The sequence below is a fragment of the Aulonocara sp. 'chitande type north' Nkhata Bay genome, linkage group LG15 (assembly GCF_057382095.1).
Source record: "Aulonocara sp. 'chitande type north' Nkhata Bay isolate Kocher_YH1m ecotype deep benthic linkage group LG15, A_spYH_male_GT1.1, whole genome shotgun sequence".
Lineage (NCBI taxonomy): Eukaryota > Metazoa > Chordata > Actinopteri > Cichliformes > Cichlidae > Aulonocara > Aulonocara sp. 'chitande type north' Nkhata Bay.
Window position 1 is genome coordinate 14,575,463 of NC_141358.1, and position 128,074 is coordinate 14,703,536.

A 128,074-nucleotide genomic window follows, 5' to 3' on the forward strand; every position below is an offset into this window, starting at 1 on the left:
ATTAGATTTTAGAGCATCTTTCTGCATAAATCTGCATGAGATAAAACTGATTTATTAAAAAATTCTCCCAATTTGTAATGAGAAATCTCTCCTGCGAGGATACACCGGTAATCTGTCACTGCACTGGTCACGCAGTCTGTTTTCATCCAATAAAGCAATTCCATCTGGGATACAGTTGACATTCTCCAGTGAGCTATTTCTTTACTTTTGTGTAACCTAAATCCGAATTCCCAAGGTAGTTTTCGGCACCATCTTTACACAGATCCTGATTTCAAATCTGCCCGTGTGGATTTGCGCAATCGTAAACATGCTTTACCAAGCATGTTTAGCTCCCAGTAATCAGCTAAGACAATAAAGCAATGAAAGTGCCTCTTGCTTTGTTCAACTGTTAGAAAAGGGCCGGGTAGTTACAGATAGCTTTAATGTCATGTGGTGGTTTATCATTTTTTGACTCACTTTCTCACATCAGCTAGTAATCTGCAAGATGAATATATCAGGATTAACTTTATATTACAAAGAGGGAATGTGTGTTGTATCTCAAATTCTTTTGAACCTTCTCTTTTTGTTTATTGGATCTAAGCAGAGCTTTTAAAAAAACCTTTTAGATGATATATTATAACACAAGGATTATCCTTCTCCAAATATACAGAGACTTTTCAGCAACACCTAGGAAGAAGTTATGGGTAACCAAATATAGCAGAAACCCACAGAGGAGCCATCATGTGCAAATGTCTAATGCCATGTGGGCCTGCATGGCAAGCAGACTGGTTTATTCAACTTCTGTCACACTGTGAGATAAAACAGAGAAGTGTGAATGAGGCTTGAATTTCACTGATGATGTAACAACAACTTGTGACAGTTGCCGACATTCTTCAAAGGCTGTGGCGTTTGAAATTTTATTGATTGCCATTAATATTCCTCAAACAAATGCAAAAGAAACAGCCTGGACTTTTGAGAAAGGACAGGGCAGATTTGTTTGTGGTCTTATGCTGTTGTAACTCATCAGCCTATGTGTTGGATATATTCTTCGTTGTGCTTTTTGGCTAATTTCAGTTATGAGACTGGTGATCTTTAGTTACCATACCCATTTTCTTTAGCTCCAAATCAGGTTGGCTGTTCAGCTTTATCATCAACAATGTTTTTTTTGTTTTGTTTTGTGGTGAATATCTCAGAAGGTCCGTTTCAGAAATCCTGCCCTTACTGATGTGTCATAGTTCCTGGCCTCCATCTCCAGTATTTTATCTTACATACTGCCTTGCCCCATGCCCTATGCTGCTTTACAACTGCATCGTGCAGTAATCACATGATTAAGCATGTGTAGAGGTGTTCTTATTCATCTTCTTGAAGTGCCCAATGAGTTTGTCATGTGCAACCCTCATCTTTTTCATTTTCGTTGTAAAGTCATTACATTTGGCCTGGTTTTGTGGCAGGGTGGTGTTGAGAGGGCCATCAGTAATGAAAAATTATATAGTGCAAACTGCAAGTCAGCATTTTGATTTCTACACCTTCTGCAGTAGAGGCATTAGCAGGATTTTTTTTAAATGGGGTGGACCAGGAGTGGCAAGAACACAGCATGGGAACACAGTGAGGGGGGCTACAACACATGAATGAGACCAGAAATGTAAGGTTTATGTCACAGCTGCCTGAAATGTTTCTGTAATATTTAATGTGGAAGCGTGGAAGCGCTTTAGCTGGAATTATATTTATTGTTTTACAAAAAAGCAAAAACATGATCTTAAAGCATTTGATTATTTTTCAATTAAGATGCCATATTACAGCTATTTACTTCCATTTCTGAACAGAGAAATTAGTTTTAGTGTTTTTTGTTTTTTTGTTTTGTTTTTTTACAGAGAGAAGCTTTTAGTGGTTAAATATTTGATTAATTTCTGATTTCTCAGAGAAGTCTAATGTGATGGTTTAAATTCAGGTATAAAAAACATGAATTCAATTTGTTATTTAACTAATAACTAATGTTAAACTTGATTATCCAGCATACAGTGGAGTAAAAGGAAAAGGTAGTATAAGATGGAAACAGTAAAATAAAACACAAATACATTAAAGCTCAGCAAAGCATTAATTTGGGTTAGCCGCTATTAGCCTCAGCTACCAGATTAGCTTCGCTTAGCTGTTTTTAGCTTGCATTAGTGAATCTTTCTTTAAATAGAACAACATTGTTGAACTTGGACACTTGCCGAATAAACTCTTATGATGTGAGCATGTAATCAAATGATCAAAATTAAATCAGAGGAAAACTGATTTTATTTTTTTTTAGGACATTTTATATTAGGTATAATGTTAGCTTAAAACTAGCTCCTGTTATTATTTAGCTGGCTAGTTTTTATCTGACCAGACACACTACTCAATTTCTATTTATTCAATTCAATTCAATTTTTAAATTAAATTCAGTTTTATTTATATAGTTCCAAATCACACCAACAGTTAGTTGCTTTAATTGTCTTTGTACTGTAATGTAAAGACCCATAGAAGGAAAACAGAAAAAAACCCAAAACCAAACAACAACAATCAGATAATCCCTATGAGCAAGCATTTTGGAGACAGTGGGAAAGAAAAAACTGCCTTTTAGCAGGAAGAAACCTTTAGCAGAACCAGGCTCAGGGAGGGCTGCCGTCTGTTGCGACCAGGTGAGGGGAAGAAGACAGGACATAGTTATGAGTATATATTTTTCCCGTTAAAGAAACAAAAATAAATAAATAAAAAAGCTCTTCTTATTTAAAACTTCTAGAGCGTGCAAAAAATTTGTAAAACCAAGTGTTTCAGGCAGTCTGTAGCCTGAGCTTTTGGCATGTAAAGAAAATCATAGTAGGTCCACTTTAAATCAAAGGATCACATGAAACAAATGTGGATTTTTTTTTTCTTACACTCATCCAAAGTCAGATTATGTGTTTAAAGCAATGTCTGCTGCTAGATTTTTGCAGCAGGAGGAAAGTAAATGAAGGCCACTCAGTCACTGATGGGCTGGAGACAGAAACAGAGCCACTTTGTCTTCAATAATCTCAGCGCAATATCCCTCGCATCTCATCTCCCGAGAGCATCATTTCCCTTTATGGCTCACACTCCTAAATGGCTGAATTATGCCACCAAAGATCAATGCAAAATTTCACCACTCCCTAGCGTCTCAAGACAAGTTGGCTTTCCAGCCCTTAATCTTAAAATTATAGGCCTTTGGAGCCTGTCTGGCATATAAGACCTATGAGCACAGCATTAGAAGTAAATCTCTCTTTGCCCACTAGATGTATAAGGATGTTATGATTTAGGAATATAAAATGACATAAATCTTGACTTGGTCTACATAGAATTTAAGCCACGTTTATCTTAGGCCAATCAGACAACAGCAATATTTCCATTCACCTACAGGCAACCATGAAGGGAAATTCTCAGATCACACTGAACCTCTGCCGCCATCTGCTGGTTAAACAAAAAACCCCATCCACTCCTCAGAAGAATATATTTCTTTAATACATTTCTCAATTCACCAGTCACATTACAGCCGACATGATTACTTTTTATATTATCAAAATCACTGAAAAAAAAAAAAAAAAATGCAGTATCATAAATATATGACAGTCTCATATATATATTTTTTGTACATATTCATTTCAAAGGTCCCTTAGTTTAAAAATAAGTGTACAACCCACCTAAAAATCTGATAGAAATCTGCTAAATTCAGCGCTGTTTTTTTTCCTGTAAGAAATATTTGAAACAGAATGGCTTCTGTCTTTAAAGGGAAGCAACTATAAAGTAATGATTGCCTTGATCTCATTTTATTGCTAGAAAGATATCCTGATTCATCAAACAACCATTGAAGATCTTAACATATGTTCAATTAAATAAGATTTAAAAAGGCCCTATTAGCAAAAGCAGAAGCATAGCACACGGACATTTTACACACACACAAAAAAAAAAAAAACACAACAAAAAAAACAAACTGATTATTTCAAAGGTACAAATGTGAAAATGTGGAGTGTGGCTTACACGCTGACGGTGTGAATCTGAATTACAGTCAAAGACAAACAGTTCAGGTCAGGAAACAAGTGAAAAGATCAACAGGAAGACTTTAAAAGCATCTTGTGCTTATTCTGCTCCTCATAGGGGAGCACATGTTTTTAAACACCTCCCTCCCTGATTTGTTCACCATCTCCCCTCTATTTACACGTCAATCCATCCCATTAATGTTCGTCTTTATATCGGTCTCACTGCCAGTCTTCATCGTCGTCATCCTCCCCCTCTGATGAGTCCTCTTGGCTGCTGGCCTCAGCCTGCTCTGACGCTCCATTCCCATTACCTCCCCGCTGGGTCTCTGCAGCAGACACAGCTGCCGCCGCTGCTGCTGCTGCCGCCGCCGCCTTCCTGGCTCGAGCTTGAGCTGCTGCCTGCTCCTCCTCCTCCTTCTGACGCAGTGCTGCAGCCTTCTTCTCCTGCTCGGCATGACTCTTCATGTGAGCGCTTCGACTCTTCACTTTATAAAACACTCTGTAAGGGAGGAAAAGGGTGCAGCGTTATGCTTGATAGCAACTGTTTGGAATAAAGCGGCGCTATTGAAAAAAAAAAATAAATAAATAAATATATCACGGAATTCACGGAAACTTCTAAACACACTGTGCCCCACAGAGATCAGCACACTGAGATGAACCAAAAATCACCAGCATTATTTGGACTCTTATAATGAATGAGCAAACATTCATAACACAATGCTAACAGGTCAGGAATTAACGCCAATCTCTGTGATGGCTTTTGTCGTACCTGTTGCATTTCTTGCAAGGAAAAATCTGCTCAGGTTCCTGCGAGGGCTTCAGTGGCACCCGGGGCTTCTTTGCAGCAGGCTCGGCCCGAGATCTGGGAAGTGCTGGAGACTGATGAGCCTCTTTATGAACAGTATCTGGCTCTTTGAGCACCAGCACTGTTCCTGCCTGAAGAGGCAGAAACAGAAGGTTGCGTTTTAGCACAGTTGAGACCAATGGTTCATAAAATTTAGATTTTTTCAAATAAATAAATATATTGCTTTTTCCTTATTTTAAATATATTAACTGATAAGGATGTGTATCAAAGAACTATGAAATGAAACTTACATAGTCATGAACCTGTAGTGACTGAGCGACCCTCGCCTGCTGTTTTCTCTCATTGATTTGCTCTAAAGACATATTCTTCTTGTCATCCTCATCCGCTTCACCTTGAGTCATCTTCGGCTGCTGTGAACTCTGTAAGGAATCCCACCAGGGAAATTAGGCAGACTATGACCCAGAATCTTAAACATTACTTCAAGACAATAAGATCCTTGTTTCTTCATTAAAGGGGACCCGTTATTTATTTTTTTTACCCTAGTCTTTCTTCTTAATTGTCCCCCCCCCCCCAAAAAAAAAACCAAACAAACAAAAACAGAGGTTTTCCTTAATAAAGTCGCAGCTGTTGAGAGTTTTGCAGCCTCCACTCCCTGGTACACTTGACTCAGCTTTCTCAAGATTTCCTCAAAATGCTTTCTTAGTTGCCAGACCCCCCCCCCCCTTCCTAAAAAAAAAAAGAAAGTACATTAACAGTGGATACACAAAATGTATTACTCTATTCAAGGAACCCAGATGAGGGGCAGCCAATCAGAAGTAAAGTGGGTATCTTGTTTCAAACTAACAGGCTCTATATACGGGGAAGGATAGGATTAGATTAAAAATTGGATCTAGACATCTTTATATAGAGTAATACATTTTTAGACCAGCTAATGTGCAACCCTTCTTTTCTCACAACCACCAACTCATCGTTCTTGATTCCAGTGGTCTTAACATTTTGCGTGGCCAGAGCACATCCTTATTTTGGTACTTTTGTAAATAACTGCTGTCAACCAGAGAATAGGTCCAGGGGTTGCTTTATTTAGGGTCACACAAATACATGTATCAGAAATGCTGAAGAAAGCCACTGGCTGAAGGGTGTCTGTTTCTTTTTGCTGCCGTGTATTTAAAATAACATAGCAGCAAAAAGACGTGGCACAAAGCATATTTCTCCATGTGCAGACATCTGTATTCACACACAATGAAACCCCTTCTTAAAAACACTCAAGTTCCATTTGATTAGTTGAAAAATGTTGACGACTTTTAATTAATCCTAAATATATTCAAACAGATAAATATAACATGGAAGACACATTCAACCATGCACAATGAAACGCACATGAGACATTGCAAATACTACATATACGGTCATGGTAAACAGTACACCAATCAATTCAAAGGTTTTATGTACAAGCACATAATCTAAAGCACACCTGGTGTACTTAATGCTAGGTAAATACAACCTCAGGTGAGCAACAATACAACATATTACAAAGTGTTATTATTTATTTAACAACAATTTTGCCAAAAATTAAGAAGCAGTGTTTGAAAAGCTGAGTGCATCCCATAATTCAAGAGCTTATTTAACCACCTTTAGAAGCACTAATGTGAAGTAACTGTTTTCTGTGACTTAATCAGTCTCTCACATCATTGTGGAGGAATTTTGTCCCACCCTTCTTTACAGTGTTGCTTCAGTTCACTAAAGTTTGCAGGCATTTGTTTATGCACAGCTCTCCAAGCTCCTGCAAAAACATTTCAGTCAGGTTGACGTCGGGTTTTTAATTGGACAATTATAACACCCAGAAATGATGTTGCAGATTTACTGCTGGGTTTGGGGTCGTTCTCCTGTTTTATAACTCTAAGCTTAAGCTGTTGGACAAGTGGCCTCACATGGTTGACTTTGACTGCAAAACCAAGCCCAAATCCTCACTCCTCCACCAACGTGCCTGACAGTTGGTATCAGGCGCTTGTGCTCTAATGTGTGTTTGTATGAGAGGAGTTTCAGCAGATGTGGCGCTATTAATTATGGCCATGAGGCTGTTGAAGAGGCCTTGGTTTCAAGCCACACTGAAGTCATTTATTGCACGTCTTCCTCCTGCTCTCTTACCCAGCTTTCCCGATTCCTCTCCACTGCCCTATCTCAATAAAGGTTAACAAAATCAATCAAATGCATTTGATTAGCAGCACCTGGCTGCCACGTAGCCTCTTGAGGCTGTAATTTTTCACACAGTGCTTCTGCATTTTGGTTTAACTTTTGTTTGATAAACAACAAATTAAAGGACCAGATTACTTCACCTTAGAATTCAGGATGTGCTTTTTATTACCATGACTGCATATTGACTCTTTAAAATAAAGGTCAGATTTAACCGCGCTTACCTTGACGTCCACGACTGCCTCTGCGTGTTTTTCCACAGGTGAATCAGGAGGGCCGAACATTAAAATCCCATTGCGACCAACTTTCACCTGCTTCTTGTATGTGTAGTAGAACTCCACACACTGAGCCACGGTCTTAGTCCGCACCTTTAAAACAGTCAGAGAAGCGTGCACATGTAAAGCTTTATTGAATAATAAGAATACGTAAGATAATCCTTGAGAAGTCACTCTGTCTCAGCTTATTTTACCGCTTTTTTTTTTAAAGCCCACATTTCCTATAAAAATAGTCATTTCCTGTCGCAAAGAGGATGTGAATTTTTCAGTCTGAATGACTTTTTGAACCTTTTTAAAGATGCAGCTCGTCTTTGTGTTGAGAGGTGAGCGTCCTCTTCCTGTTTACTCATTTTCCATTACATCTAAATCTGGCATCATGCAGCAAAGACCGAACGTCTTAACTATTATTGTCTTGTTTGATTAAAGCAATTACGTGAATGCCTCGAGGAGTGCACAAAGGATTTATTGACGCTACACAGAGTGCATTTAATCGTATGCAACTGTTTGTTTGGTTGCTTTCTTCCCCCCCACTGATTCACAGTTGTTCTTGCTGCAGGGTCAAATTAACGAACATACCAGTTTCTGCACCAGAAAGAAGTCCTTCCTGTAGGCAGAGATCCCCTTATTGAAAAACCGCTTCTCCTCTGCTGTCCAGCTGTCAGAGCCTGAGGGGAAAACAAATGCAGTAAAAATAGGTGAGTGAGCAAGAGCATAAATTGCAGAGAAAGGCAAAGAGAAAGCACGTGACAGCTGATTGAAGCAATTAGCATAAAAAGCTTCTTTTTGTTGTTGTTACCTGAGTAGTGATAACCTATCAATTGATGGCCTTTGGGGAAAATTGGATCCTGATGCATCAAACGTCCCAGTGTTTCCTTAAAAGTTGGCATCACCGTGAGCAAAGGCATGTCCCTCATTTGAAAGCTATGAAACACTTATAAGTAGTAGTGTAAATAATGTAATATCTGTACATCACTTTACTCACAAGGAAATCTCCTCCACATTCATGAAAACAGTGCAAAGCCAGCTCCTGATTGGTTCCTCCTCCTCTCAAAACGCTCGAACATGCCATGTTCATCAAATCCTCCACTACAAAGAGAACGTGAGGAGTGTCGATGGTGACAAAAAGCTCAAAGTATGAATAAAAAGCGAGGTCGGTAGGTCACATGTTATGATGGACACTTACTGGTCTCTTTGTCACCATGTTTGAAGGCGGCGTCATCAATAGGAACCCAAACCAAGTCCGCTTTGTGCTGGGCGGACTGGGAAGAAGCTTCATCTTGCAAATCAGGAATTTCTGCCTGGTACTTTTGCCCAATGTTGATCCGTCTGAATGCCAACACAGAGGGCTGAGTTATGAAGCCGTCAGTTAGAAACAATAGTAGGTTGTTTGGATGTTTAAGTGCTACTCACGGTTCGAGGCTCACAGGTGTAGCCTCGGCGTTCAAGGTGAAGCTAGGCGGCGTAACGTCTGAACTCGCTGGAAGAGGCGAATGAAAAAGCTCTTGCTTGTTAAGTAATTTATTCAAACAAGTAACTCACATATATCACTGCAAAAGAACTGAAGCAAACGAGACTCACTGGAACGCAGAAGGCTCCGAGCTGCAGACTTGGGCGTAGGCGGGGGCGGCAGGATTTGGTTGGTTACAGCTATGTTAGTGAGGAAGGTGGAGAAGTAGAGTCCGGAGCCCTCCCGCACAGGAGACAGGATGGGTGGTGGCGTGTATGGGGGAAAGGTAAGAGGGTTGTCCATCAGGCGCACCGGAGAACGGAGGTTGCTCTGAAAGGAAGTGATGCTGGAGTAGACGGATGGTGCGATGAAGGTGGATGGTTTGGGGGGAGGGATGATGAGAGGTTCGGGACGTGGCCTGCGCTTCAGTTTAGCTTTTCCGTCCTCATCAAGTCCTGTATCGCTTTCCTCATCCTGGATGGAAGAAGCAGAGTTAACACAAACCTATATTTTTTATAACAATCATGAGCAGGTTTCACACCTGACTGATCAAATTCAAGGAATAAATTCTCCCTGCTATCCTCCACCTTCCTCCTGTATTAACCTTTATTGCTCCTGGATCAGACACAACCGGCCATAAAGCTGACTGAACGTTCTCACGTGGTTTATCGTGACGCAATCTAAGTTTCTCTGTGAGAAGGGAAAAGCCACACACAGACGACAACGCCTCATCAGCTGGGGTGTAAATGGATTTTACACAACAAGTCAGGTTAGAAAGGCGTTTTTAAAGTTCACCGATTTATTATTAAATCTCAGGTCCAGATCGTTAACTGTATTAAAACATCCTTTTGGACTAAACCGTTTCTGATATTCAAATTATGCTAGTGTTTTGAGACTTATGTGATAAAGTTTTGTACCTCTATGTCCAACATTTGAGGACCTTGTTGGAAATTAAAGGAACTGTCCCACACAGAACAACTGAACATTTTCTCAGGCCTGTAGTGCCATTTCTCTGTTGGTGTCAAACGCCCAGCTTTGGAGGAATTGCCTGTGCATTCAGCTGGGGCTTGCCTTAATTTTATGACTTTGCAAAAAATAAATAAAACTCAGCTGCAACTCCAGAAATCCCAGCGCCCAGTTTCTCCAGTAAACGGAGAAACAGAATCAGAGCTGGCACAAGCTAAAATCCCCTCTGAAGAAGTACTAGGACCACATTAAGGAAAAGTACATTGTTGTTCATTTCATTTTAAATTTGGAGATTAAAGTTGTAGTTTGAAGTCAAACAACTCCCACGGCTGCTATACTCTCTACAAAATGCCGGGTATAGATGAGTAATTGAAACGCCAACTTTAATCTCTGTATTTTGACTGTTTTCTCAAAATGAACAATGACATTTATGTTGTTGCACTAATACTCCTACCTAATACTATCATTAATGTTTACTTCTCACCCCACTGTCACAACCACATGCAACGACATGCATGCTAGCTTAATTTGCGATTCTAAACTGAATGTGTGAATGATCACCCATTTTTTTTTGTACAAGCCCTGTGACAGATTCATGACCTGTCTGGGTTATGTGGTTATGAAAATGTATGAATAAAGTCATTCTGAAAAAGACACTGAAGCTGAATTTTGCAAATGTATTTTTGGCACGTTTAGCCCTAAACGGGTCATGGTGTCACTTTACAGTAAGAATAAGCAGACCTCTCTTCACCAAACCTACTCGACCAGATAAAAATATCTAAGCTCAATTCGGAGTTTGTCTTCTCCCTACATTGATTTTTTTGCATTACACACATAAAATAGATTTAATCATCTGGCCCAGTGATGAGTGTACTTCCTGAATCTGACTTCACTGTGAACCTACAGTCTGTAATGATGTTCATGTGGTTCAGGATTTTGGAATTAATGAGTCACATCATCTAATTCAGTCCATAAATTGTGGGTTGGTCCAAGTTTTAGTTGCACATCTCTGTTACTCCTCAGCAGATGTCTGAAAGACTCAAAGTCTCAATGTTTAACCACTGCGAGGTCTGAGCCGACCCATGAGAAGTTGAACTTTGAGGTTGTTTGTGTAACTGGGTGGGATGACATTGTCTTTGCTAACAATACTGCTCAAACTTGCATTTTAAAGGGGGGTATCAAGGTAGTTATGCAATGTGGTCTAAGCCTGAATAAACATCTACAAACACGACGGCTGTAAATGTTTCATCGTGGTATGCAAAAAAAGAAAAAAGTCCCTTTAAAGTGACTGAAAGGAAAACAATTCAAATCTCTCGTCCTTAGGGAACTAACCTGAGCAAAACTCTCAGTCATGGTGCTTCTCAGCGATCGCCGGCGAGCCACAATGACAGAAGGTTTGCGATCGGATGGTGCAGCAGGCCGCTCGCCCTGACCGGGCCGCCCCTGAGCCCAGCCACCCTGAGGATCTGTTTGACCTCTGTGGACTGGCACAGATACTGGGATGACCAGGGGCACCATTGTGGCTTGCCTGCTTGAAGCACCGTCTTCCTGTTGAGGCACAATAAGGAAAGAGGCAGGAAGATTAGAAAAGGCAGAAGAGAGTTGAGGAAGTAGCAGGAAAATAAAGGAAAAGGGATTGAGATATAAAAAGAGGAAGAAGTCCAAGTGGTCACATGAGCTTTTTTTGCATTCGGCTCCAATTTAAAAAAAAAAAAAAAAGAAAGAAAGAAAGAATCAGAATTACTGTTTCTGAACAGAAATATCTATTCTTTCGTTGTTTTTTGTAACATTTGAATCACTAAAAAGTCCCCAAGATACAACAGACATACATTTCTTACATTCACCAGCCACTTTATTAGGTACAGCTGCTTTAACTGCTCATCAGTACAAATATCCAATCAGTTAATCACATGGCAACAACCCGGTGCAAATAGACACGGTTAAGATGATCCGCTGAAGTGCAAATCAACCACTTGGAAGAAATGCGATTTAAGTGACTTTAAATGTGGCATTGTTGGTGCCAGATGAGCTTGTCTGAGTATTTCAGAAACTGCTGATCTACTGGGATTTTCCCACACAAGCATCTCTAGGGTTTACAGAGAATGATCAGAAAAAGAGAAAATATCCTGCGAGCAGCAGTTCTCTGGGAAAATTGCCTCGTTGATGCCAAAGATCAGGGGAGAATGCCCAGACTACTTTGAGCTGTTAAATAGGCAACAGTATCTTCAATAATAACAATCAAGGTACGCAGAAGAGCATCTCTTAACTCACAACATGAGCTACAGCAGCAGAAGACCACACTGGGTGCCACTCCTGGCAGCTAAGACAGGAAACGGAGGCAACAACTCAAACAGGCTCAACAGTTGCACAACAGATGAAAAATGTTACCCGGTCTGTTGAGTCTCAGTTTCTGCACCGACATCCAGGTGGTAGGTCAGAATTTAGTGTAAACAACAGGATAGCGCACCATCCTCTCAAACTGTTCTTGAACATCCCAGTGAGCTCAGTGGCCTTCGCAGCCACCAGATCTCAATCTGGCTGAGCACTTTTGGGATGTGGCAGAACTGGAGATTCATGCAATGGACGTGCAGCTGATAAATCTGCAGTGTTATGTCATGACATCAATATGCATCAAAATCTCTGAGGAATGTTTCCAGCACCTTGCTTTAGTTATGCATACACTAGCAGATCTAGTTGTACCTAATAAAGTGTCCAGTGAACATAGAAAGCACAAAAAAAATGCAAATAAAGTTCAAAAATATATTATTCGAATAAAAAGTAGCAATGACAACAAAAACATGATACTATCACGTCAATCTGGACAAATTTCTCTGAGACAACTCATTTAATCAATGCCACAGAGGATTAAAGAATAGAGGGGAACATGTACCCAATAAAGTGGCAGATGAGTTTACTTTTAAGATTTAAAAGCACCTAAATGATAAAGTAGTAACTTATTATTTTCCTCAAAATTAATTCCTCAACCAATAAACCACATATCAGCTTGAAACGCCATAATTAAGAGATCAATTAAAAATGAAAATTTAAAATAAACACCACAGAGCAGAAAAATTAAAGTCTCTTTCAAAACATGTGCATTCCACCTGTAAAATAAAAATAGAAATATATAAAATTTCATCATAGGGCTTTACAAGCACATACTTTGGCAGGCTTTCGGAGACGTCCACATGCCTGCCTGGTATTTCTGCTCATTCTAACTCAAAGAAAAACTAGCAAAATGAGTAATCCTGGCTTCTAGTGGTGGGGGTTAAAGCATGAATCAGTTTTGTGATTTATAATTAGTAAAAGTTAAGAACAAAAGTAAAGACACTCGTCTCGTCTCCTGACCTAGAAAACAAAGTGCAGTTTAACTAACCACAACGAAACAGCTCTGGGTTGTGAATCGCCACCTTAAACCTGTTTGGCGTGTAATGGGGAGAAAAGGAGTGTAGCTATACAGGTTGACAGTGCTGCCCCTCCCTAGCTCTGCTGAATGACTGGGAAAAGGCCTGAGGAATGTGGAGGTGTGCAGACATGCAGCTGCTCCAACGTGCGCGCGGTGCAAGAAAGCCTTCGATAAGCTTCGTAACCCCCTGAGGGAAGAGGACTACCTGTCCGTTTGCTTGCGTTAAAATGGACTCAGACTGAGTTTTACTCATTTCTGCGACTTGTGTTTATGTAAAAAAAACAACAACAAAATAAAAACTGCTAAAGAAACCTTAAAGAAGCAGGCCCCAGTGGGTGTGCCACGATTAAAGTAAATATTATATATCCTGAATAAAACGACAGAGCGTATCATCTTTCATACAGCAGTAAAATGAGGAGAGCAGATCAAAAAGGCGAATCTTCAGTGAACGGCAGACATTCAGGTTTCACCAGATACGTTGTCTGCAGTATCGATGTGCAACTTGTTAAAACAGCCCGCAATGGCTGAGGCTCAACAGCTGCACGAGTCGAGTAAACAAGCCCAAGAAAAGGATTTTGTAAACCATAGGGAAGTTCTGCATAGAAACAGAGTCCTTCCTCTTTGTACAGCTGCTTGCCAACTTCGCCAGATGAGAAAATCTGCTCTCACTTGCACAAATGAGCTGCCTGCCCCGTTCCCTCTCAAGCAACCTGAGCCTAAGAGTATTTTATTTATTTCTTTTTTTTTTTAAATCATATTACTCTCATAAATGATTGATATATTCCCTACAGCAGCAGTGTAATGAGCCATTTCTCTTTTACCTTTACAATTTTTGCAGGCAGGGACTCCATCTCTGACGCCTTCTGTGCCAGGGTTTCCAAGTTGATCTCCTTGGATGCTCTCCTTCTCCTACGGATGACCCCTCCTGTTGTCACTTGGCTTTCCCCTGCTTTCGCAACCTGCGCACCCGCTACTCCGTTTTGGGGCGGTGGAGGCTCTTTGGCTTGAGACCAAATGTTTGTGGAAGGGGGATCCAGTGGCGACTGCCCCTCCCTGGAAAGGCGACGCGAGCGCCGAGGAGCAGCCGCGTTTGCGGGCTCTGTGGGATTTGCGCCGGCCTTTTCGGGGCATTGATCAGGAACGGCTGACGCGTCACAGCTTTGAGCCTCTGCTTCCTGCTGCGGCTCCGTCGACTGAACATCTTCTTTGGACCCAGTTTCAGATGGAGGCGGCTCGGCAGGCTGATAAGCGACGAAGTTTTGGGTCTGCTGCTGTTTTGGTTGCACCTGTGGCTGTGTCGTGTCTTGCTGTGACACATTTTGCTGCTGTAGGTGCTGCTGTTGTTGCATTTGCTGGATTTGTTGCTGTCTCTCCTGGAGCTGCTGCTGCTGCTGATACTGTTGCTGCATTTGTTGCTGCAGCTGTTGGATTTGATGTTGCTGGATTTGGTGCTGCTGTTGCTGCAAATGTTGCTGTTGTTGCTGCTGCTGCTGCAACTGAATCTGATGCTGTTGATGCAACTGTTGTTGCTGCTGCTGCTGTTGTTGTTGGTGATGATGGTGATGATGAATTTGTTGCTGTTGTTGTTGTTGCTGCTGCTGCTGCATCTGGTGTAGAAGCTGCTGCTGAGTTTTGGGCTGCTCACTGTAGGGCAGGTTCGGAATTGCCTTGTTTGCTGGAAAAACCGAGTAATAGCCAGATGAGAACTGTTGCTTGCTGGGTCTAAATGTTGCCTGGAAGGGCTGCAGCATGGACCCCTGCAAACCATGAGGTGGCACATGTGACTGGCCTTGGAGCTCCACGCCTTTGTGGCCATGTTGATAGGCTTGCAGCTGAGCCTGGTGCATTGCCGCCGCTGCAGCATGCTGTTCCCACTCGATCCCCCTGCCTTGAGCCGGAGCCTGTGTGGCATCTCTATAAACCTCCACAGGTCCGGACAGCTGATTTTCCCCTCCCATCGGCAGAGCTACACCTTCGTGGACTCCCTTGTGGAACGTCATCTGATTCCTGACATTCACTCCGCTCATGTAGGGGCCAAAATTCTGTCCCCAGGTCGACACAGGAACTTCCTGGGACCAGCCAGGGGCCTGTAAGGAGTCCTGGTGCATCCATTTTACTGGAGCACCCTGTTGATAGTGCGGTAAACTCTGGGGCCCTTTCTCTTGATTATAAACACCAGAGCTGCTGGCAGAGTCACTGTGGCTTGACTCTAAAGCTGGCGGTCCCATACCATAATAAACCTCCCCTGGGTGCTGCACAGCCTCTTTCATGGCTGCAGCACGGTGCTTACCACTCTTGTCAGTATTTACTTGAGCAGGAAGACTCATAGTAATAGAGCTTTCAGTCCCGATCTGTGAGCGTGCAAAAGCAAGTTGGTGCCTCTGTAGTGCGCTTTCACTGCTTGTGGTGAAGAAATTCTTTAACTGTGTATACAGAGGTATCTGGGAGGAAATATAAATCCCAAAGGAAAGCACAGGGTGGAGAACACGCAGTCCTCCTTCAAGAATCAAATCTGAGGCTCGCTGTCCATCCTCTTTAGGGGGTGCAAGACCTTACGATAGAAAGAAGAAGTCAGACACTTTTGTTTTCTTAGAAGACACAGAGTTTTCACTCGACTCTCAGTCGTCTTTGGCAATGAGGAAATTGAGGCCTACGCCAGCAGATAGCCCCGTTAGAGTAAAGTGAAAATATACAGGATTGCACGCAGATTGAGCAGAGAGAAAGAGTGCGCGCAAATAGGGCATTGCAAGTTTCGAAGGGACAGACAGACCTCAACACGGCGGCGCTTACAGTGTAGCTGCCATTTGGCACAACAAGAAATACAGGAAACGAAGGGGCTCGTGCAATCACCCGAGCGATAGCCAGTGATGTTTGTGTGAGAGGAGAAAAAAAGAGCAATAAGGAAGCGTCTGAGGAGCGAAGAGCTCTTAGGCAATCCAGCAGATTAAAAAGCATTACTTACACACCGTGTGATCACCTTATCAATGGTGCAAAGAGTCGCCCGTGTCCAACTCCACGGAGTCACTTTGGTTTCGATCAACTGCGCGCAGCTCCATGAAGGGATCGTGCGCAGCAAATGTCATAACTCTTGACAACTTTCCCTCGAGTTTCACAGCGCGCAATATGGCGAGCAGGCGAGCGAGCAGCCCCGCGGAAATACGCTCCAAAGTCCGGCCAGGGCCCGGGGCAGGCTCAGTAACGCCGTAGTTACAATGTTGCACACTGTATCCGCAAAACCGTACACTTCCAGGAAAACATGTCCACAACTTTCCCCCCCCTCCACCTCCTCCCCTCCTCCTCTCCTGCACGCAACGTAAGTAAACCCACACGCGAGACGCTGAACGTGCAGCGGCCCGCTCGGGCACTTCCTCAGATCAGTGCGCTTTCGCTGAGAGGAAAGCTCCGAGTGTTTAAAGCCGCCGTTTCGGTTTGTCCGAGGTGCGCGGAAAAAGAAAAAAAGGCTGCGAAACTGCGCAAAACACGCAGAAAGTTGTGCACCTCCAAACGCACCGCCTCACCCCAAAACAGCTCAAGTCACATCCTGTTATCCAATCCGATTGTTTGGCCACTCCCATCGCCGCATCCGTGTGCGTTTGTTTCTCAGTGGCGGCTTCCCCGGAAATCGGAGGCTCGTCACACGGACGCAGTTTGTTGTTGGTTAAAATCAGGCCTCCAACCGGGTTTACGTTTGGATAATTCATCTGGTTCAACAAACCCCAGCTCTTCTATTAGAATTTATTCATCGTTTTATTCATTAAAGCGGGCTTATTACGCGTTATTTAAAGCCCAGCTACTCACTTTTATCATTTCATCCATGTTTATGTTTTTAACAAGAAACCTATTTTAAGCAGCTTCTCTGTTTCCTGCCAGAGACGAATACATTTCCCGTCATCTGCATCTGTCCACAGTGTTATTTACGAGCAGGCACCACACTGATTATCTGGGGTGCATGCACAAACCATTTTGTGCCTCATTTTTCACATGCAGAAGACCCACCTACACCCACCAGCCACTTTGGTGGTACACCTGCTCAGCTACATTTTGGCATGCAAACATTGTCAACATGACCTACTGAATAAACAGCGCATCAGAATGGTGGAAGAAAAGTCAATGACAGATAGTTTTCATCTTCTCTATTTAAATGGGTTGTTTAATGGACTGTACTTAATATTATTGTTCACCCAGTCGCGTGCACATTTATGCAGGGTCTTTTTTTCCCCTTTAAGCCTTAAGTTCTTCCTCACATTCCCACAGACTCACTCATATTACAAGGGATGCATCGGGAGAGTTCAGTCTCTTGCCCAAGGATACTTAGACATACAGACTGGGTAAGCCAGGGGCTGAACTGAGAGTGTGTCTCTGTTGGTTAAATAAAATAAATTAAATATAAATACAGAGCCCCAAACCTCCTCTGGCATTAGCATCAAGACAAAAGCTGTGCACTAGGAGCTTTGTGGCAGGGGTTTCCACAACTGAGCAGCTTCTGGAGGTGCAATGTGTAAGCGGCCCAGTGCTTTTGCCCATATAGTTTATGTGGAACGGGGCTCTGGGGCTTTGACTCAAACATTTTGTTCTTCACCTGCTTGTTTTTGTTAAAACAAACTTGAGGAGCGACAGGTGGCTCTGATTGAAAATCTAAAGCCACTGCATGCTCATATAGTAGCCGACTTGCAGTAAATGTTTTCTTGCTTCTCTATATTTAATAGCAACATTATTCTAAATATTGACATCATCGTGACTTTAGACTCACAAGTAAAACAGAACTCATCAATAAAATGTTTGCTAAGGTCAGAAATCCGAGAAGTCAAGTATACTTAGAGTTCTTTTTTTTTTTAGAGGGGCTGCCACTGCTAGAAATTCCAAATAATGATGACAACTTTTATAATCAGTTGTTGACCTCATGCAACACACTTTATTTATCTTAGTTTTTGATACTCATTGCATTTAAACACATAAATGAGAACACGTCATGATTTCATGAAACAGATGTGTGTTTATTTTGCATGTGTTTCAAACACACATGCCTCTGTTTGTAGCACACATGTATAGTCAACTTTTGCATGTTCAGCTCTTTATCTTTGTTTTTGTATCCCCATTGTTAGTGGGGCCCTGTATTATCGCATGCACATACAGTCAGCAATCACAAAGACGTAAACATAATACAAATATCAACTAAATTCATAGAAGAGAACACAAAAATAAAATAATAGTCAAGCTTAATATTAGACACACAAATGTGGTCACTTGGCTGCTGAGATCTACCCAAATGAGGAAAAGATGGGCCTTCAAAATGCACCTCTTTCAAATGCAGGAACTGGAATGTACCAAGTGTCACGTCATCGCAGGGGAGGCCAAGAAATGTTTACTTTAAATAGGTTGTTTATTTTACGTGACATTTGAGTTTGGTATTCAGTTGTTTTTGTTTTTTGCATTAGATTATTGATAAGTTAAACTAACTGACAAACTAGTTGCTGTTTTATTTACTTCTTATAAGATAACTTCTTTGTTGTAGTTCCCCCGTTGGGCGTCTTTGGTGTGATCAGCCAGTATTTAAGTTCCCTTTTCTTTTGTGTCTGATAGCTCAGTTATATTTTCAGTCTGGTTTTGTGTTGTAGTTACTTTACCCTCATGCCTAACCAGCTGAGTCCCTCACAGTCTGTGTTTTTACCCCTTTTGGAGTATTTTGGAGACAAATGCTGGACTTTGTTCTCCACTTCAGGTTGACATTGTTTTGTTGATTTAGATCATAAATGCTTAGAATAAATAAGCTAATAAATGATGCATTATCACAACATTTGCACAGAACAGTAGATTTAAGCTGCAATCTCTGCATGTCTTCCTTCATTGCTTCCATGAACCGCCTTAGTGGCCTTCCGCTTTTCCTCCTGCCTGTTAGCTTCATCTTCAACATTCCACCATCCCTGCTCTGTGCATGTTGAGACTACCGCCGCCTCCTTACACTCTCCTCCATCTGCTTCCTAATCTCACCATAGTTGACAATGTGGTCTGCAATCATCACAATCCATGGAAACTCCAGCCTGACATTGTCCTTTAACCTCTTCATCACAATAGCAAAGAAGAAAGGCTCAGGACCATCCCTGATGTAATCCCATGCCCAGGTTGAACCCCTCTGGTGCTGTGCAATACAGCAAATGTTGGTATAGAGCCAATAATAAGTAAATACAGGGTTATACCAATACTGATACTGACACTTTTAATATACCAAAGGCAGACAATATAGGGGAGAGCAGTGTGTCATCACTTATGAAATGACCACTAAAACACTGTGATGTTTTACTTTCCATGGCAACATACACTGAACTGAGGCTAGAAACAAAGTATCGATCCTATCAACCTAGTATCGATCTGATAGTGATATCAGTATTGGTATCGATGGTATCGATGGTATCGATATTTCGATCGGCCCGCCCATCTCTTCCTTCTGCCACTCCTGCGCATACCTCACCACTATCTTGCTCATAACAAATGAATGTCAGGACTTTGGGATAAAGTATATCTGAATTCCACTTAAAGTAATACTTTGGCATTTTTCGCGGCCCGATTGGCTTTTGGGCCCTCATGTTGCCATATTTCTTTTAATTTTTATTTTGTAAAGAAAGAAACGTAATCGTCCCTGGAGACAGTGTGTGTCGCGAAGTGAAGGCTTATCTGTATGTTTTTTTTCAAGGGCACAAAGCTGCGGCTCCCACTTCGTTTCTCAGCCGCTGTATTCAGCACTAAGACTCCTTTCCTCTGGAGCGGTCTCCGTCAGCGTCTCGCGGATGCGGGACTTTGTGGAGCAATCAGTGGACTCGAGTTCTCTGACGTCACCGCTGCTGAGAGAGAGCGTTCGGGGCATCAGCAGCAGGCTAGCTGGCTAACTGCGGCTAACGTCAGCTATGGTCCACCACCATTGTCTTATTTCTGAAATAAACAACTCATTGGAACCGCTCGCATAGCTCGGAGTACGCCGGGAGCATGGGGACCGCTTGGAATTTACACTCTAGCCGAAATCGCGATAGCGCACAGGAGCGAGGTGAGAGAGGCTTGCTACCTAACCGTTATCCATTGGTAAATGTGCTAGTTAGCTTGTTTACAGGACCACTGCAGTGAACACTGTGTGCTGGCGAGGGTACCCTCTAAATGGCTTATCTTATCTAACGTCAACTGAATATTCTGTGCTATCTGTGTTATGCTTTAGCTGTGATTCCAACTAACTACACTATAGTAGGTTCTGTCTTTAAAAAAAATCAGCTAGAGAAGGTTTGGGTTTTAAATGCTCCTTTGAGAGACGTGAGCTAACATTCACATATGAGCCACATGCTCCCGTCAGAGCACAGTAAGATGACCTGTATGTTCTGTGGATTCAGCATCACGAAGTTTGCAGTGTTTTGAAAGAGGAAACTGACCTGGTCTCTAAAAGCTGTCCCCTCTTTGCAGTGAAGTGCTTGCGACACTGATGCTAGCTGTAGGCTGTAGCTGAGAGCACTCAGGATGAGTGGGGCTGGAGAGCACACAGACATCCTGTCGGTGGGAGACATGGTCAGAGACAGATGGAAAGTGGTAAGTCCCACTTTAGAAGGAAGAAAAATCACGCTGGTTCATTTCTTCACTATAATACACTTGTTCCGACAATGAGACTTGCCTTCCTTTTCAGGCCAGGAAGATAGGTGGAGGTGGGTTTGGGGAAATCTATGAGGTTCTGGATCAGCTGAGCCAGGCCACAGTGGCATTGAAGGTTGAGTCTGCTCAGCAGCCCAAGCAAGTGCTGAAGATGGAAGTGGCTGTGCTGAAGAAGCTTCAAGGTGAGTTATACTGTGCCAAATCACTGGCAGAGTAGCTGAAGTAATTCTTGGGCAGGGTGTTTTCTGCGCTTAAATGCATTTGGCACCCATCAGAGAGTTTTTGGGCTTCCACCAAAACATAAAGAAACAAAGGAAATTCACTAGGACTGCAATTTTTGAGGCATATTTGTTTGTGGAGGTGAATTTATTCCGGGTTAGACTACATTTGTGTTCATGAAATGACAAAAAAACGACAGGGAGATGCAGTCTTGTGTTGTCAGGTAACGCAGACTCTTTGTCTTAACTAAATGTAGACCATTCAAGATTAAGTGCAAAGTCACTCCCCACAGGCTCAGTTTGAAAAACCCTGTTTGGGGGAAAAATAGTATGTAAAATGCCTTTTCTACCATTTCTTCTTAAAAATAGAATTTCTTTAATTCAATTAAAGTTGTTATTTCATGTAAATGTGGGTCATCTAGAGCACACAACACTGCAAAAAATGTGGTGTATCAGAATCATGCTTTGTAGCTTGTTCAAACAGGAAAGTAATGGATGACTTGTGTATTATCTCTAAGGAAATGTCTAGGATTGTACCACTTCATCGATATTTGCCTGGTTGACTGCAGTTGGTTCATTGGTAAATGACATGACATTCAGAAATGGCACTGGCTTTTTTTCTGTGGTCTCCTGTCGTTTTTGCAGTCTTTATAAAGGGTGTGATACAAAGCTGAGATAATTCTTCTTTTCCCCTTGTGCAAAATAGAATATGTAACAGAAATGCAAACTATACAAAAAGAAGAAGAGCAAATTCTTGTTTTGTACATTGGCTTTTGTACATTACAATTATTATTACAAATAATCGGTGCTGGAAAATATGTATTACTGAAAGAAATGTGTATATATATTTTATATACTATATATATTTATTTGCTTTTATAAAAATATATACCGTATACAGTATAATTCTAATAAATAATAATAAAAAATAGATATCTTCGTTCAGATTTACTAAGACAGGCTGCAGGCATTAAAATGCGCAGATGATGGAAGGGTGTAAAATTCTTCGGGTGGTCTACTAACAATGCAGTAAATTCATTTTCAGCTCATTTAAGTAATGACCAGCAATCTTCCAACAGCACTGCAAATTAGCAGCTCATACATGAGGGAGCGAGTACTCTACTAACAAAAATGATACAGTGTAACACAGTTTTACACATTTTCTTTATATCATAGAAATTTAGACCAATGATAGGCAGCTGAAGGAGAATCATCTTGTTTCTGATATAATGGCTAACTCTTCTCATCTATCATAGAGGTTGAGACAGCTGTGCTCTGGATACGTCTGACAGCTCAAGTGGTGCAGAACTTTTTCTCGATCTCTGTGTGAAGCTGAAATCTGTCAGTAACAGCTGACCTGTACGACATGTAGAGGAGCAGAAAACTTTATTTGCTGTCACATCCTGACCCATACACATATTGAACTTACTGTTGATTCTTACTGTTAATGTGCTCTCTGCGTTTTTTTTCTGCCTGCCACGTGAGGCTACAGTCAGTATTGCATGGCGTAGGAGTCAGACGGGAATCCAACACATTTCAGATGCGTCCTGTTAATTGCTTCATTTTCTCTGACATTTTAATATTGCGTGTCGTTGATCTGTTACTGGGGAGCAAAATAAAAAACTACATTGGAGTCGATTTGTAATGGAGCAGAGCGCTGTATGCAGACACACTCATCTGTGTGTTGAAATATGAATTAAAAACCCGAAACACTGTAAGCACATTGCTGACTGTATAAAGTAAGTTGGCTGTCTGTTATACCCAATACACGACACAACCTTGTACAGTGATGAGCCACCTCTAATTCCTTTATATTTTGGTAGGGAAATGGGTATGCTTTCACTGCAATGGCAGTGTGTTTGACATCATTGTCGTGGTAACAAATAAAGTCATTGCCAATCAAATACTTCCCAGATGATGGATCAAAACCTCTTTCCTGATCTTCTCTATACATATTGATGATAATTGGATTAATCACTCCATAAGACCAGTTACCAGACGTGTTGATTTGGGCTGGTATTTCTTTTTAGCCTGCCTTCTTTTGTTCTCCACTTGTCCAGTTTCCTTAGATTTTTCTAAGGACACGCTTAACACCGTGCAAATGTGCCAAATTATCAGCTAACAGTTCTTTGGGAATCACCGTGTTGATGTTTATCAAACTATGTTATCTTTGATGTTTTTCCTTGAGTCAGCTAAAAACATTGGAATGAGTCATGTTTTTTGCAAAAGGCTGCTAGTATCAAAATGCCTAAAGATGCATTTTAAGAACTGGTTCTTTGCTGACTTTTCTGTTATGTGGAGACAGCTCTGGTTCATCGAGTTAGGTGCTTTTTTTATATGCAAACAAAAATAAAAATCATTCCTTTGATAATGGGCTGGTAAAAAGTCTAGATGGAAAATGAGTGGAAAAGCAACCAATGTCCAAAGATGAATTTTGAAAGAACTTCAAAAATCCTGGAGAACTATTGCTCTAAAAAATACAAGAAAGCCTGACTCATTTGAAGCAAAAAATAAAGAAATGAGTGGTGGCTCAAGACTTTTGCACAGCACTGTATATCTTGTATAGGGATCTAATCCTTTGATGGGCTTGGCTCTAAACATGTTCAGCGTGAGACTAGGTAAAGAGCTGCAAGGCACACACAGATTTGAGTCATCCACCCTTGCTAGGTGTGCGCTTGTTCTCGTAACACATTCCCTGTCATTCGAATAAATTCAGATTCGCAGAAGCAACAATCACAATCACAGACATGGTATAAAACACGCTTTTTTCTGTGTTAAATTTAGCACAATTTGCAGTAACTTTCCAGCCATAAATCGCATTAATAGCTTAAATTACTCTCTGCCAGTGTTGGTCAAGTTACTTAAAAAAAGTAATCAGTAACTAATTACTGATTACTTCCCCCCAAAAGTAATCCTGTTACTTTACTGATTAATTATTTTCAAAAGTAATTAGTTACTTAGTTACTTTTTAAAAAAACACGATTTACAACCTGAATAGGTGATAAAGCAATAGATCTTACAGCCCAATTCTACTTTTTCTGCATAATCCATCATACAAAATGTAATCAAATCTCTTTTTAAAACTTGTTTTATTAGTTTTAATCTTTATGCATCAAGCAAAAATGTAATTATATGCAACATTCTCTGACTGGAAGAAATTTGTTTAACATTTAAACCTTTTTTCTGCACATTCCAGCACATAAACTCACACTTACACTCAGTCTTTCAAATAGATGCAAGTAAAACACAGCAGAAAATAAATAAAATCAAACACTAGCGGTCCTGTTGCTCTATTTTCACCTGTAAAGCAGGAGTGGGGTAGGCAGATGTTTGCCCTGGTGCAGGTGTGCCGCAGCGGTCAGTTTCCCATTACGTGGTAGCGCACTTGGTGCTTGCTCGGAAGTTTAGGGGGGTTTTTTTTGCTGTAAAAAGAAGTTTTCTTCCCACGCACAACGGACGCTAATGTTTTTGTCACTTTTTATGGAATCAAACTCAAAGTAAGGTCAATACTTCCACGCTTTAAACGCTGCATGCTCATACTCTCTCCCGCACTCGATATATTATCCATTGTTGATCTGCACACAGCTGTTGTCAAATCAAATCAAATCAAATCACTTTTTATTGTCACATCACATGTGCAGGCACACTGGCACAGCACATGCGAGTGAAATTCTTGTGTGCGAGCCCCACAAGCAACAGAGATGTGCAAACACAACAACACAAACGAGCAAAATACAAGAATGGCCAACCTGAAACTAATAAATATATGTACAATATATAATAGTGTATGCATTTCTGGATGTGTATACTAAATATTTTCCTACGTGTGTGTGTGTGTGTGTGTGTGTGTGTATACACATTTTTACAAATTAAATAGTAAAAAAATAAAATAAAATAATAATAATAATAAAATATATAAAATAAAATATACAGAGTTGAATATGTGCAAAACAAGTGGCATTTATATACAGTATGGAGTGCATAATGTTAAAGTTCCAGTAGTGAAGCTGAGGTGTCTATGACGTGTTCAGCAGTCTGATGGCCTGATGGAAAAAGCTGTCTCTCAGTCTGCTGGTACGGGACCGGATGCTGCAGAACCTCCTTCCTGATGGAAGCAGTCTGAACAGTTTGTGGCTGGGGTGACTGGAGTCCTTGATGATCCTCCCCGCTTTCCTCAGGCACCGCTTCCTGTAGATGTCTTGGAGGGAGGGAAGCTCACCTCCAATTATCCGTTCAGAGCACCGCACTACTCGCTGGAGAGCTTTGCAGTTGTAGGCGGTGCTGTTGCCATACCAGGTGGTGATGCATCCAGTGAGGATGCTCTCAATGGCACAGTGATAGAAGGTCCTGAGGATGCGGGGGCTCATGCCGAATCTTTTCAGTCTCCTGAGAAAGAAGAGGCGCTGCTGCGCCTTCTTCACTGTTTTGTTTGTGTGTACTGACCACGTAAGATCCTCAGCCAGGTGTACGCCAAGGAACCGGAAGCTGCTCACTCTCTCCACAGCAGCGCCGCTGATGGTGATGGGGGTGTGTACTTCTCTGCACCTCCGGAAGTCCACTATCAACTCCTTTGTCTTTGCGACGTTGAGGGTGAGATGGTTGTCTTGACACCAGTGGGTCAGGGCGCTGACCTCCTCCCTGTAAGCCGTCTCATCACCGTTGGTGATAAGACCCACCACTGTAGTGTCGTCCGCAAACTTCACAATGATGTTGGAGCTGTTAGTGGCTGTGCAGTCGTAGGTGTAGAGTGAGTACAGGAGAGGGCTCAGTACACACCCCTGTGGAGCACCAGTGTTCAGTGTGATGGGGGATGAGGTGATGCTGCCCAGTCTGACCACCTGGCGTCTGTCAGACAGGAAGCTAAGGATCCAGCTGCAGAGGGAGCTGCTGTCACGAACGTCGCACTCGCCTACGTCACTGTCATGAGACATTCTCGCAAAAAAATCACGGTTTTAGTAACGCAGCGTGCTTACAGGAAAGTAATGGTAATCTAATTACCGTGTTTGCAATAGTAATCCCTTACTTGTTACTTGAAAAAAGTAATCGGATTACAGTAAGGCGTTACTGCCCATCTCTGTTCTCTGCCCCCCAAATTTTCTGGAGCAAAAGTAGCACTGACTCTGAACCTTATTAGTAAATCCTGATGGTAGTTTTTCAACACCAAATAGGGGTTTGAACATGAAGATGGGCAAAGCTCAAACTGTATAAATCTTTCTTTCACAGGCAAGGACCACGTGTGTCGCTTTGTGGGCTGTGGTAGGAATGATCGCTTCAACTATGTGGTGATGGAACTCCAGGTAAGAGCCTTGCAAATCAGCAGTAGTTTATTTAATCTGTTCTACTTCTTGAATTTGACGGTGTTGACTTTCTCTCTGAAGGGAAGGAACCTTGCAGATTTGCGCAGAACGATGACCCGCGGCACCTTTTCCGTCTCCACAACTTTAAGACTTGGCAAGCAGATTTTAGAGGCCATTGAAAGCATCCATTCTGTCGGCTTCTTGCACCGTGACATTAAACCAGTAAGTCGACCGTTGGGTTAGATCTTGTTTTATTTGAATATCACAAAAAGAAACTTTTAAACTTGTTTGTTTCTGTTAAAATTGTAGTCAAACTTTGCGATGGGAAGACTAGCCAGCACCTGCAGGTGCTGCTACATGCTCGATTTTGGTTTGGCCCGTCAGTTCACCAACTCCAGCCAGGAAGTCCGTCCAGTAAGTACTCTGTGCCGATTATACTAGAGCATAGTTGGGCTTTTAATCATAAAGGTACTTATATACATAAAATAATATGCTGAGAAATGGTTTTATAGCATAGTCTGCCAGCTGTTAAATTTTTTTTTTTTTTTTGGAAATTGATTTTAAATAGTGCCCAAAATAAATCAAAAAGAAGTTAGAAATGCATCACCCATGTTCTGTATATAAAAGTGCCAGTATGTATGTACACACGTAGACTCCCTGTGTAATGTTGTGCAGTTTAAAATCCTAACTTGATGTTAAACAAAAAAATATTGCTCTAGAGCACCAGAGCGTGATCCAGGTGTAATCCAGGGACTACAGAGTCAGAGGTATACATTAGAGTTCACACACAACTGCTGCTTTAACTCAGCATGTCATCATGTGACGTGAGCCTGGGACTCCACACTCAGAGCTAAAGTGTGTTACTTATGAGTTTTAAATGTGGTTTTAGCTTTGTGCTTGCTTTACATTTACACCCGTTTATCACTATCACTCTGCCAAATCTCTCTTTTCTTTCAGCCTCGTCCCGTGGCAGGCTTCAGAGGAACTGTGCGATACGCTTCAATCAATGCTCACAAGAATAAGGTGAGCTTGCACTGTAGATGTATTGAGCACATCGATTATATGGAAGTTGGATGTAGCCCCTGAGTCTGAAAAGTGAAGTGCCTTAAACTTAGCTTCTCTTTAATGGCCAGCAGGGGGCGACTCCTGTTGTTACAAAATAGTTTGGGTTGTATAGAAGTCTATGGGAAAACAGACCTTGCCTCCTTCGCTCTGTGACCTCGTCTTATCTTCCCTAACGAGTTAATGACCCAGTGGCTGGTTTCAGATCATAATGAATAAAACATGAAGTTTGTCAGTCTAAGAGTCAGAAAAGAGGGTTGTCTGGAATATGCTCAAATCATGTCTCAGATCCAGTTTTAAGAATCCAGTAGGTGAATATGGTGAAAATTGCTCAAATTGGGGCTTCATAACAGAACTTCACTAATCATATGGTGACATCACAGTGGCAGTGAGGAAACACTATTCCTGAGTATTAGAGATGGACCGATCCGATATTACGTATCGGTATCGGTCTGATACTGACCTAAATTACTGGATCGGATATCGGAGAAAAATAAAAAATGTAATCCGATCCATTAAATATCACGAAAGCACCTCACAAAACTTGCAACACGCCGTAACTCGCCTCAGAACGTCGGAGCAGTATGCATCACGTGATAGAGCAGCTGTGGCATGCGGGACCTGTCGGTGGTCTGGATAGCATTTGGAGCTTCGCTAGCAACCTGGCATTTCATCTCTGACAAAGTTATCCCCGAGAGAAGTAAAGCAAGTGTGTAAGTCCATCTCTGAATGTTTGTAAAGCATTCCCACGTTAAGCTTAACGAGCGACTGCCTCTCGCTCTCCGGCTGCTACTTCAATCGTGAAACTGCTAATGATCAGCTGATCGGCTTTTCTGTTGTGAGTCTCTCTTGTTTGTTTTTGGTCCACTTTGCGCCAGAAAGAGGAAACCAGCGGCTGAACAACAGCAGCACGTTTAAGCTTGATAAGCTGTTGTTACAATTTATTTAATATTACTTTCTACTCCAGGATCTTTTTCTACGTAGCTGACGGCTGGTAACTGTGCAGGGGCGGATCTAGCAAAGTTTAGCCAGGGGGGCCGATAGGGCATTAACTGGGAAAAGGGGGCACAAAGACATACTTTTCTTTCTTATTCTCATTTAAAATGTCTAGCTTTTAATAAATAATTATCCGAATCTTACACCCAAAGTTTTAATTTGATGTAAAATGAATAGAAGTCAATTACTGTATATAGTGACTATTAAGTCTAATATATATACCCTAGTAAGCTATAGTACATTTTCCTTTGGGAAGGTACCATCTGTGCAGTCTGCAATTTTGTTGAAGAAAGATGTTGAATCTATTTAATATTTCTTGAAAAATAATTGATTTCTGTGCATTTTTTTTCACACTGCATCAAATTAAGGTTGATTACGTTGATTAAGCATCATGAGGTGGAGCGTGAGGGGTGGTTCCCTATTTTTTATTTATTTATTTTTGTTGTTGCTGGGAGTTGGAACCCTATTAGTTAGGTTGCTTAATATTTACGCTAAGTACTCTTTAAAATACCAGAATAGGGAGGATGGTGTAGGTCTAAGTTTATTAGATTGATCAGTATTGCTGAACTATGAAATATTTTTTTTGTATACAGGTATAACAGAATAGCTTTAGTGTAGTTGTTGTTTTAAACTTGAGTATGAACTTGCAGACTTGCAAAATGCAGCAAGATATTTTAAAAAACAGTTTTGTTGATTAAAAAACACTATATCGGATTCATATCGGTATCGGCAGATATCCAAATTTATGATATCAGTATCGGTATCGGACATAAAAAAGTGGTATCGTGCCATCTCTACTGAGTATATACGTCTAGTTTTGGGAGCATATGTGTTTGTCATAGACATGGCAGGAAAGTCAAAATCCCTGCTGGCATTAGGTCCAATTTTACCCTTTAACCCCCGTGCCCCTTTTTCTTGTGTCCAAATTTGCAGGAAATGGGTCGTCACGATGACCTGTGGTCGCTCTTCTACATGCTGGTAGAATTTATGGTTGGTCAGCTTCCCTGGAGAAAAATTAAGGACAAAGTATGTGCCTCAGTGAGTTCATTACTACATTTTAGCAATACACTGTAAGGTCATCCTCTCACTCTTTTCCCTCCTGTCTTCCCAGGAGCAAGTAGGAAATCTAAAAGAGACATACGATCATCGACTCATGCTGAAGCACCTTCCCTCAGAGTTTAGTACCTTCTTGGAGCACATCATGACCTTGGACTATTACACTAAGCCTGACTATCAGGTTGGCATTCACTCCCTTGTTTGGCTTATTTTGCATGTGCTGTTTTTTCTTCTGCAACTGTAAAATGCTGATGCATGTGTTTTCTTTTTATTCTCCGTGACAGCTCCTGATGTCTGTGTTCGAGAATGCCATGAAGAGCCACAACGTGCTGGAGAATGACCCCTATGACTGGGAGAAATGTGATTCAGAGGATATGCTGACCATCACTGCCGCAGCAACCACTGCTCAGCAGCTCACCCGCCTCACGCCAGCATACTTAGGGTACGTGTTTGAAATGCCGTAGGTCCATCGTTTAACTCACACTTCCTTCACACTCGGTTGGGTATGCGCTCAGTTATATAGCTGCAGCTTTTTTTAGACTCGAAATCTGCACAGTCAGATATCCCTGAGAAATCACTGCTCTAAATTATGTTATGGGAACGAGTTGCAAGGTGACCTTCCGGTCTCTTCCACAGCATGGCCAATGCTTCAGTGCTGCCAGGCGAGCTGCAGAGGGAGAACACTGAGGATGTCCTGCAAGGGGAGCGCCTCAGTGACGCTGACAACTGCCCCCCGATACCCACGCCGACCACCCCTGGTGCAGACGTATGGGAAGAGATGGACCGTAACAAAAACCATAAACACGCTCAGCCAATGATCAGGAAGGTCAGTGGAATGTACTTTAATGTAAAGTATGATGCTCTTAGCTCGGGATGTAATACTCATACAGTAATGCTGCTCTTTTGTGCTGTCGGGTGGATCATTTTGCAACACTACGCTGGCTGCTCATGCCCCCCAGTCATCACACATCATCACAGAGTGTTTCCCATAAATATGATTTAAGAATACATTTATTTTTCAATGAGAAAAGCTCTCTCTGACCTCTGCTCCTACATCTTCCTCTGCTAAACTTTGGTTGAAATTGCTCACTGTCTTCCTGACGAATTGGTAAAGAAGAAACAACTTGGGCTGCCTTCCCCTCTTTTTAAAGTGTCTTGCTACAGTTTCTGAAACTCCTTCTTCCTCTTTCTTTTTTTTCCCCAGGTTGTGAGTGAGGATGAACACAGTCAGAACCAGGGAAACCAAAGTCCAAACACCGGCTCCATGCAGAGCTCACCTAGACGGGTGCGTTCAGAGACAATGTTTTTGGAACGGGCTGCACCGTTGCTCCGGAGGATGAGACACAGCCAGAGCTTGGCTTTTGAAAAGAGGCTCGGACCAGAACCCAAGCCCACCATTGAGCGATTCCTTGAGGCCTAGTCAGTAATTAAAAATTGCAATTAAACAAAAGCTTCAGCCTTTAAGCAGACACATTCTTACCTTAATGCTTACAATGTGTCATTTCAGCCTGGGCAAACAGCGGCCTGTCCTTTCTCACGTTGGAGAAAAGTCAATTCCTGAAAAAGGCCCTGAGCAGCAGATGTCTTCCTGCAATGAAGAGCGCTCTGGCACAGCAACCCCCGACCCAGAGGAAGCCGCAGCAAGCAGCGGCTTTGTTGCTGTAAACTTTAGTCCTGTGCCTCAAGAGGGAGACTCTCAGGAGTGGGTGATGCTGGAGCTAGAGCAAGGATCTGGAGGAAGCAAGCCAGCAGCAGAAGCATCACACGAGGGCAAGCCTGGGTCTCACATTGCTGCTGACACGGAGAACCACTCGTCCGAGCGGCAGGATGGCCAGTCCACCGGTGTGCCCAGCAGCCCTGTGCTGTCACAGATGGCCATGCCTGGCACGTGGTTACTGGGACACAGAAGGCTGCCGGGAATGCTGGGACAAATGCCTTCAGTCATTATGGGAAGGTCCCAGATGGAGCAGGTAGGAATAACAATAATCTTGTTGTACATTAACTGAGATCAACACAGGGGAGATGAATTCGACTAAACAGGTTCAACTTAAGGCTGACTTCACAAAGAGTTTCCACAGTTGCTATGCAAATGTAGATGCAATTTGAATGTTGGATGGATAATTTTAAGAATAAAATTTAACAGCGTACAACAGAAAAGAAATATCCAGTTATTACATGCAAGGTTAATATTATATCAGTTAGCTATTGTCTTTAATCTTAAATGTTATTCCCATCTAATAATCATCTAATTCCCTTCAGTCCTCCAGCTGTGCGCCACAATCACCTGTACAGGAGAGGAGTGATGCAATACCTCTAGAGGCACCATGTGCTAAATCTGAGGAAGGGAAGTTGGACTTGGCTCCTGTCCCAAGCCTTGCCAAAGGCCCCACAGCTCATCTGGCCAACGACAGAGACCCAGAGAGCGATTCTGGTCTGCCCGATCGCTCATCGGAGCCGAATCAGCAGCCTCAAGCCGATACCGTGGGCGGTGCTGTGGAGAGCACAGTCACCGTGTCCTCCTCGCCGCCTCCTGCTCTGCTCAAACGAAGGGACTCTCCCTCATCGCCAAGGTTGAGTCGAATCCCTGTCCGAGATCCCAGCAACCCCCTGGACTCTCCGAGCAGGGACTTGAACATAGAGAAGCGTAACCGCTGGAGCAGTCCCATCCCTGGCTCCCCCACCCACTCACCCTCTCCATCTCTGTCCTGTGACAACCTCCCCTCCGCCCTGCCCAGAGACAGGCTCTCCTCAGACCGAGGCTCCAGATCCGACTGTGCAGGAGAAGACCCTCTCTCGCTGTCCTTGTCATCATGCAGTAAAAGTAAAATCCCACGTCCTGTGAGTGCCACGTTTGTGCCGGAGCAACTCACTAGCAGGTTTCTGCCCCGGCCACCTCCTGGGAAACCGCCCATCCGCCCATGTGTAGACAACAGGTATGTGGTCCAAACTGGGGAAATGTGATACAATCATTGTTTCCCAGTAGTTTTTTTTCTCACCTGCCCAAGAAAGTGAAATGATCTATAATTGATGTACTACTAATAATAATCCACTCATTCCTGTTCTGAATGTTCAGCTGCTGCTAACCAGTTAACTCTAAACTCTGAACCAGTAAGCAGTAAAATGTGCAAATGTCTGATGTGATTTGTGTGTAACTTTTGAGGACTCATGAATGCCCGCTCTAATCCACACACAAGTACGAAGTACAATTTGACCAAACATAAAATTAATTTACAAATGCATACGATTTTACGATGCATGCGCACGTGGAGATTTGAGACTAATTTCATGCTGCCGGCTTCAGACAGATCCATGAATGTACGCAGTAGTCAACTCCCAGTGTAAAACTGGGACATCTGGGCAATACATAACTGTATATCTAACACAGCAGAGACAAAACAAATTTATGTTGTCAACAAAAGTGACAAAAGAAATTAAACTACAGCCTTACATTAAAAAAATCAACTATATGATTCTGTTTGGGAACATTGAGTTTTAAAAAAAGTGAAAATAGGGCAAATAATAATCTTTTTTTTCTTTGACTGCACAAAAATCAAAGCATCCATCCGTCATATTAAGTCTGTTTGAAAACAAACAACAACAAAAGGATGGACACTGCCAATAGGATAAGCATACAATGAAACTGGAAGCACTGCTGAACTTTGTGTATACAGACAAACATAAACAATCATACTATTAAAATAACAGAATAATAAAAAGTAGGTTCTTTGCTATAATAAATTAGAACGATAAATAAATATGTAATAATCCTAATGATAGCAGCTAATACTAATACACAGTAATTCAAATAGCTGCTGAAAATTAGTTTTGTTTTTTTGGTTTTTTTGCAGACGGCGGCGGTTAAGGGTGCGTGCCAGCAGCACCAGCGACGCAGACTTCCTGGCGAGCCTGACCCAGCTGATGCAGGACCGCAGCGGGATGCTCTTCAGCCCGCCTCCTTGCCCTCGCAGCTCATCTTCCTCCCTACAGCGTTCGCTCAGCTCCTCCCCGTCCCGGGAGCTCCGCGACGGCGGGGCACTGCAGGGCCGTAGCCGCTCTCCGTCTAGCTTATCTGGCTCCCCTCCTCGGCACGCTCACCCTCCGGACAGGTCTGGCGGGCTGGGTCAGTGGAGCCACGGCTCCAGAGGAAGGGGTTCGATCTACGAGGGTAAAGGCTCCGGCAAAGTGACTTGATGTGGCCGTGTTTCCACACAAATGACTGATCCGTATCGTGCAACTTGTAGCGAGAGGCTGCCTCACATCCAGTCACCCAGATAGCATGTGTAAATATGGTATTTACTCAAGGGAATGTACTGTATGTAATGTAAAGTGTATGATAAATTGTATTTATTTATTTATTCATTCATTCCTTGGATGTGTCTCTCAGAATACTTGACTTTGGTGGCTTGATACCTGCAGCAGAAACACAAATAGTGAGAAAATCTTGAGATTGCCAACTTTTACCTCTCATATCACTACACTCTCTTAACACTCCATATAGGCCTACTATGAGACCAAAAAGGTTATGTTTAATACTTGAGGGATGTAAAGAAATCTAAAATAAAGTAATGCTAATTGTAGATATGTACCATTAGGAAAATGGTATACACTAATAGAGACCATGTACTCACATTTAGAACACTACAGTAGTAAACAACACCACAAGCAGCACACAGACATCAGCATTCATGTATAGAAGCAGGGCATGCAGTCCCATATTGACCTCACTCCTGTAAAACTGCTAGATTAATTATAGTATGTAACAATGAATTGCTCATTTTGGCATATCAGAGTGTAATAGTGTGCTCTTACTTTGCTATAAAGTATTTAACATGCAGAAGGCATCAGCATATTAGAATGTACATGTTTAAGTGCACTCATACTTTAGTATTGTAATCGTGCATGAGTGTCATTGCAAATGATTTCTGGGTTGTTTTTTTGTTTTTTTTATTTGTACAATCGGCTGAAGCATCTGCATTTTTATTGAGCTGCTTCTGATCAAAATACATCCATGACATAGACCAGCAATGACTTGGACTATTCCTTCTCATGAGTTTTAAATTGTATCTTGTTGTTGTGCTTCATGCTTATCTTAAAGACAGTTTTAATATAGTTTACATTATAAGTAAGTAAACAAATGACAGCTCCCCCACAAAAGGTTTTCCACCCCTTTACGTCTCTGCTTCTTGATAATTAACAGAATTTATGCAGTTTCTGTTAGAATCAGCCAGTTATCAGATAAGGGGGAAAGAATGCACAGATGAACCTCGACTGAGCACGCTCAAGTGAAAAAGTGAGGTCAGACAACATCTAATATTTAGATAAAGGTAGATTAACTATACATCACACTGTGTGGTCTTTAAGATATGATGAGACCTGATTACCTGCATACAGTAGTTCATGATACTGTGATGATCACGTTATCAGCTTAATACAGTACTTTTCTCTTTGAGTGGAGGCTTACTTGTTGTCCTAAAAGTAGAATGGAAGACAGACTTCAGCTATCACAGTCCTCTACTTAGTTGTGCTGCAACAGGACTTCCGGTGATGCACTGAACACTACAATTCCATTGATGTGCCATGATGTGATGTTTGTCTACTCAACCCCAGTTTGTGTTTTATCGTCATCTTTCTATGTTCTTTTCTTTCCTTTTCCCTCATCTCCCCCAGTTGTTTATAGCAGAAAACCACCCCTCCCTAAGTTTGGTTCTGGTCTCTTCCTGTTAAAAGAGAGTTCTTCTTTTCCACTGTTGCCAAGTGTTTCCTCTTAGGGGATTGTGTGATTATTGGGATTTTCTCTCAAATATTGTAGGGTATTTGTTGGCTCCATATTTTAGTGGATTGCATGTTTGTTTGGTAAATGAAAGGTGGCAATATAAATTCAAGTGAACCAAAATGGAAATTTGCTGGCACCAGTGTACAACTTCAACAGTTCCATTAGTGAAAATGTCTTAACATTTAAATGCTAATTTTTTATTTTATTTTATTTTTTAGATTTAAAGTAAAATAAGTGTTCTGGATTCATAGCATCATCCAACATGCAGGAAAGTGTAAGAAAAAGCTTTATAGTATAAAATATGTTTATTTACAATATAAGGTAAGCTGACAGTTTTTATGTCATAATGAAAGGTCTTTAAAAGTTATGCATACATATATTCTGCTCTCCTCCAATTAGCATACAGTAGTTCATAAACAGCCAGGAACTGCACCAAATGTATGACATGCTTAATTATAGAAGGACAAAACTTTGAGCGGATGACAAAAATGGTTGGAACCCTAAATGAGAAGCCAGCACCACACGAAACCTAAAAACCACAGGTTTCTTTTGAGGTCTAGAAGAGCGGCGCAGACTGTCTGGGGTCGTCTGGTAAAACGCTGATGGAGTCCTCCGCCTTTCCACACAGCATGCAGAGCATAGTGTACTCCTGGACAACACAGAAAAAGACCCGTAAAGTAACAGAATCCACAGTGTGAATCTCGACCGGTTTGGTGACGACAGCGCTACTTGCCTGATATTCATCAACAACAGAGAATGTGTATTCGTGCCTGGCGATGACGTGGTCACAGTTTTTACAAACATCTGGAAAGACAAACAGATGACGGCATTATTTTTAAACTTGCTTCTGGATGGGTTTTCCCACAGTCTGGAAGTAAAATAAAACGACAGCAAAAAAAAAAAGAAAGACAGATTTACTATAAACTACTGTGTATGACCATTTTGATTTAATAATAATAACAACACTATATCTAGGAGGAAAAGAAAGGAGGAAAGAAACTTGTTGCATCCTATTACAGTGCCACGCTCTGATTCGGTGAGCTCTTTAGAACGACCCATTCGCTCACAAATGTTTGTAAAGGCAGACTGCGAGGCTACGTGATTGATTTTACACATCTAAATTAAAATACTTAACATACTTTTGAATTCTAAATTAAGATTAAAACTAAATTAAGGACGTCATGTTTTCGGTGGGAGAAACGTTTCATCACTCATCCAAGTGACTTCTTTAGTCTCACCTGACTGCATGTTTCTTTAGAAAAAAATGCAAGTAATCTCTTTTAGCCCAAAATTCAGGCTTCAGACTGCCTGAAAACCCTCCATTTCAGGCATTTTCTTTCCCTAATCTTGGATCTGTATGTTGCCAGTGAGAGTGGATATCCATAATATGGTCACCTCAGACATCCCCAATCAGAAGAAGCTTGGCCTAAAAAGGGAGAGTCTGTTTTGTGTCATCCACTCATTTCATGCAGTAGATGAGGGCGCACCCAGGCCCAGCTTAAGATGAATGTGAATGAAATCAAAGCTACTCTAGTAGATTGCATACAGTTACAGAGCTGTACATGAGAGTAAGGAGTCGTCTTTAAAGACTTTCCACAAGCTTTTGGAATTTGGCTCTTATCCATCTACAAGAGCACTTATGTATCGTCCAGAGGTTATGGGATTTTCCATGGAACCCACTACGTGGAAAGGGAAATAAAAAATTGCAAGGACAGTTTTCTATAAGATGTCAGTGCAGCCATACAGGTCCTTCTCCAAACCTAACAGACTGCCTGGGAATACATAACAGTAGGTGGGGTGTGGGCCACATACTACCGCCCCATTGAAGTGCATTTTTATCTGGTGGCACTGCTATTATCTTCAGGTTTTCTCTTCTAGTTGGAGCACTGTTGGGAGAGACTAACGGTCATATGTGACGATCTCTTCTCCATCATCGTCCTCGGTGGCCTTGTTGCTGATCATCACGAAGTCCCTGTGATGGCAGTTGGCACAGCCCAGGTAGTTCATCAAGTAGGAGCCGTTCTCCAGACAAGTGTTACCCTGTGCGGGGAATAAAGCATTGCAAACATATTTTGGCTCCTTAACGTGATTCTTAAGTATTTTATCAGAGCATCACTGTTTGTTTTGGATTGTTTACCAAACGGAAGTGAGACAAACGTCACTCATAGCTAAGTGTAGCGTTAGCTGGACGGGGTACTTTAAGTTTAGTCACTCGGTATCATCAACTTACCCGGTCCGGATACTCTTTCTGCACACAGCCGTTGCACATTTTAACCAAATAAAAATTTAACTAATTAAAATAATTATAATTATTAAAGAAGAAAAAACGCCACACATACAGTAACACCCAGCTAACAAATATGTAGAAAAACCGCCTCTTCCGCACGGGACGGCGGTCTCTGTAGCCCAACCAGAGCTGTAAAACATCCTGAACGGCGGACATTGCTCGAAATCCTTCTACTTGCCCCATCTTACCTTTTGTAGATCTACGACATCTCCTTTCCTCTCACAAGCTTCCGGTCTCCGGAACGCGATTGGTGGACTTTGACGTGACGTGATTTACGCAGGCAAACATGGCGGCATTAGAGCAGTGAATGCTTGTTGCCTTGTGAAATTTACGAGGTAAATATTATCTGCAGCTAAGATTTTGTTGCGTGGAACCCAAATAGGCGTCACTTTGATGCGATTAACTTTTCCCAGCGGCTTTGGCGAATCGTAATGTCGTTAATGCTCAAAAAAGTGTTAAAACCGTTTCAAACGATTGGCTAGTTCTGAGTTGAAGACCACGTTGAGCTAATTTTCAATGTGTTTCAATGGCTGTGCTTCTTTTCTACTGCTCAGGTTCAATATAAATGCTGCCATCAGCAATGACATGTTGAGACACTGAACAGTTTGGGGTTCTAGTCTCACGTCATCAGAAATGGCAAACGTCCAAACGCCACACGAGAAGGTGGTCAAATCCCATGTGGAGCAGAATCCTCCACAAACCTCCCAGACGTCTAAAAGCAGCTACTGCATTTTGTGTCGCAGCTGGTATTTGAGGCATGTAAGTGGCTCTTAATTCACCGAAGCATCTGGATTCTCAGTAGAGATGAATAACCTGCAGTTTCTTTATAGATAATTTGTAATCTTGATAATATGTCTCTAACTACAGGAAGCACACGAGCATATGCACAGCATGCTGCATCACAGAGAGCTGGAGTCAGTGTTGGGCAAGTGAGTACTGTGTCTAATTTGAGAAATGTGTGTTTATCACTGCTGATGACAAACACTTTTCATTCAGTCAGACATACAGTGCAGTGCAAGAGTCTTGAACCACCTCTCTTTTCTTTATACGCTGCCTCGGAGAAGCCAAAACCTTTTGCAGTTTTTCAAGTAGCCTTGAACAATATTGAAAATGACAAAGTTTCACTGACATATAACCGTATTTTTAATTCTGACAGTATATGTTGTACCCTTTCTTGAACAGAGATTCCTTTCATGACTGTCAGGCATGCAAAGCTTCCTCCATGGGTTTAAATGAGTATGCCCAGCACATCTCGACCGTTCAGCACAAAGCCAAGTTGAAGAGCTTGATGTCCAAAAATGTGAAGCCCCTGTCTCTGTTTAAGACTCTCAGCACAGAGTCTATAACCCAGATCAAGGAGAGAAACAAGGCACTGAAAAGAGAGAAGTAAGTTTTTCACCTGTTTTTAATAAAACGATTGGAATCTCTCCATGTTATAATATGTTGTTGATGGAAACGACTGCCTTTTTTTTTTTTTCTCCCGCCGTAGGAAGAAAGTAACAAAAAAAAAGAAAAAGAAACTGAAGCAGGTGGCTGGTCAGAGGCGTGCTCATTTGTCAAAGGGAACCACCAAAACAAAGACTGGTGCATCCAAAGTGGAAAAGCATAGACAGTCAAAACAGGTGCAGCTGGAGCAAAGGCAGAATGATGAGCACAAAGGCAGGAGCAATGGTGTCGTCCAGAACAAGGAGAACAAAGTATCCAGTAAGCAAAGACCTCCTCACAATGCAGAATCAAGCCTTCATTGTCAAAGCAGGAGACTGGCTCCTATGTCTGGAGAGCCCGAAGGTCGAAGCTGGCATAACGCTTCTGTCAACAATCAGCCCTGCCGAGTCAAACTTGTGACCTCCCAAATGGAAAGATTCGTCGAGACTCAAGGGGGTGCCACCGACCTCTGGCACCAGATGGCAGGACCTTCTGTGAGCCAGTACAACTATCGCAGCAGGAAGTATAATGGTGCAACAAACACAGTCTTCACCAGCGACCAGCTCCCTGATAATGGAGCCATCATCTTTGATCGGAGCCAAGCTGCGACTACAGGGCAGGAAAGTGTACGCCGCTCAGCTCAACCTGCACCGGCCAACAGCGCAGCTCCTATACGAGAAGTTGATGTCACTGCCATGCTGAAGCAAATCAGAAGAGCGCTGGGTGTGAGGGAGCCATGCAGAGCAGACCGAGAAGCCCGGAGACAGAAGAGTGAGGCCGGCGTCCAGGTGGCTGATCCCGTGACCTCACAACAAAGCAGAACTGAGGCAGGGCAGCCAGCAGGCACCTCCGCTCTGACTGAAAAAGCTCAGGACCATGAAAAGAGCTCAGGAGGTGCAGACAGACTGCCAAACAACGGGAATAATGCATCTCAGGTGGCCACCAACGGCCTGACTTCACCTAAAAGATGTACTGAAAAGACCGCTTCATCTGAGCCGGACTCAAACAAACCTAAGGTTCGAATTGCTCACAAAGCAGGCCAAGCTCATGGGGAGAAGGAGGCTGGATGTAAATCAACTACAAACACGTTGCTTAGCTTTTCGGGGGCCAGGAGTAATCAGAACTGGACAGCGGGGCATGAGGAGGTGAAAAGGAAGGCAAAAGGCACGCAGAGGTGAGGAAATCGCCATCCAATAAGGTGTTTCGTTGTATTTGTGCTTTCCCAGTTTGGAGTTGATATTTCTTTATGCTATTTGTTGTCACTGTTTAAACTTTCAGGTTTGGAATTGAGTTGTCGAATCGTCCGACTCACCAAGGCAGCTCAGTGCGTCCGCAGGACTTTGACATGCCGCTGTCCGAAGGCTTCCACTGGGAGTCGTTTCCAGACTCTGTTTCGGTGCCACACTCGACTGCACCCCCTCCATTCCGAGACACTGCTGATACTGAGCGTGACACAGGGACACAGTCAGACTCTCAGGTTCAGGAAGCTTCAGGGCAGCCGGCTGCAGCTCAGGATCCTGGCAGCAGCCAGACAGCTGCACAAATACAGATGAAAGTGGAGCCAAACTTTGAGGATTTTAATTCAGATTTAAGGGGCAGCACTAGTGCCAGCAAGAGGAAACACACCACGGTGACGGTGATTAGTACTGCATGCTGTGACGCATTTCCGAAACATCCAGTTTGCAGATGCATTTCAGTGGTGGAATTGATATGTTTTTGCAGGTTGACGGTCATTCTGACAAGGAGCCAAGTGGGAAAAAGAAGAAAACAAAGTCAAACAAAGGTGATTCTGATGATTAGTAAGATTTTTTTTAGGTAACAAACCTTTTTATATGCAATGAAATATAAGAAACTGGAACAAACATTGTCACATTTGACCTCTGACCTCTCCGTCAAGGCCAATTGATTAAGCTTAAGGTCAAAGTGACAATCATGCTATATTTAAAACGATGTTTCTTGCTGCCATGGTTTGTATTGACATCATATTGGGAATGATATATGGGGATTCTAAATATCACGTTAACCTTCTACCTCAATCTGCTTTCAAACGTTCATAAACTGTCTTTTATCCTTAAAACTATGCTTAAATTCTGAGGCAGCTTAAGATAATGTAGCAGTTTTTTGAGGGGGGGGGGTCAAACATTCGTCAGTCATTCCCACTTTTTTTTCCCTCCACTTGCAGATCAGGAACAAATGGACCAGCTGTTGGCGGTGTCACTGCGTGAGGAAGAGTTGAGCCACTCATTGCAGAATTTGGACAAGTCTCTGGTCCAGGCCCGTAATGCCCTGCAAACTGCGTATGCAGAAGTCCAGAGACTTTTGCTACTGAGACAGCAGGTAATGAAGAAATGTCCAATAAATAAATGTTTGACCTCAAAGGAGCCATTCATAAGTTTGGGTCTTTCTGCTGTTTTAGTTCACTTCTGAGGTCAACAGCCTAAGAGCCAAGCGCATTGAGATCCTGCAGGGAATGCAAGGTACGGTAGATGTACACTGGCAGTGAAAACTTGAACTCAGAATGGTTCCGTGGGCAACAAATGCCTTTCTCTCGTCTTTCTTAATCTCTTCCAGAAGGGTACTCAGGAACATCGTCATCGGCGGGAGCTGCCAGTGTTCGATCTCCCTCCATTCCTCCTTCGAGCCTGTTACCTGGCTCCTCAACAACTCAGCAATCGGCTTCCACAGCTCCAGCATTATCCATCACCCCACCTCTTCCAGCTCCGCTCGTTTTAACAGTGAAGCAAGAAATGTGCCATCGGTCCACAGTTGGACAAGCCAGCCACTTGTCCACAGCAGTGCCCAGTAAAACCGATGCTGCTCAGGTCCCTCTGAACCAACCCGTATCTTTGTTTCCCTCCCTGCTGCTCCCACAAACACACTTAGCAGCTCCCTTAACTGCTGCTGCTGCCATCTCTGCCAATCAGTCCAACGCAGAGTGCTCCACATCTGCAAATATACTTCTTTCTCTTGAATCATCTGTCAGGCAGCAGCAGCAGCAGCAAGAAACAAGAGTGGGATTACAGGACTGTACAATGACAAAGATGGTGGCCAAAGAACCAGAGCCAGCCAGTGGTAATCCCGAAAGAGAAAAACGGCAACCTGTGGCAGATGACAAGGGGAACGAGAGCGACGATTCTGTTGAAATGATCGATCGCTCCAACATGGAGGTCATAGCCGTCGATGAATCGGACTGTGAGGACTCATTTGGAAAAGATTTAAAGGTTCCGGCGCAGCCACAGGAGCCGCTTCACTCTGTGAATGCTGAGTTCAGCTCTGCAAGCACACAAACGTCTCAACAAAGTCAGGACAACAGGTGAGGTTCACGCTTTGGATCGTTTCAGGGTTCCAATCCTGAACTTTACAGGAAAACTGATCCATTTCTCTCATCCCTTCAGTGAAATTAAGCCATCAGCTTTGGAAGGGAAAGATGCCAACACGCCTGCAGGTGAGTAATCTCTGCTGTTTGTCAGCAATGATAAAACATACTGCCTTTTTTGAGCTAAAATGTACCATGAAAATTTCAAATATGTATTATTATTTTTTTAGATTCTTAAAAAAAAGAAAGAAATAAACCTAGTCGCTGTTATTTCAGCATCCGTTGATGATGAGGAGCCATCCTTGGGAGAGTTTCTAAATCACAGCGGCCCCGTGAACAGCCTTCAAGTCCACAATGGCGTCCTGTACACGTGCTCGGGGGACAACACAGCTCGGGCCTACAGTCTAGTGGTATGTTCTTGGCACTTCAAAATTTTGTCCAGTTTTATCTCTAGTGCATTTTTTTTCAATTTGAGTCTCTGAACTGGACTTCTCAAGTATCTTTGTGGCATTGGTGCAGTTTTTAATGAAATGAGCTGACAGTTAACCACGAGCAGGGGTTAAAGTGGGATTTGGCATTGATACACGCTGGGTGTAGAATTACTAACGGTACCAGCTGAATTCAGTAAGATGTAAGCAGATATTATGTAAGATATTTGTCTAATTTCCAGTTCCTATTTGCTAAAATTTCACTTGCAGTTCCCACCTGTGAAACTGTGCAGAAACCTTGCAGACATGCTCCTCTTTAGTAGGCAGCTATAAGCTTAACTACAGCAACCTCAGCTTTACGTGTGCACCATGAATGCATCACAGGGGTGAGACAGGGTGTGTTCAAGGTGTAAATGAGCCGTGGGACGTTATTTTCTTATCACTGAAGTATCTCCAGGCCATCACCAGAAGCAACGCCGGGCTGCAGCGTGTGAACTCATATCAATATGCACTAGCCTGACTGCCAGATTTAGTTGCTCATTAGCTGAATGCCGTCTTTCCAAACCTTTCTGGTCCACTTTAGCCCTGACTATGGACAGCATAGCAGATTGTAAATGGGAATAAGAGGTTGCTGGCAGTTGATTGGAGAAATTGGTCGTAAACTTGCAGTTGTGCCATTTAATGTGGTGGTTTCAGGTCCAAGCCACACCTTTCTTTGGAAGGTAAATGTGCTCTGTTTCTGATCTGCATTGCACTTTTACAAGTTTTACTGCCACTCTGTGGTTAGTTAGCCAGTGTTTGCAGACAAGCATTTTTCATGCAAATGGATGGAAACTGAGGGCCATGTGCTAGCGACCAAATCGATCACAATGAGGTTTTTGGTACAGCACCCTCTTTGAGAGGGATTTTAATCAGACAAAAGCGACTGAATGTCACTGTTTTGTCTTTAAAGAAATGTATGTCTCTTTCCTCTATTATTAACATCTATATTTTGTCTTATGTATCCAGACCAAGGAGTGCTTAACAATATTTGACGGTCACACAAATAAAATCAACTGTCTACTGGTGTCATCCATCCCAAATATGCCGACACGCCTCTACACAGGATCCAGCGATCAAACTATCCGCTGTTACAGCATAAAGGTATATAATGTCTTGATAGGACTTAATGTGGTTGGTGTTGGACGTGTTTTTGGAAGTAATAAAGTGCTGCTGTCACAAAGTTGCCCACTGGCTGGATTTTAGTGTGAAACTCAGTCAGAATGTGTTTGTTGAAGTAAACGTGTGTTTTTTTGAGCATTTATTGATTTTGTCTTATAATCGACTGTTTTCTGCAGTCTAAGAAGTGTCTGGAGCAGCTTGCCCTTCCTGACAGAGTGCTGTATTTGCACATAGCCTGGAATATTCTGTATGCTGGGACTGCCAGCGGATCAGTTGCTAGCTATGATGTAAAGGTCAGTGAAATTGGATAATTACTGTACATGCCATAGTGTTCATTTAAAAAAAATAAATAAATATATATATATATATCCCTTCTCTTCTTTCCAACAACTTTGATCTTTTTAGACTCTGAAACAGCTGGATGTGTTCGAGTGCCACGGCCCACGAGGCGTGAGCTGCCTGGGCACAGCTCAGGAGGGCGCTCGCCGGCTGCTTCTGGTCGGATCGTATGACAGCACTATCAGCGTGCGCGATGCCAAGAGCGGCTTGCTGCTGCGGTCACTGGAAGGTCACACCAAGACTGTACTTTGTATGAAGGTGGGGAAATTCTACATCCTTTAACAGTCTGTTTTGCTGAAAACGGTTATTAAAGTTTTCATAATCAACATCAAGTCTGTGTTGACATCAGAGTCAACATTCAGCATGTGGTAAAACTTGATAGTCATAAAATGACAGCAGTGAAAATGTTTTGTTTTCTGTATGTGTGGGAGGAAATGGTTGGCTGGTGTTTGGTTTATGACCTGCAGGCAGCACTTCTTGCATCTTGTTGACTTTGGTTGTTGTTGTTTTCAGGTAGTGAATGACCTGGTTTTCAGTGGTTCCAGTGACACATCTGTACATGCCCACAACATCCATGTAAGTGACTTGACTTACTTAAAAAAGATCAATGAAATTATGCTAGCGAGAATTTTCAGAGTTATTAGTGTTATTTAAAAAAAGTTGAATTCTGTTTTAATGTTTTGTTTTAGTTTTTTAGTTTGGGTGTTTTTAGTCATAAAATATTGATGTTTTATCTCATGAAAGATGCAGACACCAAATCATTTCTGCTAGCATGAGTTGTTTTTTTTGTTTTGTTTTTTAAGCCTGGTTAGCAGTCAACCATAAACGGCTCATTTTTGTCCGGCAGCCGCGTAAAAACTCAAGTTTGAAAATGCAATAACTCAAGAACAAGCTGGTGAAGGATTTTGAAATTAACACAATTGGTGCATCTACTAAACATCTCAAAAGAATTTGAATCTCAGGGAGCTCGACCTCAAGATCAAGGTCAGAGGTATATTTTTTTTAAACGTGAACAGAATAAATCGAGAAAGATGTCACTGAAGATTTTTGAACTGCTACCGTAGAGGCACTACTAAAAGTGTCTGACAACTTCTAATCCTGATAACCTTGATCTCAAGGTCAGAGGCCAACTTTTGTGAAAATCACTGAGGATTTTTGGATTTATAACATAGGTGCTTCTACTAAGAAGCTGAGGGCTATTACTGTTGGCTGCCGGTATTTTTAGTGTAACTTTAGTAATGTGTGCGAGCCTTGTGCTTTTGGTAAGTGATGTGTGTTTTTTATCGTTTAGTTTTGTTGCCATGTTTTCCTGTCTGCAGACGGGCGAGTTGGTTCGCATCTACAAGGGTCACGGTCATGCTGTCACATCAATTGTCATCTTGGGGAAAGTGATGGTAACAGCCTGTTTGGATAAACTGGTTCGAGTTTATGAGCTACAGGTATTATGACTCTATTTTCTTCCAAAGTAGAACAGAAAAGAACGCAACAAATGATTAGGTTACAATTTTTTTTCTTTTGTAAATGACTGTTGCAAATCCATTTAGACTTTAAATGCTGTGCGGCTTTGGTTGATGCTACATATTTGTCCCTGTGCATGTAACTACACAATTTGAGGAACTTTGATTTTTCTTTTTTCACCTTTTTGAGTATTTAAAAAAAAATAATTTTTTATAAAAACCTTTGTAATCTGTTTTTAGTTACAGTTATCTGTTGTCGTGTGTGTGTGTGTGTTTTACTTTGTGTTTAGTCTCATGACCGGCTGCAGGTATATGGCGGTCACAGTGACATGGTGATGTGCATGGCTGTACATAAAAGTGTGGTAAGTGCAATTAAAGCTGGTCCAGCTGTATTTTTTTTTTTTTTTTGCTTTTTAAATATAAACTTGCTTGGCAGCGGTTCATACAGGAAAGGGATGAATAAACACTGCTGACTTGTTTCTCTGTGGTCGATTGCTCCACACGCAGATCTACACAGGCTGTTACGATGGCAGCGTTCAAGCTGTAAAGCTCAACTTGATGAAAAACTACCGCTGCTGGGTAAGAACCTGATGTTATAAACTGGAACAGTGACTCCTCCACGTTCACACAGTGCCTTTTTCTTGAAGATTTTTTGTTGTATTTGCTCTCTTTCCAGTGGCAGAATTGCTCTCTGATCTTTGGCATGCAGGATCACTTGCTACAGCACCTTACTAAAGATCACAGCAACCAAAATCTGCAGACGGTCAAGTGTCGCTGGAGAGGCTGCGACACTTTTTTTGCCACGCAGCATTCAGTCAGACAGGTAGTGAACAGTTTGTTAGCGTACCTCATTAGCTAGGCTATGTGTTTTCTTCTTGTGGTTCATTCAGAGAGACCAGTTTGTCAGCTTTGTTTGCATTTTGCCGCAGGAGCTTTCTGAACACATGCAGACTCACGTGGAGAACGACAGTAACGTGCAGCCCTGATGGGAATGGTGGTAAAGTGATGCAGCAAGCCAGGGTGGAGTCTCACACGCTCTCACGTTTTTGTTTCCAGCTTGTCATTTTGGTGGTATTCTGAGATTTCAAAGTCATCAAACTGCAAGTAAAATTCAGAAATTCTCTGAGATTAAAGTTAGAAAATTGAGAGAAATACACGACACAGATTGTGTTTCAGTGAGAATGAGCAGCGGGTGATAGCTTGAGCTGGAAAACATGAGCTTCTAAATCATCTAAATCACTCTGTTGCTTTCTCCTGTAAACACACAGTGCTAAAAATCACTAGTGTGCTACTGATGGTTATAAAATAAAGCATAATGCGATAACTCATGCATGAACCTGATCAGCATATCTATGCAGAGTTAAGCCACTTGCTTTGTTTCTTCCTCTCATAAATGTGTCAATTAATCTCAGGCGATTTGTATTTTCTCACCGCTTTGTGAGTTAATAATAATATTCGGCTTTTTTCCTCTTAAAATATTCTGCATTTTTCTCCTATATTTACCACTTTAATCCCACAAAATTGAACTTCTTTTCCTTGGACGTTTATAACTGGTATTTTCTTGAAGTGCCACTAATCCATTAGATCATTTCATACTTTGTAATTTGGATTTATTTGTTAATGAAAATTGTTTCCTGCTTTTTTTTTTTTTTTTTTTTTTTTTTTTTTCTTCCTGTGAAGACGTCGAGTTGTCATGAATATCATTCATTTGTATGTGAAGCTAATAAACATGCAGCAAATTGAGAAACGTGTCAGAATAACTGTGAAGTAGACTGTACGGTGAACTCCACCAGCTGATGATGTTATGGAAGCTCGTGAAAAAAAAAAAGTTTGCTCTCCATAAATCAACATTTCAAGTTGTATATCTTGAAATTTCAACTTACTCAGAAGCACCTTAAAATTTTGGGGTATTTAGTAAGCCAAAATTTTGAGATGCGCAACTCAAAGTTTCAACTTTGTCTGGCGATTTTTAAAAACTTATTTATATTTTTCCAGTGGCAGAATTGAGATTCCGTATGATACCCATGAGTTTTCTAGGAGACTCCTCGACTCCCCAGACAGACGGGAGAGATCAAAGATGATGCAGCAGAAGCAGAGATACTGTATTTCTTTGACACATAGCTGAACCGCCATGATTTTATTCATGTAAAGCCTCAATTCTCCTGCTTATTATTCCTTTATTTTGTTAGCTGACTTTTGGTCATTTTCACATTTCTGACTGTAACTCTTGGAAATGTTCTGTTTCCCTGTTTAACTTTGTTCTACATCACATATTTGAAACCAGGCTGTCCAAAGACTCTCCAGCAATCTTGTATAATAAAAGTCACACCTTAATTTTAGTACAGTATGTATTTTATTTTGTTTAATACCTACTGTATGTGTACATCAATAAAATTACAACAAATAATCACAGTGTTTGCTTCCACTTTAAAATAAAAGCATTGATAGCCACATATTCTTTACGACTTAACAACAAAGGGAAATTCTGCATCTGTGCCTGTCTGTTTACACTTCACATTAACATCTGGTGTAACCTGGTTATCAGAGCTCAGAAAACCTACTTCTTATCTGTTTTAATATTTAAAAGATTACAGGAATAAACCTGACCATTAAATCTGAATCTAGAGGAAATTGGAGCAATGACGAGCTACGTCGTGGTGAAGTTTATTCCAATCTCACGTGATGAGTCGCCAACTGACATGGACATGATCTATGAGTACATCGTCAGCTGAAGCCACTGTAAAGAGAATAAAAGAATTATTGTCATTTACTGTAGCACAGCAAAAGCCACATTGATGATACCATTTCTGTGTTTTGGTTTTTACTGTGTGACTCAAGTCAGCAAAAAAGATATTAGAAACACCCTTCAGGGAAATGTAGTTTTCACTCTGTACATGGTACACTTCTCGATTTCTGTAGTTCCAGGCTTTTCCCCCCTCATTTTATTCCTACTTTAAGTTTTATTCTTTACAAGGTCACAAATGACCTAAATAGGACCAGATTAAGTTATGGAACGAGGCACAGAACGGCAAAAATAAGAGTGTCTTACCTCCAGCACGTTGAGCTTGATTATTCCATCTCCATCTTTGTCAAAGGCACTGAATGCTCCTATAAGAGACAACAGATTATGGAGCTGGGTAACTTTTCAACCACTCAGAGCTTTAAAAATACATTAATTCATTCTGTAAGATAATTAGATTCAGTAAAGTAAATTTAATATCACTATATCATCATAACAATGTCTTAAATCTGTCAAATAGGCTAATAATCAGTCCTATGCAAGTGTTTTTGGCACCAGATGTGTGTGGTCTGTACTTACTGAACATGCCTTCTAGCCTCACAAAGCAGCAGATGTAACTATCAAAATCAATGTTCAGGCGTTCATCTGCATAGCGCATGGCTATGATGTCATACAGTTGTTTGTTGAGTTGAAACCCTGATATGGAGATAAAAAATATATATTTAAATATGTAAATTATATCATTCTCACATTAAACTGGAACGCACAGGCAAGGAGTGCATTGGCAAAATATGTTAATTCTAAAAAGAAATAATAATTATTGTGCTACAAATGAAAAATCTGTTTTTTCTGCTCACCTGCATCATTAACAGCATTCCTCATCTCGAAACTACTGATAGACCAGGTTTTATCTTTGTCGTAACGTTTGAAGATGAGCTGCAGACCCAAAGTCGGACAATCAGATAAAAACATATCAAGCATGAGCAGACATCAGCTGTGGTTAAAGCTATCCTACCTGCCAGTCCTTGATCTTTTTCCACAAGTGTTTGAACTCCTGCAGATTCAGCTTTCCTGTCCCATCAGTCTGAGCACAAAAGCATCAGTCATGGAAACACCTGCTACGTACTGTTCAACCCAACTGTTTTACTTTGACTTTCCAGAATAAAGTATTTACATAAGGTGCAATGTTCTGTTCTGTTACTGGGAAACTGGGCAAACAGTAGAGTTATGTGCACGCAATCTTCTAATTGAAATCAGTTGAAAGGATACGTCCATTAAGGCGATCATACTCCGACACGTCTCGAGGCTGAAACCTTCTGACTTTATGTTATTATCTGTGGAAAAGCACAGCTCAGTGTGAATGCCGAGCACGCTGGCGGCAGCTGTAATCGCAATCTTTTCTGCGTACTCACGTTTGGAAAGCACGTTTTTTAAGATCGTTTTGAGTTCATTGGCACAGATCTGCATGTCCTGAGGGAGCGATGATTTGTTTCATATTAGCCGATGAGAGTCTTTATAGTGTTGTCCTCAAACTAACTGTGCAATACTCACATCACCAGCAATCTGTTGGTAAATAGCCCTGAACTGCTTTTCCTCGTCGGTTTCCTCAGGTTGGAGAAGTTTCCGCTGAAGGAGAGAGGAAAGAAATTATTTACAAAGACAGGTTCACAAAAAGAAACTGCGAAGACTTAGAAACGTGAAGGAAAGAAACACTGATGAACTTTGCTGTGCAGCAGTAACTAAAGATTAGAAATAAGGTTTCAAAGTTCGAATGCTTCTAACTCAAAGAGTCCAACACCTGTAGTTGTGGAAGAAGAAAGTTTTCACAGGAATCTGTGCAGTCCCATGAAAAACTAAAGCATGGCTGATTCAGTCACTTGTAGAACTGCACAATAACCTGAAGTAATCATTTTCTGTATGACTTTATGAGTCTTTACAATGTTGGGTCAGTTCATTGGGGACATTTGTGCACAGGACCTCGATTCTTTTCTTTTTCAGTCATTCTGTTGTAGATTTGTTGTTGCACGACCCAGTTTCAGCTTTCGGCAGCTGTTGACGGATGGCCTCACATTTGGATCTAGAATACTTTGGTATACACAGGAGTTTATGGTTGACTCAATGACAGCAAGGTGTCCAGGTCCTGTGGCTGCCAAACAAGCCCACATCATCACCCCTCCCTCAGCATGCTTGGCAGTTGGTATGAGGTTTTTGTGTTGATATGTTGTGTTTGGTTTTCACTAAACGTGATGTCGTGCACCTTCACTTTGGTCTCGTCTGTCTAAAGGACACTCTTCCAGAAGTCTTGTGGTTTATTCAGATTCAACTTTCTGAGCCAAAGCTCTGCTGCCATGTTTGTTTTAGAGAATAGAGGCTTCTTCCTGACAACTCTTCCAGTTCAGTTTCTCTGAGCATTACCTTGGGGTGAACTTGGTGATACATCCACTCCTGGGAAGATTGTTGCATCGTATTGACACACAACAGAATTTTTCTCATCAGTAAACAGTCAAAACCTCTGATTTAAAGAGGTGCTCCCACTTTCTGATGATCAATTAATCAAGTGCATTTGATTACAAGCACCTAAAAGCACTAACAGTATACGTCGTTTCTGAGAGGACTGCAAAGAAAACTTTTTTACACGAGTTATGGATATAAGTTTTAAAACTTAAGTTTATATAGACATATAAGCGATCAAAGTGGCACCTTTGAGGAATTCCCCCTTTCATCAATTCATGACCCAATGCATGCGTCCAAATCAACAAAGACTGGTTTCACCAGAAGATTAAAGTACTGGAACGGCCCAGCCAGAGCCCACTACTGAGTCTGTGTTTGGCTTTGTGGGGAAATAATTGTGGATAATCTTCTTCCTGCCAGACAACGATTTTTCCTGATGTTCGAAGCAACAAAGTTGGGTCATTTTCAAAAGGTTTTCACTTGAAGATTTCACTTTAATTTCATACAGAACGCTGTACACTCAGTCAGTCTCTATTTGGTACTACTGTGCAGTATCATGTAGTCCAATACATCTTCTCTATCATAGGATGCATGTATAGCACTCATAATAATCAGTTGCTGCTGACATTGTTGTAAAAGTGTAAATCAAATTTCATATAAATTAATAAAGTCATATTTAAAGGTAGTGTTACACTAAAATATATCGACAGAGTGTTTTGCTTTGTTCTTGTTGTTCTTGTGAGCAAGTCACAAAGTTATTTAATTACCATACTAACTGGTCTTTATAGGCATTATAAAGGGAAAGCAGGTGTATATATATATAAGGTGTAACATTAGAAAGGGGTTTTCATGGCTTTTATCAGTCTATTTAATCATTAAATGATTGGATGTGTTTCTCTATGATACCAGAGGAGAGCAGCATATGGGAAAAACAAGACTGCGGACAGCTAACATTAGAGTGTCTCTACAGGAAAACAGGTGCAGCTGAGTTACTTGAGCTCTACTGGCTTCAGACTCAGTTGTTTTATTCCCAGTCATGTTATCTGATCCAGTAAAGATTGCATTTTGGAGTCATCAGTCACCAGGAAAATATGACAGACATGAGCTGTTTGCCATGTGACAGAAGACTCGCCACACCAAGGACATTTACCTTTGGTTTCTTCTTCTTCTCCCCCCGAATCGTGTCGTGCTCGATTTCTTTGCTGGCCAGTGCTCTATCTGACACAAATACAATAGGCTGACATGTAGAAAAGACAAAAAGAATTTAAAAAAAGAGTCAGTTTGCAGTAATCCCACTGGTCATAAACTCTACATTTAATATTGTGTCGGCAAACGCTTCTAATAGCTGACACGTGTTGGAAAGGAGCAGTGAAGAAAGAGCTCAGCAAAAAAGCAGCCTAACAATCCAACTGCTACAGACATTCATTACCTTTTCTTTCTGTTTCTTTTCTTGCTGGTGACCAATAAGACAAGGAGAGACAAAAAGATGAAATGAGATGAAATGGAGGAGGAAACACTTGGAAGTTCAAGTCTATTAGTTGGTCTGAGTACAGAACATATGCATCAGAACAAGCTAGGGAAAGTTCAAGAGTAAAGTTAATGAATATTTAAGACACAAAGCTGGGCTTTGAAATCAAATTCTAACCGACATTGCAGTGATCTGTAGGACATGCTGATCTGAAAGGCATATTAATGCAGACTTTAAACAGGTCATATTAGTGTCATATTCAGCCAGATATATGTATGTATGAATAAGAGGGTGGGCGGGGCCCTGCCACTTTTTGTTGGAGCAGCCAATTAGGAGCGAGTGAGGTTAAGTGGAAGGGAGCTTGTTTCATACAGTGGATTAACTGAAGGGGGTGCACCTAGGATACATGAGGGTTATTTTGAACCAAATATATGCAAAGCTACTTAAGTTGAGTCCAAGAATACGGAGTTGTATGTGAGCATAGTGTTAAAGTTGAATGTGGCATCTAATGACTGTCTGCTGCACTCCATGGAAAGATGAATGTAGTATTTTCATCCTTCTTGAAGCGGGATTTTCCCCCCAATATTCTTTATCTTTTCTACTTTTCATCTCTAGTGCTTTGGTGTAAGGAACTGAACCTGCATATTTGTATGTATGGATTAACAACCCCGTCTTTGTGTCCTTCATCAGAGTCCTTCAGTTATATTAAAACTCCCATAAAAAGGAAAAGAGGTGATCTCCATTTCCATTTTGTACAAAAGAAACAATTAAAGAAGATATAGTATGGTTTACACTTCCCCAAACAGTCAATACACTGTCACAGCTGAGAAAGTCCAGTATCTTCATTAACTGAGTGCAAGTATGATGAGGGAGTTGAGTGCTACAGTAAGGATGTGATGCAACCCCAACTAGCAAATTTGGCACTGTATAAATAAATAAACAAAATTGAATAGATGTTTCTGAAATACACTCACCAGCCACTTTATTAGGTACACCCATTCAACTGTTTGTTAACACAAATCAGCCAGTCATCGTGTACATTTCTTCAACAGCAGCAGAAGAACAGGAAACCGAGGCTACAGTTTGCATAAGCTCACCAAAATTGGACAACAGGAGATTGGAAAAAATTTTGGGTGGTCTGAGTCTCAATTATGGATGGTTGGGTCAGAATTTGGTGTAACCAACATGTAGGCACAGATCCATCATGCCTTGTATCAACAATTCAGCCTGCTGGTGGTGGAATAATGGTGCGGGCACCTTTTGGTCTCCTTAGTACCAAAAACATTTAACTGCCAGAGCCTACCTGAGTATTGTTGGTGACCATGTCTATTACTTTCTGACCACAGTGTATCCATCTTCTGATGGCTGTTTCCAGCACAGTAACATGCCATGTCACAAAACAGGGGCAGTTATAGCTCAGTAGGTAGAGTGGTGGCCCCATGATCGGAAGGTCGGGGGTTCGACTCCACTGAACGGTTACCCCGAGGTACCCCTGAGCAAGGTACCGTCCCTACACACTGCTCCCCAGGCGCTGCCTTATTACATTATTAAACTCAGATAATCTCAAACTCGTTTCTTGAACATGACAATAAGTTCACTGCACTCAAATAGCCTCCACGGTCCCATGATCTCAATCCAATAGAGTACCTTTGGGATGTGGTGGAACGGGAGAGTCCTATCACGTGTGCAGCTGACAAATCTGCAGAGCAAAAAGGGTACAACCTAGTACTATGAAGGTATACCTAATGAAATGACCGGTGAGTGTGTGTGATTAAAACACAGGTTTCTAAACAGGAAAGATAAACCAGCCTTTCAGTTTACAGTCCACTGCAATAAAAGCAAGAACATATTTTAACCCCACTGCTTCTAACATTACGCTGCAAACCTGCGTTTGATCTGATCCAATCGTAGTCTCTGCCTCCCTGTGGAGAAAAGCAAACATACCTCAGCAATGCTGCCTTTCTACATCTTGTAATTTTAAAAGCAATTTGGCTCTCAAGAAAAACACGATAGTAACCCTTACTCTGATGTGCTCTGCTTCTCAGAGAAGACCCTGAGGATGAACTCTCCTTCTTCGTGGGGTTTAAAGATTGTGGGGATGATGACGTACTCACCGGGAGGCAGACAGAAACGCTCCGTTACCTCCCGCAGGTTAATGTAACTCTTGCATTTTGCCTTGGAGGCTGTGTAGAGGAAGAAGTCCTTCTGCAGATGTTGATTCTGCCCACACATCTGTGAACAGGGTTGTAGAAATGGTGACTTGTTAATGATAGCAATAAGAAATATTATAATGTATTGTAACTTTTCTTTCCCCCCTTTTTATACAAGTGAAACCTCTCTTGGGGATACAAGCAAATAAAGTGAAAGATGCAAGATCATTATACCTCCTTCGGCACCTGCAGAGACACAAAAGAAGTTAAATATCAGGTTAACTTCTCAAATCCTGGACACGTGTGTACTTTCTGAAGAAAAAATGAGGTGTGATCACTACCTCGTAGATGGAAAAGCCTATGGTGAGAAATTTGGCCCCTTGATGGCGCTGCATCCTTCGACCTTTCTGCATCAGTGCCACGACAACAGTGCAGGCCACCTGCTCGTCATCCGGGTCATCGTCCTCCTCATACAGCTGCAGACGATACTGAGGGTTTGTCCAAAACGTGTCTGTAAAATACACAAAGTAAATATGCAGCACAGATTCATATAAACACGAATTATGTAAGTGAGAGTTTTTACAATATTGTCTTTTAAAAGTATGAAAGCTGATCCAAAAAGAACAAAGCCTACCTGGGAAGTTCCTACAGCCACCAGCAGAGCTTCCTCTCACCCAGCGACCCTCGTGGACCGACACTGTCCAGGTGTTTCTTTCATCCCCCTGCAGCGTGTCGGGGGTCAGGTTGCACATCTCCAGCTTGCTGAAATTCTTCTTGAAATCAGCAAAGGACATCCTGAAGTGAAACACAAAAGAAGTAAAAATAAAAAAGGTGCTTGCTGAGTAAATACAGTCACTAGGTTCATCATTCCCTCACAATGCAATGCAAACAAATGGTTCTCAAGTAGGAAAATGTTAAGTAAACAGTGGCAGAACAACTCCAAAGAGTTTTACAGATATTTGAGTACAGTTAAATACATTTAGCATTCACCTAGGTTTTATTGGCTTTTGAAATTTGACTGTAGTATTATACTGTAAAAAGTTAGAATTTGTATCTCTTTGCAGGTTCATTTTGTAGTGAACAAAACTGCTTGGTGGATGGGTTTTGCTATTTATAGGTTTTTATCAGTAGTGGGGCAACAAAGAGGCCATGCACGGTGGCAGTTGAAAAGTCATTCTATGTACACTGATATCTCAAAGTCACCATAAGGTGTTTGACGCTAAGCTGTGATTTGAGCTGAACACTAACAGTGATGGTAGCTATATTATACTGTAGTAGGAACTTCTCACAAAACTGTGGATGAAAGATTTCAAAAAAAAAAAAAGTTAAGTCATTATAGACAAAAAGGTGTGTGGGAAGGTGTTTCACTCACCAGAACTCACTTGCCTCTATGGTCTGTTTTTTCAGGTTTTCTCTGTCTGCAGCGGAAATTGTCGACCACTCCTTTGAACTGTGGAAAGATCAAATTTCCTAAATACAAACTAAGCAAATAGGAGACACTATTTTTTTAATTATGCTGGCAAGTGGTGAGACCTCCACTACCACCATGTCTTACTTAAGGGTGATATGCTGCGTTATTTAAGAGTAAAAATATACAAACTTTGCACTCCAGGGTCCTTTCCAGAGCACAAAACCCCAGGGATTGCGCAAACGAATCAGGCGAATTCTTGTGTCCTTTGAAATCTCATCACACTTGCAAAGAAGCAGGAAAAAAAAATAACCAAAAAAATGCCTTGTCCACCAGACGATGTGCATTTACATGGATGTCTCACTCTACCTCCTCCAGGCTTATGATGGAATAGGCATGACCCCTGACCAGCCCCTGCTCAGTCCGACTCTCCAATTCACTCTCTGAAGAAACCTGACAGACAAAGCATACATCATATGTTTTATTATTAGACTCCATAGTAGCTTTGACTGATTCACAGTTCAAAATAATCCTTGTTTATCCTATACTTGGTATTGTTGTGGACACTCAGTTTATTCCCTGTCCGAAATAAGTCATTTTAACTCTAAGCCATTTTAAGCCAATAACAGCAAAACAGCAGGTGGGTGGGGCTGCGTGCCTGAGAGTTACATATGACAGATATCTGCTCTCTTTGACAGAGCTGAGGGGAGGGAAAAAAATGTAGAAAACTTTGTGTGAAATCTGTGCATTCTACTTGCTAACACTTAAAATGAAGTGAAAGAAACATGACAAAGAGTGATGCTTTAACCTCAAACACATACATCTATGGAGCAGCCCATCAGTGAGCCTCTCTCCAGTGCATTCTTCATGATCTTGTAGAGCTCTGTGGGATCATCAGACAATTCAAAGTACTCGGTAACTCCACCTGTGAAATCCTCCATGGCTTCCAAAGTGTTCCCTCCTTTCAGTGCCTCATAAGACCCGTGCAACCTGAGAGAGAGGTCGATCATTCTGGTCAGTGTGCTGACATGTGTGTTCTCCGGGGCTGATACTTTTCACACAGCTGGCTGTCAATTCGGGAAATATGAGGACGCTCGAGGTGTGTCACAAATCAGTGTGAGAGTACACTGCAAAAGTACATACGGCTCAGTAACACAGTTCATAATTGGTTGCTAAATCGCAGTTTAAGACTGAGATTTGTTGTTCAGACTAAAACTTTTATTGAAAAACCTCAATTTGCGTTAAAAACACCTGAAACAGTTCAATGGCAGACTTTTTTTCAATAAGAAGAAACAAGAACTGTCGTTCGGTGTATGGACTGGAAATCTGAACCACGCTGAACAGCAACGCATGTCAGATGACGGTGTGCATGACTGCTTGACTGCATGGGACATTAATAGGCTCTGCTTACTTGGCATAAGCTTTTTCCAAAAGAGCGCTCCAGAACTCGTTCTTTCTGAAAGACTTTGTGAAAACCAGCTGGTTGTTGCAGGTGGGAATGCGGTCGTCCACGACGACATCAATCCACTCGCCATAACGCCAGAACTGAGTGTGGAAACGACAGAGAAAATCATTGATGACATGGCAAAGTATTTTTACCATACAAGGAAAATAGCTCGCCATCCACAACATGATTGATTTATTTATCAATTTTAAGTAAGGCGAAACAACTGATAACTTTTCATGTGACATGTGAAAAACATCTTTTAAACTTTTATCATCAGCTCAAAATGTGCTCTATGCCCTGGACTACTGCAATTCATTGTTTTCAGGAGGTCCAAAAATCTCCCTGAAAAGCTTTCAGTTAATCCAAAATGCTCCAGACTGAGTACTGACATATAACTGACATATAGGGACTATAAAGAGAGCATATTTCTCCTGTATTGGCTTCCCTTCATTGGCTCCCTTTTAAATCCAGAATTGAATTCAAAATCCTGCTCCTCACATACAAGGTCTTAAATTAACAGGCCCCAGCTTATCTTAATGACCTTTTAGCACCATATCACCCCATTAGAGCACTTTGCACTTGTTGTTCATAGAGTTTTCAGGCCCCTCTTCTATGGAGTCAGCTTCCAGTTTGTATTCGGGAGACAGACACTATCTCTATTTTAAGATTAAGCTTAAGACTTTCCAACAATTGCATATAGTTAGGGCTGGATCAGGTGACCCTGAATCCTCTCTTAGTTATGCTGCAATTGGTGTAGGCTGCTGGGGGACTCCCATGATGCATTAAGTTTTTTCTTTTCAGTCACCTTTCTCACTCACTATGTGTTAACAGACCTCTCTGCATTAAATCATACTTGTGATTAATCTCTGTCTCTCTTCCAAAGCTTGTCTTTTATCCTGTTTTCCTTCTCTCACCCCAACTGGTCACGGTAGATGGCCCCGCCCCTCCCTGAGCCTGTTTCTGACCGAGGTTTCTTCCTGTTAAAAGGGAGTTTTTCCTTCCCACTGTCGCCAAAGTGCTTGCTCATAGGGCGTCATATGATTGTTGGGTTTTTCTCTGTATGTGTTATTATAGGGTCTACCTTACGATATAAAGCGCCTTGAGGCGACTGTTGTTGTGATAAAATTGAATTGAACTGAATAAACATGAAGCAAAAATTCTGTCTGAAAAAAGGCATCAACATTTTTCATTTGACAGAAATATCTGTATATCCTTCATCATATCATGTTTCACATTAATAGATACTATAGTATAATTCCATGTTGAGATATTTGGACTTTTTAAAAAAGGTTTTATTGTCATCTACTCAAATGGGATTTTGAGTTACGTCTTTAAAATTTTATAACACTTTATAACACTGTGTTTATTCAAATATGTTTTTGAGGCAAACATTAAACGTTTTACCCCATTGTATTCATTTTAAAGACTGAGCTATGAGTGAACATATTCACAATCAGGTTATTAACACTAAATACACTCAACAAAACCAAACCAAGGCGCATTTTTACACTTTATCCAAGAACATAAAAATGTATTTATAAAAAATTACTCTCCCACTGACCAAACGATCATAGTAAAAAACTAATATATCGAAATCTGAAATACTCTTTGACATATGTTTTACTTGGTTTTCCTTTTACTATAAATTTGACACACATAAAATGGTTTTCTGTTAACAGCACGATGCCCAAAATGTCACATTTCAACCTGGAAGTGGAAGATGCCGGCGTAGTTTTCGGTGAAGCTCTGGTCTGGGGGAATAACTCTGTACAGCAGCTTCTCGTTCAGCGTGAGACAGGCGATGGCAGCCAGCAGCCAGCAGTCACCTGTCGACAACAGATTGATGAGCTGTGATTTCATCCAAACAAATTACTTCACAGGGTAACAGAGTTGTCACACACCAAATTGCTGCAAGTGTCAGAATTCGAACTCGAACTCAGGCTCGAGGTCAGTAATTGTTCAGCATGCTCACTTGCCCCATAACCAATATAAAATCAGATGCAGATGAAACTGACACTTACACTGCTCGACTTAATGCTTTCAGGCTCTGGTAGCTGTTTTGTTTGATGTCATCCCTTTTATAAAAATTAGTTAGAGGCAGGGCTTTTGATAGTAAACTATTTGCACTGCCAATTTAGAATCACTAATTAACCTATTAATTAAAACCATGCAGGTTTTTGGACTGAGTACCCGGAAAGAATCCGCACAAACATGAGGAAAACATGCAAACTCCACACAGAAAGGCCCCAGCTGGAGCTTCTTGCTATGAGGCGACAGTGCTAACTTAACATACAGGCTTAAAAAAACCACTGTAATGTCTTTTCAAAAGAGTGAAATGTGGGTAAAATCACTTTTTTGAAAGCGCAGACAGTTCAGATGTTACCTAATTCTCCCTGACAGATGTCTGTTCTGTTGGCTCCATCTATGATGAACTGGGGGTTTTCACAAATTTCCTGGAAGACAAAAAACGTCAGGAAGGGAATTTTAAAAAAAAAATATGTTATGAAATCTCAGTCGTTTCACATTATGAAAGTAATGATGTACTTTTTCATTTAACCAAAGGATGTTCTCCATGACATAATGCATTTGTTATGTGTCAGCAGATGACGAAAATGACTAAAAGGCAGAATAATTGTTCTTTCCGTGGAGAATCGGTATAGAATCTCAATTGTTATATTTTCTTCATCCAGGAAGTGAAACTCTTGAGATTAAAAATCTCTTTTGCAACACTTCCTGCGTCCTGACAGACAGTTACCCCGTGAGAAACCTGAGCACCAAGAGAAAACCCAGGACTTTCTTTCTTTGCGCCACTTTTCCTTTGGTATCAAACTGCATGGAAAAAGTTGGCTTTGTATATAAAACCAGAAACTTTGGTTCCAAGTTATTTGTACAGATTAAGCTCCTGATTATAATGTAACGGATACCAGACAAAGGTTCTGTACGGCTGTTTGTGTTCATACAACTTTAATATCTGCTTTCAAACATCAGATTTATGTTTATTCAGTAATTTGTATCACAAAATTATTTTTTGACATCAAATTATTTTGATCCCAGAGTTTTGTTATGTATGTTTAAATATACGATATATTTTATACATGTATAAATCTGTAATGATTTTCAAACCTGTTATTTAAAAGCTTAGGGAGAGGGTGGCAAAAGCTTGGAAAAATAAGTGGTACTAAAAAGAAACAGCTGGGGAAACATTTTGCAATTAAATAGTTTATTTGGCAACAGGTTAGTAATATGACTGGTTTAAAAATAACTTCTTAGAGGCAAAGTTTCTCCAGAGTAAAGGGCAAAGCTTCACCAATCTGCAAAGAAAACTGAATTCACGAATTGTGGCACAATTTTAGAATAATACTCCAAAATGTAAAATTGTGACAACTTGGAATATTTCATCATTTAAAGTGAATAATATCATCACAAGGTTCAGAAACTCTGGAGAACTCTGTGTATCAGAAAGGCTGAAAATCAGTATTGGATGGTCATAATCTTTGGGAACTGAGGCAGCACTGCACGATTCTGGCATGGGAATCACTTCCAAAAATCTTTGAATGTGGACACAGTTCATTCTGCAATCCGCAAATGCTTTGTGATGCAAAGAAGAAGCCATGTATGAACATGATCACATCTAGAAATCTCATTTAAAAACGACTGAAACAAACTGAAAAACTGTTCATCTCTGAATCTACGATCGTCTCTGAACTCAGCCTGTGCATCTGAAAAGGCACTATCAGTGCTGAAAGGTATATACGGGTTTTAGAGTGACATGTGCTCCTAACGTCTATTCAGAGAGAGCCTTACTTATTCCAGAAACACAATGGTAAACCACATATTGTGTCTATTAAAAAGCACAGCTTCGTAAAAGAAAAGTCCCTGTGCTGAACCTTTTCAGAATTGGGTTTGTAAATATCCGTCTCCTCAACTCTTCTCTCCTCGTGTCATTTCCTCACCTCTTTTGGGACGGATTAAGGTCTTTAGTTGAGGAGTTTCAAAGATTTGAAGCTTGTGAAATGATAAAGGGGATTTGTCCATCCTGACATGCTGCCCTGGTTTGCTTTCTGTTTTTACCAAACTTCTCATGGTTAGATTTCAGATTACCGCTTCCCCAACACTCAATTTATTTGCAATATAAAATATATAAAATATAAAAGCTTATATTTCTGTTGATGGAAAACTAAAATCTGGATTTACAACTGAAAGCAAGTGATGTAATGCCTTCTGCCAGGTCAGGTTTTGGAACCATGAGACGCCCTCTGCATTCACTTCATATTTACATGGAAGCTCCTGTTAGAGGCCCTCTGGTATTAAAGACCTCACCTCATAACTCCTGATTACAAATGTATTTGTAAAACAAGGCGTTGTTGTCCAGACTGTCTACTATAATGAATATTCACACACATATACATACATGATTTCAGCATTTGACTTAAGTATGAATTATGCTGTGGGTCATACATCTCCATTGTATAATACAGCCTGTGACTAAGGCCGTAATTCCCCTGAATTAAAATGGAAAATGTATTTTATTTGAAATTACAAAATATTTAGATTTGGTACACAGAATATAATGTAAGCAATTTTTAGTAGTGTGCAATTTCATAGTAATTTTGAAGAAAAACAAACTATTTTTCCCCATTTTACATCATAAAATATAAAAATGCAGTTTCATGTTCCTGATTTAAAGCACCCTCCACAGCTGACCCCTGTGTGGCATTCAAGTATCACTGATCTCAGCTGAGTGTCTCACGCTTCATTGGTGAAACTTGAAGCAGCAATCAGCCTTCGTGTTAGTGTTATACTGAATTTACAAAGCAGGCATTTAAGAATGAGATTAGCGAATAATGTTGGGTTGAAAATTATTTTCTTATGATTTAATGAAAATGTAAAAAATATATCATACCATCATGCTGAAAGGAATAGACAGAGCCATATGTATGCTGTTCATACAGGTCAGTGATGATGCAATACATATATGTATTTATTTATTTCTATTTAACACCTTTTATAATCTTGCACCCGGGTTTTTAAACAACTTTTTATCCTAACTTTTGATTTTCTTTTCATTTTTATCATACTTCCGTCAATTTTGTGTAATGGAATCGAATGCCTTTGTACAACACTAAAAAGCGTTGAATAGGAAAAAAAATGTAATACTTCCACTTTGTTGTGGTTTTAACTCCACTTCCTTTATCTGATATCCTATATTACACTACAGATTTCAATTTTTTTCTTCTTTTTGTTCGCTCATCCAGCCAAAGGATCGATGAGCTGATGTCATGGCGAGGCATCAACTGTCCACAAATCTGTCCGCCCACAATTGACAAGAACTAGGTGTGTCACGAAGTGTAACAGTTTAAAGCTCTTAAATCCATGACACATACCACAATGTGGTTTTTTGTGCATATTTCCAGCCTGTACATGCTATGCAGGGTAAGAAATATGGACACTGTAGCTCATAAAGCATTTATATTATGACGGAAACATTAAATATGCTAAAGCAAAAACAGCTGATTAGCAAGGCGTCCAGTTGAATCCACTGATTTATTTACTATGTAAAGATCCAGGTGGTCAGCTTACATTTGTGAGCTAATATTTGGAATAATTCAAAAAGAGCATTTTACATTCTGGCATTGATTCATAAGTTTTGTGTAACAGGCAGGACTTTTCTCATCGCTGCTTCTGCCTCTTGGTGTTAATGTCTTTCTCAGTGTGTTTGCATGTAACATGAACATGTCTGAATACCTTTTGCCAAATGCCACTTTAACGACTGCCAATCTGACTCATTTATCGCCAAAGGCAAACGCCCTGGAAAAGTATCAAACCCTTTTGGGAGTGTGCATCATAAAAATATGAACCCCCAAGGTCAATGCTGAGTTGCTAGTTTGAATCCCAGCACCAGCTGAGTGCGACCCTCTGCGTGAGAGTCACAGCTGTCTGTGATTGTAGAAGGTGATAACCGAGCGCAATGCGTGAGCCACCATGCAACCGTCTGAACCTGACACTCCAGCCATGTGGTGTGGAGGAAGTGATAAGGTACACAGATTTAAGAGAAGCACCTATGTAAACATGTAAGAGACTCATTCGCATTATGTGCAACTTGGCCCAAACGACACGATCCCTGAAGACTGGCACTCACCGACGGACGTTTCCATTCAATCTTCATTGAAGGTTTCCTACTGTAGAAAAGTGAGGAGTCATCTGCAGGGAACAGAGGGTCTTCAAACATAACATTCTTCTCCACATATTTGTCTCGCAGCTCCAGAAAGGTCTTAAGACGCTTGGCATCTTTGACAGCTTCATTCCTGCTGAGAATTGCTGAGTAGATGGAGTTTGACCCTGCATTTGGGTACTCAGCTTTGGTATCCAGCTGGAGAGATGTCTCAGTTTCATAAAGCACTTTCACCTTTGTTTCTTCAACGAGAAGCACTTTGCCGTCTTGTTTCTCATCTCCCATCTTGTTAGTGAACTCCTTGGCCTTTCCTCGGCTCTCTCAAGTGCAAAACGGGAACTCTGTTGCACAAGAAGCTTCAAAATAGCCCCAAAAACGTTCTTGTAACCTCCCTGATTCCAGTGCTCACTTTTAGTTCCTTTATTTAATAAAAAGTGCTGTCATGGGTCATGGGCAGCCACCAGTCTTGCTCTCACACCAGCACTCACTGTTGTGTCCCTGGAGCTCATTGAACCTAATTATAGACCTTTTAAAAGAGGGGCGGGGGCTTCTCAGAGGGAAACTCTGACCCTGTCCTAACATTTCCAAGTCACAGTGAGAGGTTAAAAAGGGTGGTCCATATTCTAAAAGAGCTTAATCAATTTTTTTTAAACTTTTGACAAGAAAATCTGCAATGTGGGTCAAGATGAGACTAGAAAATAAGCTGCTACTATAGTCCTCATGCCACTTCCTAAAAAATATTAATTGAATTGTTGGTTAGTCCTTTTTATAATGTACAGCTTGATAATTACTACTTTCATACAACAGTCAAAGATACACTCACTGGCCAATTTGTTAGGTACGCCTTGCAAGTACCTGGTTGGACCCTCTTTTGCCATCAGAGCTGCATTAATTCTTCATGGCATAGATGAGACATGGTGCTGGAAACATTCCTCAGAGACTTTAGTCCATATTTACATGATAACATCACACAGTTGCAATGTGAGGAGAGATGTGAATCTCCTCTTCCACCACATCCCAAAGGTGCTATATTGCATTGAGATCTGGTGACTGTGGAGGCTATTATAGTGCAGTGAACTTATTGTCATGTTCAAGAAAACAGTTTGAGATCATTTGAGCTTTGTGACATGATGAGTTATCCTCCCGGAAGTAGCCAGGTAGATGGGAACACTGTCATCATAAAGGGGGGGGACGTGGTCAGTAACAATACTAAGGTAGGCTGTGGTGTTGAAATGATGCTCAGTGGGTGCTACATTGTTTTTCCAGTCTTCTATTGTCCAATTTTGGTGAACGTGAACAAATCTGATCTGCTTCAACGTTGTATGTTTTGTGTTCTTCAATGATGTTCTTCTCTATATCTTGGATGCAGTGACTGGTTATTTGTGGTTATCTGACACCTCAAAGCGCTCTGGGAATACTCTTTCTGACCTCTGACATCAATGAGGCATTTTTACCCAAAAAACGTTGCTCACTGGATATTTTCTCTTTTCCAGACCATTCTTTGTAAACGACAGCGATTACACCAACAACCAGGCCACAATCAGAGTCACTTAAATCATTTCCCATTCTGATGCTGAGTTTGAACTTCAGCAGGTCATTGTCAGCATGGTAAATCAGTTAGTTACACAGGTGTACCTAACAAAGTGGCCAGTGAGTGTAATTAAATTTACATACATCCAGCCAATGGGCAGTGAGGAAGAATTATTCTGGAATATTTCTGTGAATTTAGAGTTCACATTTTTTGTAACTTTATCTTACCTTGAAACCACAAAATATTAAAAATGCAGCATAATACTACACAAATATCTACATATCGACAGAAAAGGCTGTTATACTATCTATAAATAAATATTTAATGCAGACTCTACAATATTTTGGATTTAATACCTTTACACAAACCTAATTATGTACAACACAAAGTCAAAAGTCAGGAGGTAAACATTTTCAATTAAAAAACAAATTAAGTGGTGTGTTCTGCTTGAATTTGGACTCAATTTAAACCCAGTTTAATTCAACATTAGTCGTGTAGACTGAAAAGACACCTAGCGGTAAAACAAACGCAATAACACTGACTTCACAAAGACAACCATTCACCGGCATTCACTATTCAGTTGGCCTACATGTCTGTCAGTCAATGCCCATAACAAATACAAAAAGGAAGGCCGTTAAACACTGGTTGCCAGGTCTGAGAGAAACACGCTTTCCCCCCCAGTCCTTTAATAACGAAGCATTATGACATTCATGCCTTCTAAATCTTCTTCTTCATTTGTGGCTCCCTTTACATGAATAAATCAAACTGATTATGTTTAACTGTCTTAAAATTATCAGGTAAAATGATGGCCTACCAAATCAAATATTGCAAATTTGACTTATTTATCATTTTGACTTTTGGATACAAATACTTAACTTCTTGCTGGATATTTTCTGACCATTCTCTGTAAACCCCAGAGGTAGCTGATTTGGAAAATCCCAGCAGATCCTGAAAACACTCACTTAAACAGTCTCTTAAATCCCCTTCTCCCCATTCTGATGCTCAATTTTAACTTGATGATAATGATAAAGACTTATTGCTAATCAGCCCAAAAGCTGTACTGTACCAAGTGTGACACAAAAAAATTATGTTTAGGGGGAAATTCATTTTTCACACGTCCCGTTTTTGTTTTTCCTTTAGTAAATCATCACTTAAAAGACTATGTTTTCCCCTTTTTTGTGTAATTTTGTCTGCTATTAAAATCAGCTTGATTTTTTAACAGTGAAGTGGGATAAATGTACAAGAAGAAGGCAACACCGTGTAAGTTACGTGGGAACGATCTGAACTCCCGAGAAGGGGGATTCAAAGCATTGTATCTGGCAACCCACAACGGCTTTGACGTGCCCGAGCTCGTAGTGCAGTGTGCATCTGGAAGTTGTCGCCATCATATCTAGCTAAATGTTAACCTAGCTCTCAAGTCAGTTAGCCACTGTGTTCGAGGATATAACGATAATGGTACGGTTAGCCTGCCCGTGCTTCCTGTGCTGAGCTCCTGTGATGGTCGTGATGCTTTAATCAACACTTAGGACTGTGGTGCTGTGACGTTTACTCGCACTACCAGCGGCTGTTGTCAGAGCTCACATTAGCAAGAGTCTTGAGAAGAGGTAAGGGGCGGAGGACTGCTCCGACTGACGAGGTCTAGCAAGTACAAACAGCGACAGACGTTTAATGTCAGAGTTAGTAAAGTAAAGGTTCTGGGTGTCTCGTAGACTCTTCGTTAGCTGTGTCTGCTGTCGTTGAAGTTCGCAACGTAGCTCCGCAAAGCTAGCTGCAACTCCGCCGAGAAACATTGAAGATTCGCAGCTGACAGAGCTAAACCTCCGGCCCGGATTGCTCTTCGGCGACGGGAGTCTGTTAAACTGGAGCTGGCATCGTCTCATCTCCCATCTATAACATGTATGTCCATGTGTTTGTGCTCATAGTTGTGACTTATTGTGGCCTTTCCCGTTGGAGCTAACTTCCTGTTGCAAAGTCTCCACGGTGACTCTTCACCTGCAGCTAGATTAGCCGGCTACAGCCACCACGTAGTTACATGTTGTTGCCTTGCTAGCTTTCTAATAACAGTCGTACAGCCCCAGCAGATGAGAAATGACATGTAGTGTGGCGTTTATATTCCGGTGGGTCATTTTGTGTGTCCTGCAGCGGGCTGCTGGGCCTCACAACCGGGAAGATGTCTGAGGGGGAGAGCAAGCAGGCCCCGGACACTGTCCAGGAAGTGAAGCCGGAGTCCGCGGCCGCTGCACCCACAGGTCAAGGTGTGTCATCCGTGTCTCCGCCGGTGTCCATGGTGACCCAGCCTCCTGCTACTGCTGCCACGGAGGATGAGGAAGAGGAGAGTGAGGATGAGTCAGAGATTTTGGAGGAGAGCCCCTGTGGACGCTGGCAGAAACGCAGAGAAGAGGTAGGGAGGGGGGGCAGTTTTTTTTTTTTCTCCACAAACTTAACTTGGATAAACACCTGGTGCATTATTTATGTATTTATTTTTACTCCCCTAAAGGTGAATCAGCGCAATGTGCCTGGGATTGATAATGCTTACTTGGCCATGGACACAGAAGAAGGAGTCGAGGTGGTGTGGAATGAGGTCATGTTCTCGGAAAGAAAGAATTTCAAACTGCAAGAGGTGGGTGCAGAGCGAGGCCGGTGTGGTAAAATACAGCTAAAGCACAGGGTGACTGTGCATGTAACCACGATTGACCTATATGTAGTGATGGTGCAGGTCTCTGTCACCTTACTCGACAGAAGCCTGTGCATTTTTCTGCTTTCTGTACTGCTTTTTGGCAATCTCATAAACAAAACTGATATTTAAACTTGATTGATGGCCAAAACCTCTTTTGTATATGCAGGAAAAACCACAGTTATGGTCAGTTATATGATTGTTGGAACTAACAGCATACTTGGAAGCAACAAAACAGCCTAACAATGGTTTTAAGGCTTTTTTTTAATGGGATTTGTTGCTCTCTTTTCTGTAATACTGCTGCTTTTTTCCTCTTTGGTTTTAAGCTCCTTAGGCAAGTTGTTGGACTCATTGTGACCAGAACCCATAGCAGAGTTCACGCTGTACCCGTGTAGTTGCAGAAACAAATCAGAAATTTGGAAGGGAGGGAGTGTGTGGACTACAAGAACAGAACAGTACAATCTGATTCAAACTTGCTGTCTAAAAAGATTTCAGTGCTGGTTGATTTGGCGACACCTGGAGTCAGTGGTGGAAACAGCAATGACAGTTTTATGCTACAGGTCACAAAATTATGGGCAGCAAATCAAATTCTTGTTTAACTAAAAAAGTCAGAAAGAATTCGGACTTTGTCCATCGTGATATGAGGAGCTATGATTGATTGATTTGGTTACCTTTCTGGAAAAGTGAAGAAGTGCAGGCCGTCTTCTTCCAGCCTACTTTGGATTCTCCTTCCTGTTGTGCCAAAAAGTGATTTATGGTAATTCCCAAAAAAGGATTGTGGCAAAACTATCTCAAACATACCTCTCATGAGTGATATTAAGTCATTTTGAGCCACAAAGAGCATTGCTATTACAAGGTAGATGCTGCAATCGTTTTTGTTTTTTTTTTGGCAAAGTGACTGTTATATAAATGTCTTTTTCAAGAGACATTTGGCCGAGAGGGCAGTGGAAATTGTAACAAATATAACATCAAAGTTCTATAAAGATATTTTAAGGGCCAAAAAAGGAGTAGATTGATTATAATGTAGGTACAGCACGTTAGGATACTCACCAAACATGTCATTTCTTTATTTTATATCTAACTCCTTCATAAAATGCAGTTCAACATATTTGAAATCACATTTTAGCAGACAATCTCGCCTCTGCAATATTTGTCGCAATGATCCATCTGATTCAAAGCGTTTGTTTATGTTTTTTTAAAATACCTTGAGGAACAAGATTTTTAGATTCTCTCATTCTAATTTTGTCTCCAGGGGTGGATTTAGTCCAAGATAATTAACACTGTGGAATTTGCATATTAACCTTTTGGTTAATAGGCATACTGTCCAAACATGCTAAGAAGATTTGGATCTTAATATTGTTTAGACTCTGTTTGACTCTTTAACTTGTCTGCAGTAAAACAAGAACATATGGGATTTTTCATTTATGAGTAAAGTGTTTCATTTTTTTTCTTGTTTTTACCAAAGGAAAAAGTCAAAGCCGTGTTTGACAATTTGATCCAGCTGGAGCATTTGAACATTGTGAAGTTCCATAAGTACTGGGCAGATGTCAAAGAAAACAGAGCGAGGGTAGGAGTTTGTTTCATCGTTTTATTCTTTGATCATTTCATCAAATGATATAAACACAGGCACAATGGCCTGGATTCTTATTTGAATTCAACATTGTCTTTTGTCTGCAGGTTATTTTCATCACTGAATACATGTCCTCAGGAAGCCTCAAACAGTTTTTGAAGAAGACAAAAAAGAACCACAAGACAATGAATGAAAAGGTGGGTGGATTTTGAAATGTTGATACATTTGAGAGATCAAACACAGTTAATTAAAAATCATGTTTAAAGATATTAACTTCTCTGTTTGTTGTTCTTATCTGACAGGCCTGGAAGCGCTGGTGCACACAGATCCTCTCTGCTCTCAGGTTGGTGTTCTCTGTCACAGTATTTGTGTGGTGTGGCACTGACATGATTCACTGCTACACTAATATGAGATACATTTATTACAGCTTTATTAGGTTAGCTATGGTACAAAGGTCCTGGTTTTTATTTTTGACCACTGTTTGCTATTCTCCAGTTACCTGCACTCATGTGAACCTCCCATCATTCATGGCAACCTCACCTGTGACACCATCTTCATCCAGCACAATGGCCTCATCAAAATTGGCTCAGGTGGGTTCCACGGATCGTTTAAAGCAGTTTGGTTTGGTTTCTGTGTTGAAGATGTTCACTGTTATTTTCTTTTTTTCTTCAGTTGCTCCTGACACTATCAATAACCATGTGAAAACCTGCCGAGAAGAGCAGAAGAGCCTTCACTTTTTTGCTCCAGAATATGGAGGTGAGGTCCTCCGGGTGTATCGTTTTATGCTGCTGAGGTGTGCAGTTGTGTTTCTGTGATACTGATTAGGCTTCCGTCTGCTTTCAGCTGTTGCCAATGTTACCACAGCTGTGGATATCTATTCCTTTGGAATGTGCGCCTTAGAGGTGAGGCGATGCCTTTTTCTGCTCCTAGCTGTTAGTCACCTGCTCTGTTGTTACTGTGGTAATATGAGCGCAGTTTGCCTGAAGACCAAAAGCAGTGAATGCTCAACCTGTTATTTCTGTCTTAAAAATCCTTCTTTTGTACCATAACAGCGACTGTTGTTGACTGAAGGCTCCTGTTTATTTCATGAATCTCTCCTTTGTCCATTCACTTGCTCAGATGGCTGTGTTGGAAATCCAAAGTAACGGAGATTCGTCCTATGTGTCCCAAGAAGCCATAAACAGTGCCATTCAGTCCTTAGAGGACCCGCTGCAACGGGTGAGCGAGGAGCAAGCAAGCATCTAAAGTTCTCGTGGCTGTTTGGAAGAGAGATTTATAACCTGCGTGTGTTTCAGGAGTTTATCCAGAAGTGTCTGGAGGTCGACCCCAGTAAGCGACCCACAGCCAAGGAGCTGCTGTTTCACCAGGCCTTGTTTGAGGTGCCCTTACTGAAGCTGCTGGCTGCACACTGCATTGTCAGCCACCAGCGTGAGTCAAAGCACACACACACACACACACACACACACACACGGACGGACGGACGGACGGACGGACGGACAATCTGATCCTTTATAAACACATACTTTCACTTTAATAATGCACTTGATTCCCTGTTCTTCAAGCACACACACACACACGGACGGACGGACGGAAAATCTGATCCTTTATAAACACATACTTTCACTTTAATAATGCACTTGATTCCCTGTTCTTCAAGCACACACACACACACGGACGGACGGACGGAAAATCTGATCCTTTATAAACACATACTTTCACTTTAATAATGCACTTGATTCCCTGTTCTTCAAGCACACACACACACACGGACGGACGGACGGAAAATCTGATCCTTTATAAACACATACTTTCACTTTAATAATGCACTTGATTCCCTGTTCTTCAAGCTTGCTGTTTTGGCAGCATCGACTGGGCATTCTGCTCAGCAGAGCCCCAATAAAACACTAACACACCTACCAAATATCTATACTTAGACTTTATTGCAGTAACATAAGCAGTTTGAAATAATGTCCGCAGCTTTTAAAGGACAAATAGTCAATATTTTTTAAAACCATAAATAAGTGAGATGGAACAGGTTAGCAGTTACAGTCATTATGACTCTTCCATCGTATGCCAAAATACTTTGTTATGCAATCTGCAGGCACAAAGACTTGAAGACTTAAGCACAGTCACACAAATTGCCTGTAATGTTGTTCTTATTTTGGAAAACTAACTATCATTGATCGGTGTTTTTCTTTAATAGTGATCTTCTCTGTTTACCTCAGACATGATTCCTGAAAATGCTTTAGAAGAGATGACAAAGAACATGGACCCTAACCTGGTTATCGTTGAGGGCAAAGAGGGGATTCAGATGAAGTAAGTCTGAGTGTAAATGTAGGAAATGTAAATTGTGGAGATTTGATGATTTCTGTGATTTGATCATCTTTAGTTTATCATCATTGCCTTTCATTAAGTCCTACTATGTCTAAAGTTTTCTGACTGTTTAATTACTGGAGTGGAAATAATAGTCTTTCTTTTGCTCCAGGCTTTCCCAGTTTCCTGCTCTTGAGCTGGACAAATTTCTGGAAGATGTAAGGTAAGAGAACAGCTGGAAATGCAAATGCAGTTTTTAACACATTTGCAGTTGGTTATAAATTTTCTCACTTTAAAGCTTGGATCAGTTGGCAAAATCGGCTAAGGAAAGTGAAATGAGAGTTGTTTCCGCTGCACTGAAATCAAAAACAGGAAGCTGTGGTTGTGTTTGTTGTGTGTTCAGTAAAAGCTTTTTTGGATGCATTGAGCAATGTGCAACTGCCACATTTTAACTAAAGCTGTGGTGGCTTACATTTGACGTTGATTTAACAGGAATGGAATCTACCCTCTGACTGCATTTGGGGTCCCCTGTCCTCAGCAACCCCAGCAGGAGGCTGTGAAGTCACCCATAGTTCCCCCATCGGTCAAAACCCCGACCCCTGAACCCGCAGAGCTTGAGACAAGGAAGGTAAGAGCAGAAAGCACTACTCTACATAGATTTTAATACCATAAAAATAAAATGATAATGCACGGCTGTTGTCTTTATCAGCATTTTCCTTTATAAATAATAATAATAAAAACTTGAAATCATTTTAATCCCAACCTGTCAATGCATTAAACAGTTTTCCTTTTGGTCCTTGAAGGTCCTTCAGATGCAGTGTAATATTGAGCCTGTTGACGAGGGCACGAAACATCACGTAAGTCACAGCTCTGCCAACCTGCTGAGTGATGAAGTAACGACATCTGTACTACATGTGAACGTGCTTTGTTAGAACTCTGAATGGACTGCTTTCATTCTACTTTCAGCTGACCTTGCTGTTGAAACTTGAGGACAAACTGAACAGGCACTTGAGCTGTGATTTGTTACCAAGTGAGTGTCTTGTTTTGAGAATAATATTTCACCATGCTTTCATTTTTGCATGCCTTTCACAAGTGAGAAAATGGTTTTAAATGCTTTTTCAAGGGAGCACAGGTTTGCTGTAGAGGTTTAACTCAAAGCAGAGAACTTAGATATACTAATGATACTACGATTTAGAAACCCCCTCCCCCCAAAAAAATACTTAAATACACACTATCTCAAAGAATATTGCTACGATCTGCTGCTGATATTTGTTGCATTGCTACCCTTACATTGCACTCATAAGCAGTGCTGGGTAATGTTGCTTTTAAAAGTAACTTTATACGTCACACTATTAAAAGTCATCCGATATGTTACAGTGTTGCCCACTAAAAATAAACACCCCTTTTCAGTTAGCTTGCGCAAGTTGGTTATGTTGTCCAGTCTGTTCGCCCTGCTCTGCATTCACTTCTTAGTGTGGGCCGTGGCCCCCTTGTGGGCTTTGTAGGTAGTGCAGGTGGACTATTTTAAGCTGCACATAGGTACCTCTTAAGCGATGAAATGCTTATTTGAAAAAGTAACTAAATATCTAATTTGAGTGCTGTAACCTGTGACTTTGGCACTGATCATTTCTCAGGTGATGCAACTGTTACAAACGATAGGACAGGACAAAGTAGGCATCTAAATGCTTTGTAACCCTATCACTATTTAAATATTGTGTTTTTGTTCAGATGAGAACGTGCAGGAGCTAGCTGTGGAGCTCGTTCAGCTGGGGTTTATCAGTGAGGTGAGGTTTTATCCGTGAAGTTACCACATACTGCTATCAGAGAACAATTAGAAAGATTACTTTGAGCTCACTGCCTTTTCATTTCAGGGCGATCAGCCTCGACTCGCATCTGTTCTCGAAGAGGCCTTCTCTAAGTTTTACAGCCGGAATGGTTCGCTCAATCCGGTGACTGTTTCCTCATAGCCGAGGAGTCGCCAGGCCTTCTTTCAGCCTTCCTCATCCATTTACAGCGGGACTAGCTTTTGCTTCACCTCCGAGTTGCAGGAAAGCCTTTGCGAGGACAGAGGAGGAAGCCTTGGTCTGACTGCAGATCCCACAGCCTGTTCTTGTATCTTCTAGTGGGAAAAGCTGCCACTAAGTGGTTGTTGCTTTAGATCACTTTGTTTTCCCACCAAATACAGCCATCTGCTTCTCTATTAAGAGGAAATCCTAGTTGCAATGGAAAATACAAATGTTTTCACAGTTTGGCCTATTTCTTTCAGTTCTGAAGTAGTGAAGAAATGTTAGAGGTAAGCAAGAAAATAAAAAAGGGGGTGGTAAAAGTATTTTCCTTAAGTCAGTGTTAAAATTGTATTTTAAACATTTTTTCACTTTACACTGTTTAATAGTTGTCTGTATGGAAAAACTTTGTCGTGTGTGTGTGTGTGTGTGTGTGTGTGTGTGTGTGTGTGTGTGTGTGTGTGTGTGTGTGTGTGTGTGTGTGTGTGTGTGTGTGTGTGTGTGTGTGTGAGAGAGAGAGAGAGATGGTAATGTAGGGTTAAATCTGGTTGTCTGGTCCTTTAAACTGTCCTGAGCAGTGAGTGAGGAATCATCGTATCTTGTATCACTTCTGGAAGGCTGAATCGCATCAAGCGAGTATCAGTTTTACTTTACAGATCTGAAATTGTGCAACATATTCATGAAATGCAGCTGAAAAACAATCGAAAGAGCTACAGATAAAAAAATATTCAAAAGATCAAACTATTTATTTGTGTTACATCTTTTTCTCAGTGTGTATTGTACTTCAATTCCAGCACTAAGGCCGGTGGGTGTTTGAATGTATGCTTTTACTTGCCCTTTTTCTTTAAAATCACACACTTATTTATCACAACAAAAAGGTGGCACCGCTTCACTGCGGTCCAGCTACTATAAGTAGGGAATTGCAGCACTTATGAGTCGGGGTTAGGTTAATGAAAAGTTGTCTGTAGGTGACATTTTACAAACAGGGTGTTTGTTCGCTCCATGTGGGCTTCCTCTAGTGTTTTAAGCATGTGATGGATGATCATCATTGAGGTTGGTGAATGCATGTATGCTTTTCCATGCCTAAATGGAAACCGATGCATGCGGTAGACTTGCTTCTGGAGTTTGTTTAGGTTTTTTTTTTGTTTTTTTTTAAGATTTACTCTGATAATGTACCATGTAGAGACTTGTGTCAGCTTAGGCCTATCAACCTTTAGCTCGAGTAGCTCTGACATAGGTTTCCTTCATGGATACCGGAGCTAAAATCTTTTGAGAAGTTCAGCTAATTGGCTCAGACCGCTCTTTATCTGTTAAGTGTCTGGGGATCTCTCTGCTAGTTTGCACATTTCTGTATCCTGTTGGGAGATGTCCTGTGGCTTGTTTCTCGTGTACACCAACCGGAAGTTAAGATTTAGAGATTGAAATTCAGTCGGTGATCCAGTCTCGGTGTCTCCATGCTGTGACAGGGCCTGTTACTGTGAGAGACGAGTGTGGCGCTGCCTGGCATGCTTGTAAACATCTTGTGCACTGTATGCTGGACACTGCTCTGTCTCTGCATTACCCTCTTTTTTTCACTTCCTGAAATAAAAAAAATTACACTGTCAGCACTTAATGATATTGTTGTGTGGCATCTTCTTTTTATCAATAACAAACAGATCAACTAATAAGCAAATAATAGAAAAATCATCATTCTTATTTGTGCTCAGACCAGAGTTAAAGTTATCTGCCTTGGTCTTTCCATGGGGACTCAGCAGTGCTTCCTACCCAACCTCCTTAAAATCTGGTTTATTTGCATAATTTTGGCATATCTCATGAAGTCCTATCACACTATTCCAAGTTACAGGCCCTTGAAGTATATGATAGATGGATGGAATGTAATACTTTATAAATCGCCTTGGTTTTTTTCTGCATTTTTGAACTCTCATTACTTCTACATTCCCAGAGAACTAAAAATCAGCTCTGTTTAAAAACTCCCACTGAATCAATTTTACAACCACTCCAAGGGTCACAATCTCCAGTCCAGTAGGGTTTTTTTTTTGCTTGTCTTTTTAAAAAGATTTTTATTCTGTGATCAACTTTAAGCATGTACACAACAGAGATGATTTAAATGATAATAATAATAATTTAAAAAAAAAAACCCCTCACCGAAAGCTGTTTCCCCGTCCTTCCCAGGCCTTTACTGCAGCCACCTTCGGTTGCTGCTTGTTTGTGCGTCTCTGCTTGTCAGGTTTGTCTCCAGCAGTGTAGAGACGCGTTATTAAGTAACTACAGTAACTACGTTATTATTGTGGTAACGAGCACGATAACTAGTTATTATGCCAAAATCAATAACGCGTTTATCGTTACTGGGATATAGGGTCGTTATTCGTGTGTTGCGTTCGTTTTACCTCGGAAATCGGAATACGAACCTGGGAATGATGTCACACTCGAGTAAACGGCGTTCTGGTTAGTCTCGTCAGAGAAGCCGGGATTTCAATATGGCGACGCCTTCGAAAACGGTTGTTTTTCTAGCCCTCTACAAAAACAAATTACTACTAAACACATATTCAGCTCATCTGCAGTCTGGATTTACCTACATCTTCCTAGTCGGAAGGCAGAATTTCCGAGTTCAGAGCACAATCGAAAGCACCACGACTGCAGTTTCCGTGTTGGACGTAAAAAGCGCACGTGACGCTATGACGTAGGCTAGAATCTTAGACCACTGAAGCACTTAATCTACCATCATATTTTACTTATCTACATGGCCCGACTGGAGGAAATATTATTTTGGTTAGATATTGACTATTTGTGAGGCTGAAAATACTTGTTATTTATTTTATTTCTCTTTGTGAGGCTGAAAATCCTTTTAAGTTTGCCCGTCAGTACTGAACTGACGGGCAAACTTGCACAGTTGATGCAGTTCAGCTGTTTTCAGTTAAGTTTACAAAGAATGGACAAACTGTGTGACTAACTGTGTTTATGTTGAACCATTTTTGCACTATTTTGATACTTACAGCTCGTAAATGGTCTGAGGCATAGTTTAATGTTGGCACTGCTAAAAGTATACTTTCTACCCATTTCAATGGCAAAAATAAATATACCTTTCAAAAGTTTCAACACACTGTATGTCGTGTTTTGCGATCCACTGCTGCTTCCTAGTGATACTACGTACGATTACAGTACTGCTGCATCAACCCCAAAATGATGTGTTTGTATTTATAGACGTTTGAAACAATAGAAATAGATTAAAAGAGAACGATAAAAAGTGACACATAAAACAAACATTGTTCATTTCTAATTTAGTTTCATTCCTTTCATCATTAACTTGCACTCACACTACTACACTGCCATTTTAGGTTCAGGCCATTGGGTGGCACAGTGCACTTGTGGCAGGATAGTGCTAACATGTAAGCAAGCTGGCATCCTTGCTGGGTATTCAGTTAGTCGAGCAACACATTAATAAGAGAATTCTGAGTAAAACCAAAGTTACTTTCCCTAGTAACTAGTTACTCTGAAAGTAACGAGTAAGTAACCGAGTTCAAAATGTCTTCAAACCCATGCCCCAAAGGCACTCTGTAACTTAGTTCAGCATGAATCTACAGATCAGAAAAGGAGATCATCTTAAATAATCTCAGTGTCTCTTGTTGATCTGTTGTGAGGCCAAATTTTTATGAAGATGATCTTTATTAGCCATTACACTAAAGTTTTCAGAAAGCACTTCCATTTGCAGAAGAAGTCAATTTTGCTCGTTTTACCTTCAAAGTCAGAAAATGACACCATAAATGGCTCCTGAGTGAAGGAACATGCACATGTCTGCACAAATTAGACTCATTTGATAACTCAAATAATTTATACAAAACGGGGTCCTGGTGTATCAGGAGTGTGATCTCCAGCCTCAGAGCATCATCGTTTGAATTAACAATTGTTCGTCCAAAAACGTTAAGAAACTGTAGCCCTTGTACAAGTACATCCAGGTACATAAAGTCACAATGTGTGCTCAAATAACGGTTGAATAAAACACATTTCATGCTGACAAACACAGTGCCGTACAAAATGACAGCAGTATAAGAAGAACAGCAAGACTAAAAAATATTTTTGATATAAAACACCCTAGAAACACGCTCTAAATAAAAAGCTACCAAAATGGCGACATCCAGTTCATGAGTGTTTTTCAGCTGCGTGGGTAATTTTTCAATTCTGTACACTGAGTAAAAAAAAAAAAATTAAGAAAGAAATGAAGCAAAAACTACAAAAACAGTACATAGCACTTCAATTTAAACACATTACTCTTTCACATTAAAATTTGTGTTTTACTTCCGAGTTTGAAAGTATATAGGCACAGTAATTTCATCCGTGAGCCATGTTTCGTCAACACCGTCCCCCTTGTCCTTCCCGGCTCTGCTTTACTTCTCGGACAAGGTCGCGGTCTCTCTTTTCCAGATGCCACTGTGGAGCCACGAGCTGCCAAACATCAAAAAAATAGCGGGCTCTCAGTCGCAGCTGAAGTGAGCTTTCTTTTAAAAAAATTATCAGGTCAGTAAGACAATAAAACATCACTTAACTATTCTCAAGAGTCTCCCGGATGGCAACCAGGAATATTCATACAAAGATGCCGCCTGTTATGCAGGAATATTCCAACTCTGAAGGGTTTCATTCCAAAGCTCTGTGTTGAACGCACATATTTTGTCTGAATTTCAGCACAATTAAGATACTCCTAAATCTCTATTTACAGGCACACACAAGAACATCTTGGTGCATACTTGTTTTAAACATTTGGGGTATATTAAATAGTCACATTTACAGTTTGATAGAATGGTACGAGGATCGGCCACAACATTAAAACCAGACAGGTGAAGTGAACAACATTGATCATCTTGTTATAATTTTCAGCAGGAAGATTTTAAATTTACTTTGAAACCCACCCACTCATCTGTTTTCGGGTCCGGGTCAGAGCTTCTAGCAATTCCAGGAAGCTCTGACCCGCTACATGGTAATGGCGTTTCCCGATGGCCGCGTTCTCCCACAAAAAGTGCTCATAAGCATATGAAGAAGCGCAGAAAACAACCAACGGTACTCAGTTTGGGACAACAGACACCTGAAGAGACCATAGAAGAGTAGTCCCTCCTCTTAAAGGGTCTCAATCCGAACTCTCAATCCAAATCGAGCCCAACTCAAAACCTACAGAAAACATGCAGCAATCCGAGGACCTGCAGCAGGGCAGATCCGTGAAGGTTTTCATGGCTCAAGAGGGTCGTGCACATTATTCAGCTGGTGGTTTTAATGATGTAGCTGACCAGGTTATATAAATGTGTGCATATATACCAAATTTATTATTCAAAATTTTTTTTCTCCAATAGAGACATTTAGAGAAACAAGTTCATTATCATAACCACTGAGGCTTTGACAAAAGTCTGTATACGAATTTCTCATCTTTCTATAATCATGTTTAGACATGAATGTAAATAATGTTCACAACTCCAATATTTGCCCAAAATCCGTTAAAGATTTAAGTCTAAAATATGGCCTCTTTTTCAAAGAAAAGCCGAGACGATGAAAAAAGCGTGATGGCTGATTTCCAGTTTCAGAGTCACGTGGTTTGACTGTCACGACTGACTGAGACACCGGAACAGAAGTCAGCCACTGTTTTCTTAATTTTATGATCAGTACCTGTACTGCTGGACCTCAGTGATCATTTTGTTCTAATAAATACTGACAAATAGGGCTTAAAAAAGATATTACTTTGAATCTTCTTGTCAGTATTGCAGCAGATCAAGAAAACTCTGAATTCTTACACATCTGTAAGTTTAACACATGAACGGACTTAAATAATGTTGTTCGGTTAGTTTTACTTTCATGCCAGGAGTTAAACTGTAAAGAGCGGTTTAATTAAATATTTTACAGCTGCAGCAGAGAACCTGTCAGTGCCATCTTCCTCTGGGCATGTCCACATCGGGCACCAGGTCTTCATTCAGATAAATCTACTTGGTTTGTATCTCTGCTGACACCTGTATTTGTATTTAATCGGGATAAGTAAACCTTTTTTGTTTTCCTTCAAAAAAATGACCAGCTCTGCATATTAGATACCTCATTTTGGAGTGAAACTCTTCGACCTGTGATGTGGCAGAAAACAGGAAATATACAGAATAATATCAAGTTAGCACCATCAGTGCAGCAAAAGGCATTCGACTCGTGGAGGCTTGGCCTGGTTCCACTCATGGCTGGAAGTAGAGGACTTCGCGGTGTTGTTTAGCTCTGTGATAAACTCGTCCGGATCTGACGAGTTCTGATGAGGTGTGAAAGCTCTGGGACGTCCCCTATTTCTTCAAACACTGGTACATCAATGCTCGTGGATTCAACACGTAGCGCTCGGAGTTGAGCAACTTGGTGAGATTCTGTGGCACGTGGGGCCGGGGCGCCATGTAGGACATGCCGGGGCTCACCGCCATCACCTCGGCAATCTTCTTCTTCATCTCACTTATCTCCCTGTCCTGCTTCATCACCTTATCTGTCAGAGGAAGGTGTAGATGTAAGGAGATAGATACTGAATGAGCTGCAACGCATAGGATTTCTGTTATTTCTGCACTCGAATGTAAGCTGAGCAAGATTTTCTCTGTCCGTGCAAAATCCCCTTAATCTTAACCTTAAACTCAAATCGAGGTAATAAGCTAGATGGATTATTCAAAGAAGACTTTATCTGAGCAGAAGTAGTCTAAACTCATCGCTAAGATTTGTGGTATCAAGGGTGTTATCTACATTTGGCTGAAATTCCCCACAAGGAGGAGAAGTGGTCGTGTGAGGTCTGACAACTGAAATGTTAAAACACCCTCTATTAAACCACAAAATCATTGGGTTTAATTTAATGGATTTTTGGTCGAATGCCTGAAATCAGATCTGCAGTTTAACATAGCTCTGACATTTCTCCAGCCCTGAGACTGGCAGTAGGATTACAGTAGCCTGTCACCTCTAGAGGCTAGGGTTATGTCTCCACCTGCTCTCAAACTGGGAACATTTCACATGTTAAGTGAATGTGTTAACCACTACACCACAGAGCCACTTTCATAGTCTCTCACTAACCATTAAAAGCATTTGCCAAAGACAATACAAAGGAAAAAATTAAGCTAGTGCAAAACTTTTTCTTTCTAATGGCCAGGAGGGGAATGCACGGTGAACAGCTCTCAGCAGCCTCGCTCTGTCACCTCAGCACACACTTTCTGATGTATATGCAGTCTCAACTGATAGTTTCAGGTCGTACTGATGAAACAAGAAGTTCACTTTGTAAATAAAGGTCCATGTTAGAGTCAGACAGCAGCATCATCCATGGTACGCTCAGAGGCTTGACCATCTGGTACCCTCAGTTTTTCAGGCAGATCAACCTTGAGGTTAAGGTAACAGGGATTTGAACACCTACTGTATCTTGGACGTCTATGCTGACAACAATACCCCATCAGCCTTTTACGACTGATGGGTAAAAAGCTGAAATGCCAAAACTGCTTCAAATCGGGACTTCATTAACCAATCGGTAACATCATGGCTGCATCCATCTTTTATACTTTCTATGCTACTGACAAGTGGCTTAAAGGAAGATTACAGAAGTTCTTGGGGATAATACGCCTCATCGTATTATCCTAATCATACGCAGTGGCACTGATGAAGCCATGTAAGCATGGTCTAGTAGTTTGTATATTACTTAACATTAGCTTTTTACTACTGCCAATTGGATTCAAGCTTCCAAAATACAACATATAAACAAAAGTACTGGAGCAACTACACACTACACCTACAGGAACTGCTCAGCAATGGAAACCCATGCCATGAAGCTCCCACTATCACTAAGCTCTTTAGAACAGCTCATTCTTTCTTTTACAATTGCTTGTAAAGGCAATGTCACTGAACAAAAACTGAACTCAAAGATTATGAGGTGTGGCCCAATACTATTGTCTATGTAATTTATCATAACTGGCATCAATTTGTGAAGAATTTGTTTCCAAATATGTTTTTCTGTATTTAGTGATAACCCAAAAGTAATCAATTTGGCTTCTTTTTTTTTTTTTTGAGGGAACCACGACAATGCTAAAAGAAAAACATTAAATAAACAATTTTTAAAAATCCCAGCAGTCACACGGTGGTGCTGTTCAATCCGACTCACAATTTGCCCCACATATCATAGTTTACTTTTCCTTGACAGTAATTTCTAATCTAATGGCAGTTTGCAGATCAAACTGAAGAAGGGGAAAAAACACAGTGATGTAAATCAGGGATGTCAAACTGATTTTACAGTCCGTTTAAAGCATATCATATTTGATACATGCGTTTTTGAGACTTTTACATCATCAGTATGATTTTTAACTAATTAATATATAACATTTTTCCCCAGAGGGTTGACTAAACACTTCATTTTCAAACAAATTGAATTTTCTGGCATTTATGTCATGGTTCAGGATTTAACGGATTAAGTGTGAATAATTTTAACTAGACACCGAATCCCTCAGAGATCTTAATATAAGAAAAACGGTAGATCTTCTACATGATAAAGAAATTGCTGAAAGTCATCTGACGACTCTTTGAGCATAAACTGTAAGAAATAAATGTATAAAATTACAGAAGAAATTCTGGTTAGTCACTGTCCAGACTGTCCTGTAATTATAAAATAGGTTTTGCTAAGTCACAGAAAATATATTTTCTTTTGGTTTTACATTAATGTGGACCCCTTTCTGTCATTTAATAGTTTATCTATCACTTAAGTACTTTGGTGTCGTATGAATGCCAGTGGGGGAGTTCTTTATCTATATGAAAAACCTGTAAAACCTCTGAAAATACAATAAAAGTCCCAAATTTATGTCATAGTATCCTTCACATTTTCCAAAGCTGTCAGGTGGGTTTGACACCCCTGATCTAAATTAATATCAGAAATAAGTATATCAACCTTGGGCGATTTCTAGCTGTCTGCGGGCATCTCCCAGCGCAGAGAAGAGGTCCAGTTTGATGCGAGTCTCAGCGCTCAGGTTGTACTCCAGATGTTGAGCCTTTTCCTGCATGGCTGACAAAGTGGACAGCAGCATATCTGTCTCTTTTTCCACACAGCGGTACTTTCCCAAAGCCTGAGTCCAGAGAACACATTAGCGGTAAGAATAAGTGCAAAACATCAAAATGCCAGTAGTAATTCCTGCAGCGACCACCTGTGGGAGTTGGTGCTTTGGTTTCCTGAGTATCTTTTTCTTTTTTTTGTATTTCAGACAGGCACAGTTTACGCTCAGAAAACCAATGCACCACACACATAATTACTTCCAAACAGTGATGACGGCCAGCCAGCCATTCAAAAAACATAAAATCTGCAGCACATTATCATTAAGATATTTTGAAAGATGACTCTTTCTAGGTTAACAATTTGCCTTTTGTGAAAGGTGATAAAAAAGTGTAATGTTTTTATGAAAGACCTGGCTTCTAGTACAGCATGCTCCATGGAAAGTATGCCACTAAAATGACATCAAATACCACACAGAACCACAATTTACACACCTAATGTCACACAAAAACACCCATACAGTAATGCTGCATACTGATGTGATGACAGAGTGCATTATGGTGACTGCAGGCCAAAATAAAATGGATTACAAAAAAAATGCTCAAGTTCCTCAATGAAAACCATTCTGTTTTCTTAGGGAGTTAAACACACAAAAATCAGAAACAGCAAATCAAACGGCAAAAGAAGGACTTCATGACCAAACTGAGGACAACCGAGCACTGGATCACTTGAGACTCACAGACACTTAAATGCACAAGTTCATTCCCAAATAGAGTAAAAAGATACCTCAACATCACTCTCTAGATCTACCACACGACTGTCTTTCACTTGATACTCCAGTTGTAGTTGTTTGTACTCTGTCTCTAGCTCTTTAACCTTTTTCCTTAACATTTGGGTTTCACAGTGTTCCTGCCTGGTGTGGGAAACGGAGAAAATGAGAGCGTTTGAGCAGTGACAGAGAGGCTTTGGCGGGAACTGAAGACCAGTTTCCACAGAAAGAAACAGAACATTTGATTTGCATTATAAACACTGCTGTTTTCTCTTTCAATTATTTTGAACACACACACGAGAGATTTCTTTAAAAGAAGTAACTGCTTATGGTAAATTAAAGAATCATCTGTTTTCTTGCAGAGAATTAGAGGAAAAGATCAATGTCACTCTTGGTTAGCTTAGAGCTAAGACAGGAACGCGGGAAAAGCAGCTAGCTCGGCTTTGTTCGAAGATAGCATACGCTCTTTGGCCACTCAAGTACGCCTGTTCAACAGCTCATTAACGCAAATATCTCATCAGCCAATCACATGGAAGCAACTCAGTTCATTCAAGCTGGCAGATACATTCAAAGAGATCAGAATGAAGAATAAAAGCAATAAAAGTCACTTTGTTTATAGCACAGCGAATGGTGCCTGTATTTCAGAAAGTGATGATCTACTGGAATTTTCCCACACAACCATCTCTAGGGTTTACAGAGAATATCAAGAAGAGAAAATATCCAGTCAGTGGCACTTGTTTTTTAAAACGTGTCAACCCTGTATTGGACTATTTCTTGGCTAACCTTTAGCGAAAGAATGCCAAATTAAACGGTAAAGTGTCGGTTAGCATGGTTTTGGTCCCACAGGTTTCAAGACTGGTAAATGTATTCCCAACCAGTTGGTGAGTGGTTGTAAAGCTGTTCACAAAGGATGCTGCACTGAAAACCTCTTTCAATTGCTTTGATTACTAGCAGGTTGCCATGGTCGCCCCTAGTTTACATGGAAGTCGCTGACTTGCCTGCAAATGCCGGATAACTATTTACTGTGCTGTAGTGGAACTTCAAAAACTGCGACATAACCCAGAAATGGAGTTCAGTGACTTTCTAAGAAAATGTTGTAACAACATATGTTGACCCAACATGTATTTATGTTTCTAGGGAGGTTACACCATAGGCTGCAGTATAAGATTTCAGTGGAGGTTGCAGTTACGACATACCTATGGCACAGACGTCCTGCTGAATCATAATTCTTGCTGTAAGGATGACCGTGGCAATCTGTGAGCAACCAAAGCAGCTGCAAGGTAGTTTTCGTTGTAGCACTCTCTTTGCAACCGATTTCACTGACCGACTCCCAGCAACTTCATGCTGAGCAGTTAAGGAATACACATTTTTACTTAGCAAGTGCTGGTTGCCAGAGGGCCACCGGCTGGTCTCTGGGCCTGCGTGACTGAGGCTTAAGGTCTAAGTGATGACTGGCAGCCTTCTTAACCTCTGAACAACGCAAGGCTAACTGGCTAAGGAAGGCTACTCAAAATAATGTTAATCTCCTCATCTAACTCTCAACAAGAAAGCAAGTAAACATCATTTAAACCAAATGTTTGGCCGCATGCTTACAGCAACATTTAACTCAGAGCATGTTTCAGGAAATATAAGAGGGAATTTAAAAGTGTGGGTTACCTGTTTGTTAGACTCCGTGCTGTGCTCGCCGCCTCCTCCAGTTTTTGAGCCTGAAGCTCAGCCAACTGCTTCTCAGCAGAGAGTCTGGCCTCTGCCTCTGCTCTGGTCTTCTTCTCCAGCATCACACAAGTCTGCTTGTCCCTCTGCTTGTTTTTAGTTAGGCACAGAATCCTGAAGGGATGACATTAAAGTGGTTTTAAATAAGTTGCAGAAAAAGAGCAGCAATATGTGGGTTACTGCCACATGCAAATGGACTCGTTTGAGATCAGCGTCAAGCATACTTCAAAAACAGACATAAATGTTAAACAGGTTTCTTATCATCCTTGTAGTTGTTGTAGTCACTGGAGAGCACCTTCCTTTAAAAAAACTGGAGCATGGCTTATCAAAGCTGGTGGTGCTGATCAAAACTGCATAACATGCTCTTCTCAAATGCGATTTTATAGCCTTTGGCTGCTGGACGTGGCTTTGATGTGGTAAATGTGTTAGGAGTACCTCTGTAGTGGGATAAAATAACTAACTGAGCCTCCCTCCCCCCATTTTTTTTTAGCTCTAAATGTGCTTAGAGTGATAATCTGAGTCACATATTGGAGGAAAAGGAGGAGTGGAAACATAATTTGCATAAAAAAACATAAAAAAGTAGATACTGTGGCAACGTACAGGTAATAAAAATGGTTTGTGTGACAAAGCAGGTCTGCAGCAGTGCAGCTGATCAGCAAAGTCAGTGATCTCATCATATTCTCTTTTATATAGTGATATACTATACTTCATTCATACAGCACATTCACCTGATCTGATATTGTAGCTTTACACACAAACCTTTTCTTTTTCTTGTGCAGGTTTTTAATTCTACAGTGACAGTTAAGTTCAAATCTTTTGCTTTGTTTCATGGACAGAAGAAACAATTTCATTGTCACTTTAGGTTTGGATAAGATGGGATAAACATTTTTTCATATTACTGACAGTAGCTACAGTATTTTAAGTACTATAAAATCCGGTTTTGTGTGATAACAACTGGACACTCACTTGCTCTGGAGAAGCATGTTGGACTGTCTGAGCAGGGAAACCTCTGGTCTAAGGCTCCTCTCGCTGTTGGTCAGGTTGCAGATGTGACTTCGAAGCTCCTGTTCGGTCTGCCTGCTCGACTGCAGCTCACTCTTCAGCCTCCTCAGCTCCTGCTCCAGCCTTCAAGATAAAAAACAACATTTTAGCACTGCTGTAAGCATCACCCGAGTCAAGCTTAGCTAAATACTTACTTGCTTGTCTGTTCAGTGTGGTAACTCTGAGCTGCTGTGGCACTCTTTTCTGCTGCATCCCTGTTGGGGCTGACTGTTTTGGAGCTAGACCTGTGTTTCTTCTCAGTCCTTCCCGCAGGAGGTGAAGGAGTATTTGAGCTGCTTCTTCTGACTTTTGGTGAGGAGTTCTTAGCTGCTCGCGTTGCTTTGCTGCCATGCTCCTCTTGAGGTAGATTTTCTGGAGTTGTTGATGATTCCGGTCCTCCTGTGCTGCTGTGCAGCAGATCTTTGGACTCACCCACACTGGGTTTGGATGATGACGACGATGACGATGGTGGCCGGCGGTTTGGTTCGGCTGACCTCACCTCCTGTGACCCTTTCTCTGTTGCTCTCTCCTCACTGCGGATCTGGAGGCAGTCCACGGTGTGTGCCTCATCTTGGGCCAGCACAGCACCGTTCTGACACTGATACTGACTCGACTCAGGCTTGACTTTCCATTTGGAGGCTGTAAAATCAAAACAGGTCAGTTTTAGGAGTCTACTATGGAGCTCAGAAACATCTAGGATGAGTAAACATTTATGGCTATCCTCACTTTGGTATGAACTAACATTTAAAACTTTAAACAGGGCCAGCATCAGTCACTAGAATTACTTATTAATCACAATGAATTCTCACTGACTTAACCCAACCAAAATATTTGCCTGCAGTCCTTTCACAATAGGTTCTCCACTGCTTTGCACAGTTTACACCAGGGATGTGTCAAATCCATTTTACATCATGGGGCACACACAGCCCACTTTGATCTTAAGTGCACCCGAAACACCCCTTTCTGTCAGTGTAAAGAAGTTTAAATACACATTTAATCCCTCAGATACCTTAATATAAGAAAAACTGTGTTTTTCTTATATTAAGAAAATCTCAGTTCTTCTATATGATAAAGAAATGTTGCTATAGTGAAAAAAAGTCACTTGACAACTCTTTGAGCTTAAATTGTAAGAAAAACATGTGTGAAATTACAGAAATCATTCTAATGAATGCCAGTGGGGGAGGTCTTTATCCATAGGAAAAGCTGTAAAACTTTTTAAAAGTCCAGCATAAGCTGGTTGAGAAAATGGGTGGATTTATGACGGGGACCACATTTTTTCATATTAGCATTATGTTGTTTTCAGTAAGACACGAAAGAAATAATTTGCTCTGTAAAGTGTGGGGTTATAAATTAAGATTCTTATTTAGACTTACTTTGGCCACCACAGGATTTTGAACCACAGTGGTTTCGACTTGCATCTTTTATATACAGTCCAAATCTCACCAGTACTGACTAGTAATGTGTGCCGAGTTTGTAATTAGTAAAATAGCCAGAAAATGAAAACATGGGGAGACATGACTGTTTAAAAAAAAAAAAAAAAGCAAACAAAATCTACAACTTAAAATGTCAAATGTATTTTTTATAATGCACGTATTGAAAATTTTTTTTGTCAAAATTGTTTTAAAAATGTCAATTTTTGCACCTTTGCTTCTTATTCCTTTCCCTTCATCTCTGTCCATGTTAGTTTCTCCCCCTATCATGTAATTACCATATTAAACGATACATTTATACATCGGTATGCAGCACTTATCTATTTTCAGAAGCACTCTGAAATATTTTGATAGCACAAAGCGTCAAACAGTTGCAGTAACAAGAAGATTGCTTACTTTGTTGTGCCAGCAGCAACACATCATGTTCTAGGAGGTTATTAAATACAGTTTCAGCTTGGGACTTTTACTGTCTCCGTCTTCTCAGCGAACTGACTCACAAATGTATGTTGTAATCACCTGACTGAGTGGCTCCATAAGTGGAGATTGTAATAAACTGTCAGCTTGAAAACAAGAACGACCGAAACCAAAAGAAGAGTGAAAAACCCTCCAGATAGTAAGAATGGTAGGTAGATGGTGCAGGTGCACAGACTCACTGCTGCTGCCATCTGTGCCTGTCTTGGGATAAACCTGCAGGCCTGGGGGGAGCGAGTGCTGAAGGAGGTGCATGTGGAAGTCATTCTCACTCTGCACTGCTTTCTGTATGCGCAGCTTAAAGATGTTGGTGAAGTAGCAGGTGGCATCAAACCCCAGATAAACTACAGGATATCCAATACTGAAAGTGAATACAAGGCAGTTAGAATAGAATAGAACAGCCCTTTATTGTCATTGTACATGTACAAGGAAATTATGGGTGCTCCACATTAACTGTGCCGGAATAAATTATAAATATTAGAAAGTAGTCAGTATATAATATTTCAGTGATGAAATATTAAATACTAAATCTAAACTTTATACATTTTGTATCAAATAAACATACCAGTGAGCGGCAAAAAGATGGGACAGGTTGGCATGTGAGGTTTTAAGGTCTTTGAGTCGAAGTGAAGCCTCTGTGTACACGAGCAGGATCCACAGAGACACAGTTGATATACAGATGCCCTTCTCTGAGGAAAAATAATCAGATGAGAAGAAAATTACTAATAAATTTAAATAAGAGAATATTTTTTATTTTATGAGATGAAGAAAGTTGGGCAGATTTTGCCAAGTGGATGATAATTGTCATACTCACCTGTGTGCCATATGTAATTGAATAACACATAGGTGCTCGCCACAAAGAACAGCCAGTGCAAAGGAACAAAAATTAAACAAAAGATGTCCAGAGTGAAGGCAGCGCAAACAAAAACAACACAAATAACCTGCAAACAAAAAGGGAAAGAAAGAAAAACAACAACAACAGGAAAGTAAAATGTGAGTAATTCACTGAAAATAGAAGAAAAGCCATGTTCTTGTTCACTGTGTGAAGCCTACTACGCATCACTGGCTGGCTTATCATCATCAGGGCCAGTGCACAGAATATGAAATCACACACAGCAGGAGTCCTCACCAGCCCATGGCAGTGGAAAGTGGTGTACACGCTCCCAAAGAAGAGCCAGCACGGCCACAGGTACTCCAGTCTGAATTCAAGGATGAAGTCTGCCAGCAGCACCAGTGTCCACATCACCATAAACTTCAGGAAGGTGTACGCGCTATAAAGACATGCAGACATTATTAAAAAGAAGAAGGAAAAAATCAATCCTCCTTCATTATTATTATTTCACTTTGAGCTCATGGCAAACAAACGTGCCTCTTCCTCTGAATCCAGTAAATAAAGGCTGTCAGATAAAGCACCAGATACTCACACACAGCCCAGTATGAGACGGGAAACTGCAAAAACGGCATTAACCTCTAATTGAGCCAGCTGTGTCTTAAAAATACAGTCCTTCCTTTTAAGCAGGGCCACTATAACAAGAACAATGACTGTTCCCTCATTTTATTAGGCAGCCGCAAGCCAAACAGGAGCTGTGGTTTTCCTCCTTTGTTCTGCTCATCCATAGGCTGCTATCACATCACCCCTTCTTTGTTTGGTAACCATGGCAATATTTCATCTGGAGGAGAGAGGGAGCACCACAGCATCCTTCTGCAAGTCGACAACAGCCTTTTAATTTTACTTATAAAGAATGCATTTCAATTAATCTCACTTGTATTTATATTATAACTAACTGCTAACTGTGCAGGTTGTTCTACAAAAAATTAGAAAATAAATTAGAATCAGCTGGGAGAGGGCTTTTAAACAGCATATTAAATCCATCCTAGAAGCCCAATATAGTCTTTTTTATTATCTTATTCTCCTTGAGTAGCATGCTTAATTGGCCTAATAAAACTCCCAAGCAGAGCTGATGTAACTTTAGTTCTCTATATGATGTTATTGAAATAGCGCCCTTTATTGTATTTAGCACTATCACTAAATATAATTACCAAACAAGCTAGTGAAGTGTAAAGGAATCACCACAGCGTCTTTAATTCTCCAATCAAGTTCTTATCTGCTTTGTAGTATTTCCAGTAGTGTAATTCAATTATATGTGTTTGTGTTTGTGTGAAATCACTGCACACAAAGAGCAAGAAATATAATATGTGACTGGCACACAAAATAAAATAGGACGTCTAAATCTCAAAAATAAACACAATCTCTTGCATGTGTTGTTTTTTGTGGAAAGAAAGAAAGAAAGAAAGAAAGAAAGAAAGAAAGAAAGAAAGAAAGAAAGAAAGAAAGAAAGAAAGAAAGGTGCACAATGAACAGAAAAAGTGGTGTTCCGTTCTTATTTGCGTGTCTTTTCTTGTCTGGACTCAGTCTAGACGCTTCCAGATTTTGTGTGCCAAATAAGCCAAAGAGGAATGCGCGTTTGTTTCTATTTTTCCAAAGGACGAATGGAAATAAATAAACAAAACGCAATGTGGCCGTGTTAATTTCACGCGCGATTAAGAGTGGGGGATAGAGCAGGCAGTGAGAACGCAGATGAGACGAAAGTAGGCCGACGTCAACTTGCACAGCTTCTGTTTTTATTCTGTAAACAAGGCGGGCTGAAGTAACCCGGTGCAACATTTGCGCCTTAATTCCGCCGCACTGAGGCTAATCAAAGCGCCACGCTGGCTCATTTAGGATGTGAGGGGCGGATGGAGGTGATGGGATGCGAGTCAGACAGGTGAGCGGGATGACGACGGCTGAAATCTACACAAAGACGGCCACCACAACAAAAGCAGCCGCCGGGCGCCGCGGCTCGCTACCTTTCAGACAGCTTCTCCGTGATTTTCAGCTTTTTCATCTTCCGTAGCCTGTTCGCGTCCACATAACGTTTCTTCATCTTATGGCTTCTGCTCCCCGCGTGCTGACGTTGGACACACTGCAGCAGAGGCGACAGCGACGGGGGATAAACGACAGAGCCGAGAGGAAAGACAAAACAGCCCGGCTCCCTCTTTGTGGATGAGGATGCTCACTTCAACCTGTGATGATGTCTGCGAGCAAATGTAGAGGACCGACACTTCTGCGCATGCTCAGTGGAGGTTGTACCTACAAGCGTTTATCGCAGAAGGGGAGCAAATCAACACACTGTACACATGTGTTCTGTTAATTATGACACACACTGCACAAAAATACTAACCGGGCTCATTATAAGTTCGATAATAAAGGTGATTATCATTCAACTCTCAGTTTTTTAGTCTCTTTCAGTTCCTTGATTTGGCTTTAAACTGCATAACTTTACTGTTTCAATCCAAAGCGTGTCAAACATCAGGTCCGGGGACCCGGCAAAGACTCCTGTGCAGCCCACTGGACAGTTTGGGAAAATGAGATGGAGGGACTTCTAACTGTATTATAGCTTTCAGGAACTCCCCCTGCAGTAATTAAGTGAGAGATAAACACCGTCTACTATAGAAATTGCTTTTTTGTTTAGTTTGTTTTGTTTTGTTTTTGTTGTTTTTTTTATTTTGGGGGGGGGGGGGGGGGAACGGGACCTTATTGAAATAAAAGCACGAGATTTTCTGCCAATTAACAAAAACTTCCGTTTTTTAATTAGCTACAGGACAGGCTGGGCAATAAGCTATTACAACTTTTTTTGTAATTGTATAGTATCTTACAATGAAAGCTCCAAAAGTTGTGCTGGAAGATGATTTTCATTTACTACAGCAGCATGTCTTTGTCATGTAGAAAATACGGTTGAGACTGCATTACCTTTTTATATTAAAATATCTGAAGGATTAAATGTGGAGTCTACACTGATTTTTGCTGTTTTCACTGGTCTGGTCTACTTAATATAAAACTGATGTTAAATGAGTTGACAGGTGAGACGTTAATTTGTTATAGCAACATTAAGTTAAACGCAAGTAACTTAAATGTCTGTGAAGGTTCTCACAGAGCTCATTGTGAAACCTGGACCCACCCTATCGTGTGATTTCCTGAGGTCAGATGGCCCAGGGTGTGAGTGGGCGTTAAGGCGTCTGGGAAGGGATCTCAAAACTGGATTATAGATGGCAGACAGATACAAACACACCCTATCACACGATAGGGTGTGTTTGTATCTGTCTGCCTGTCTGATCCTCTACCTAATGTGATTAGGTAGAGGATCATCAAGGGGTCCTTTGTCCCTCTTTGGGGAGATACTCCCACTGGGTTTAAATCTGGGACTCTCCACCATTTGACCTTTAAAACTGAAGAAGCTTCTCGGATGAGAGGTGAAACATCTTCAAGCAACTTAAAGAAGTCCAGACGCTTTTCTTTCAAAACTCCTTAGACTAAGTAACTTAAATACACTCCTCGACTGATCTGAAAACGTGAACATCAAGTCAGTTAAACTTCAGGAAATCACTCAGTCTAGTAAGGAAATATAAAACAATGTGAATTTGTTTCACCTGCGTGGATGTGAATGAAAGTGACAACAAGTGCACTGTAGAGGCAAACCGTGAAATGGACACAGTGGACCTGCATGTTTATTACACACTTTGCCATGCTATCCGGTTGACCTGGTGCTAGGAATGGTCAGCAATCTGTCAGCAGGGAAATGGAGTAAAGTGACTGCTAAACCATTTCTGCTTTGGGAAGTTTTCTTTCTTGTTGCCTCTGTGAGAAAGAAATACTTTAACTTCATTTAAATGTAATGTTTGGAGATTTTGTAATTAAAAAAAAAACAATACACAAACAAAACAGGGAGATGCAAATAAATGACACAGAAACCATTTAAACAGTAGAAAATCTGACCATGTAGAGCATGTTTTGTAGTGAATGGTCTTTACAGCTAGTTTTTATTCATAAGTCTGAATACAGGAACACATTTTGTGCTCCACTGAAATGTTATGAAACAAGTGTTTACACTGCAAGGGAGTAGATTTATTTTTCCTCAACAGAAATAAACCTGTTTTTTCAAGTAAGATAAGATTACTTTTGTGGAAAGAAATGCAGAAAGTAGAGGAAATAAAAGAGAAAGACTCCCCCTAAATGGTTGTGAATTGAATCATGATGACTGGATATACCACAGATGTAATTTGCCATACTTTGACCAACACCCTGTGTTTGATATATCATTAGCTTGCAGTATTGTTATTACAATTTCTTCATATTTTATTGTATGAATTGTGTGTTTTTGCTTCAAAGGAGAAGTTTGCGGATCTGACCAGTTCTCCATAAGCTGACAAGGATATAGAGAGGAGAAATATTATCAATGCTCTTAATCGCATTTGAATTTTGTAATACCATTTATAGTCATGTTAAAAAGGTCTTTACGGGATTTCATGCAGTTCTGTGGAAAACTAAATAGATACCATGATTCAGTATTTTACAGCAGTAAATTGGAGCAATAGTTTCCTGTATGACTTTATCAGTTACATCATTGCAGAGGAATTTTGGCCTTTGATAATGTTGATAATTATGATTTGCTTCATTGACATTTGGAGACATTGATTTATGCATAGCTCTCTTTAGGTCCCACCACAGCATTTGGACTTTGACTAAACCATCACATCACATTGATTGTTTTCTTGTCCAGCTGTTCTGTTGTAGATTTGCTGCTGTGATTGAGATCACTGTCCTGTCACATGTCCCCAATTTTTTCAGAGCTCTTTCCAAAGTCAGTAAGGTTTCGATAAAAGTCAAACAATTTGGCGTCTAAGGTTTAAAATTATGGTGAAAGGGTTTTTATTTGTGACTCACAGACGTGAAGTGATTGACTGTTTTGAAAAAGGTGATATGAGTGTCTTTTGCGCGGATGAGATTGCGCTATGAAAAAAGTCTTTTTCAAAGCATCGAAACATATGGAGAAAAATTCTAACACAGAGCTGCATGTTTCAGACTAGACAAACTGCCAAAACCTCTGCTTTTACATGGATGGTCACATTTGTTAAAGTTCAGTTAGAATTCATTTGATTAGCAGCACCTGGCTAATTATCCTTTTATTTCCCGTGGAAGCAGTAAGGATGCACTTAAAGAGGACTTTAATGCAATCTTCTGTTTGATATTCAAAATTACAGCAAAAGGAAACTATGCATAGAAAAAGAAAATAAACACAGGGGTGCAGTGAAAACACACACATGCGATCCACAGACATGGTAAATGGCCTGTATTTGTATAGCGCTTTACTTAGTCCCTAAGGACCCCAAAGAGCTTTACACTACATTCAGTCATCCACCCATTCACACACTGGTGATGGCAGCCACATTGTAGCCACAGCCACCCTGACAGAGGCGAGGCTGCCGGACACTGGCGCTACCGGGCCCTCTGACCACCACCAGTAGGCAACCAGGTGAAGTGTCTTGCCCAAGGACACAACAACCGAGACTGCCGGAGCCGGGGCTTGAACCAGCAACTTTCTGATTACAAGACAAACTGCCAACTCTTGCGCCACGATCGCCCCACATGACCAAGGACTTGTCCCATGTGCGAATCGAAGCAGGTGTGGTTATTCTCTCATTAGTCCTTGAATTTGTCTGTTTGTTTCACTCATGTCTAAGTGGTCCTGCCTGTATAAATCACACATGTGGGGGTCTTGGAGGGTGACAGGTAACCGCGATGATGTACAGCTCTACCCTGCTGTGCGCTCTGGAGTATTCGTGTAATAATTTCAAATATGCGATTGACATGAGTTAATAACGTTTCCTCTGAAAAACCTGCTTATTACAGCTTTAACAGAGCTTGCAATAAGCATAAACAAAAGAGTTTTGCAGACAACAATGTGTTATTTAAACATTAAAGATTAAATGGCCATTCTTCTGCTCTGCTCTCCAAAGAGATGGAACAAGGCTGGGGCCAGTGCTGAGAAATAGGACGATACTTGATCCATTAGTCACAGGCCAGCCAGTAAGTTCCTGTTTCTTTGACTGTTTTAATGTAGTAACTAGGAATCAGTCATTTTTTTAAGTAGTCGAAGGGCACATACAGAAAATCACAGAAGCATGCAAATAGCAGCACATTATAAAATCCTTATAGTTGGACAAATAAAAAAAAAAATTAACCTTGTTTCTTGTGACATTTTGTTGGCCTAAGTTTTAGTGTTATTTCATTTAGTCTTTTTTTCTGTACTGTAATCATGTTTCATTTATTTGACCGTTTTCTGAAGGGGCGTGTCGTCGTCATCAATTTCTTAGATTTCACAAGGCAAGACAGCAAATTTCCTTTGGGTTCTTAATGTGAGCACTCATTCATTTTGGGATTTAAAAAGTGTCACCACACTGATTAAACTATCTCACTCCTCCTCTTAGCCAGCGGCTGTGGGGAAAATCTGTACATGTCCAGCTTTCAGAACACCTGGAGCAACGTAATCCAGACTTAGAACGACGAGGTGAAGGACTTCAGCTATGGAGTGGGATCTATCAATGGAGGAGTGATGGGACACTAAACACAGGTTCTTCTCCACCTTCTTCTTTGGGCTGCTCCCTTTAGGAATCGCCACAGTAGATCATCTGCCTCCATCTCGTCCTATCAATTCCATCCTCTTCTGTCACACCAACCCTTCTTCCTTCTTCACTACACCCATGAACTTTCTCTGAGGTCTTCCTCTTTTCTTCCTGTCAGGCAGCTCCATCTTCAAAACCCTTTGTCAAGTATATCCTGCATCCTTCCCCTGCACATGTCCAAGTCATCTCAGTCTCACCTCTCTAACTTTATCTCTAAAACCCTGAAACAGACATATCCCCCTGATGCATTGATTTCTAATCATGTCCATCCTGGTCACTCCAAATGAAAATCTTAACACCTCCTGTCTTTTTGTCCAAGCCACCATCACTAAACCATACATCGTATCAGGTCTCACTACCAACTTGTAAAATTTCTTTTTTAGTCTTGCTACTATCCTCCACAGGTACTGTTTTATATAAATATAGAGACATATAGTATATATAGTATAACTCAGGCACCCTTACTTGAGGTAATGCCACTGGATATATGTGTCCTTCCACAGGTGGTTTGGCACAAGTCCAATCAGATCAGCTGTGCTATGGCCTGCTGTCCCAACTCCAAATACAAGTACTTCTATGTCTGCCAATGCTGCCCACCATGAGTATAAAGCTTCCTGTAGTGATGATGTTTCTTAAAATTTTATTCACTTCAAATGATTGTTGAAGAGTAATTTGCAGTAAATGGATCCAAATGCTTTGGAGCATCATGCAATACAAAATGAATTTGGAAGCAAAAGTAAAATATAATTTCCTTTATTTTACCCTGAATGCATTCATTTTCTCTTTCGTTATTATCTTTGTATTGTGAAACCTGTTCAGCTACTCTACTGAGTGCTTTCTTATACACACAATAATGAAATTATCATTAGAAGCAAAGGTGATGGGTGAAATGCGAGCAACTTGCATCTACTTCAAACACGGCTTGAGGAAAATAGTGACAACTTTGGGCTGATATCAAGTGTTTGCTGTAATGTTTAGTATTTGATGGTCTGACCTACAAGGTCCCTAGAAGAAGGGACCTTCCTGCGGTGACTGCCCCAACGGCTGTAAAAACAAACTATGCAGTAAGTAGCATCCAATCAGAATATAATTTGTACAATTTATTCATGATCACAGATTAGCTCTACTTTGAGCAGTTGCTAAACAATGACAAAATAAATATTCTTAAATGGTGAGGAAGGTTACAAAATATATTATATGGTTTATGCTACTGTTTAATGCTTCTGTATCAGTCTGATGAGTACATTGACTGTTGCGAAGTGAAGCAACAGTGGCGCTACAATCACCCAACTGTGACTTTGTGGTTTCCCGCTTCTTGCGAGTGCACCAATCAGATCATCTAAATGCCAAATATCTGCTGATTGGTCAGCTTCAATAAAGATATGCTTATTAAAAACTTGCATTTGTGTTGTGTCTCTTAGCTTGGTCACCTAAAATTGCTACATACAAAAAAAGTCAACTTGTTATGCTTTTATAGAGTAAATTGTCTATTTGATGTGTTCAGTAATTAGCAGAGATTGAAGAGGAAATTTACTTTGGTCTATGCTCCTACTTTTCTGCATCTGAGGCTGAGAGTGCTTCTCCTCAGGGGTCAACCCCACATGTCCCAGCTACACAGCGGGTTCCTGGTTCACATAAGGTTGTGTCTGTGTGAGGCAGGCTCATGCAGTCTACCAATGAGGAGCACAGATAGAGCTACAGACTCATATGGTTGGAATTCATCCCAACTGGATCCTTTTTTTCTTGCCTTGAGTTTCCACTTTTCACTAAGTGGCGGGTGTTTTCGTTTCAGCCCATCAAACTTTCCATTCCAACTTAAACATTAGATTTCCTATTGCCCGCATTGTCGCACGGACTGCCATTGTGTGAAAATTAGTTCCCTTTCCATACGATAACAAACTTGTTTTATTGAAAATAAACACTTGGACCACATTTCTGTAACCTTGAGCGCATGCCAAAAAAAGCCTCTATGCTCATCCCCAACCTTATAAACAGTACATTGCACAATGACTGAAACTAGCACCACTGAATGAATAATGGGCCTGAAGGTCAGTTCATTGATCATTAATAATGATCAATGAACTGCAGGGCTGGGGAAACCTGCAGTCAGCTAAGACTGAAGAAGTCACTTGGATGAGTGACGAAACACTTCTCCCACTGAAAATGTCACGTCCAGATGAACAAAATCAACCTTTTGGGAATGATTTGAACTATGGTTTAACATCTCCACTTGTATCCTCCAGCCGCCCTACTGCTACTGAAAAAACACCAGTTACTCACCTGCTTGCCCTGCCTCTCCACTGTTACTCTACATTAGACCAACATTTTTGCAGAGCTCTTTTCAAAGTCACTAAGGTTTTGATAGAAATCAATTTGATGTCTAAGTCTTAAAAAGTAGGTGAAAGAGTTTCCATTTGTGAATCACAGAGCTGAAGTGATTGACTGATTTGGCATATTTTGAAAACGGTGATCTGAGCATCTTTTGCACAGGTGAGTTTGCGTTATGAGAACAGCCTTTACTGTTTCAAGAACTGCATTGAGAGTGGTGAGAATGATGTTCCTTGTCATGGTCCTGGGTCATGGGACACAGTGTTTTGAGTTTCACTGTATTTTATTATTCATTCATGTTCTAGTTTCATTTTAGCTTATTTAGTTAATATTTATTATGCCTAGGTTGCTGTTATTGTTCATTGTTTAGTAGATTCCCCTTGTGTCTTCACCCTTGTGTTTTGGTCTCCCTTGCCCTTTATGTTGTCATGTCTGCATCTCGTCATGTTTACTGTTTATTTTGAAAGTCTTGCTTCCATGTTCATTGTGTTTTGGCTCACTTCCCCTGTGGCGTCATAATGTTCATTCTAGTCAGCTGTTTCCTCATATGTCTCCACTTCCCCTGATCACCTCATGTGTGTATTTAAGTCTTTTGTCTCTTACTGTTCATTGTCAGGTTGTCTGCCTATATTTCCCCATGTTAGTCATAGTCAAAGTCATAGTCAAAGTTATAGTCTTGTCTTACTTGTCGGGTTTAGTTTTTCTTTATTCATGAGGTTCATGTTTGTGTAGTCCTCCTCTTGATTTTGGTTTTGATTCTTGTCACAGCCCAAATAAAGGTTCGCTTCTTGTTTAACTTCAGTTCAGTTCTCCCGTGTCTGCTTTTTGGGTCCGTACCTTAAACTCAGCGGTTGCCCAGCCGTGACAGTTCCTGATTGGAGAAAAACAATAGAGAAAAAATATAAACTGACAAAACCTCTGCTTTTATATGGTTGGTCACGTTTGTTAAAGTTGACTTAGACTGTATTTGATTAGCAGCACCTAGCTAATTATCCTCTTACTTCTAGTGGAAGCAGTAAGTATGCACTTAATGAGGAGTTTAATATGATCTTCGATACCCATCATCCAGATGGATGGCAAAACAACTAGTAGCTCAGTGTTCCAACATTTGGTAGAAGTAACTGTTTTCATAGCTTGAGATCAATGAGGTACCACACAAATGTTACCGCAAGGGGGAGTCAGGACGACAGGTCATGGGCAGATATGATCACCCCCACCCAACATTGGGTAACACGGCCCAAGTACGATGGAAGAAACAACATTAAGTGGGAGAGTAACTAACCTAAAAGATAGGATCATGGCGAAGGTTTCAATCTGGACCCTCCGCAACCGGCTACCAATATTACGTGAAGTACCCTCTGAAGGTCTACTAGAAGATGTGAATACAGCACTAAGGACAAACCCTACTGCACAGAAACTAGTCAGCTGATCTACACCACAGTAACAGTGATCTGTGAGATGCTTGGCTACAAGATGAACAGCCACAAGGAGCAGTACCCTCCATGGAGAAGGAGACTAGAGGCCAAGATCAAGGTAGCACAGAGGGAAGTTAACCAACTATCACAGTTGCAGAAAGGTGCAATGAAGAAGGTGCCTTGGTACCCGAGGCCTTGGAAACTGCCAAACAAAGACTCACACCCAGGCGCTTGAAGAGGTATACCAGAGAGATAGAGCCCAGAAGAACAAACCAGCTCTACCCCACAGAACCATCTAAGGTGTACTCCCAGTAGCAGGAGAACAATATGAGAACAGCCTCACCAATGTTGGAGATGGAGCAAAACTGAAATAGCATATAGGAGAAGGACACAATCCATAATCGCGATGCTCAGTGGCTAGTGGATGTAAGAGCAGAACACAGGAATCTCCCTAACAGGGTCCAGTAACCATCACATTGACAAACATCCCAGGAAAGGTCTCCGGTATGAAGAGTTGGACAGCACCAGGTCCCGCCATGATTCATGCCTACTGGTTGAAGAAGCTGACCGCACTCCTTGAGTGTATGGCAGAATGGCTAACTGAAGGTTGGACTGTCCAGATCCCTAAGGATCCCCAGAAGAGACCCTCACCATCTAACGACTGGCCAATAACCTGCCTCAGTACCACATGGAAGCTCCTGCAACATGTAGAAGATGGTAAAACAGGCAAATGCTGAGAAATGGGCCAATACCTGCTCCATGAGTCACAGTCCTGCCAGTAACGGAACGATCAGCAGTAAGTTCCTGTTTCTTTGACTGCTTTAATCCAGTAACCACAAGGAATGAGTCATTTTGAATCAGTAGTACAACCATGCATGGAAAAAACACAGAAGCATGCAAATAGCAGCACATAATGAATCCTTACATGTTGGACAGAAAAAAAAAATCCTTATTTCTCGTTTTGTTGGTCTAGGTTTAACTGGTATTTTATGTTTGTCTTTTTTCTGTACCGATGTAATCATGTTTCCTTTATTGTTTTATGAAGGGGCCCTTCGTCGTCATCACTTTCCTAGATTTCACGAGGCAAGACAGCAAATTTCCTTCGAGTTCTTAATGTGAGCACTCACACTTGACTTCACGAAGACGATGAAGATGAATTTTCTTTGATGAGTGATCTCGAACTGAGCATTCATTTGTTTTGGGATTTAAAAAGTGTCACCACACTGATTAAACTATCGTACAGGTCCAGCTTTCAGAACACCTGGAGCAACGTAATCCAGACTTAGAACGACGAGGTGAAGGACTTCAGCTATGGAGTGGGATCTATCAATGGAGGAGTGGTGGGACACTAAACACAGGTTCTTCTCCACCTTCTTCTCTGGGCTGCTCCCTTTAGGAGTCGCCACAGTAGATCATCTGCCTCCATCTCGTCCTATCAATTCCATCCTCTTCTGTCACACCAACCCTTCTTCCTTCTTCACTACACCCATGAACCTTCTCTGAGGTCTTCCTCTTTTCCTCCTGTCAGGCAGCTCCAGCTTCAAAACCCTTTGTCCAGTATACCTTGTATCCTTCCCCTGCACATGTCCAACTTTATCTCTAAACCCCTTGTTTTTTTGGATAAAAAAATATTTTTATGCTTTTGTTTTATGCTTCTTTATCACAGTAACTGTCCCAAACTGAAGCAACAGTGGAGCTCCAACTACCCAACTGTGACTTTGTGGTTTCCCACTTCTTGCAAGTGCGCCAATCAGATTATCTAAATCCCACAAACGTGCTGACTGGTCAGCTTCAACAAACATATGCTTATTAAAAACATGCATTCGTGTTGTGTCTTCCCAGCTTTGTTCCCTTAAACCGCCATATGAAAAATGTAAAATTTTTATGCTCTAGGAGAGTAAATTGTTTGCTTGATGTGTAATTAGCAGAGATTAAAGAAGAAACTTACTTTGGTGGTCAACTCTGAGGACAAGCACTGCTGTTAGCCCAAGGGCCGTTAGCATTTAACTTTATAGCAGGGTTAAACTTGCAGAGAGTAAGAGGAGCAGACCCAATAGGGTGCATTTCTTAAGAGTGATCACAAAAAGAATTCAATAAGAAAAATTCATAGTTTGACCAGTACTAGTATTTCTAATTAGCCTTCTATATTTAAAAAAAAAACTTGTTTAAAATAATAACTGGCTGAATAAACCATAAATTACGATATCAAATAAGTTTTTATAAAATCTCCGCTAACACACTCACAATGAGTTAATGATTAAATATATAAATAAATGTGCATTTAAACACTTTGCTAATCACTTTCTTTATAAATAATGAACATGAACACATTATTTATGAGCTCATTAATGAAAAAGAAACATGTATTTCCCTCGCCACATATTATGTACTAAGGATGAGTAATGCTTTACCAATGATGGATTAAGCATTTACTAATGCCTTATTATTGCTTAATGTCATTGTTGTGACGTGTTACTGGTTCACACATGTCTGAGTGGTACTGGCTCTATAAATGAGACCTGCGGGCTCTTGCAGTCATTGACAGTCTTAGATTAAACAATGACGTTTTACACTTTTCTTCTGCTGTGCGCTCTGGGCCTCACTGCAGTCCTTCAGGTGCCTGGCACCTTGGGGGTAAGTAAAGTCATATATCCTCTTTAAAGTTGTTTTCATTTGGTTATTTCTTCGTTTTTGAGCAATAATTTTTTTACCATTATTTTTTCTCTCATCTCTGAAAATCACATCTGAAGCAGGGTGAGTGTGGCAGTTATTCATACATAAATCTTGACTGATATGAACTATATTTAATCTCTCATTCAAGGTGTTAATTTGCTTTTAATGCTTTCATTTAGTGACCACTACAACTGAGAAGAATGAGATTGTGAACAAGCACAATACTCTGAGGGGGAATGTTCAGCCTACTGCGAGCAACATGTTGAAGATGGTAAAACTCAGAAGTTATAATGTTAATGCTTTGCACAACTAACATTATACTGTTGTGTCATGTTCAGCTTAATAATGAAAGCACACAGCACTTTTTTGTGTACACATTTGTTTTTATCTACATGTTCTGATTTAACGGGCCGTCTTGTCCTCTGCTCCCTGCAGAACTGGAACAATGAGGCTGAAGCCACTGCTCAGAGATGGGCTAACACCTGCTCCATGAAGCATAGTCCTGCCAACGACAGAGTGATCAGCAGTAAGTTCCTCATTACTCCTCGCGCCTTACAAAAAAACACCACAAAAGCACAGAAAAAAAAGCACTTTTGTGTTTGTTTTTTACATGTTTAACTGTTTTGTTTTTTTACTTTTAAGTTTATAAAGTGATGTGGAAGTACATTTTAGATATATTTATGGCAGCGCGGTTTAATTAACTCAGTTGTATTTGTGTTTGCTTTTGTCCCGAAGGTAAGAAATGTCAGATTGAGAGTGGCACGGCAGTGCAATACGGAAAAACAGGGAAAGATGCATATAACAGCACATTATGAATCACTATCTTAACAGTTTGGTTTGTTAACATTTTGTAATTCTTTTCTGTTTGTTTCTCTAAGTTTTAGAAAGTGTTATTTTTCTGAACTGCCATCATCATCTTTCATTTATTGGGCAATATTTTGCAAAGATGCTTTTCTCAAGTCCTTTGATTTCACAAGATGATGATGATGATGATGATGATGATGAATTTTCTTTGATGAGTGATCTCGAACTGAGCATTCATTTGTTTTGGGATTTAAAAAGTCTCACCAACCTGATTAAACTATCTCACTCCTCCTCTTAGCCAGCGGCTGTGGGGAAAATCTGTACATGTCCAGCTTTCAGAACACCTGGAGCAACGCAATCCAGTCCTGGTATGACGAGGTGAAGGACTTCAGCTATGGCGTGGGATCTATCAATGGAGGAGTGGTGGGACACTACACACAGGTACAGTGATACATATACATGCACTTAACTAAAAGTGATTCTTAAGCCCAAACCCTGGCTTTAAAAACATTTGTATTTTGTCTCTCTGTGCAGGTTGTTTGGTACAGGTCTAATCAGATCGGCTGTGCTATGGCCTACTGTCCCAACTCTGCTTACAAGTACTTCTACGTCTGCCATTACTGCCCACCGTACGTATATAGCATCTTACCATAATGATGTGTTGTATAAAATGGCATATTTTAATCTTTTGAACGTCCTCTTTTGTCTGCAACCTGTATCAGTATTATTTGTACATTTTAGACCCTCATAAGCTAAGTCATTAGTGATTCTAATATACAATGATGAAATGATCACTAGGAGCAGTGATTGAATTGCAATTCCTTCAAGAAGAATATGTGGATTTTGTCATTCATTTAATGCACAGAAATTTGCATATAATTTGTCATTAAATTGTATTTCAGAGTTGCTTTGAGTTCTCATAGGATAACTGTGACATGTTTGGGATGACATCCAGCGTTAGTGTTTGCTGTGATTTTTAATATTTGATGGTCTGGCCTACAATTACAGTGGAAACTACCAGTTAACCCAACCCTACAAGAAAGGACCCTCCTGCGGTGACTGTCCCAACGCCTGTGAAAACAACCTGTGCAGTAAGTAGAAATATCCTATAGGAATATAATAGTTGTAAACAAGGTGAGATATACATGTTTTTGTTTTGCAGACCTTTAGGGACATTTCAATGTAAGCCTTTGATAAAGTAATATATTGTGTAAAGATGAAGTTACATTGGTTCTGTGTGCACCACATACAATAAGATAAGATAAGATAACCTTTATTAGTCCCACACGTGGGAAATTTGTTTTGTCACAGCAGGAAGTGGACAGTGCAAAAGTTATGAGGCAAAAATTAGAATACAATAAGAATAAATACAGTACACAACTGTACAGAATAGAATAAAATACTATATACAGTAGAATAAAATAAAATAAATATACAATAAGATAAAAATAGAATACAAATACAAATACTATATACAACTGAGTAAAAATACAACGATGACAGAAAGGATTATTGCACTTAGTATTATTGCATATGTATGGATGTGTGTGCTTGATCAGTTAAAGTCTTTATTATGGAGTCTGACAGCAGTGGGGAGGAAAGACCTGCGAAATCTCTCCGTCCCACACCGTGGGTGCCGCAGTCTCCCACTGAAGGAGCTGCTCAGTGCTGTCACAGTCTGCTGCATGGGGTGGGAGATGTTGTCCATCAGGGATGACAGCTTAGCCGCCGTTCTCCTGTCACTCACCACCTCCACTGGGTCCAGAGGGCATCCTAGAACAGAGCTGGCCCTTCGGATCACCCTGTTCAGTCTCTTCCTGTCCCCAGCAGAGATGCTGCCGCCCCAGCAGACCACACCATAAAAGATAGCAGAAGCCACAACAGAGTCATAGAAGGTCTTCAGGAGTGGGCCCTCCACTCCAAACGACCTGAGTCTCCGCAGCAGGTACAGCCTGCTCTGCCCTTTCCTGTAGAGGGCGTCTGAGTTATGAGTCCAGTCCAGTCTATTGTTCAGATGAACACCAAGGTACCTGTAGCTGTCCACAGCCTCAATGTCCATACCTTGGATGTTCAGTGGTTGCAGTGGAGAATGCTTGTGCCTGCGGAAGTCTACCACCAGTTCCTTGGTTTTACTGGCGTTGATCTGGAGGTAGTTCTGCTGGCACCAGTCCACAAAGTCTTGGGTCAGACCTCTGTACTCCTTGTCGTCCCCATCAGTGATGAGGCCGACTATTGCAGAGTCATCAGAGAACTTCTGCAGGAAGCACTGGGTGGAATTGTGGGAGAAGTCTGCAGTGTAGATGGTGAAGAGGAACGGAGCCAGAACCGTTCCCTGTGGGGCCCCCGTACTGCAGACGACCCTGTCCAATAAAGTTGCACGCAACAACAGTCAGCTTAAGGCACTTTATATTGTAGGTTAAAGACACTACAATAATACAGTGGGGATTATATGCATAAATTTTGTTACAGCACTTTCAGAATGGCATCCACTTTAATTAAATGTATTAACCAATGTTATCAATAAATGATCAGACAGAAGAGGGTTTTCAGGGATTAGTGTTAAATGTTCAGCTCTTATGCTTTTTATGTGAGAACAAGATCCAGAGTGTGATTAAAGTAATCTTTTACATTCTGAGAAAAGCAAATTGAGTCTAATATTGGAGTGAATGTAGTGTTGGAGCTGTCATTTTCGGGTATCTAAATGGATGTTAAAATCATCCACAACAATTATTTTATCTGAACTAAGCACCAAATTTAATGGATCATCTTATAGCTAAATTTATTTTAGCTGATAAACAAAGCTAACCTAAAACTGTTGTCTCCTCACCAACTTAATGCTTATTATGTTCTTTATGCTTTTCTCTCTCTCGCAGCCAACCCCTGTCCCTTCTCTGATAAGTACAGTAACTGTCCCCAGCTGAAGCAGCAGTGGGGCTGCAACAACCCAACTGTTGCCTCTTGGTGCCCCGCCTCCTGTAAATGCACCAATCAGATTATCTAAATGCCCCATGTCCAAATGTGTACTGATTGGTCAGCTTCAATAAAGATATGCATAACAAAAACCTGCGTTTGTGATGTGCATTCAGAATCAGAAATCAGAAAGGGTTTTATTGCCAAATGTTGAGCAGGTTTACAACATTAGGAAATTGCTGCGGTGCTTCAGTGCAAACATACTGTCATAAATTCCAGTTCTTCTTACCTATCTAACCACCATATGCTGTTAGTGAGTAAATGGTCTGTTTGACTGGGTCAGTAATTAGCAGAGATTAAAAAGGAAATTTACTTTGGCACACTATTTCTGAGGAAAAACACTGCCGGCAGGAGCAGATGCCCTTTGACTTTACGTGAGGTGTAAACTCACAGAGAGGAAGAGGAGCAGGGTGGATTTGGCAGAGGTTAGGAGGAAATACAAAAAAAAACCAACACAAACTTGAGCCAAGAAACATCCACAGTTTGAGACCGCATCTGATAGCAGTGATTAATTATGATATACACCACAAGTAGAATTTTAGATTTTTTTCTTTTATATTTAAGTGCCTTGATTTAAGTGGTTAGATTATAATTAGATTATTTTGTATTTATCAAATACAAAATAATGGGCCATTTGTCGCAGGATCTTTCAAGTATTTTTGACTTTCAAGTTTTGTTTTTGTGGTTTTAATTATTCTTTTTGATTCTTGAGTGTTCTTCTGAGTTCCTGGTTGCATTAGAGGTTATTGTTCCTTCCTCTTGTCCCAGTACTTCTGTATTAGGGTCATCCATGTGTCTGTGTTTCCCTGTTTAGTTATCTCTTCTCACGTCCCACTTTATTGTGATAGTTAGTCGTCCCTTGAGTCTTGCTCTTGGTCTTACTTCCCTTTTCTCATCCGCCATGATTTAGTTCAGCTGTGTCTTGCTTTCCCCTTTTGTCTCCACCTCCCTGCTTGCTCTTCTGTGTGGGTACAGATAAATAGTGCTGTCCTCCCATTAGTCGTTTGTCAGAGCTTTTGTTTGCATGCACTCAGTGTTTCCTGATTTCGTGTGGTCCTTTAACTTTGTACGTAGTTTACTTTTTCCTTTCAAACTTTGTTTCACATTTCTCCCTTGCCCTTTATGTTATTTTCTCTGGACATTTTTTTAACAGCCAAAATAAACTCGTCACTTTTTGTTACAGCTCGCCTTTTTCCCCTTTTTCGCATTTTGGGTCTAAAACTCCATTACTGACAGACTGTGACAGTATTGTGCATTTACATATGACTTTAAAAGTTTTAAAGGTCGCCCAACTGATCAATAAAATAGTACGCTAATGATGTAATAGCTCATACAGCTTACAATCTATCACACATTTTTCTTTGAGGAGTACAGAAAAAGGTCTCATTCACCACCAAATTAAAGTGTTTAAATTCAGGAGCATGGATAAAGACTGAGTACTAACCACAGCCATGTCAATTATCTTACTGGTATTAGCATAATGGCAAAAGGAAGACCTCATCCATATCATCCCAAAAGTACCACTTTGTCCATGATCAAGACCAGCAAAATAATAATCATCACCATCTAGCAGGTGGTAGGGCTGGAGTCTTTGTAAGAATTAAAGAGAGAGAATGATGTGAGAGCGGGCCGGGTTTCTTTCAATTCTAAGTTTCCATTTTAGCACATAACAAAAGATGCTGTCGGCCACTAAGCATCTTTAGAACCAAAACCTTCATGATATGCCACCAAAGCATTTCTTGATGTTATCCGATTGACACCGAGCATTATTTTATTGGCTTGTAGCTTCCATCTAGAATTATCATTGAAAAGAAGAGACTCGTCAAAAATATATCAACAGGGTGGGAATAGCAGATATAGGATTGTGAATGTTGAAAAGCATCCTTCAGGTTTTTCACTCATAAATACAGAATGTTATGCTGATCATGTTGGTGAACCGGATTTCTGGCCTGTCATTGCCAATCAAGACCCAGTGCCATGGTACTAGCTTTTGACCAGACCTAACCTAGCTTAAGACATAATTATGCTGTAATCCAACTTACGTATAGATGGCAGAAAGGAGCACACAAACACTCATTTTCTAAACATAATAATCCAAACTGGCATATTCAGGAGTAGCGCAAAACAACAGATATGACCTTGACCTCAAGCATAGTTTATTTAAAGACCATTTGGGTGATCATTGTGTGCAAGTTTTAATAAAAGTTGACCACTACTCTGGGAGAAGTGGGGATTCCTGTGAATTGTGGATGGATGGACAACAGATGACATCCTTCAGGCAAATGAGCTAAAATGTATTTTGAAAAAAGTGCTACTTTGGCTCTGATGCGTCTCTGTGTTTGTTGTGGCTGATCTAGTCTAAAGCAACAGAAGTCTATCTGGCTCTGAATTATGAAAGCATACACATGTTCATCATTAGCAAGATATAGGTATAGCTTAGTTTTAAATGACAACTTCCCCGCTGTATTGGCCCTGAAAATAGCATCACATCCAGAGAAGGCGGGATTAAATTGTCAATACAGACTTATCCCTCCATGACCAGTTGGATACCATCATTTTCTTTCAGATTGCATGCTTTTACTTTAACTGCTCATTTGAAAAAGAAATGCTCTTACTTTCCCACATGCAAGGCTGAGAGAGAGTGCTTCTCCTCAGGGGTCAACTCCACATGTCCCAGCTACACAGCAGGTTCCTGGTTCACATAAGGTTGTGTCTGTGTGAGGCAGGCTCATGCAGTCTACCAATGAGGAGCACAGATAGATCTACAGGCTCGTCTGGTTGGAATTCATCCCAACTGGATCCTTTTTTTCTTGCCTTGAGTTTCCACTTTTCACTAAGTGGCGGGTGTGTTTATTCCAGCTCATAAAATAGTCCAATCCAACTTACACATTAGATTTCCTATTGCTGCCTTGTCGCACGGACTGCCATTGTTTGGAAATTAGTTCCCTTTCCATGCAATAACAAACTTCTTTCATTGAAAATAAACAATTGGACTGCACTTTTATAACACTGAGCGTAAGCCAAAAAGTCCTCTCTGCTCACATCACAGCATATGGGATTCAAACCAAAAGCTGTAAGACAGATGAGTGAACTACCTGAAGTGAGCAAACGGGGGAGCTGCAAGGAGTTTCTATTCCCCCAGCAGAGGGGTGATAAGGGGATGAGTTTTTCCTCTGCCAGCGGGTGCAACGATAGCAGAGGTCTTCTGGTTTGGTCGGACTCGATAAGCCCTGTCTTGCCATCCTGTGGGGCTTATCAGCTGCAGCAGCGAGTCTCAACAGTTAGTCCCACAGCCAGAAAATGTTTACAGCTTTGGCGTCGGTTTGTCTTCCTGAAATGCAGATTGTGTAAAACAGAAATAATTACATGTTTGTTAAAGCATGTTTGTTGTTGAGTTTATTCATATCTATAATTAGCCATGGTGGATTTTGCTGCATAAGATAAATTCATTCTCTATAGTCATTTTATCTAAACTTGCATGGGCTGAGTTAAAATCAGACAGCTTATGTTAACACAGCTAAAATAGCTTGCTACATCTGCTCCAACAGACAGCTTTGCTGCATGTGTAGCAAACAAGAAAGGTTACATTTCCCTTGTTATTTCTTTTAATAAACCAGTGATGGGAGGGGAATAAGTTGACGGAAGCACAGAAGAGACATTTTAATAGGCAGGAAGACACATACATCAGTCTGTCCAGAGACTGTCCAGCCCTTATCTCGCCACATCAAATACAGTCCCTTTGGATTAGAAACAGGATGCCTAAAAAAGAACCGAGTGCATCTGAACCTGACAAAAGATCTCGAGATTCAGTGCAACAAATTAGTATTGCATTCCTCCAACTTACTTGAAAACTAAGATTAAACAATACACACACAAAAAATTAATACTTTTCCCTCACAGACATGAAGCAATAATATTATTAAAATGAAAATGAAATATTTCAAATTAAAGGTTTATTCATTTCAATACTTAATCAGTGAGGAAAATATGCTTGCTATAAACTGAACGTTTGACCAAATTTAACATTTTTCTCTGTACTTGTGTAGCAAAGTGACTTGGAAAATTTACACAATATGATCATATTCTTTGAGTGCATGCAGAGAGAAAGTAACATCCAAAAGTTAAACGCTTTACTGCGTGTCTGTCATTACTGTCGAAACCATGAAGTGGTTATTGTTCATGTTCGTTATTCATGTTGTTTAAAAAGACAAAAATATATGAAATAAAAGGTTTTTTCCCCAGTATGTTCCTTGAGTTTATCTCAAATTGGGCTGAAAATTAAACATCTCCAGTAAATGAAAAGTTTTCATTTCAAGAATTGGACATTTAAAGTGTACTTTAGTATTATGCATCACTTGTAGCAGTATTAGTAGCATTAAAAATGCAGTTAATGCATTAACTGAACTTCTGGGACAGGCATCTTTGTCTGAGCTGTGATGTCAGGTGCTTGGCTGAAGGAACTCAGTGCAGACATTAATCCAAGTCACTCCTCTTCATTCACGTAGCATCACTATTTTATGTACTTATATTCACATCTCTTACTTGAAGAGCAGCTTTGTGTTGAGAACTATTTTCCCTCCATGACCTTTTCAGCAAAGGCCTCAAACGCACAGCACACCACGCTCAAGTATCACCTGTAGGAAGTGAGCTCCCGCTACACGAACAGTTAGGAAGGCCTCTAATGAAAGCAGAGCACTCGAATTGTGCCACTTCCTTCCTTTCACTGAGTGCCATTAGATGCGGAACAACAAAGCTTGCTGGCAAGCTCCTGACCTTGCTCTTAAGCTTTCAACACAGAAAACAAGAGGAGATCTGAAGCAAAGCTCTCTGAGAACAGCTCTCCTCTGTCACATGCCAGATCACTGACAGATCACTTTTATCGATAAATACTTGAAAGAAGGAGCGCTATAGCATGGTAAACACTGTATTTCTAATCTGTATGCAGTAGTGGGTGCTGCACTAACTTCCCTTTATTGTCCTGAAAGGTTCAAAAACTGTTGTTTTATGATGAGTGCAAAAACTGAGCTCCACCCTATTAAATATAACAGGCCTGGTTCATTTGATAAATTAGCAGGCGGGTGGTGTTCGTTCTCACTGATAGCCATACTCACGCCAATGAGTACATTAGATGTACATTAAGCAAACACTTGGAGAAGAGATCCAAACAAGCTGCAGAGGAAAGGGTTAAACATGGGTGTATCCCAAACAGAATACAGGGCAAAACACGCAAAGCTGCAAAAATAAAATCAAGAGCGAGAAAAATACACAACATATCGATGATGTGGTCATAGCATTTTAAATAAAATGTGTTTATAGTTGTAGAATAAAAACGTAGAGCTCTCCAATGAGGCACCTTCATTGAGGCATTATAAAATATCCATTTTGTGTTCATTATTTTAACAGTTTAAATTCATTATTAAGAGCAACACATGTGCCTGCACATCTTTTCAGGGTTTGGTGTGTTTATAATATTTTTAAATCTTCTGTTTTTCTGTTTCATTTTCTTAACATTTCCTTCATCTGGTGCTGATTATGTAAAAAAGGTTAGAGCAGAGTGGGGAATTTGCAGGAAGTAGTAGAACACAATATGCACACGCATGCATACAAATATATAGTACAATGTGGAGTCTAGACACTGATGGTGGTGAAGATGAAACCTGAGGCTTGGATGGAGCTCTGACTGACTGGGGTTAGGTGGAGGTGGGGAGGAAGTGTGTTGCATGACTGAGATTCTGAAAAGGAGAATGATGAGAACACATGGTGATGTGTGTGTGTGTGTGTGTGTGTGTGTGTGTGTGTGTGTGTGTGTGTGTGTCTCGAGTTCATTTTGAGCTGCAGATGTTAGGTTCTAAGGTAAGTGTATGTGTGACAGACTCAGAGTAAATTGCAGGGTGTGTGTCTGCAGCAGTGAGGCTCACGTATGTATTTGGATCTCTATAATCTATAATCTTGGGCGACTGTGGGGGTTGGGACTCGCATCTGTAACCGGAAGGTCGCCGGTTCGATCCCTGGGCTCTCTGTCCTGGCTGTTGTGTCCTTGGGCAAGACTCCTTAACGCCATCTGACCTCAGGAATTCGCATGATAAGGTGGGGCCAGGTTTCACAATGAACACACCCGAAACTCTGGCTGATTGGGACCTACACCCAGTTTCACACCTTGGCTCAGGCGATTAGAGGATCATCAGGGGGTCCTTTTGTCCCTCTGTGGGGGGTCACTCCCACTAGGTTATATCTGGGACTCTCCACCATTTGACCTTAGAACTGAAGAAGCTTCTCGGATGAGAGATGAAACGTCTTCAAGCAACTTAAAGAAGTCCAGACGCTTTTCTTTGCAAGCTCCTTTGACTACGATGACCTGGATGACTGAGAACCTTCACAGACATCTTATTTCTTAGTATGATCATCTGATTCCTCGTGTGAGAGTCTTTGTGGGATTTGTGGACTATAAAAAAAACATAAGACAGAATTGTCAGATCAAAATCAATTTTCTCTTTCAAAGTCACTGAAAAGCCATATGTTCATTTATCACAGTGTACCATGCCAAGAAGTGTTGCAGGACTTCAAAGAAATCTTATTAAATGATGTTATCAGATTTTTGTGCGAGAGTCTGAAAAATTACTCAGCTTAGAAGTGAAAAAAAAAAACCCTGTAGTTTTGCTATTTGAAGTACCAATCAAGTGTGACTCCTCCAAGAGCAGCTCAGTCTCCACAGGCTGTAATGTTTAACGTCCAACTTTAGAATGGAAATGCACATGCTCGTGCAAAAACAGTTTTGTTCTCTTATTAACAAGAATTTCCCGAATAAAGTATGCCTTTTCTTATCTTACATTTTTCCTTCATACCGAGTGTTATTTTTCTGTAACTCATTTTGAATTGTTAAGGCTTGCAGATATGTATTATTACAGGCAGGACTGTTTGAAATGAAATGCAGGCGTGGGTCTGCTGGGCTTCACCTCCACTAATTCAAGTGACTGAAATGAACCATTGTGTTTGTGGTAACTGCACCTTTTGGCCTTGTGTTATCCAGTCATACTTTGGACTGCTGAGGTGTTATTTTTATTAACAAAACATATGAGAAGTCTTTGTTGCAGTTTTGGTGAGGGAAATTCTACTATTTTATTCTAGTGCTAAGTAGTGGTTGCTGAGTGGTGCTAAATAGTAGCACATATTGCTACTATATGGCTATTATTATAAATCTAAAGTCATGATTTCAACACAGCACTTCACAAAACAGAAGGTGGCTGTCTGTCTTATGGTTCTCACACCCTCTCTGTGGCACTTGTGCCTCACCAAACATTAGTTTCTGCATAACATTACACATTTCCTGAAATATATTCCTGCACGAAATTATAGACAACTGATATTTGAGAACTGTGACAGAACCATTTACCTGTCCTGGTGTGTATCCATAAAGTATAACACCCTGACAAAAACTGCATGAGAGCAACATTTTCTCCAGAGCACCAGTCTCACTGCAGCACTCTGGGTACCCCCCACCCACTCGGCTCTTGGCCTTAATAATAAATAAGCCTCACAGGTCTTTACATCTGCTTATCTCTGCTGCCACAATAATCTGACACAGACATTTGCCGGGCCTGACATTTACACAGAAACCTGGGAGAGCAGTGCTCCTTCTCATCCTGTGAATCTGCTTGGTATTAGCTGGTGTCAGACAGATGCACTGCCGAAATCCATAAGCTTCGCTCAGGAATGGCTTGTTCGTGCATGGGGTCGATCACTCACGGTTCATTATTTCAGTGAGCAGCAGATGCATTCCTAGTACAGCAGTTGTGTGATGTGAGAGTTTGAAAGGTCAAGTCTTCCTGGAAAGACTGGCAACTGTGTCGAGTGTTTCCACTTGTAAATATTCTTTCTCACTGCAGAACGATGGACTTCAAATTGTTCATAAACGGTCTAATAACCCTTTCCAGATCGATGAGCAGCAACAGTTGCTTATTATTGCCGATGTCCTTACTCCTTCGCACAACACTAAAAATCAACACCGCTCACACACAGTTTGGTTCAACTTATGTTAAATTCTGCATTTTATTTAATTTTTAAACATAAAAAGTTAATTCAGGAACTACTACTTCAACAAGCTCCAGGATCTCAGACGAGATTTCAAAATTCCAGGTTGCGTCTACGTTCCAGATTACAATATTGCAGAAGACGATCTGGAGGAAGCTTGGCGATAAACTAGAAAAAGAAGCAAAGACAGACTGAGTGTTGCAGTCGATAAAAAAACATCACGAGCCAGAAGAAATTCCTCATATGTTTCAGATTATATTCTGTGGCTGTATCGTGCTGAAGGAGAAAATATATATGTATTTACTGTGACAGTCTAAATCTCATAGGGAATATAAATGACAAGATGGAGAAAGATTCATAGCAGGTAATTATTTCTATAGTTGCATAATCAGAGCCCTCCTCTCACCGCTGAGTACTCTACACTAAAAACTACTGCCAAGTGTCATCATAAATTTCAAATTTATTGTTCTCTCACAACCAGCTACAGCTTTTAAAACAGCATGTATTTCACCACAGGCATGTGAAGCATTCTCATTGTCCTCTACAGATATATGATGACAATTTAAAGCACAGTTTAGTTATATTACTTAACATGAAAAACATAAAACACTATTCTCTTACTGCAGCAGTGGTACTGGTTGTATGTGGTGTTTCCATGCTCTCTCTGGGCACTCCAGATTCCTCCCATGGTCCAAAACACCTGGGATAGGCTCCCTCCACCCCAGCCCCCGAGCAGTATCTCCCTCACTAGCAATCTCAATGCAGAGCAATTGAGTTGAAATTTTGCAATGAGTCACAATGCAAAATCTCCACACTCTGTGATCGAACTCCAAGATGACAACACATGGAAACAATCAGAGACTTCTAAGAACATTTGGGAGTGGAGAGGATGCCTGCAGTCATGATCTCTACCCCAATGAGGTCAGCTTGGACTGTTCATGCCAGACTGACCAGCGCAACCAGATTGGCTAACTTGCAACCAATACTGGTTGAATGCCATCCCACAGCAGGTGTATGACCAAGCTGGCGACCGGCACAAGGATGAGGTTCCAGGTTGTTGTGGTGGTGTATGGTTCCTCAACATGCTGCTGAAGCCCCTGCTTGTTAAATGAATAAATTATTAAACTGCTAATGTGGTTTGTTACTTTAGATTTCAATCCTCCAATTCAATAAAGGACACCAAACAAGAGTCAAGAGCAGAATAGGTCGTGTGGAAGAAAAGATTTGCCGAGTGTTTCATGGGGGCAACCCCCATACTCAACTCTGCTGCTTGGCCCACAAATGCATTTTCCTTACAAATTTAGGAGGAAATAAAAAAAACTGTCCAGCAGTTTAAGATTTGGTGCCAAGAAGCACCGTTACAACAAAAGAAACAATCGACTAAACACAAATTTCCTTACTTTTCGTGATGCGCTTCTTTGAATAACTAGTCCCATGACAAATAGTCGCAAACAACCCTCACGAGAAACTGTCCGTAGCATTGCAAGTATTCAACATTAAAAATGCCACAGTTTTAACGTTGCCCACTGGCTGAGAATAACTGGCTGTTACTATACCCACAACCACAGCCTCTTGGCTATCTTACACATAAATCATCATTGTACGCACACATACATATAAATAGAACATTCTAAGAAAAAGCAAAGTATTTGCACATCGAGCAGTGTGTACAACTCAAACACGGCTTGTTAGATTTGGAATAAACTGTGACTGGCTTTCACTGCTTTGACACAAGGCGTGTGACACAAACTGTGATGAGTACACATGTGGACACATTTGGTATATATTTAACACATGTCCTAGAAGATTAATTAAAGGGAAACTGATGTAACGTTCCTCTGTTTTCACCGGCTGCCAAACAATTCTGCAAACTGTAAATGTTTTCATTGATTCTGAGTTTTAATAATTAAGTTGCTGGTTACATCATAGGTCCTCTCAGCTGTGTAGTCTGTGGTGCTGTTTGCGTGACAAGTCCTTTTCTCTGTTTTCCTCCACTCCCCATGTTGTTTGGGCTGGGATGTTTTCTCATTTTGCACCCCCCCCCCCTTCCATTCTTGCTATTTCTATGGGACGTCCTGGGTTGTGGCCCAATCATTTTAGTTTTTATTAAGATGTGGTGATAGTCTGGCAGGTTGATTGCCCGCATGGAGATGCATGAGGAAAGGGTGCGGCAAAGGCCTGTAATTAGGCATCATTTAAAGAAACCCGTGCTAGATAAAGCAATTACCACATCACTGTAGGGAGGCCATAGTACATTGGGATGTACTGCAGAGGAAGCTCTAGCTATCAAAGTATTTCATCCAACAATAATATCGCAGCAATTCCTTTCAAGCTGGGCAGTTTATATATAAGGATAATCAGCGTGGAAGAATAGAACAGGGGTGATATTGAATGCCCTTTGACGCATCTCCACTTGCTGCTGTCTCTGCTATGCATGCAATTAGCTTGACATTTAAAAGGCAAAAAGAAGAATGTGGCTTAGCACCGACTTTACGAGAACAAGCCTGGCTCCTGACATGTCACCCGTCGCTCCGTTTGAATGCATTTCTCATCGTTTTCTGCACCAGAAGAAATGTCAAACTTTAATAGAGTTTTAACATATATTTAATGCTTGCACTGGCCTATTATCAGATGCTGCTGGTGTTATCTTTGTAATTGAGGAAACTAGAAAGCAAAGCAAAGATTTATCTATGTATGTGAGCAAACAGAAGAAGTCCCACGGCACTGCAAAGCAACCCCCACCCCTCTGCTGGCTTTCTGCAGCTGGCCTGTTACACATACTCCCTCGAATAGACCGCGTACTGTGTGTGCAAACAGTACACATGGCTTGAAAAAACTTTGTGGAAATAATGAAGTCAAACTTACTATAGAGTACACCTGCTTTCTTCTGGTCACTGATAAACTTGCACATTTAAAAATAATCTTTATTTGCATTCAAGATAAAGCTAAAAATCAAACTGATCTGCAATGTGCTTACATTGAAAGTGAAATTTCTATGAGCCTTCTGGGTTTAAAAATGCTGACCCCTCTTGAACAGCCGTGCCTCTTTAAAACTGCCTTGAGAGGTTAAGTTGCTGTTCATCTTTCCAAGTGCCGTTTCCCTCTATCGCATTTTGCACATGTGGTTAGGTCCATCGGCATAAATTCAGTATATTCGCTCGTCTGTCCGCACTCTCTTGGGACTGATGCCTGCTTTGCTTCCTATGGTAACATGATAAGCACACATGGTACCAAATCCTGCCCACACCTGTTAAACATTCAAACTGAGCGATGCAGCTATCATCATCTGCAGTTGTCTGTAAAGATTTTGAAGTACTGTACTTTAATTACTATGAAGAGGCCAGAACTGATTGACATCAAAGTATTTTTTCTTATCAAGCTCTTATCTGAAAAGCCATTTTGGCCCCATGCTATAGTTTCTGTCTGACCTCACTTTGGTCCTCCGGGTTATAAATTCACCCTACACTACCGAGATGCTATGAAGCCCATAACTGCTCTTTACTTAAATAACATTAAGTGCCACCACAACATAAACATGATGAGAGTTTATGATTGTCCTTGATTGCTAGCATCCAACATGCTGATTACCCGCCTGAACAGGCTTCCCTCCAAGTGGGCTTATCAGGGCGTACAACTGTTTCTCAGCTCTAGCCACAGGAAACGAGCAGTGGGGTGCAGACAGGGGACTGTGGTGAAAAAGTAGCTCGAGATGGAGAGAATGAGCATCCACGCTATCTCCCTTAAATAATGTTAGAAATTATATGGTGAGACCAAGGACTTCGGTGGAGGTAATGGTGCAGAAGGACGGTGATGTTTGTCAGGATATTTCACTACAGTAAAGTGTCAGAAAATTGTAGGCAGGATTAAGGATGGCAGTTTTTTTAACTACTACAGTTTTTTAAACCTCCTAGTGATTGCTTTGGTTGCTAGCAGGTTGCCCGGGCTTTGTTGTATCACTAAATATACCTCGTAATTTATTGAAGTCAGAGTCTCTAGTTGGAAATAAAAACTTTTCAAAATCTGAACAGTCAAAGAAAATACAATAAAAGCATAAAGACACTAACTCAATTCTAACAGCTGGTTCAAATGCTTTTTTTAAACAAGTGAAATGATCTCATCGCCTAGGAAAGCAGTTATTTTAAAATGAACCGTAAGGAGTACAGAATATTTCTCTTTTTAGGTCTTTGAAATAAGAGGAGACCAGATCCTCTCTCCTCTCATCTTTAACTTGAATAGACACTCACTGAGTGTCTGAAGTGGACCTCTTCTTTGACACAGTACCCCCTGCTACTGTTGTCCCATTAAAAGGCTGTGGTTGCATATAGACCTAATGACATATGTAGAGCAGGACTGCAACACTGAAACACTTTTTGCTTTTGGAATACGAGTTCTTTTAAAATAACTCACTGCACAGGATTTTAATACATTATGAATCTAAGGAAATTTCAGTTTAATGTAAATTTCTGAGTAGTGACAGATTTGTAACAGATGCCAGCACATTTGTGATTTTTGCTGATTTATCACAATTAACTGTTATATTATCACAAACAGATTGCATCTCATTTCCAGCATGGCCCCATTCAATTACATACCGATAGCAGTCATACTCTTGGCGCACCAAAATCACTTTAAAGACAGCAACAGTCATGTGAGCTTGTAGATCTGGTCCTAGTCTTCAAAGCAACCATTTGATAATGTTCCTTAACTCTGAACACTGTCTTCTCTAGATCTGCATTCTTATTACACTATTCCTAATATAAGCTAGAAATTGTAATCACCCAGTGTCCTTGTCACTAATAGATTGCAGCTTTCATTTACCTGCTTCAGCTACATTTACAGACAAACTGTTCTTTTTATTCAATGTAATATTTTTACCTTCCAGTTTTTTGGTATTCTGGGTTTTACAGGCAGAACTGACCTGCAGTGCTGCTCTTACCATGAAACAGATTAAAAACAGAAACAGTACAACAAATGTTTCCCAGTGGATGCACTAGCTTCAGAAAAGACTTTAAAGTATCACAGCTGCCTCACAGAGCGTAAAGGTCAGCGCTGACTTCAGAAATTCTCCTCGATTTCTTCATAAATCCAGATGGGTTACTACAGATGCTGCACATGCAAATCTCTTTGGATATCAGGCACATTTCCGTGCAAAGCTGCATGTGAAGTTGCATACACGCTACATTCAAACATCAAAGATTGATTGCTTTGACTTATGAGGTGAAAAGATCTGGGTTTTGTCTGTCACACTAATGGTCTCTGTTCCTAATCAGTCACACGCATATGGAGGAATCTTCTGTATGCCAGAATGCGGTGTTGCTCCCCTGACTGTCAAACAAAGTATGTAACTTTGCATGAAGTCGGTGTAAGGAGAGTAATCATCATGATTACATAAAGGTCTTATCTTAACTGATGGTAAGTTCTTTTACAGGGGGTGCAGAATTATTAGGCAAGTTGTATTATTGAGAAATAATTTTATTATTGACATTACACATTATACATTTCTGACATTCAAAAACAAAACAAAAACAAATCAGCGACCAATATAGCCACCTTTCTTTGCAAGGACACTCAAAAGCCTGCCATCCATGGATTCTGTCAGTGTCTTGATCTGTTCACCATCAACATTGCGTGCAGCAGCAACCACAGCCTCCCAGACACTGTTCAGAGAGGTGTACTGTTTTCCCTCCTTGTAAATCTCACATTTGATGATGGACCACAGGTTCTCAATGGGGTTCAGATCAGGTGAACAAGGTGGCCATGTCATTAGTTTTTCTTCTTTTATACCCTTTCTTGCCAGCCACGCTGTGGAGTACTTGGACGCGTGTGATGGAGCATTGTCCTGCATGAAAATCATGTTTTTCTTGAAGGATGCAGACTTCTTCCTGTACCACTGCTTGAAGAAGGTGTCTTCCAGAAACTGGCAGTAGGACTGGGAGTTGAGCTTGACTCCATCCTCAACCCGAAAAGGCCCCACAAGCTCATCTTTGATGATACCAGCTCAAACCAGTACTCCACCTCCACCTTGCTGGCGTCTGAGTCGGACTGGAGCTCTCTGCCCTTTACCAATCCAGCCACGGGCCCATCCATCTGGCCCATCAAGACTCACTCTCATTTCATCAGTCCATAAAACCTTAGAAAAACCAGTCTTGAGATATTTCTTGGCCCAGTCTTGACGTTTCAGCTTGTGTGTCTTGTTCAGTGGTGGTCGTCTTTCAGCCTTTCTTACCTTGGCCATGTCTCTGAGTATTGCACACCTTGTGCTTTTGGGCACTCCAGTGATGTTGCAGCTCTGAAATATGGCCAAACTGGTGGCAAGTGGCATCTTGGCAGCTGCACGCTTGACTTTTCTCAGTTCATGGGCAGTTATTTTGCGCCTTGGTTTTTCCACATGCTTCTTGCGACCCTGTTGACTATTTTGAATGAAACGCTTGATTGTTCGATGATCACGCTTCAGAAGCTTTGTAATTTTGAGACTGCTGCATCCCTCTGCAAGATATCTCACTATTTTTGACTTTTCTGAGCCTGTCAAGTTCTTCTTTTGACCCATTTTGCCAAAGGAAAGGACGTTGCCTAATAATTACGCACACCTGATATAGGGTGTTGATGTCATTAGACCACACCCCTTCTCATTACAGAGATGCACATCACCTAATATGCTTAATTGGTAGTAGGCTTTCGAGCCTATACAGCTTGGAGTAAGACAACATGCATGAAGAGGATGATGTGGACAAAATACTCATTTGCCTAATAATTCTGCACTCCCTGTACAATAACAATGGATGGAGAGGTGATCTTTGCATGGGAAAGCCCAATAAAAGCATCAGTTCAGAATAATTCAGGTTTATTTATGTAGTGTCAGTTCACAATGACTATGAATAATAAATATAGGCTTAGAACAACACATATTGCATTGTGTTATTATTTGACAGAAATTACCCCAAAAAGCAGAAGCAGTGTGTGAAAAACTAAGGCATCTCATGACTCAACTTGTAGCTTGTTGAACAACCTTTAGCAGCAATAGCCCGGAGTAATCATTTCCTCTATGACTTTATCAGTCTCTCTCATCACTGTGGAGGAATTGTGGCCGACTCTTATTTACAACACTGTCCCTGTTCATTGAAGCGTCCAGGCATTAGTTTATGTACAGCTCCCTTAAGGTCCCACCACAGCATTTCAATCAGGGTGAGGTCCAAGTTCATGACTGGCTCATTGCAACGCCTTGATTCGTTCCTTTTTCGATCATTCTGTTGCAGGTTTGCAGCTGTGCTTCATATCACTGTCCCGCAGTGTGACCCAGTTTCAGCCAGGCTTTAGCTGCCAGACAGATGGCCTCACATTTGACTCTAGGATACTTTATTATACGGAGTTCAAGGTCGACTCAGTGACCACAGTAAATTTTGTTAAAAAAATAACGACACTGTGTAATGTGCTGTGATATGATACGATAAGGATTAATCCTTTTTTTCCTATTATGTCCCGAAATGTAAAAACCCTCTGGTTTTACAATTGAAAGGAGGTGCACTTTCTTTTGACCATGACTATAAGCATCAAGTGGCAGCATGCCAGACAGTAGAAGATAAAGATTTTCTATCAATGGGAAGATTTTTTTTTCTTGCTTTAAAAACCGTTCACTGCAAAAGTGATGTAAAACTACATTTTGCCTCGAGGTGTAGAGTTCATTCAAAAAGCTACTATTAGGAATGTAACTATATGCATTATATATGATATACTGCGCTTTTATACCCTATTATACTCCCACAGTTGACTTAGTACAACTCAGTACATCAAAAGACTCATTTCTCTTGTCTCTACCTCTAGCTAGCTCGAAGCAAGCCTCATTATCTTGGTGTCTTTCTGGATGTCGTGTTTATTGGCAGGTCTTCGTGCAGGGTCTGTCTGGTGAAGCTCAACGCTGGTTTTCATAAAGTGTGCCCAACCTATTCCCACCTCCTTCTTCCGAATTTGATTTCTGCTGTTTCCACAAGTTAATGTTGCTGATGTTGTCTGGCAAATGGATGTCTTCAGTATTCAAGATTGTGTATAGGGTAAGGACCTCTATCCTGTAAAACATTTCTTTGCAACAGAAACGTCAAAAAGAAAACATTTCAAGCATAGCATAATCCAAAAAAATACATTAACAGGAATGGATATGTACAAGGAGTTTTTATGTTTTGAAATTAAAATGGTTTTATGATTCAAAAGGGAGCAATTAAAAAAGTTGTTTTGTCTCAACCTACTCTGTTTACTGCACATCAAGCAATCAAGAAATCTAATTTCATGGTGTTTTCTAACTTTGAAGTAAACATTTATTCATCGAAACAAAAGAAAAAAGTTCAAATGCGAGAATGAACCTCCAAATCTAACTTTGACTTTTACATATGGGCTTTCCAAGAATGTCCTGAAACAGAAACCTACGGCAAATTGGAGTAGTGATTAATCATCCAAGTCCTTCCCGCTTTGATCCCGTACACTGAGTCGTGCTGCCATTATAGGAAAAAAAGAAAAGACTCCCGTCTCTGACACATGGATCAAACGAACAGAGTATCAGCTGGTTTGAAAGCAGAACAAGGAGCTCTGTGAAGTCATTTATGTTGCATAACAGTTCATGAGGATCCGAGACAAAAGGAGCCAATTTAGCCCTGATGTCTTGTTTATTTTCCACAAATCTGCATTTTACGGCGGGGTTGTGGCTGAGGAAAGATAAATGGCTTAATGGCTTTCCTGGAATGCGAAGTTCACAGGAAGGCTAGATTAAAACTGATTTTTGCAGATACAAGAATGCTTTCCTTTGCTTTCAACTTTAATGTTCAAAGTTTATCCGTTTTTGTGAGCCTTAACAAGCCAACACATTCCTTTGGAGAAATAACAACAGCATTTGTTTGATGAAATCGCCAACGTATTCCATATAAACCTGAGCGACTTGCAAAGTGCAAAAAACGTGATCTTGAACGCCTCACAGATTTGCTGATACAGATAAAATCTTATTGTGCTTTAACTACAAGTGCTTTTCATGCGGTTTTCACAACATGAACAGAGAGAAACAAACAGTCTAACTTTTATTCGGCTTCAGTTTCACAAGTATACGCAAACGGTGCATCAATCATGGAGCGCTTAAAGTCTAACAGAGGAGGTTATATGGATGGAAGAAGCATCAGTTTCACCATTTTAGAGTTTCTCCTTCAAAGGGTAGCAACCATTCATGGGTCATAATAAATCTGTATGTTCACAGTGATGTAAATAAATTCACTACGAGCAAACAATTTAATTCAAAGACACTCGCTTGGGGCCCAGCTTTAAAGAAACAAATACATATAATGAAAAAGTCATTAAAAATGAATTCTTCCACATATTTAACGTGTTTATTGTTTACTTGCAGCTCACACTTGAGCATCCCTGTGGCTTGCACCAAGTGTAAAATAATAGTAATAGTAAGATAAACAACTGCACATCACGACAGAATTATTAGCTAAATTTTAAAATTTCATGTGTAAGTATTTCCCGTCCTTCCATCCATCCATTTATCTTCTGCTTACACGATGATGAGTCGAGAAGCCAGCAGCCTAAGCAGAGAAGCCCAGACTTGCCTCTCCCCAGCCTCCTCCTCCAGCTTATCCAGGGGAACACCAAGGCGTTCCCAGACTACGAGAGATACAATCTCCACAGCGTGTCTTGGATATCCTCACCTCACCCATCCTAGTGAGATGCCCGCGAACCACCGGAACTTCCTCCTTTTGATGTGGAAGAGTAGTGGCTCTACTTTGAGCCCTTCTCTAACAACTGAAGTCCTCACCCTATCGCTAAGGGAGAGGCCAGCCACCCTTTAAAGAAAGCTCATTTCTGTATTGTCACTCTTATGGTTACAAAGCTCGTGACCATAGGTAAGGGTAGGAACGTAGGTCGCCCAGTAAATCCACAGGTTTGCTTTTATGCTCAGCTCTCTCCTCACCACAATAAACCAGCACAGCATTTACATCACTGCAGATGCGCCTAAGTATTTCCTGAGTGCTGTTAAACGGGGAAAACTTGTCTGTCTTTTTTTTATTTTATTTATTTTATGATTTTTTTAAGGCTATATAAAGTCTGATGACAGCCACTGTGAAATGAAATTAAAAAATAAAACTAATTTGTGCTGAAAGTTCAGTTCTCCATGCATTGTAATTTTAAAGCAAACTTCTTATCACAGTATGGATACTTAAGCCCTGCGTGGAGTCATGAGGCTTACTCTCCTACACATGCAAAGTTACACACTTTGTTCGATGGTCAGGGGAACAGCACCACATTCCTGCATCTAGAGGATTCCTCTGGATAAAGAGCAACATATTGTGCAGCTTTGCACACAAATGAGCAAAAACTTATCCACCCATATCTTGTTTTTTAAAAGTCATTAAAGATCTTTGCGGTCATTTCACTCTGGAAACAGCACACTTCAAAGAAATCATTAAAAGCCCCAAATTACCATAGCATTCATATAGATGATGTCTGGATATGAACATCTTCGGTAGGCTAAGCTTTACAAATGTTGTGATGCAATTTTTCAAAAGAAAGCAAATATTGTATTTTCTCAAGCTTATTTAGTTAGATATCCAGAGCAGACAAGCATGATATCATCTTTACCCATAAGGCCTCAACCTTTGTCTAATCACTAGATCAAACACTGGCACTAAATTAAAGACTCCTGGGGATAGTCGCTGTGAAATGTGAGATTGAGAGAATGTACTGTTATCGAAAAGTAAACAGTTCTCACGCTCTCTGAAAATGCCGACGGACTAGAGCCAAGTGAGAAAAAGCTAATCCTCAGAGTTCAAAGCAATCAAGTTAATATATTTTATGTCTTAAAATGTTTTCAGATTGGAGCTTCATTTCTCCAGGGTCCAGAGTTACACTGGGAAAAATCTGTACATAAAATGGACACAGCCGAGTAGCTTATTTTTTTTCAATAACTAAAATCCAGAAAAAGAATTTAAGTCACAACAGCAGTCGCCTCAAGTCGCTTTATATTGTAAGGTAAGACCCTACAATATGAAGAGAAAACCCCAACAATTAAATGACCACCTCAGAGCAACCACTTCTCAACGGTGGGAAGGAAAAACTCCCTTTAAACAGGAAGAAACCTCCAACAGGACCAGGCTCGGGGAGGGGCCATTTGATGCAACTGGTTGGGGGGTGATGGGAGAAATAAGAAAAAGAAATAAGATAAAAGAAAAAGAAAAAGAAATTACGACAAGAAGAAGCTGGTGTGAGAGAGTACTTGTCACTGCCATGAATGAATGGCTACAGGTGGTATGAGGGGCCATACAAGCCAAAATTCTTTCTTTCACTTTCACACACATACATTCTTTCTTCACATACATATACTTTAATTTTTATTCTCATATTTACACATATTTAACATGCATAATGCAATATTATGCTCTCTTATACATGTGTTGTCATTCATGCAAATAACATACAGTGGGGCAAAAAAGTATTTAGTCAGCCACCGATTGTGCAAGTTCCCCCACCTAAAATGATGACAGAGGTCAGTAATTTGCACCAGAGGTACACTTCAACTGTGAGAGACAGAATGTGAAAAAAAAATCCATGAATTCACATGGTAGGATTTGTAAAGAATTTATTCGTAAATTAGGGTGGAAAATAAGTATTTGGTCACCTCAAACAAGGAAAATCTCTGGCTCTCACAGACCTGTAACTGTCAGGGTTCCTGGGTCGTTGACCCAGTGATTTCAGTTTGTTCATGTTCAGTTTGGTTCGCCACATTAATGTTCTCACTTCCTGTTTTTTCCCGTGTCAGCTTGTCTCCCGTGTCATTAGTCAGATTATGTTCAGCCCTGTACTCACCTGTTTCCAATCATTGTCATCATTCACCTGTGTATTTAAGTTCCTCGGTTTCACCAGTTCTCTGTCGTGTCATTGATGTTGATGTTCATGTGATGTTCTGTTGTCGTTTCCGCCTGCGTTCAGCCAGCCAGCCATTCAGCCTTCCAGTCAGTTGTCCAGCCAGCCAGCCATTTTCTCCCTTTGTTCTGTTCATCCACTCCTCACAATAAATCTGCACCTACCTGCGAGTCCTGCGTTTGGGTTCCTTCTTCCTCGCCGCCACACGACGCCTGACAGTAACGTCCTCTGTAAGAAGCTTTTCTGTCCCCCACTCGTTACCTGTATGAATGGCACCTGTTTGAACTCATCATCTGTATAAAAGACACCTGTCCACAGCCTCAAACAGTCAGACTCCAAACTCCGCCATGGCCAAGACCAAAGAGCTTTCGAAGGACACCAGGAAAAGTATTGTAGACCTGCACCAGACTGGGAAGAGTGAATCTACAATAGGCAAGCAGCTTGGTGTGAAAAAATCAACTGTGGGAGCAATCATCAGAAAATAGAAGACATACAAGACCACTGATAATCTCCCTCGATCTGGGGCTCCACGCAAGATCTCATCTCAAAATGATCATGAGAACGGTGAGCAAAGATCCCAGAACCACACTGGGGGACCTGGTGAATGACCTGCAGAGAGCTGGGACCAAAGTAACAAAGGTCACCATCAGTAACACACTACAACGGCAGGGAATCAAATCCCGCAGTGCCAGACGTGTTCCGCTGCTGAAGCCAGTGCATGTCCAGGCCCGTCTGAAGTTTGCCAGAGAGCACATGGATGATACAGCAGAGGATTGGGAGAATGTCATGTGGTCAGATGAAACCAAAGTAGAACTTTTTGGTATAAACTCAACTCGTCGTGTTTGGAGGAAGAAGAATACTGAGTTGCATCCCAAGAACACCATACCTACTGTGAAGCATGGGGGTGGAAACATCATGCTATGGGGCTGTTTTTCTGCCAAGGGGACAGGACGACTGATCCGTGTTAAGGACAGAATGAATGGGGCCATGTATCGTGAGATTTTGAGCCAAAACCTCCTTCCATCAGTGAGAACTTTGAAGATGAAACGAGGCTGGGTCTTCCAACATGGCAATGATCCAAAACACACCGCCCAGGCAACAAAGGAGTGGCTCCGTAAGAAGCATTTGAAAGTCCTGGAGTGGCCTAGCCAGTCTCCAGACCTCAACCCCATAGAAAATCTGTGGCGGGAGTTGAAAGTCCGTGTTGCTCGGCGACAGCCCCAAAACATCACTGCTCTCGAGAAGATCTGCATGGAGGAATGGGCCAAAATACCAGCTACTGTGTGTGCAAACCTGGTAAAGACCTATAGTAAACGTTTGACCTCTGTTATTGCCAACAAAGGTTATGTTACAAAGTATTGAGTTGTATTTTTGTTATTGACCAAATACTTATTTTCCACCCTGATTTACGAATAAATTCTTTACAAATCCTACCATGTGGATTCATGGATTTTTTTTTTCACATTCTGTCTCTCACAGTTGAAGTGTACCTCTGGTGCAAATTACTGACCTCTGTCATCATTTTAAGTGGGGGAACTTGCACAATCGGTGGCTGACTAAATACTTTTTTGCCCCACTGTATGTATGTAAGAAGAGAGTGCATGCATGTCTGAAGAAAATATATGTATGCAAGAGAATAATGTATGTGTATGAAAAAGTATAGTGGAAACATAAGGAGTAGTGGAAATGGAAGGTAGAGTGTCTGCACGGCTGTGATTGGCTGAGAAGCACGAGCCGGTTACTTTCAGGTGTCTAACAGCATGGACAGGGGAGAAGAAACTTGAGTACTTCAGCAAGCTTTGCAATATCAGTCTTTTCGATATCAGACCCAGAAACACTTTGGCAACTGAACCCACCGATTAAGGAAAAGGTAAGAACAAAACAGGATGCTACTTATCTGCACATTTGCCAAATACAAAATATTAAATATGCTTTGCTGATTTAGCAACACACTTTGTTACAACATTTTAGCACTAGCTAATTCGTTCAGATAAGCATCCACATTAAGAACAGTAAAGGCCATGATGTTTATTTAAATATTAGTGGCACTATTTGTACTTGTGACCCAAATGTAAGTTGATGCGTACTTTGATATTATTTATACTAAATTATCTTTATTAATGTGGGAGGTGGTAGCTACATTAGCTTGAAGAAGAAGACTGAAGAAGGATGAGTGACGAAACGTTTTCCCCACTGAAAACGCTACATCCAGATGAACAAAATCAACTTTTAGGGTATGTAAATATAAAAATTAAAATAAAACTTTGTGAAAGTGTAAGTATATGTATGTGGAGAAGAATGCATGTGTGTGAAAGTGAAATAAGGATTTTTGGCTTGTTTGGCACCTCATATCTTTCTCTGGTTTCATAAGCAGTCAGTAAAAAAAAAAATCAGTCATCCATTTAAGGACTGTGATGTATTCAGTTCTTAACTATTTCTCTCATTGTCAACGAATCTTGACGATCAAAACAAACAAAAAAATCGGTAGCTTCTCTTTGAATTTGTTCAATACGTTCGAATATATTGTTTAAGTTATAATGTCATTTTCATTACTACTACTAATTTAACCACAATGCTAGTAAAGAAAACA

The 128,074-nt window shown here is 40.8% G+C and overlaps 8 protein-coding genes across 12 annotated transcripts; 4 read left to right on the top strand and 4 right to left on the bottom strand.

Moving 5' to 3' along the window:
* Positions 1–3,455: 3,455 nt before the first annotated feature.
* Positions 3,456–16,353, bottom strand: mideasa (mitotic deacetylase associated SANT domain protein a). Of its 3 annotated transcripts, none has more exons than XM_086264452.1 (13): positions 16,059–16,353; positions 13,903–15,632; positions 11,008–11,223; positions 8,841–9,183; positions 8,673–8,739; positions 8,446–8,588; positions 8,245–8,348; positions 8,059–8,134; positions 7,839–7,927; positions 7,212–7,355; positions 5,088–5,216; positions 4,762–4,928; positions 3,456–4,491 (listed from the first exon to the last, which is right to left on the bottom strand). In XM_086264452.1, exons 2-13 carry the CDS (start codon positions 15,406–15,408, stop codon positions 4,212–4,214), a joined length of 3,264 nt encoding a protein of 1,087 aa, XP_086120578.1. In that variant the 5' UTR covers positions 15,409–15,632; positions 16,059–16,353; the 3' UTR covers positions 3,456–4,211. The 3 variants fall into 3 exon arrangements, with proteins under 3 accessions (XP_086120578.1, XP_086120577.1, XP_086120576.1); XM_086264451.1 differs by having other exon boundaries at positions 16,048–16,353; XM_086264450.1 differs by having other exon boundaries at positions 16,044–16,353.
* A 3,202-nt stretch (positions 16,354–19,555) lies between these two features.
* ttbk2b (tau tubulin kinase 2b) lies at positions 19,556–34,352 on the top strand. The gene is made up of 15 exons (XM_086264457.1): positions 19,556–20,117; positions 20,522–20,644; positions 20,739–20,886; positions 26,146–26,219; positions 26,301–26,441; positions 26,529–26,633; positions 27,177–27,242; positions 29,211–29,303; positions 29,389–29,514; positions 29,618–29,775; positions 29,970–30,159; positions 30,538–30,752; positions 30,841–31,303; positions 31,593–32,266; positions 33,182–34,352. Exons 2-15 carry the CDS (start codon positions 20,576–20,578, stop codon positions 33,522–33,524), a joined length of 2,865 nt encoding a protein of 954 aa, XP_086120583.1. The 5' UTR covers positions 19,556–20,117; positions 20,522–20,575; the 3' UTR covers positions 33,525–34,352.
* A 1,040-nt stretch (positions 34,353–35,392) lies between these two features.
* Positions 35,393–37,537, bottom strand: churc1 (churchill domain containing 1). Its single transcript, XM_086264460.1, has 4 exons — positions 37,337–37,537; positions 37,011–37,146; positions 35,840–35,910; positions 35,393–35,755 (listed from the first exon to the last, which is right to left on the bottom strand). The coding sequence occupies exons 1-4, from the start codon at positions 37,373–37,375 to the stop codon at positions 35,663–35,665; spliced, it is 339 nt and encodes a 112-aa protein (XP_086120586.1). The 5' UTR covers positions 37,376–37,537; the 3' UTR covers positions 35,393–35,662.
* A 92-nt stretch (positions 37,538–37,629) lies between these two features.
* On the top strand, positions 37,630–47,944 carry znf106b (zinc finger protein 106b). Its single transcript, XM_086264454.1, has 21 exons — positions 37,630–37,728; positions 37,948–38,152; positions 38,261–38,322; positions 38,576–38,779; positions 38,883–39,992; positions 40,097–40,454; positions 40,541–40,601; positions 41,001–41,155; positions 41,235–41,295; positions 41,390–42,131; positions 42,214–42,263; positions 42,411–42,544; positions 43,571–43,705; positions 43,900–44,016; positions 44,129–44,320; positions 44,576–44,638; positions 45,382–45,501; positions 45,810–45,881; positions 46,027–46,098; positions 46,196–46,342; positions 46,449–47,944. The coding sequence occupies exons 2-21, from the start codon at positions 38,027–38,029 to the stop codon at positions 46,503–46,505; spliced, it is 4,038 nt and encodes a 1,345-aa protein (XP_086120580.1). The 5' UTR covers positions 37,630–37,728; positions 37,948–38,026; the 3' UTR covers positions 46,506–47,944.
* On the bottom strand, positions 47,177–63,839 carry capn3b (calpain 3b). Of its 2 annotated transcripts, XM_086264458.1 has the most exons (23): positions 63,323–63,839; positions 59,567–59,636; positions 58,891–59,009; positions 57,148–57,281; positions 56,558–56,726; positions 56,106–56,189; positions 55,929–56,020; positions 55,701–55,778; positions 54,963–55,123; positions 54,670–54,839; positions 54,563–54,574; positions 54,202–54,410; positions 54,064–54,100; positions 52,140–52,163; positions 51,861–51,947; positions 49,811–49,885; positions 49,672–49,729; positions 49,529–49,593; positions 49,275–49,343; positions 49,117–49,195; positions 48,839–48,955; positions 48,569–48,627; positions 47,178–48,256 (listed from the first exon to the last, which is right to left on the bottom strand). In XM_086264458.1, exons 1-23 carry the CDS (start codon positions 63,638–63,640, stop codon positions 48,230–48,232), a joined length of 2,313 nt encoding a protein of 770 aa, XP_086120584.1. In that variant the 5' UTR covers positions 63,641–63,839; the 3' UTR covers positions 47,178–48,229. The 2 variants fall into 2 exon arrangements, with proteins under 2 accessions (XP_086120585.1, XP_086120584.1); XM_086264459.1 differs by lacking the exon at positions 52,140–52,163 and having other exon boundaries at positions 47,177–48,256.
* A 2,371-nt stretch (positions 63,840–66,210) lies between these two features.
* nrbp1 (nuclear receptor binding protein 1) lies at positions 66,211–75,058 on the top strand. Of its 2 annotated transcripts, XM_086264462.1 has the most exons (19): positions 66,211–66,490; positions 66,596–66,782; positions 67,029–67,287; positions 67,384–67,506; positions 69,026–69,127; positions 69,238–69,327; positions 69,433–69,473; positions 69,626–69,720; positions 69,803–69,886; positions 69,974–70,032; positions 70,250–70,348; positions 70,426–70,558; positions 71,356–71,446; positions 71,616–71,666; positions 71,936–72,071; positions 72,247–72,300; positions 72,410–72,473; positions 73,172–73,227; positions 73,315–75,058. In XM_086264462.1, exons 3-19 carry the CDS (start codon positions 67,057–67,059, stop codon positions 73,408–73,410), a joined length of 1,605 nt encoding a protein of 534 aa, XP_086120588.1. In that variant the 5' UTR covers positions 66,211–66,490; positions 66,596–66,782; positions 67,029–67,056; the 3' UTR covers positions 73,411–75,058. The 2 variants fall into 2 exon arrangements, with proteins under 2 accessions (XP_086120588.1, XP_086120587.1); XM_086264461.1 differs by having other exon boundaries at positions 66,211–66,782.
* A 1,267-nt stretch (positions 75,059–76,325) lies between these two features.
* On the bottom strand, positions 76,326–91,158 carry LOC147312786 (macoilin-1). Its single transcript, XM_086264463.1, has 11 exons — positions 90,719–91,158; positions 89,001–89,142; positions 88,686–88,812; positions 88,437–88,560; positions 88,054–88,232; positions 86,126–86,609; positions 85,896–86,054; positions 84,873–85,043; positions 83,234–83,360; positions 82,349–82,523; positions 76,326–79,930 (listed from the first exon to the last, which is right to left on the bottom strand). The coding sequence occupies exons 1-11, from the start codon at positions 90,793–90,795 to the stop codon at positions 79,740–79,742; spliced, it is 1,956 nt and encodes a 651-aa protein (XP_086120589.1). The 5' UTR covers positions 90,796–91,158; the 3' UTR covers positions 76,326–79,739.
* A 10,515-nt stretch (positions 91,159–101,673) lies between these two features.
* LOC147312787 (cysteine-rich venom protein-like) lies at positions 101,674–105,592 on the top strand. Its single transcript, XM_086263846.1, has 7 exons — positions 101,674–101,752; positions 101,967–102,058; positions 102,223–102,313; positions 102,890–103,032; positions 103,126–103,220; positions 103,600–103,682; positions 105,465–105,592. Exons 1-7 carry the CDS (start codon positions 101,674–101,676, stop codon positions 105,590–105,592), a joined length of 711 nt encoding a protein of 236 aa, XP_086119972.1.
* The last annotated feature ends 22,482 nt before the right edge of the window (positions 105,593–128,074 follow it).

What these genes read in the sequence shown, in the direction of transcription:
- mideasa (XM_086264452.1), bottom strand. Translation starts at nt 15,408, where the DNA reads ATGAGTCTTCCTGCTCAAGTAAATACTGACAAGAGTGGTAAGCACCGT. An exon ending in CACTACAGGTTCATGACTAT is followed by an intron (nt 4,929 to 5,087) that starts GTAAGTTTCATT and finishes CTGCCTCTTCAG; the next exon opens with GCAGGAACAGTGCTGGTGCT. An exon ending in CCTTGCAAGAAATGCAACAG is followed by an intron (nt 4,492 to 4,761) that starts GTACGACAAAAG and finishes CCTCCCTTACAG; the next exon opens with AGTGTTTTATAAAGTGAAGA.
- ttbk2b (XM_086264457.1), top strand. Translation starts at nt 20,576, where the DNA reads ATGAGTGGGGCTGGAGAGCACACAGACATCCTGTCGGTGGGAGACATG. An exon ending in TGCACCGTGACATTAAACCA is followed by an intron (nt 26,442 to 26,528) that starts GTAAGTCGACCG and finishes TTAAAATTGTAG; the next exon opens with TCAAACTTTGCGATGGGAAG. An exon ending in CTCACGCCAGCATACTTAGG is followed by an intron (nt 29,776 to 29,969) that starts GTACGTGTTTGA and finishes TCTCTTCCACAG; the next exon opens with CATGGCCAATGCTTCAGTGC.
- churc1 (XM_086264460.1), bottom strand. Translation starts at nt 37,375, where the DNA reads ATGTGCAACGGCTGTGTGCAGAAAGAGTATCCGGACCGG. An exon ending in AGAAAGAGTATCCGGACCGG is followed by an intron (nt 37,147 to 37,336) that starts GTAAGTTGATGA and finishes TTCCCCGCACAG; the next exon opens with GGTAACACTTGTCTGGAGAA. An exon ending in CTGTTGTTGATGAATATCAG is followed by an intron (nt 35,756 to 35,839) that starts GCAAGTAGCGCT and finishes TGTGTTGTCCAG; the next exon opens with GAGTACACTATGCTCTGCAT.
- znf106b (XM_086264454.1), top strand. Translation starts at nt 38,027, where the DNA reads ATGGCAAACGTCCAAACGCCACACGAGAAGGTGGTCAAATCCCATGTG. An exon ending in GATCCTGCAGGGAATGCAAG is followed by an intron (nt 41,296 to 41,389) that starts GTACGGTAGATG and finishes AATCTCTTCCAG; the next exon opens with AAGGGTACTCAGGAACATCG. An exon ending in AGATGCCAACACGCCTGCAG is followed by an intron (nt 42,264 to 42,410) that starts GTGAGTAATCTC and finishes CTGTTATTTCAG; the next exon opens with CATCCGTTGATGATGAGGAG.
- capn3b (XM_086264458.1), bottom strand. Translation starts at nt 63,640, where the DNA reads ATGGGAGATGAGAAACAAGACGGCAAAGTGCTTCTCGTTGAAGAAACA. An exon ending in TGATGGGCTGCTCCATAGAT is followed by an intron (nt 56,190 to 56,557) that starts GTATGTGTTTGA and finishes TTTGTCTGTCAG; the next exon opens with GTTTCTTCAGAGAGTGAATT. An exon ending in GTATGATCGCCTTAATGGAC is followed by an intron (nt 49,344 to 49,528) that starts GTATCCTTTCAA and finishes TTTTGTGCTCAG; the next exon opens with ACTGATGGGACAGGAAAGCT.
- nrbp1 (XM_086264461.1), top strand. Translation starts at nt 67,057, where the DNA reads ATGTCTGAGGGGGAGAGCAAGCAGGCCCCGGACACTGTCCAGGAAGTG. An exon ending in CAGATCCTCTCTGCTCTCAG is followed by an intron (nt 69,474 to 69,625) that starts GTTGGTGTTCTC and finishes GCTATTCTCCAG; the next exon opens with TTACCTGCACTCATGTGAAC. An exon ending in ACGAGGGCACGAAACATCAC is followed by an intron (nt 72,301 to 72,409) that starts GTAAGTCACAGC and finishes TTCTACTTTCAG; the next exon opens with CTGACCTTGCTGTTGAAACT.
- LOC147312786 (XM_086264463.1), bottom strand. Translation starts at nt 90,795, where the DNA reads ATGAAGAAACGTTATGTGGACGCGAACAGGCTACGGAAGATGAAAAAG. An exon ending in CATCTTTTTGCCGCTCACTG is followed by an intron (nt 88,233 to 88,436) that starts GTATGTTTATTT and finishes ATTCACTTTCAG; the next exon opens with TATTGGATATCCTGTAGTTT. An exon ending in AACATGCTTCTCCAGAGCAA is followed by an intron (nt 85,044 to 85,895) that starts GTGAGTGTCCAG and finishes TCATCCCTTCAG; the next exon opens with GATTCTGTGCCTAACTAAAA.
- LOC147312787 (XM_086263846.1), top strand. Translation starts at nt 101,674, where the DNA reads ATGACGTTTTACACTTTTCTTCTGCTGTGCGCTCTGGGCCTCACTGCA. An exon ending in CGAGCAACATGTTGAAGATG is followed by an intron (nt 102,059 to 102,222) that starts GTAAAACTCAGA and finishes TGCTCCCTGCAG; the next exon opens with AACTGGAACAATGAGGCTGA. An exon ending in CAACGACAGAGTGATCAGCA is followed by an intron (nt 102,314 to 102,889) that starts GTAAGTTCCTCA and finishes TCCTCCTCTTAG; the next exon opens with CCAGCGGCTGTGGGGAAAAT.